A 114,570-nucleotide genomic window follows, 5' to 3' on the forward strand; every position below is an offset into this window, starting at 1 on the left:
TTTAAAACTCGATTGTACAACCAAACAATGTGCATTTGACCAACATTTTCACTGGCCAGCCGGGCGAGCTGCCAGGCGGCTTCTACTAGCCCGGCAGAATTTTTACTCGCCCCTGGCGACCGGGCGGACGATTTAGCCATCCCTGGTGATCTATTCTGGTTTGAAGGGGCAGGGCATCAAAGTTGCAGACGGAATCTTGTCTAGGCTACGCTATCAAATTGAAAGTACCATTTCAAATTCAATCTGAGTCGAATGAACATGACACCAACGTTGTTGATAAAGCCTCAGCATAGGGTACCATGGCGATCAACTGACTATTGCCATAACGCTTGCCCAAGAAATTGTTATTTTGCTTCGTGTTTTTCTGTTTTTAGAAGAGATAATGAAGAGTTGGATTGAGAGAAAAGTGACCAATATGGACAGACAGACAGTATATATAAAACAAATTAACGTGTTCAAAATATCAGGTGAGCAAAACTATTTGACAACTGAAGTTGTACCTGTGGGTTTAAGGGAAATGATGGAATCGAGATGTTGCCGATGTTAGCACATCGGTAACCCTTGCCGTGGTAGTCGTGGAAGACACGTGGGTTTGCTTTCATCCATTGTTGAAACCACAGGATGTCGCAGGTACACTGGAATGGGTTGCAGTCCAAAGTCACGTACTGCAGTCTGCAAAGAAAGAGGGCAGTCTATCTTAAAGGGATATTAGATGCTTTGTTGATAACACCAGTAAATTTCGTTGTGGTTATCATCTTCTTTCTTCTCTTTACCGGTGAACTATTCTTTTATGCGTTTAAATTGGTGTAATTGCGATGTCACTTTTCATCATCTGGTTTATGAATGTTTTGCCCACTTACGAATAAAGGTTAAAACTTACTAAATGAGCTGAGCGGCTATCCCAAAGTAAATTAATTTCCGCTTGCATTAAATTTCGTAACGTTGTAAGAAGTTAAACCGTTTTGCAAGATGTTTGCCCTCTCCGAATGTCTTTATTAAGAGCTATTGTGATAGATAAGTGGGGCATTTCGGACCAAGTGATTGAGTAATCTTTAGATAGAGAACCAATATTATTCATTCACATAAACATTATAGAGAATAATATTGTACGAACTTGATGCAGAAGAAACAGAACATTTACGTAACACCTGATAATTGGACCTACCTCATACGTAAGTGGACACTGAACGTGGCTTTAGCGATGGTCGCTATGTTGTTTTGGTCAAGCGTCAAAGTGGTCAAGTGGTAAAGACTGTTGAAGGCACCATCGGGGATGGAAGACAGATCGTTCCCATACAGATGCAACACTCTTAGTTGTGAAAGTCGACTGAACATGTTTGATGTGATGAACTTCAGTCGCACTCTTCCTAGGTACAGGGCCTTCAGAGAATGTTCCATGGGTTGCAACAGAGCGTGAAATTTGCCTTTTGTGACATCTCGAAAATTATTGCCGCTGAGACTCAGGTGTTGAACACTCGTACAGCCACCGAAAGCTGTCTCGTTGACGTAGTGTTGTGAAAAATCCACGTCGTTATTCGTGAAGCTGATATTCGTGACAATCGAGTTATTGACAAAATATGGACGAATCCGACAAAATTCGTGGTCCAGTTGATTGAGCTTTAGAAATTGAAGCTTTCCAAAACGTGCAGTGAAAAAAGCATCAGTATCTAACTGCACAAATCTGTTGTAGCGCAAGTGCAGCTCTGTGAGGTTGGGCAGGCAGACTGGGTCGTCGATACAGCTGATCATGTTCCCGTCAAGCCATAAAACTTCCAGACTCGGAAAGAACGATTCATTCTTTCGATCTGAGCATGACACTGGAAACTCGAACAGTCGGTTGCTTTCCAGGTTCAGAGTACGCAAAGAGGGCAAAAGAGCTGAGTGCAGTTTGTAAATCTTATTTCTCCACAACCCCAGTGTTCTGAGACTCTTCGCGGACTGGAACAACGACAGGTTAGTAGTAGTCCTTGGTGCAAGCCCAAAACGTAAGCAGCCAAGACTCAGGTGTTGGAGATTGGGGATATGACAGCAAATGTCCTTGTATTCCAGATAGTTGGACCCTCCCAGTAGTAACTCGGTGAGATTGTCGAGGCCATCAAACACGCCTTTACTGATGAAGCGCAGACCGTTGTTGTACAGGTCAATGGCACGCACATTCCTGGACACATTGCAGAAGAAATCTTCATCAGAGATGTTAGAAATCTTGTTGTTGGAAAAATTCAGGTTAATGTAACTTTCGTTGACGTGAGGCACGAACTTTAGTTTGCCTTGGTTGGAGGAACAGTCGAGTGTGGTGTCTGTACAGTTACACAAGTCGTGGCACGCTCGGACGTGAGGTTCCAGTATGAAGAGGTTTTTATACCAGCAATGTGTCACGTTATTGCGGCACCTACCTGTCACATCGCCTGCATAAAGTACACTCACAGCGATGAAAATGGCCAGCATTGCCATGGTGATTTGGACTGTTTTCTTACTTTTTCAATCCTGTATATGTTATAATACCAGTATGGGAGAGTAGGCCAAGCTTAACACCTTTATCCTTTCGAACTAAAGTTCCAAGATTAAAGTGCGCACAGCAGTTGTCTAACCTCTTGCAGCTTCTGCGTCTAACTAGGCGGAGCCGTCTCGACCAAACACAACTGAAAAACAAACCCGAGGTTAACATTTTCAGCAGTCAAGATCATTAGAGAAGAAAGAAGTCATAATATTTCCTTGTTCCTCAGAAACTATGAGGAAAATGTCGCTCGTCTTCACGTTGTAGTTCTTGGGAAGGCTATATTTGCTTGCCTGCTGGAGCGTAACACCATATCACAACAGTGTATTTGCATAGTTGCTTGAAGAAGAATGCGGCAACGAATACAATATTGTTTTGCTGTGGCTAGCACGATACATAGAGAATACGGTTACTGCATGACTCGTTGTGTGATACCAGGGTAACACGAGTTGGGTGTTTGTTTGTTTTTTTAAATATTCAAATGCAAGCGAAAGCTAGCTGTTCAATCTTTGGAGGAAAAAATCCCAGCAAGACATATAGTTTTCTGCTTATCATACATTCTGTAAGTTTTTGCATTCTACCGCAAACTTCATGAGTTATATTGACATTTTAGGAGTGTTAGTTCAAAGTTACGTTTATTCAAGTCAGGACTCTCTGAATAGGAAGTTTAGTCTTGTTTCATTTACGGAAATAAAGTTTTTAAAAAAAGAGAAAAAAAAGATTTCTGTACTCACCGATACAAGGACAGCACAAACAATACTAAATCATATGGGGATAGGCGCTTGGCTGGCGGGATTAGAACCTCGATCAGTCCTTTAATGTGTGTGGCGCACATCAGCGGATCTAGTCTTATTCACCATGTGGAGGTTATGGTAGTTTTGACTTTTGATGCAGTGATGATTGTCGAATTTAATCAATTTGGCTTTTGTGCGTTTGTTGGGTAATGTTGTGTTAATTTCAGACAATTAATTATGAACAAGTTTGCATGTGATTTAATTTTGATTAGAGGGGAACCAACCTGTGCCATTCAGTGGTAGTGCTTTATTTAACTGTTTCAAAGAAACTTTTTTTTTTTACCTCTTTTGTTGCTAAAAAATATCTTTTCACCTTTGCGCTATAATTTACTGTTGAGTGACCATGATTTTGACAGCTTAATTACCTGTATTTACTGTGGTGTTTATGTTGTTTGAAGAATGGATAGACATTTTGATTGAATGTGATTGTTGTAACAGCATTTTCTGGAGAGCAGGCCAAAGTATCAGTACATTTATTTATATCTGTAAACATGTACCTAATGTTTTGTTCAATGAGACAAGTTTTTTTGTGCTTCATCCGTATATTCCTTCATTGCTTTGTCAAATTTAAAACAAATATTTATGAAATCAAGGATGTAGTTTTATACATCACCAAAGAATTGTTTGATTCAATGTTGTAACATCTATACTTGGGAGGTCTTGCCTGTGATCAATGGAGCTGTGAGTGTTTCGGTGATAGTCGGATATGCAGGGCTAACACCTTTCCGGTTCTCGCCGGAAATCCGGCTTTTGAAAACTTTTAAAACCGGAACTTACATTTTTATTTTTTTAATTTTATAGTTTGGATGGTTAATGGAGGCAAAATGTGTATTATTTTATAACTTATCAACATACATTTTGGTACCAGGAGAGCCCTGCTGCCGTGGACCCTGGTTTTTCACTTGTTTTTGGTGTTAGCCCTGGATATGATTTCCAGGTGTAGGATTGTGTGGAGAGCCCAGCGTTCTGAAATACGCACAGTCCTGTGAAAACAGTTTGACTGACTATGTCAAATGTGGCCTGGCCTTTACATGGGATCAGGCCATCCTTCCACTTGGTCACATACCAACACTCAACAGCCTGGCCTTTACATGGGCTCAGGCCATCCTTCCACTTGGTCACATACCGACACTCAACAGCCTGGCCTTTACATGGGATCAGGCCATCCTTCCACTTGGTCACATACCGACACTCAACAGCCTGGCCTTTACATGGGATCAGGCCATCCTTCCACTTGGTCACATACCAACACTCAACAGCCTGGCCTTTACATGGGCTCAGGCCATCCTTCCACTTGGTCACATACCAACACTCAACAGCCTGGCCTTTACATGGGCTCAGGCCATCCTTCCACTTGGTCACATACCGACACTCAACAGCCTGGCCTTTACATGGGATCAGGCCATTCTTCCACTTGGTCACATACCGACACTCAACAGCCTGGCCTTTACATGGGATCAGGCCATCCTTCCACTTGGTCACATACCAACACTCAACAGCCTGGCCTTTACATGGGCTCAGGCCATCCTTCCACTTGGTCACATACCAACACTCAACAGCCTGGCCTTTACATGGGATCAGGCCATCCTTCCACTTGGTCACATACCGACACTCAACAGCCTGGCCTTTACATGGGATCAGGCCATCCTTCCACTTGGTCACATACCGACACTCAACAGCCTGGCCTTTACATGGGCTCAGGCCATCCTTCCACTTGGTCACATACCAACACTCAACAGCCTGGCCTTTACATGGGCTCAGGCCATCCTTCCACTTGGTCACATACCAACACTCAACAGCCTGGCCTTTACATGGGATCAGGCCATCCTTCCACTTGGTCACATACCAACACTCAACAGCCTGGCCTTTACATGGGATCAGGCCATCCTTCCACTTGGTCACATACCAACACTCAACAGCCTGGCCTTTACATGGGCTCAGGCCATCCTTCCACTTGGTCACATACCAACACTCAACAGCCTGGCCTTTACATGGGATCAGGCCATCCTTCCACTTGGTCACATACCAACACTCAACAGCCAGGCCTTTACATGGGATCAGGCCATCCTTCCACTTGGTCACATACCGACACTCAACAGCCTGGCCTTTACATGGGATCAGGCCATCCTTCCACTTGGTCACATACCAACACTCAACAGCCGGGGTGCTTTCTGTGTAGAGTGGGAATTTTTTACATGAAATTTTCTTACAGACACCTGTGTCAATCTGCAAAATTGATTCATCAAAAAATTCCCGCTCTGCACATGAAGCAATGTCACACGCTTTCCTTCTTTGCCACTACTAAAGCAAACGTGTGCAAGATTGTATGTTACACGCTTTGGAGCATGTGCAAGAACGGGTTCAAACTCGAAATCGTCCCTCCAAAACCCCAAAATGCACACACGACTTTTATTTCTCCTGCTGTTATCGTTTCTTCTCTTTACAAATTCTTCAACGCTGAGAATACTGAGAACGGCATCCCAGACGACAGTACTGTTTCCATACGCGAATTTAGCTGCCCTTGGAAAGTGGCTCGCTCAGGAGGCCTGTTAGTCTGAAACTAGAAGGACAGAGTTCTGAACATAGATGACAAAGACCCCGAAAAGAACAAACATTTCGCGTATGCAGACACAGAAAGACGTCATGAAGAATGCGATGCTTCAAAAAATACTGTGATGATGACTGTGACGTCATTCACATATACCGAGTCGTCATTCATAGTTGTTCGTTCACTTCCGTCAAAAAGTAGATATCTCCACAATGGCTGCTCCTGTGTTTAGGTTTGTCAAGCTTGAGTACGCAAAACGTGTTTGTTCTCTCCTCTGACGGCTTCGTTAGACAATCAACGTAATCTCGTGTGGAAGAAAACGTCTGTCACACGACCAAGTCTGAATAGCAGGTAATGTCAGGACGTTGATTTTGGTATGTGTCCATGCAAGTGGAAGGATAGCGGTAGCCTTACCACATGAAAAAGCCTTGGCAGATCTGAGACAGCGAGCTTTATTATTTACATGGGAATTATGGACTGTGCCTTTAAGTTACAATGTAGGGGAAAGGCTCCTAATATGGACCGGCTCCTAATATGGACCACCTCCTGTTCTGACAAACTAACGGCGCTAGAGCGCTCAAAACAATTTCATTCGCTTTATTCACCCTCTCTGGATAACTTGCACATGTCAAAACAGTTGCAGAAACACAAACCTCAAAACCGTCAGGCTTTTTCACTTTTTTTCATTTTTGGCAGCGTTCACTCTAAATTTTCCGCCTAAAACGGACTCGTTTCTGTCCACAGCCAAAGCTTTTATAACACAAAAATGGCTATATATGACAGCTAAGACAGTATTTGTTACATTTTAACAGTGTGTACCCCGAGTTTCTACTGCAAACAAAAAATAATAGCAAAACCTCAAAGTATGTGTGAGTCCCCTAATATGGACCACCTTCAACAAATCGAAGAAAATAAAAACTAAAGGCAATTTTATTTAATTCATTAAGAAGCTTGCTGAAAATAATCTATAACTAGCCCTCAAGATTTCAAAAAAAATATAACAAATTGTCTTTTTTGTGAAAGTTGATAATTTCACTTATTTTCACTCTGTTTTTGATAAGCTTCTTTAGTTTCCTGGTGTGCTTCAAATAATACTCTCATCAACCCGAAACAGCTAAATCTAAAGCATATTTGAATTAGTCTGACCTGCACACTAAGTTGTATCATGTTATTTTGAAGTATAGGGGGCTTTTTACAGTGATTCGTGAAGGCCGCTTCACTGGTCCATATTGGGCGCCCAGGCTCCTAATATGGACCTTTTGTGATTTTTTCTGTATTTAATTTTTGCTGAAGGTCTATCAAAGCTATTTCATTCTAATTAGGCCTAACGGTTAAACTAAGAGAGAAGGAATACCAACCACAAAATGAAACTTCTTCGCAAGAAAACAAGCTAGTTATCAGCAATAAACAAAAAGTGGTCCATATTAGGGGCCCTTCCCCTACTTCTGTGTACTTGCTAATTTATGCTATTAAGAATTGCACAAAGCCAATGTGCATTGTGATGTGATTTGGGTTATTATGCCAGCTTAAGTTTTTTGAGAATTGAGGTCATTAAGGGATTGATTGACTAATGGAATGTTTATTAAAAAAAAAAAGAAAAAAAAAGATCAGAAGTAATTCCAATGCCTCAATTATTAGATACTTTTACAAAGATTATAATCAGAGAGGAAGTTCAGTCATGTATTTTGCACTATGTGTATATCTGATCCCTACATGTTGCCATAAAGTGACACTTTCATGCTTAATCTAAGCTGCAAAAAAATAACAAAGGAAACACATGTGTGAGTGTTGTTTGCTTTTGAACGTTTATAACTTTTCTGAGATTTTAACAAAATGAAGCTGAAATGTTCTCATTAGACGTTTTCCGAGAAATGATATGTCAGGGTTTTTCAGCATTGTGGAAGAGTTTGACATGTATTCCTTCAAGGTGAGGCGAGATAATAAATTTAAAAAAAAAACACACAATATCAATAGGGTGAGCAATCAAAGAAAAAGTCATTCATCCAAAACATGCTCCTTCTAATGCTGCGTCGCTCACAAGAAATAACGGTTTTAGGTGTGACGAAAAAAAAAGAACAGGGCCTGAGTACGGTGATAAATACAAGACTTATTTTACAACCATTTGAAAAATACATACATCCCCCGTGACTGCCCGCATAACGAAATCGTTTTTCTCATGTTTGGAACTTGCCAGTGTTACAGCACAGAGCAGAGTCCGTCCCGCACTTTGCTTCACGTGGCCACCCAAACACCCGCACAACGCAACATTTTCACGAGAAAAACTCGTTTATTTATTTGCTTTGTCTGTATTACACATTTCTATTTACATTTATCACTGACACACCAAATTGTATACTTTAGTTTACAAGTGAATCGTTATCATACAAAATAACGTTATCACGAGACGAACAGAGATCTCAGAGATCGTCTGCTTCTCAACTGTTTCGCGCAAATCGTGTAATATCTATTTTTGCGGAAACCTCCCGAAGAAATGCAATCTTAGCGGCTTCCACCTGCAACATAGTCGTGCTTATTTTGAATGCGACGTCTTGTTCTTCGTCAGTCACACCTACCTCGAAAACTAAGCGTGGCACAGAACCAGCGCCCTTCCATTAGTGTGCATTGTGATGCAATCAGCTTGTTTACATATTGTCTCACCTTCAAGGGAAACAACTCTTCCACAGCTCATAATTTTGAACATCATGCATCTACAGAGAACTATGAATTTCCATCACATCTGTTGTCAAAAATCGAAGTTGTATGTGAAACGAGATGCCAGTTGGAATGATTACACTGCCATCAATTAGAAATGATCTTGTCAAGTGTGTATGTTAACAGCATGTTTAAGAATGTCAACAGTTATTATGGGCAATGTCAACGGTAATTATAACTTTGTCAACAATAATTATAACATTGCGACAGCTTGCAAAGTGTGTTGGAATTCAATGCTCTTTGTGTAGTGATTTATAAGGAAGAATGTTTGCACTCACAGACACACAGACACACACACACAGTCACACACAATCACACAGTCACACACAATCACACAGTCACACACACACACACACACATATGCTCACTGCCACACCCCCACATGCTTACACACACACACACACATACACACACACATTCACAGACACACACACACACACACATACACACACACACACACACACATACACACAGACAGACACACACACACACACACAGACAGACACACACACACACACACAAATCAATGAAACCCAAAAGACGTGAAGTCAGAATGAATGCTTTATTAAGAACGCACACACCTCATGGTACAGTCGAAACACGATACCGATACTCGCACAGTCTTGCGGCGACGTTATGGATAGTTTTTATTTACTGCTGATATGACGAAGTCAGGGGGGACAACAATCGATCATTCACCAAATCCTTTGTCAGTTTCTGGCAGGCATGCAGAAGAAATGACAAAAAAATTCAATGGTGTGATTATGACATTTTCTAAAACCTTGTTTCGCTTTTGTCGTCAGAGATTTTGCTGTGGAAGAAGATCAAGAAGAGACTTATTGGTTTGTAAAATAGTCCATGTGGTTTGTCAGGTACGTTTCTTTTCATGTGGACCATGGTGCCAATCACAGTAGATCCCAGGGGCGGATCAGTTCATTTAATGGGGGGGGGGGGGGGGGTTCTAAAAGTATATTGTGAAGATATGGGTGTGAAGGCGCGAAGCGCCGAGCCGACGGCGCGAAGCGCCTAGCTTGCTAGGGGGATCTGGGGGCATGCCCCCCCGGAAAATTTTGAAAAAAAGGATGCAAAATGGTGCAATCTGGTGCATTCTGAGGATGATCATTACTAGTTTCAGGTAGCAGATTTTGTCACTGATTAATACCCCCAAACAACTACAACCCAAAAAAACACAAAAAAATATTTTTATTTTTTGGCTGGGGGGGGGGGGGTGTTTCCGGAAACCCCAGAACCCCCCCCCCCCCTCATCCGCCCCTGGATCCGTCCAAGTGTTTTGAGAGCATCCTTCCACTTGCATTCGTACGGAAAATTTACAAGCTGCATGGCTCACTACTTTCTGTGCAGAATGGAACTTTCAAAAAAAAATTAAAAAATTTGGAGGTTTTAAAACATTGGTTCTTCTACCCGCAAGGACTCCGAGATGACAAGACGTCGTGACTGAGAGGGAGAGTAGACCGTACATGCTGGTCAGTGGGGCCTGATGAGAGATAGCCTATATTTTCTTTCCTCGATGCAGTACGTGGTCTTAAAAGACAGGTTCCACTGTACGCAAGGAGGTGGCAAGAAGTCGTGACCGAGAGGAAAACTGAGTAGACCGTTATGCTGGTGTGTCCTGTCTGATCAGAGAGCACTTTATTCAGCTCCTTTCTTGATGCAGCTAAAGTGATCCTGGGACCAAAGGGAGCCTGGTTGACACTGCTTCTCCACGGCACCGCCCTGCTTGTCACACTGGATGTACCTGCACATTGCCAATGGAAATGATGCTTGAAATGTGAAATTGAAATTACAGATGAAATTGCATTGCATTGTAATTTTTTTTATTTTTTTTTTCCCTGAACGAAACAAAATATATACATGTACTAGGTTAATCATGTAGAATTTGGATGGAAAACGTGCCACCAAAAATCAAGAAAATATTGCATCAGAACTTGTCAATCCGGCAAGTTAGCACAACAACTTACTTAGTTTCATCCGACTCGTGGGGAAAGTAGAACTGTTCATTCGCCAGGGCCTCATCCGTGCATGGATTAGGTGAGCTGGTTGTGGTAGGCTGGTAGACAGGGGTCGTGGATGCAGGAGGGGAGGTAACCGTTGGCTCAGAGTTTGGTCCTGGGTTGTCTCCCTTGCGGATGCAGGTGCAGGCGTTCTGTGACCAGACGGTGCCAGGAGCGCACGGCCTCACCCATGACTCGCCCCACTCGTTGCACTGAATGAACCTGTGAGTAGTTTGTACATATGTATTTAGAAAACTTACGTAGGTCATAGGTTTAATGTGATAAAGAGTTACTGGGGGGTAAACTTGTCAGTATCAGTGCTGTCTATTGCGGCCGCAACTTGACACCAACAGCAACGATAACAACAACAAAGACAGCAGCAATAGCAACAACCAATACAGCAACGAAAACAGCAACAATATAGCAACTCCCAGTACCTCAGGTGAAGACTTTTGGCAGTTATGTTCTGTGGCCGTGCGTGCTTTTGGCTTCACTGAATCAGTTTCACGGTCACAAAAGACAATTGCTCTGGCTAATCATTGCAAGTACTTTCGAGTCTGAAGGCTTATAATGTCAAAGGTGCACGTCACAGTCTTCCAAATAAGGCTACTTTAAAAGATAGACCAACCTTACTTTCCTAACTAAAACCTCAACAACAACAAAAAGATGGGGGATAAGCCAGATAATTAAAAAGTGGACCAACAGAGACTGATAAAAAACATTGTGGATTTTTGCCTCCCTTTTGGAAATGTCCAGTATCACTTCTTTTCGTAGAGGCTGTGGTGTAAGAATTGTTTATAATTTGCTTGAATTGACATCCCTTAATTTCAGAGGGGTCTTGTCGTGTGTGTGTGTGGTGTGTGTGTGTGTGTTGTGTGTGTGTGTGTGTGTGTGTTTGGGTGTGTGTGTGCCTGGTGTGTGTGCGTATGTGTGCCCGGTGTGTGTGTGTGTATGTGTGCCGCGTGTGTGTGTGTGTGTTCCCGGTGTGAGTGTGTTCCCGGTGTGTGTGTGTGTGTGTGTGTGTGGTGTGTGTGTGTGTGTGTATGTGTGTGTGTGTGTGTGTGTGAATGACTAATTATCTATAGCCTAATTATTGGACAGGTTGTATTTACTTGGTTTCATCTGGGCTGTAAGTGAAGTAGAACCGGCATTTGGTTCTGGCTGCAGGTGTGCAAGGGTTATCCCCAAGAGAACCAGGGACGCTGGCAGTAGTAGTATTGTATAACCAGGACGCGGATGACGTCCACTGAGGAGGGGAGGTAACCGGGGAACCAGGGTTCGGTCCAGGGTTGTATCCCTTGCGGATGCAGGTGTAAGCCTTCTGGGACCAGACAGTGCCAGGAGCGCAAGGCATCACCCAATACTTGCCCCACTCGTTGCACTGAATAAATCTGTAGGTAGTGTAACTATGTTTAGAAAACATCGTCAGTTCAGATGTTTAATGTGATTGAGAAAACTTCAACAAGAAAGTTCAGAGACATCCTGCTGGCTGCCGCACAAGCAGAGAAAATTTTCCCTCTTTATCTTCATTACCCTGGCTGCAAAACCCCCCCACGCGGAGGTGTTTTCGGACACGTCAGACACAGAGTGAAGAAGCAACTCCCAACCCCCCAGATGAAGCAATTATTAAGTTGATAGTATTGTTTTGTCACATCTGCTCAGTTTTGTTTTCAAAATATATTGCAAAAGGCAATTACTCTTGTTGTTTAAGCACTTTTGGGACTGAAAATTTATGTCACCGGTTCTCCAACCATCGACAAGACCTGTTCCCTTTACTTCGAAATAGAAGTTAACACACACACACACACACACACACACACACACACACACACACACACACACACACACACACACACACACACCTAATTGGTCGTCAAGAAATCGGATCCAGCTGGATCTCCAAACTAACTTCATGACTCTCTTTGAAACCAACTCCGGCTCGGGTGCCTCGTTGACCGGGAGCTAGAGCTCGCCAACCATCACTCCCTTGCTGTGGCCCTTTTTTTTTTCTTTCCCCCCCCCCCCCCCCCCCCCCCCCCCCCCCCCATCTAAGTCGGAGTCAAACCCGGGAACATGCCCCTAATCGTTTTACCGTGAGGGCGTTAAACATTACTTATCGTCGTAGCATTTCGGTGTTTTTTTCGTCTCTCTTTCATTTCTTTGTCTTATTAAAAAGAAAAAAAAAAGATAAGCCGGAGATAAAAGTGAACATTGAAAAGTGTACTATATGTAGTAAAACTAGTATGGATAGGAAACTTGATGTTCTCGTACTGAGGTTTCAACAAATATTGTGGATTTGTGCCTCTCATTTTGAAACGCCGGTCCATTACGAATTATTTCAGTCGAGGGAGTACTGAACGTGCTGTTCTATATGATTTGGTCCCAAAAACATTCCATGGACTATCTCTCGCGGTTGTACTTTTCTCACGTTTTTGTTTGATCTTCTTCTAGTTCTTCTGCTCTCCCGGTCATGTTAGATTTTACAACTTGGGTTCTAGGGCGGTTGGTTGGATACTTAAGTTTTACGTCCTCACAGGAACTAGAGCCTATTAGGGACATGAAGTGTTTTTGTGCTAAAGTTCTAGGGCGAAGTCCGCAGTGCGCCGCAGTAACTCGACCGTTTCTCACACTAGCTTCTGGAAGGTCCCCACTGCGCTGAGCCACATCTGGGGTCAGTCTCAGGGCGTCAAAGGTTGAGCATGACTGCAGGATATGGTCAGGGATTTTATCGCGGTATGCTATGCTATGCTATGCTATGCTATATTATAAAAAAAATTATAAAAAAATAACAATCGTTTGGACTCACTTAGTTTCATCAGGGTTGTAGGGGAAGTAGAACTGGCCTCTAGCGATGGCTTGAGGCGTGCATGGTCCTGTGTTACCTGGGTTACTGGGTCCCGTGGGTGGAGGAGGGCCTGAAGGTTTCGAGCCACACTGCCGCGTCCTGTTGTTGAAGGTGACATCGCCCGGACAGCAGACCAGGTACACCGTGCCGGTTAGGTCACACTGAGAAGGACAACAAGACGTTTTTCTTTTCTTTCTTTCTTTCTCTCAAAGTTCTTTCTTTCTTTCTTTCTTACTTTCTTTCTTTTCTCTTTTTTTCTTCTCTCTTCTCAGTTCCAAACGTCTACTCCTTTAGTACCTGGGGGGTGGGCGGGGGAGGGGTGTTAGGAGGGGGAGGGGGAGGGGCCGGTTGGGGGTTATTGTCCGGCCAAGCTTTGTGACTTTCATCCTCTAAAACACGTGCAAGTAGTAAGGATACAAAAAAAAGCTACTTTATGAAACGTTTGGTTATAGACAAAACGAAACATTCACTAGTACGCGTCGACCTATTCATTTATTCATTCATTCATTCATTCACCCATTGACTGAATAACGGACAGACTATTTCACTAACATTTGGCCACTATCTCTTTCAGTGATTGTTTTTTTGTTGTTGTGGGTTTTTTGTTTTGATGATTTTATTAGCAAAAATTACAATCCTTTTACGTATCCGAATACTGTTTTCGATGTAGAGCATTTGCACAGCGTTGCATACCAATGACACTACAAAAATTCGTTTTAAACAGCTGCAGAGCAAACAAACTGTAATCATTAATTAATCATATCGTTTGATCCACTTCCAAATTTGTAAGAATCACAACACAAATACTGTTGCTACGTTTTCGCCCTTCAATGACCTAGCATAGTGACACAGCGTACGTGGCATGATGATACACATTATTATTTGAACATTTATGATACATGTATAAATAAATAGTTGTGTACCAGCAGAAACTTGGTGGAGTCAAAGGGGTAGGGATGTCTCAGCAGCCGTCTCTTCAGGTTCTTCCGGGAGCATGGGTTTTTAAATGTGATTTTATCCTCTGAAAAAAAAAAGTAAACCATCTTCCGTATGTCGCGTTACCGTCTTTCTCTTTACACAATCAGGAATTTAAAGCAGTTTTGAGTCAAAAGTACATGGAAGAAATCAGTACAATCAGAACACAAGAAAGAAGACAGAAAGTCCTAGCAAAACAAGACAGGCAGCTATACTGCAGGGTTTCATTTACTAGTGCGCCTTGCGCCATTGGCGCATAACATCTCAAAATGTCCCATTGGAATTGCCTTCAGTGCGTCAAAGGGCGCACTGAGATAACGTACCACTGTGCCACCTCATGCACACTTTTCACGGGAGTACAATGTTCGGAATGAGCGAGCAAAAACGCACGACAAGCCGAGCAACTTGCGAGTTTGTAAAATGCAAGGTGATTTGCTTTTAAAATGTAATTCATTAGTATTCAACCAATTCTGCGAACTATCTGTGCTTGCGCGATTACCTCTGTGAAAACTGTCAACAGAAGCGATATCGATCGAAACACAGACAAACACACACACACTAACCGGATACACTGGCAAATTCTCATATCATCATATGGCACTAAATAGCACTATTTTGCATCTTTCGACAAAAGCATTTTCGGACCGCCTAGCCTGCTTTGTGCGTTTTGCCTTCGACTATGTAATGTCCCATCAGAATTTGGTTGAGGGGGACAAATGTCCCATTGTCTTTTTCTTCCAGGCTAAACCCTGCTATAGGAAAGAAACTATAAGATAGTGAAACTCAAAATAAACAACTAAAATAAGATTGAATAAGTCGAGAAGACACACCTTTTTTTTTTTTAAAGGAACAACAGAAATAATATAATTGGCTCACGTAAGTGTAGCCTATGCGATGATAAACTTTGTCTGTCTGTGCGTGTGTGTGTGTGTGTGATAGAAACTTTAACATTTCCGAGTCTATGGATAAAGCTCGCATACATAAGAAGATTACGTCTCGGTCAAAAGTGTTTGACGTGTGTGATAGAAACTATTTGAAGACGTCAAATTATGACGTAAGAGGGTTAGACGTCACGCAAAGGAATTACTGAAAGTCTCGGTCATTGTTATTGTGAGCGGGCCGAGACTAGTTGGCAGATCCAGTGTCTCGCTTTCTTGCACAGTTTCACCTATGCTTACTGTGTGTGTGTGTGTGTGTGTGTGTGTGTGTGTGTGTGTGTGTGTGTGTGTGTGTGTGTGTGTGTGTGTGTGTGTGTGTGTGTGTGTGTGTGTGTGTGTGTGTGTGTGTGTGTGTGTGACGGAGTGATTACTGTTTGTCGATTTCTTACGTGAGCCTTGAAGGCTTCGCCTCTTGTTTTTTTAAAAAGCAGAAAAGAAGCAAAAGCTCAAAACTCACTGGCACAAAGTGCGGCCTCGGCGACATCCCTTTTCGTACAGTCTCGGCGAACACCATTTTCCTTACAGAAGACTTCCACAACTGTGAAGACAGACCATGAAAGAAGTTCGTACTTGTGACCATTCAGCTTTTAAAACCTACTGCCTCATTCCCTAATGAAATAATTATGTCCATGTAATCTACAAGATGTTACGCATGCAAGCACGCACACACGCACACACTCACTCACGCATGCGCACACACACACAAACACACACAAACAAACACACATGCAAACACACACACACACACACACACACACACACACACACACACACACACACACACACAAACACACACACACACACACCAGAGCCAGAGCCAGAGACTTCTCCCTTGCGGATGCATGTGTAGGCGTCCTGTGACCAGACGGTGCCAGGAGCGCAAGGCATCACCCAATACTTGCCCCACTCGTTGCACTGAATGAACCTGTGAGTAGTTTACACATATTAGAAATATGTGTCGGCTCAGAGATTTAATGTGATAGAGAGCTATTGATTATATAAAACAACAAGTCGCGTAAGGCGAAATTACTACATTTAGTCAAGTTGTGGAACTCACAGAATGAAACTGAACGCACTGCATTTTTTCACAATGACCGTAGTCCGCCGCTTGTGCAAAACGGAGTGAAACTGACGAGCCTGTTCAGCGCGGTAGTAGTTTCGCTGTGCTGCATAGCACGCTTTTCTGTACCTCTCATCCAAACATATCATATCTATAGGTTTTTGGAATCAGAAACCGACAAGGAATAAGATGAAATTGTTTTTAAATCGATTTCGGAAATTTAATTTTGATCATAATTTTTATATTTTTTAATTTTCAGAGCTTGATTTTAATCCAAATATAACATATTTATATGTTTTTGGAATCAGGAAATGATGTAGAATAGGATGAACGTAAATTTGGATCGTTTTATATAAAAAAAATTATTACAATTTTCAGACTTTAATGGCCAAAGTCATTAATTAATTTTTAAACCACCAAGCTGAAATGCAATACCGAAGTCTGGCCTTCGTCGAAGATTGCTTTACAAAAATGTCAATCAATTTGACTGAAAAATGAGGGTGTGACAGTGCCGCCTCAACTTTTAAAAAAGCCGGATATGACGTCATCAAAAGTATTTATCGAAAAAATTGAAAAAAACGTCCGGGGATATCATTCCCATAAACTCACATGTCAAATTTCATAAAGATCGGTTCAGTAGTTTGGTCTGAATCGCTCTACACACATACACACAGACAGACAGACACACTCATTTTCGAAATCAATTTAAGAACACTTTCATCTTATTCCTTGTCGGTTCCTAATTCCAAAAACATATAGATATGATATGCTTGGATTAAAAACACGCTCAGAAAGTTAAAACGAAGAGAGGTACAGAAAAGCGTGCTATCCTTCTCAGCGCAACTACTACCCCGCTCTTCTTGTCAATTTCACTGCCTTTGCCACGAGCGGTGGACTGACGATGCTACGAGTATACGGTCTTGCTGAAAAATTGCAGTGCGTTCAGTTTCATTCTGTGAGTTCGACAGCTTGACTAAATGTTGTATTTTCGCCTTACGCGACTTGTTTCAGCCTGGTTTTGGTCGGGAAAATGTAAATGTCACAGAAGACCATTACATTTGCAGAGAGTTTTTGATGGAAACGATTCAATTGTTTAGATTTGGTAACAATTTTTTTTTTAATCTCGCCAAGACAGCACCCCTCTCCTCCCGGCGAAAAATCGTTGCTCTGTCTTTTTACATTTAGTCAAGTTTTTAATAATTAGGTTCATTTTTTTAAAAATTGAAAGAAAGTACATATTTAATGGTTGATGGTGTGTGTGTGTGAGTGAGTGACTTTAAGTCTCCGTGTGTGTGAATGAGTGTATGTGCGCCTTGAGTCGCCTGTTGGTGAGACGTGTGCGCGTTGCGAATGTTCGTATTATTATTGTTATTATATGAGTGTGCATGAGTTGTTGATGCGAAAGAATGTGTATGAGTGCGCCTTGAGTCGCCTTGTGGTGAGATATGTGCGCGTTATAAATTCTCGTATTATTATTATTATTATTATTATTATTATTTCTTAAATAAACATTCATCAATCTGATTCTCTGGTTACACTAATTGTTTAACACCACAATGGAACAAGGGACTCACTTGGTTTCATCAGAGCTGTAGGGGAAGTAGAACTGTCCTTTGGCTCTGGTTTCAGGTGTGCATGGGTTATCCCCTTCAGGAAGGGAGACAACAGTCCGAGGGACAACTTGAACGTTGTCTCCCTTGCGGATGCAGGTGTAGGCGTCCTGTGACCAAACGGTGCCAGAAGCGCAAGGCTTCACCCATGACTCGCCCCACTCGTTGCACTGAATGAACCTGTAGGTAGTATAAATAATGACATATTAAAAAATATTTGTCAGTTCAGAGATTTAATGTGAGATAGAGATATTGGTTGTAAACATGAATAAACAAGTCGCGTAAGGCGAAATAACTACATTTAGTCAAGCTGTGGAACTCACAGAATGAAACTGAACGCACAGCATTTTTTTCACAATGACGGTAGTCCGCCGCTTGTGCAAAACGCAGTGAAACTGACGAGCCTGTTTAGCGCGGTAGTGGTTTCGCTGTGCTGCATAGCACGCTTTTCTGTACCTCTCTTCGTTTTAACTTTCTGAGCGTGTTTTTAATCCAAACATATCATATCTATATGTTTTTGGAATCAGAAACCGACAAGGAATAAGATGAAATGGTTTTTAAACCGATTTCGGAAATTTAATTTTGATCATAATTTTTATATTTTTAATTTTCAGAGCTTGTTTTTAATCCGAATATAACATATTTATATGCTTTTAGAATCAGGAACTGATGAAGAATAAGATGAACGTAAATTTGGATCGTTTTATATAAAAAAAAATAATTACAATTTTCAGATTTGTAATGACCAAAGTCATTAATTAATTTTTAATCCACCAAGCTGAAATGCAATACCGAAGTCCGGCCTTCGTCGAAGATTGCTTTACAAAAATGTCAATCAATTTGATTAAAAAATGAGGGTGTGACAGTGCCGCCTCAACTTTACCAAAAAGCCGGATATGACGTCATCAAAGACGTTTATCCAAAAAATGAAAAAAAGTCTGGGGATATCATACCCAGGAACTCTCATGTCAAATTTCATAAAGATCGGTCTAGTAGTTTACTCTGAATCGTTCTACACACACACACACACAGACAGACACACACACACACACAGACACACATACACCACGACCCTCGTCTCGATTCCCCCTCTATGTTCAGGGGCGGACGAGGGGGGGGGCACAGGGGGCACGTGCCCCCCCCCCCCCCAAAAAAAAAAATTTTGAAAGCTGATTCTATGACTATTTCTAAGTTCAAATGGCACCAGATGGCACCATTTTGCTTCTTTGGGCCAAAAATGTTTCCGGGGGGGCATGCCCCCGGACCCCCCCTAGCAAATTCGGGCGCTTCGCGCCCATCACATTCACTTTCGATTCAAAGTGCCCCCCCCCCCTTACAAAGCAACTGATCCGCCCCTGATGTTAAAACATTTAGTCAAAACTTGACCAAATGTAAAAAGGGGGGAGTCTTAAAATGGGGGTAAATTTACAGAGGTTATGCATAAAAACCTAAGAAAACGGGGTCTTAAAAAGGAGGAAGTCTTAAATGGGGGGGAGGGGTCTTAATGGGAGGGTTCCACTGTACTATGTGCTTCAGAGTTAAAACAATGTTTAAGTGTGTGCATGTTGTTCTGAAACTTGATGTTGCAACGAGCATATTACATATTGAACATTAATTCTGGAACGTTGGCAGTCTCTTTCTTTTTGGTTGTAAACATGTTTATGCCGTCTAGAGTAGGCAGCTATGTCAAGCAACAGCAACTGTTGCCAAAAAATACCCCAGCAACAGCAACATTAACAACAACTCACTTGGTTTCGTCAGGGCTGTAGGTGAAGTAGAACTGTCCCTTGGCGATGGCTTCAGGTGAACACGGGTTCCCGTTGTCGTTGGCTAGTGAGTAGTTGCCATTCTCTTCCCTTGCAGGTGAGCCAGGGGAGGTGAAGCCACACTTGCTCGTGTCCTTGTTGAAGATGTCATCGCCTGGACAGGACGCCACGTACATCTTTCCGGCCAGGTCACACTGAAGGGGGCACAAAGACGTACAAGTACCAAGTGTATCAATGTGTGTATTGATGTGTACCTTTATGATTTGATGACTGTTTGACCTTTGATCATAACTAGTGCTGTGAAAATGAGCTCTAGCTTTGTTGTGATGGTGTTGACACTATATTTTGCCCAATTGAGTCTAACTACCTGATGGCTAATCTACTGTGATACCTGTGATAACTGATGATGATTACTGTTATTGGTTTTATGTGTTTGGTTGGTCTCTTCTTTGGTAGTGCAATAGCGTTAATTATGGATTGTTGTTATCATCATTTACATAAAAACTTATCTGTTAATCCAAACAATGATATAATTACTGTGATATTCTTAACTACACTTTAACATGGAATGTATGTATGTATGTATGTATGTATGTATGTATGTATGTATGTAGGTAGGTATGTATGTATGCATGTGTATTGGTGTGTCGGTGTGTCAGGTGTGCAAGAAAAAAGGGTATTTTTTATCATGGGTTTTATGAATTTTTCTTCTCTTATTCTTTTATAATTATTAATTAATGACCTATATGTGATGATGACCAATTTAATTTCCTTTGTTGGATCAATAAAATGTTATGAGTTATGAGTTATGAGTTATGTGCCTATATGTTCTGAGAGTGCGTTTTTATGAGATGTTATACACGAGCCAAAAGAAAAAATGTCTGTTTGGTACATTCAGACAATAAAGTTGAATTGAATTGAAGAACTTGACATAACACGATCTCTTCTTCTTCTTCAGCGTTCGACGATGGCTGTGTCAAGCACATAACACGATCTCTTCTTCTTCTTCAGCGTTCGACGATGGCTGTGTCAAGCACATAACACGATCTCTTCTTCTTCTTCAGCGTTCGACGATGGCTGTGTCAAGCACATAACACGATCTCTTCTTCTTCTTCAGCGTTCGACGATGGCTGTGTCAAGCACATAACACGATCTCTTCTTCTTCTTCAGCGTTCGACGATGGCTGTGTCAAGCACATAACACGATCTCTTCTTCTTCTTCAGCGTTCGACGATGGCTGTGTCAAGCACATAACACGATCTCTTCTTCTTCTTCAGCGTTCGACGATGGCTGTGTCAAGCACATAACACGATCTCTTCTTCTTCTTCAGCGTTCGACGATGGCTGTGTCAAGCACATAACACGATCTCTTCTTCTTCTTCAGCGTTCGACGATGGCTGTGTCAAGCACATAACACGATCTCTTCTTCTTCTTCAGCGTTCGACGATGGCTGTGTCAAGCACATAACACGATCTCTTCTTCTTCTTCAGCGTTCGACGATGGCTGTGTCAAGCACATAACACGATCTCTTCTTCTTCTTCAGCGTTCGACGATGGCTGTGTCAAGCACATAACACGATCTCTTCTTCTTCTTCAGCGTTCGACGATGGCTGTGTCAAGCACATAACACGATCTCTTCTTCTTCTTCAGCGTTCGACGATGGCTGTGTCAAGCACATAACACGATCTCTTCTTCTTCTTCAGCGTTCGACGATGGCTGTGTCAAGCACATAACACGATCTCTTCTTCTTCTTCAGCGTTCGACGATGGCTGTGTCAAGCACATAACACGATCAAAGTTAAAGAGGTACGGTGGGACCCCCCTTTTAAGACCTCCAAAAATATTGTTTGGATTTAGAACAGCGATTATTTTATTTTTGGTTCAAAGACAATGCAACCCCCCCCCCCCCCCCCATTTTAAGACCTTAAAGTAATCTGAGAAACTCGGGTCTTAAAAGGGAGGGAGTCTCAAATTGGGGATAAATTGACAGAGGTTATGAACAGAAAGTCTGAGAAAGCAGGGTCTTAAAAGGGAAGGAGTCTTAAATTGGGTGGGTCTTAAAAGGGGGCTCCACTGTACTTAGTCGTGGGGAGTAAAAAGTGAAACGACGTGGCGGACTTACAACTAATACACATATGTTCAAATATAGATATTTTGAATGTAATTTTCAATGAAATTGAAAAAAATAATACTAAAACAATGACCCCCCCCCCCCCCCAAATAAAAAATAAATGAAGAAACAAATCATTAATTTATCATCAGAAATTTGAATGAAGCACTGCAGAGTTTGACATTTGTTTGCTTCGTTTTTGTCCACCAGGGACTCAGCATACGAGACCCGCGCGTCATGATGATACAAATCATAGTTCTAATACATATTCATGATATAATTAAATATATAAATACTGATTTACCAGCAGAAACTTGGTGGAGTCAAAGGGGTGAGGATGTCGCATCAGGCCTCTCTTCAGGTTCTCTCGGGTACACGGGTTTTCAAACGGGAACTCATCCCCTGAAATAACAATATTCCATCAATCGAAACTCATTCTCTGAAGAAAAAAACCACCCGAATATTCTATCAAAGTAAGCCATCTGCAGTGTATTACACGAACGCTACCGTCTATCCCTCAGTTTTTCGTCAATAATGATTACAAGAGATTAAATCTATTAGAACGCACGAGGAAAGACTGAATGAACGACAGAAAGGAAAAAAGAAAGAGAGAAAGAAAAAAAGTTTGGGAAGGGCCCCGAATATGGGCCACATTTTGTTTCATGCTGACAACTATAGTTTGATTTCTTGCGAAAAAGTTTCCTTTTGTTCAAATTCTTTTTGGCTCACGTAAGTGTAGCCTATGCGATGCTAACTTTTGTCTGTCTGTGCGTGCGTGCGTGCGTATGTATGTATGTATGTATGTATGTATGTATGTATGTATGTATGTATGTATGTATGTATGTATGTATGTATGTATGTATGTATGTATGTATGTATGTATGTATGTATGTATGTATGTATGTATGTATGTATGTATGTATGTATGTATGTATGTATGTATGTATGTCTGTGGTAGAAACTTTAACATTTGACTGAACACCAAAATACTAATTTTACCTGGTTATTATTCAAGCAACAGCTTCAAAGTATTGAAGCAATGATCAACATTTCGTCGGCGCGTATGTAGTTAAAGTGTGTATCCAAAGAAAACGGGTGGTGGTGGGTGGTTTTTTTTTGGGGGGGGGGGGGGTAAAAACAGGTGACTGGTTTGTGTCGTGTGTGGTATGTAGACCAGGTCAGGGGTCAAGGTAAGGTCAGATCGCGTGAAGGATTGTGGTATAGATACAATTATCACCCAGCTGCAGTTCACCGATTCGGAGAAGACGATTTCACTTTGTTCGGTTTCGTAGCTCCAGAAAAATAGATAAGGAAGATACCAAAGGAGATTTCCTACAGGTTAATCTGCACAGCGTGTTTCCAGTGTCTGCGCGAGGAAGCGCTGTCGAAAGCGCAGTGTCGATCTGTCCATCTGGCAGTCGTGTAGGCTACAGACAGACAGATCTAGATCTAGTGTCTCGCACTCTTGCACCGTGTCACCTATACTTTTGTGTGTGTGTATATGTGACGGAGTGATTGAGTTTGTGTTACTGTTTGTCGATTTCTTACGTGAGCCTTGAAGGCTTCGCCTCTTGTTTTCTTTAGCTTTGATAGACATTTGGCAAATATCAAAAAAACAAAAAAGCGATCGACAACTGGCCCGTCTGTGAAGAGGCCATCACGAATCAATGTGAAAAGCCCACTATACTTCAAAATAACACGATAAACCTCAGAATGTGAATAAGATTAATTCAATTATGATTTAGATTTCTTTGTGTCAAGTTGGAGCGCTAGCCAGATAATTATGACTACGGTCGTAACAGGTAAAATTAATGACAGAAAGCTTCTTCATTCATGACTGCAACAAGTCTTTTTCTGTTCATACATCGAATGGCAGATGGAAAGGAAGCGGGAATAATTTAAAGGCGTTAAGAGGAAATAAAGGGCGGCGAACAGTTCAACTTACTGCTACATAGACCGGCCTTGTCGACATCCCTGTTCGTGCATGTTCGCTTCACACCATTTTCCTTACAGATGACTTTCACATCTGTGCAAACAGTTCAGGAACAAAATTGTCAAATAGCCGTCACAGCAGTGACTATCAATCATCTGATCAGCTTAAACACACACACACACACACACACACACACACACACACACACACACACACACACACACACACACACACACACAAACACACACACACACACTCACTCACCCAAAAAAACACACACACACACTCACTCGCCCAAAACACACACACACTCACCACACACACATACGTGCGCGCGCGCACACACACACACACACACACACACACACACACACACACACACACACAAACATCTAACTCTCAAATCCTCATCCCCCTCCACCCCGACACCCTCACATACACCCCCCTCCCCATGTACCTCCCCCCCCCCCCCCTTCTCGGTTTTCTCCGAACAATACCTTTCTGGCGAGTAACATTTAAACTCCAGCTGTAAGAACAGTTGGTCGCAGCAGCCCCAGTGAACGGCGTGCCAACAACATTGGTGTAGACCTTGGTCCCAGCGGCCAGTCTCTTTGTAACGGTCAGAACCGTCGGAGTCCCAGGCTTGACCTGATACTTGTAGTCGTACACGACCGGACCAGGCTTTGTGTTCGTTACTGACACGTAGACATCCAAGAATCCACAGTTCACCTCGCATTCCTGGTCAGTGGTATGTACAAATACCATACAGCTTTCATGTCAAGGTACTTTTTAAAAGGCCAACATTAACGAGCGGCAGATGTAGCTCTAGTTTCTGGAGCTGGCAACGCTAAATTTACCTCTGTGGCCATGTACTATAACAATGTGTGTTCTCCTGAGGACAGATGTTCGCCGGAAGTACTGGACACCCAAAAGATCTTGCCTCAATTACTGAGCTCCCATGAGCTTGTATGTGTGAAACAAATGTATTTCCTCAAAGCTTTCCAAAACGACCGTCAAGACAATTCTTGGACGTCTAAAACGTTATACAAAATATGATTTCAAAAGTCTGTGAGTAATTCGGGTTTAACGTCATTTCAAGTAAGCCTACTTGAAAGTAGTGGATGCCCAAACAACTGCAATCTTGGAGAGTTTTAAAACTAAACACTCAATCGCAGAGGAGAACTGTAAGCACTGAGACATCCCGGCAAATATGACCCTTTCCCCCGTTGATAGAGACACATTTTTAGAGTCAGTAAATCTTTATTAGTATAATGTCACTAGATTGGAAGACAAAAAAACTCTCCCCCCAACCACACACACATACACACAAAAAAGGATTGCATGACTCACAGATGAAACAAAACTCGTCACGAGAAGGCAAAGCGCACACCTTTTTTCAATAATTAAAGTTGTTTGTAGTTTTTATTTATTTTTAATAATTCTAATTTTAGCAGGAATGTTTACTCTCCTAGATACATACTCCATAAACGAAAACAAAACCAGACAGACATAATTTTTGCCGAACGGTAAACATATCCAAAAGCGTACCAATCTTGGACTTACAATGACAGGTTTATCAGGCAGAGTGGTTTCACACAGTTGTCGTGTACTGGTACTTGTGGTGTTGCCATCACATGTTTTGCGGGCTGAAAAAAAGTTTAGTAATGTCAGCAACGATTAATTCAGTTAATGTTTAAAGCTGTGGTCTATTTATGACTATCCAGGGCTACGAGTTTGAAAAGATAGGGCTGAATTCTGTGCAGCAAACGCTACCCGAAACCCCATCTATACGGCGTGTATGACCTTGAGAGCTATAGTCAACGCTTGAATTTTTCAGTGGTCAATCAATCAATCAATCAATGAGTCTTATATCGCGCATATTCCGTGGGTACAGTTCTAGGCGCTCTGCAGTGATGCCGTGTGAGATGAAATTTTATACGGCCAGTAGATTGCAGCCATTTTGGCGCATATTTACCTTTCACGGCCTATTATTCCAAGTCACACGGGTATAGGTAGACAATTATTAACTGTGCCTAAGCAATTTTGCCAGGAAAGACCCCTTTGTCAATCGTGGGATCTTTAACGTGCACACCCAATGTAGTGTACACGGGGGGAGGTTCGGACACCGAAGAGAGTCTGCACACAAAGTTGACTCTGTGAAATAAATTTCCGCCGAACCTGGGATCGAACTCACGCTGACAGCGGCCAACTGAATACAAATCCAGCGCGCTACCAACTGAGCTACATCCATTATAATATTATATATGTATATAAAATAAGAGTAGTCCCTCTCTGGGCGAGGGCTGGTTGAAAAGAAGCTCGTTTATATTGCTTATTGCACAACCCTCGTAGAATAAAATTTGATTTGATTTGATTTGATACCACAACTTATACTATACATTATATAAAAACAATATAATAATGTAAGTCTTACCTTGGAAAATCAAGGTAAGTTAACAAACGGAATGTTGAACAGAATACAAAACATTGACAAGCACATAGTGCATACACAACACACGAATTAAATAGTATAAACAGGAGAGGTAATCACGATGTAAGACTAAAATGATATGTGACCCTCCACCACGAAATGAGTCGCATGTCACCTTTGCATGATTTTCATATTTTTACATTTTCTTAGAGAGTTTGTTATGCTCTATCCAGTGGTGAAAACCGTTTTAGAAAAGAGCGAAAACTGTTTGAGTTATAAGAATGTGACTATGGTGACCCTCACACTGTTACCAGACACTCCGCGGACTCATATTAAGCCTAGCGCAGAACCGCGCGAGGTGACATACGACTCATTTCGTGGTGGAGGGTCACATATTGGTTTACATTCTGCACGTCCCTGACGGGCGCAATGGCCTAGTGGTCAAGACGTCGGCTTTCCGTGTGGAAAGTTCGGGGTTCGAATCCCAGCGGCACCTGTTGGGCTAAAGGTGGGGATTTTTCCGAATTTACAGGTCAACTTATGTGCAGACCTGCCAGTGCCTTATCCCCTTTTTTGTGTAAGCGCAGGCACAGGAAAAAGTACGAGGGATAATCAATGTCAGAGTTTGGTGGGTCACAGTGTAACCGAGTGCCGAAACACTACGATCACCTCGGGAGGCGAAGTGCAATCAAACAGGATTGAAAATGTTGTCCTATAAAAACTGTTATGCAAACCAGAAGGTTTCCATGAACATACAGACAATCGGAAACCACCAGACCCCATCACAAACAGAATTCCACAATACACCGGTGTTGACTTAAAGGCCAACAACTCGGGTGCAGAGTCTGCTGTGAAAGGAGCGGTAGCCTCCCCTGTCACAATCACCCCCGTTTGAATGAACTCCGTCCCGAACTTCCGAACCGGGGGACCACTGTCCATCCCAAGTTCGCAGAATGGGAACAGCACGAAAATGTTCAGTTTTTTTTTATCAACCGGTGTTGACTTAAAGGCCAACAACTCGGGTGCAGAGTTTGCTGTGAAAGGAGCGGTAGCCTCCCCTGTCACAACAGAAACACGCAAACACCCAGCACGCATCCTTTGAAAACGGATAATAGCTGCCTTAAATGGCGGGGGGAAACGGTCATACACGACGATATGTGGGAGTTGCAGCCCAGTAACGCAAAATAATAAGAAGAATTATGCACGTCCATGGCTTAAGCCTTATAGATGCAGTGCAGAAGTCACAGCATTGCTGAAGCAACGATTTGTATTTTTGTCACAGATTACGATATAAATGTCAAAAGCTTTTTACCACTATCTCACAGATGTCTACACACACCTTTAGTGTTGCCAGCCAAACGAAACTGTATGTGGTTTGTCAGTGTGCATCCCCCGCCAAACCGGCACGGTTGGGCTAGTGGTAAGGCGTCCGCCCCGTGATCGGGAGGTCGTGGGTTCGAACCCCGGCCGGGTCATACCTAAGACTTTAAAATTGGCAATCTAGTGGCTGCTCCGCCTGGCGTCTGGCATTATGGGGTTAGTGCTAGGACTGGTTGGTCCGGTGTCAGAATAATGTGACTGGGTGAGACATGAAGCCTGTGCTGCGACTTCTGTCTTGTGTGTGGCGCACGTTATATGTCAAAGCAGCACCGCCCTGATATGGCCCTTCGTGGTCGGCTGGGCGTTAAGCAAACAAACAAACAAACAAACAAACAAATCTCCCGCCAACATGTACTTAACATTTCCCGTGATCACGTTCTGTGGATGAAGGCTGTGTGCCGCGGTATGCCATATGTTGGACCCGCATACCTTGTACAATGTTCTTAGTTAATCAAACATAATGTCTGGACGTAAAGTACCCACAAATAGAAACAAATTCTCCCTCTAGCGGAGACTAATTAGACTTCCAAGCAGGCTTTTGACGTACTTAGTTCACGTGCGGGACCTGAAGTAAGCCTGGTCGAGCGCCACGCTTTCCTGCCCGGAGACAGACCAAAATTACTTTGGATATGTTTGTGCAGTTTTTGACTCCGTGCAATAAAATCAAGGAAACTTGGTATTTTTTCAAACGGATATCTGCCTGAGGGATGACTGAAAGCCCTATAGGGGCTCCGTACATCTAACCGTGACAAGTTCAGTAGCTTCAAGGTCAAGATTTAAGTTCAATACTGACTTTCACAAACACTCTTCTGGATGCCGGTCAGGATGGACTGGATGTGGGTGAAAGAGGTCACGGTCAGCACGTACGAACAGGTGGGGTAACTGGCCACTCTATTCAGCTCGTCCCGATCGTAGCGGCCCACTCCTATGGCGAACACACTGGTTCCCAGATCCTGTCAATGGAGCATGGATTCGTTGATGGACATTTTAGTATGGTCAATGTGAGAGGAATTAATTCTAAGGCAGTCTAGTTCTCCTTCTTCTGTGTGAGAGAGAGAGAGAGAGAGAGAGAGAGAGAGAGAGAGAGAGAGAGAGAGGGGAGAGAGAGAGAGAGAGAGAGAAAGAGAGAAAGAGAGACAAACACACAAACACACAGACAGACACACAAACACAGACGAAGACACACAGAGGCATACAGACAAACACGCAGTCAAACACACACACACACACACACACACACACACACACACACACACACACACACACGCACGCACACACACACACTCACACACACACAAACAGATACACACACACATACACACAGACACCCAGTCAACCAGACAGACTTGCAACTCGTTTGCCCGTCGATTTTAGCACGAACAAGCCAACAGTCATCCATACAACCCAGATACAAACCACTGAATCAATAAACACATTGCTAAACGTTGAACCCAACGTTTCTAGCTCACTTTCAGACGTTTTCCAGCATCCCTCGTGAGGTTGACATTGTCGGACTGTCCATCAGTGATTAGAATGGCCACTTTTTTGGCATCGTCTCGGGCATCTGTTCTGTAGAGGACGTTGGCTGCTTGGATCAACGCCAGGTTAGTCCAGGTACCTCCGCCTTCTACAAATCATAAGTACACTGTTGGTGACTTGGCCTTTCCAAACTGTCAAACTTGTGAGTGTGTGTACGTGTGTGTGTGTGTGTGTGTGGGTGTGTGTGTGTGTGTGTGTGTGTGTGTGTTTGTGTGCGTGTGTGTTTATTATGTGTGTGTGTGTGTGTGTGTGTGTGTGTGTGTGTGTGTGTGTGTGTGTGTTATCGTTTGGAGCATTCTGTTTGATATTTCTACCTTTGGTTGTGTTTTTCATGAGCTCTAGTGCTTCTGCCTTCGTGGTGTAATCGTTGAAGTCAAACTGAATTTTGGTAGTGCTGCCGTATACGATGCCGGCCACCAGCACATGGTCAGCAGATATGTCCATGGCATCGATGACGTCAGCAGCAAATTTCCGCATCACCCCAAAATCATTTTTACTGATGCTGTTTGAGCTGTCCAGAATGAAAGCGAGATCCATTTTGACGTTGCACTCTGAAACAATGCAATTAGGAACATTAATTGACAGATAAGCATGCCAAACAAATGAAGAAGAAGAACAACAAGTCGCGTAAGGCGAAAATACAACATTTAGTCAAGCTCAGTCGAACTCACAGAATGAAACTGAACGCATTGCATTTTTTCCGCAAGACCGTACACTCGTACCATCTTCTGTCCACCGCTCGTGGCAAAGGCAGTGAAATTAACAATACAGAAAAGCGCGGGGGCGGTTGCGCTGAGGAGGATAGCCCGCTTTTCTATATCTCTATTCTTTTTAACTCTCTGAACGTGTTTTTAATCCAAAAATATCAAATCTATATGTTTTTGGAATCAGGAACCCACAAGAAATAAGATGAAATTGTTTTTAAATCGATTTCGGAAATTTAATTTTGATCATAATTTTTATATTTTTAATTTTCAGAGCTTGTTTTTAATCCGAATATAACATATTTATATGTTTTTGGAATCAGTAAATGATAAAGAATACGATAAACGTAATTTTGGATCGTTTTATAATAAAATAATTTTAATTACAATTTTCAGATTTTTAATGACCAAAGTCATTAATTAATTTTTAAGCCTCAAAGCCGATACCAAAGTCCGGCCTTTGTCGAAGATTGCTTGGCCAAAATTTCAATCAATTTTATTGAAAAATGAGGGTGTGGCAGTGCCGCCTCAACTTTTACAAAAAGCCGGATATGACTTCATCAAAGACATTTATGGAAAAAGTGAAAAAAAGGTCTGGGGATATCATACCCAGGAACTCTCATGAAAAATTTCATAAAGATCGGTCCAGTAGTTTACTCTGAATCGCTCTACACACACACACACACACACACAGACACACACACATACACCACCACGACCCTCGTCTCGATTCCCCCCTCTATGTTGAAACATTTAGTCAAAACTTGACTAAATGTAAAAACGTAACCATTTGACACAGAAATCAGTAAGATCTAGAGATGCGTTTAAATGGAAGGGGGGGGGGCGGGGGGGGGGGGGTCTTATCTCACGTACAACTAAGGCCATATTTGAGATGGTGAGCCGAATACTATACACGGGGAAGATCGTGCTCTGGGCTATAGAAATTACTGAAGGTAAATCAAATAAGACTTGGTTAACTCAAAAACAGAGGAAATTCATCATTCATTTCAGTAAAGAAGCAGTCTGGGCCAACCAGACGAAATGGCTTACAGACTTTAAATTTTAGACCAGAGCGAGCCATAACTCTTTTCGACGCACTGGTTCCAATCTTACCAAAATTGGCTTCAAGATTGGCGTCGCTGGCGAACTCGCTTCTGTTGCCTCCATACATCCGTGCCCACAAATCTCCCTGTCCTGTGACGCTCCCGGGCATAAGCGTGTCGTTTCCCACATTCAGGAGAGTGGCCAGAGCAAGTGCGAGGCCAGAATACAGGGGCTTGCGCAGCTCAGACCAAGCGACCGACGGCCATTCAATGTTGAAAGAAGCTGAGATGTTGCTGCACGCCAGCCTGATGTCTTCATTGTAGCAGTCTTGGGTGGCGTTAAACATGGCTTCCGTCACCTGATGAAATGAAGGAGGAAATGTGGGTCGAGAGAAAGGAGAAGGCTATGGCTGCCTCTTTTGTCTGTGTCGTTATCGTCGTCATCGTGATCGTCTTTGTTTCCATCATCATCATCATCATCATCATCATCATCATCATCATCATCATCATCATCATCATCATTTGGAATCGATCGACACTTTTACGGTAAAGCCATTGACAACACAAGGATGATAAACGTGAAAAAGAGTGGATTAAAGAATCAACAGATTTGACCAACCTTCCAGATTCCACCATGAAAATGAGGGCCGTAGGTGTCAGTGTCTGTGCCATCGTTGGACACGACGTGAGCAACTCGGCGAAGGAACTGGCGGTCTTCAGGAAAAACACAGCTGTAGGAATCATAGTAGCCTAATCAGAAAACAATGCGAAGAGACGAAACCAGATGATTTAGTGGGTATTAGAACCACACAGTGTCACACGACTTTAGTTCATGAGTGCTAAATTAGCAAATTCATGGTAAGGCATTTACTTTACATTTACTTCTTAAGAGCACGCGACCATTATCGCACGCCAGCATTTAAGAGATGTTCTTTGCCGCGTAAGTCACTGTGAAAACCACTTTACATGCATAACTTGTCAATCTTAAATGTACTTTACCGTACTTGAGTGCAGGATGCTAGTGTGTTTGAGAGAGAGCGAAAGGAAAGTGATCAGATCAGATCAGATAAATAGTTATTTTCGAGGGTAATGGAGTAGGCATTCATACACGATAGGACAAATCCAGCGCTCACCAGATGAGGGTCTACTCCAAATTACACATGCACATTCATATGCAGGTTGAAAAGAGAAAGAGAGAGAGCGACACACACACACACACACACACACACACACACACACACACACACACACACACATACATGCAGACCCAGACAGAGAGAGAGAGAGAGAGGGAGAGAGAGAGAGAGAGAGAGAGAGACGGGGAGGGGGGGGAAGCGTGTATCAGTGTGTGTGTGTGTGTGTGTGTGTGTGTGTGTGTGTGTGTGTGAGAGAGACAGAGAGTGTGTGTGAGTGTGTGTGTGTGTGTGTGTGTGTGTGTGTGTGAGAGAGACAGAGAGTGTGTGTGAGTGTGTGTGTGTGTGTGTCTGTCTGTCTGTCTGTGTCTGTGTCTGCATGTGTGTGTGTGTGTACAGCAATAATACCAGGTGACACCGACCTTGATCTGATTTTTTCAACAACAGCCTCTACCACCTCCGTACCACGGGCCCCTGCTTCAAGGGTTAAGTCGTGACTTTGGCCTTGGCACAAGGCTATCATGCTGGCGGCCAAGAAGGCCAGTGGCAAGGTCATGACGTGAACTGATCTGTAAGGCAGGAGACATCAGTTCAAGAAAGAGGCTTCATCCCATTGTTTGTTTCCCCGTTTATTTTGGTAGAGGTTACATGCCGAGTCTCAGTGAATATTAATAATGGTCGGAAAATGAAGAATACGAGCTTCAGCGAGCTTTTTCCTGACCGCGAACTGAGACCGTTATTTTAAATATTCACTGAGACTCGATCGGCATGTAACCTCTACCAAAATAAACGGGGATGTCTTATTTATTCTTCATTTCTTCAGATTTAAAAAAAACAACAACGGTGCTTTTGTGCCACAGATTGAGCAAATCCTAATCATTCTGCCAGTCTACATGCGCAAGCAAGGGATTAATGCGCGGTCAATTCTGATAACTCTGTGATAATCTGTGATAATACGTTGAAAAACCACTTCTGGCATTTGCAATTTGATCAACGGAATAACACTTTACAGCGGTTTATTTGGTTTGGAATCAAAATCAAGTACATAGTTATGCTGGGTTTTTGTTTTTGCTGAGGCGATAAAGGCAGATACTTTTGTGTTCTTTTCATGTTTTGGTATCGCGAAGGAAATGTTCTTACGTCGTATTGAGTAGCAGACGTACTTTTACCCCTGTGCTCAAACGTAAAATACTGTATGAAGTTCGGTTTTCTGAGGCAAGAAAAGGGGAAACTGGATCACACGGGTTCACGATGGCTCAGGGGTAAGATAAACCACGCAAAAATAAATTCTTTGAAAATTGTTCGCTCTTTACGGAGGGCACCTAGGATGTTCTCAATCGGTGAGTGTTTAAATGAAAGGGTGTTTGTTCTGTGTGTACAAGCCTGACCGTATCTGTGATGGTTTACGGGAGGCTGACTGTGCCTTTAACTTCAAATTATGCACGACCTTTCTACAAAGTGGAAAATTTGTAGGTTAGACTTTTGTGCAATTCAAAAAAAAGTTTCAAATTCAGGGATCGATTTAACTGTACGAGGTTTGGAATAGCCGGCGTGGTAGCCTATCAAAGCGGATTTAAGCTCCGGATTGTTACCTTTGAGGTTATTCGAAGAACATAGTATACCATAACAACATTAGACAGTCAGGGACTTGAATACAGCAATTGAAGACAGGATCAGGGCATTTCCCTTAGAGGAATGCGTTCATGTCATTGGTGGATTTTGCGCACAATTGCGCAAGTGTAACTTTACAACGAAGCGGGTAATTTTTCCAGTCACCTAGCTGAAACAGCTTTCTTCGGGTCACCAATGATCTCGGGGGGGGGGGGGGGGGGAGTTTTTTGGTTGTAATTCAGTTATTAAAAAATTCCAAAACGTAAAAGTCTGAAGGTTTAAATCAGGTAAGGATGGCCGCTACCACTCAATGTCAAATCGATTTCTGTTGAGTCGACCCCCGAATCTGGAAACTTATTTTGAAACTGCACAACAGTCGGACAATTGTAATATACAAAATTGCTTACCACTTTGTAGAAAGGTCAGACAATAAGTTGAAGATATGGGCGGGGATATAGCTCAGTCGGTAGCGCGCTGGATTTGTATCCAGTTGGCCGCTGTCAGCGTGAGTTCGTCCCCACGTTCGGCGAGAGATTTATTTCTCAGAGTCAACTTTGTGTGCAGACTCTCCTCGGTGTCCAAACACCCCCCCCCCCCCCCCCCCCCCGTGTGTACACGCAAGCACAAGACCAAGTGCGCACGAAAAAGATCCTGTAATCCATGTCAGAGTTCGGTGGGTTATAGAAACACGAAAATACCCAGCATGCTTCCTCCGAAAGCGGCGTATGGCTGCCTAAATGGCGGGGTAAAAACGGTCATACACGTAAAATTCCACTCGTGCAAAAAAAAACCACGTAGTGTACGAGGGAGTTTCAGCCCACGAACGCAGAAGAAGAAGAAGAAGAAGAAGTTGAAGATATTGTGCACTACATATGAAGTGATTGGGTCAATAGACGTAGAAGTTATTCGCATTTGTGTGGGTGGCATTTTGTTTTTTTTGGGTCACCCTGTAGGAAAATCTTACCCAATATTGACGGACTGTGTGATGATATCTTCTGCTATGGTCTGTTGAGACAGTGATATCAAAATCAAGACTGGAGGTCGAGATTTTGATATCACTGTCGAAACAGACCAATAGCAGAAGATATCATCACACAGTCAGTCAATGTTAGATATATTGCTAATTATCTGGACATTTTGTATTTACTGTAAAGAAATTACAAATGTATTTGTCTCAGTTTTGGCTGTTCCATATCCCTCCCTCTGATTATTATTTCTTTTTGTTCACTCTTTTCTTGTACTTTTCAGTATTTCAAAATGTCTTTTCTTTCAAAAAGTCTTTAGTCACTTGCTCAACTAAATTCTGGGATCATTACATTTTCATATATATTTGTTTGTTTTTAAATTTAGGTGTTTTTGTTTTTGAAGTGGGGAAGCAATAAAGAGGTCGTCGATATCAAAACTGATATCGACGGAAATGTCGTCCATATCACTTTTACAATGAGCTCAGTTTTGCCCAATTGACCAATGGAAATCCACGTTACATATGAAATAGCAATATAAAAGTATATAGCTATTCTGATGGACACGTGGGGGAATTCGGGGGCTGTGATTGGATGGTCTCACACATCCCTTTTCCGATCATCAAAGCATAACGATACAAAAGTTGGCCATTTTTGCCGATATCCAAACGATATCGGCAATAACAAAGACGCGTGGTTCCGGTTTCTTCCACGTGTATAAAGTACACGCATACCTCGCCAGGCGGTTTGTTTCTGTCACTCTGTGACTAGTCGACAGACGATGCCATTTGCTTTGTGTGTGTTTTTGTTGTTGCTTACTGTACATGACATACATTACGTGTAAAATCCAGTTCTTTAACAGGTAACAAACCTTGCAAATTTCCAGAAGCTGCAATCTGAAGCGACCTATCTCGGATTCTAGCAGACGATCTCTCCAATGTTTAACACAAAATCAGCAAACTCTCCTGTCACATAGAACGTCCATTGTATAGTGCAATGTTGAAATGAAGTTACCGGTCTGAAACATTTCGTCGTTTCTTCTGAGACAATCCTTGTTCTCTTATCATCTACAGATTTACCGCTGTCTTCACCACGCGAATTCCCAACAGAAGTCAGACTTTCGAACATACAATCTACGTAGGCAAGCATGATGCGTCATGACGTCATATGATTCCTAACATATTGACGTAATGCTAAGCATCCGGTTATCTCGAGTTTTCTCCGTAATACATGTCCGTGGGTTTTTCAATGTTCGGTTATTTCCGTGGCTTCATGCGGAAAGGGAACCGTCGTCTGCAATCAACGACATGGACCATTCTGGTACTTGTCGCTGACAAAAACATGATTCTAACACAGAATTTAATGTCAGAATAGCTATATAAACGCTATTGTGTTTTCAGCGTAGCAATAGGGTCCGATATTTAGACTCGAACAAGTATAATGCGACTCGTCTTCGACTCGTCGGCATTATACTTGTCTCGTCTAAATATCGGGCCCTATTGCTACGCTGAAAACACAATAGCTGTTAATATCAGACTCTGTGTTACGTAATATGGACCACCTGGAGAAATGACAAAACAAATAACGAGTCTTGTTCAAACAAGAAGCAACTACAAAAATAATGAAAATGTCAAGTAAAGACATACACACACAAAAAGAAGTTTATACTCACGACGACTTTATTCGTGCAGCAGTTTGCAAGCAGACCCACGTCGGAGGCACGTTGATCAGCTTTTGAGTGTAGAGAAACTGGCAGGTAGAGGTAGCTGCAGGCTTCAGTATGTTGTCATGCAAAGTCTCCCCAATGCCACCGCCAGTGTCGCTGCAGATCGGCATAGGGTCTTTTATACATACTCTTGGCCCTCAAACCCGGATCAGCGAGTACCCTTTTGCTTACAGAGGTGACAAAAGGATCGGTTTCAAATCACGTGAAATATGCCTGGTATTATTTTCTGATTGCAATGCAGCAGGTGTTCCTCTTTTTTTGCAGACATGACAGGGCTCCTCACAAACGCCCGTCCAAGAGGGTTCCGAGACCCCCACTTTTAATGTTCAGAGGGTCCATGGACCCCCTTAGTAGAGTTTTAGAGGGTCCGAAGAGTCCCGGATCCCCAAACCCCCTATTTACAAATAACGCATTGTGATCGCGAATAATGTGATACAAACTGGGTTTTTTTATTGCTAGAATATTAGAGGAGGACACTTCAACTATACCAAGTCAAATGCAACACATACGAACAATTTCTCCCCGTGAAAATGGGATAATATGTGTTTGCACTTTGACTTAGCTGACCGGACAAAAGAGTATACGGGACGCACGACAGAGGAAATTGAGTGCGTCCCGAGACCCGCTCTTTGTAGGTTTAGTGCGTCCCGGGACTCCCTCCATGAATTTCTAGTACGTGATTTCGGCTTCTAGTGCGTATAGGACGCAGGGACGCGCTCTATGGGGAGGCCTGCATGAGAACAACGAGGTAAGCTGATTTCAGTTTCTGTCATGTAATCCCCCCCCCCTCCCTCCCTCCCCCCCCCCCCCCACCTCCTTCCCCTACCCCCAAATGATTCAACGACGTATATATCTGAACTAGATGATTACCCGCTTCGCCGGGTAGCCGGGTGGAGTTGCGCACCGTACGCCGGCTTCGCCGGGTGAGTGGCGCACCGTACGCGATTGACGCCACACGAAGGAAGGGAGATAAACCTGCAAAACACTGGAGAAGATAAGGAAGAGTTACTGGGAATGGATGTAAAGAAAAACCATAAAATCCAAAATCGGTTCAGTGCTGCGCGCTGAGAGCACGTGATGAATATTTTCATCGACCAGATTGTGTCCTGGATCTACCTGAATATGCCCACCAAATTTGAAGCAGATCCATCGAGAACTTTGGCCGTGCATAGCGAACAGACAGAAAGACAGACAGACAGACAGACGCACACAAGCCGTATATAGATATAGATAGCAATAACAAGTCTATCAGGTGTATGCCATTTTTAGTTGAAACACACACGTATAAAAGCTACATAGGTTGCTGCGGAATAATTTGAGTTTTGTGTTACATGTTGTTATCATCAAAAGGTGTAAGGAAACAGACTGCAATCCTAACATTCATTCACACCAAACTACTCATACAGATCAATATTGTCTGGTGTATCTCATACTATTGTGTCCGTTCGTCCTTACATTTGTTAGTGATCAGAAAGAAAGAAAGAAAGAAAGACAAGAAAAGAAGGAAGGATTGGTTATTATTTGTATCGTCTCTTCTAGAAGGAAGGGAAGAAAGAAAGAAAGAAAGAAAGAAAGAACGAAAGAAGGAAAGAAGGAAACAAACGTTTCAAGCGAACACTATAAGGAGTCTGTACGGTGACAGAAATGACTGAAGATTAAGGATCTGAAAAAAAACCTGATAGTTATTAGATATATGTGGATAGAGAAACGTTCCACCTTTGGGTGTTAATTAAAACTCCGTTTCAGTTTATGGTTTTATGTTTTCAAGATCTGGCAGGTACGCATACTCTAGCAGACCGTTACTGCGCATGTGCGTCTCAATTAACTACAGTAAGAGTTACATTCTCTTAAAATCCCTAATACTCACTGTGATGTCCTGATAACATCAGACTACGTCATTGATACACTATACGCGTCACTGTACGCGTCATCGCCCAGCCTCGCTCTGGGCAGACGCCATATTGGAACTGATGAGTTACACATGGCCTACCACAGCGTCTCATTAAAACCTCCTTGTTAAAACACATCAGCTGTGTTTTGTTCTTAATTACGGTGTTCCACCTCCAACACTACACTCACCTTTTCGTGAAAACGTTCCGGCTCAGTCACCATCTAATGTCTGGCCAGACTGTTACGTGGGATAAGACCATCCCTCCACTTGGACACATACCTAGCATGAACAGCCTGGGGGTTCTCTGTGCACAGTTGGAATATTTGGTCTGGGTGGCCGAGTGGTAACGCACTTGCGCTCGGAAGCGAGAGGTTGCGAGTTCGACCCTGGGTCAGGGCGTTAGCAATTTCTCCCCCCTTTCCTAACCTAGGTGGTGGGTTCAAGTGCTAGTCTTTCGGATGAGACGAAAAACCGAGGTCCCTTCGTGTACACTACATTGGGGTGTGCACGTTAAAGATCCCACGATTGACAAAAGGGTCTTTCCTGGCTAAATTGTATAGGCATAGATAAAAATGTCCACCAAAATACCCGTGTGACTTGGAATAATAGGCCGTGAAAAGTAGGATATGCGCCGAAATGGCTGCGATCTGCTTGGCCGATGTGAATGCGTGACGTATTGTGTAAAAAATTCCATCTCACACGGCATAAATAAATCCCTGCGCCTTGACTATGTGCGCGATATAAATTGCATACAAAAATAAAAAATAAATAAATTAATAAATCCCTGCGCTTAGAACTGTACCCACGGAATACGCGCGATATAAACCTCATATTGATTGATTGATTGATATTTGTCATGAGTTAATTTCGTAAACTTTTAAGAAATTAATTCAACAAAAATGCCAACTCAATGCAGCAGGCAGTCAGCGGAGTGTTCATGTTTGGTACATGTATGTGACGAAGTGGAGGGATGGTCTTATCCTATGCAAAAGTCTCGCCAGACTATTAGATATTCAACCGAACTGTTTTCACAGGAGGAAGGAAGTGTACCTTTAAATTGACTAGAAAAACGTCCTTTAAAACGGCAACGTAGACTGTGATACGTTGGAGTAGGTATAAGTTTCACAATACTCACAAGCTGTCTGTCAGCACTTTGCCTGTATGTTTAATTTATTTTGATCAAAACTACCCGAGGGAGAATAGAAAAAAATACATTTGTGTTTGACATGAGGAGGAAGTATCCAATACAATATTATCGGGAAGTGATGCCAAAAAACGTATCACATAACCCAGTCCCGTCAGATACGAGGGAAACTGTATGACCAGATGTGTTAAGCAATATCAGTCATGTAGACGTATATCTAACCACCATCTTACTCTCTCAAAGGTTGAAAAATTCAGCTCTCGATTTTTGTGACGAAAAGGCTGTGAAGAGACGATTTTCCGGATGCAGTTGTGTGCTTTCACTATCTTGCTGAATCAGTGAGTGTTTGTCAGGCGTGACTGCAGGTTGCAGCATCCTTCATCACCCCGCCCCCATAGTTTGTTCTGTGGCAAACAATCTTGGACCGATTCTAATTTACCACGATAAAGTGAGAAAAGAAATGGATCTTTGAAGAAGATGCCCTGAACGCAATAACAGATCAGTAATAGATGTTTAACCACTTCAAGAGAGCATGTTTGAGTTGTCTTGCTAATGAACAGTGTGTCATGGAGACATTTTCAGTGCATCTGTTTTAAAGAAAGAGAAGTTGAGTGCTGATGCCTCATTTCAATGAAACTGGCCACATAGCCATAACATAGAGGCTTTATGAAAATGGCCAAATTGTACCCTGTAAACAATACTCATTATCATGCCACAAATTGCAATACGTGTTGAATTTCTTTTCAAAGTGGAGACATGTCAAAAAAGATATTTTCACACAGACAGTTACAGAAAAGACAGACAGACAAACACACACACACACGCACACACAGACACACACACTAACACGTATGCGGAAACTCACACACACACACACACACACACAAACAGATGCAACACACAGACGCGACACACACACACTAACAACCCCCCACCCCCACAAGCACACACAATATTGGGTATGTTTTGACAGCTAGAACATTTTAGTGTGAAATGTGTTTGTGCCCCTATTCCAAATATGTCAACAATAGTTCTGCACATTTTGTTTTCTGAAGTGCTGTCAACAGGGAACCACATATCCTAATTATTACTCTATCTCTGTGATGTCTTGTGCTTGGAGTGCTTGCTCGCCCTTGCTACTCGGATGTGATAGAAATTCACAGTTCTCTGTAGATGGATCTTGTTCAAAATTATGAGCCGTGGAAGAGTTGTTTCCCTTTAAGGTGAGACTAATTGCATCACAGGGCACAATGAGCTCCAATGAGCATAATCAAAAAACAAGAAAGATGTTGGAACGTTTCACTGACTTTACGCTGTGGACGTGATTTTTTTTTTTTTTTTTTTTTTTTGTCTCGCCTCTCCTTGAAGGAATACAACTCTACCACAATGCTGAACAACCCTGACATATCAATTCCCGGAAAACATCTAATGAGAAAATCTTCATTTTCAGTGTCGAATCTCAGAAACGTTCAAAACATTCATAAGCAAACAACTCACACACATGTGTTTCCTTTGTTATTTTTTTTGAAGCTTAAACTAAGCATGAAAGTGTCAATTTATGGCAACATGTAGGGATGAGATATACAAATACTGTGCAAAATACATGACTGAACTGACTCTCTGATTATAATCTTTGTAAAAGTATCTAATAATTGAGTAATTAATTACTTCTGATCTTGTTTCATTTGAAAAATAAATAAACATTCCATTAATCAATCAACCCCTTAATTACCTCAATTCTCAAGAACTTAAGCTGGCATAATAACCCACCAAATCACATCATAATGCTCACCGGCTTTGTGCAATTCCAAATGGCATAACAGCAAGTACACAGAAGTACATTGTAAATTGAAGGCACAGTCTATAATTCCCATGTGAATAATAAAGCTCACTGTCTCAGATGGGTGCGTACCGCTAGCGCTACGTGTTATTTGTGCTACTGACGTGTCATTTGTGCTACGTGCCGCTATCGCTACGTTGATTAGTGCTACAAATAATTTGTCGATGAGTCGCTACCATTCGTTCATTATCACTACGTGTCGACAGCACTACATCTTTTAGCGCTACGTGTCATTATCGCTACGTGTCAATACCACTACCAGGGACCTATCTAATATAGGTCTATGCCACTACTTACCGACGACTCTCTCTTTCTCATTTTTTCTCTCGCTCTCACTCCTGGTTTGTGTGTGTATATGTATGTCTGTGTATGTATGTATGTGTGTGCGTGTGTGTGTCTGTTTCAGTGTGTGTGTGTGTGTGTGTGTGTGTGTGTGACTCTCTCTCTCTCTCTCTTGCTCACTCGCTCCCTCACTCACTCTGTCTCTCTATTATACTTAGGCCACAGACTCTTATATACAAACCACGGGGGATGGCGGAAGAACAAAATCAAAACAAACACCAACAACAACCATGAAATAAATACGTGGTGAAAAAAAAAAGCGAGAGAGAGAGAGAGACACACACAGAGAGACAGAGACAGACAGATCCGACAGCCAGCCATGCAGACATATATATACACACTCACACGCAAACACAATGGGAAGTGTCTGCCGTTTGAACATGTAGTAGTGCTATCGACACGTAGCACTACAGTACATTGGCTTTTCAAAAATAGTGATATCGACACATAGTTCTATTGAGACGTAGTGATAATGGCATGTGTGAATTGTGGCAATAGCACTACGTGCCGATAGCACGCACTACTGTTTTTGGCAATTTGTGTTGATAGCACTACAGAAAATAGCGCAAACGATACGTAGCACAAATGACACGTAGCGCTAGCGGGACGCACCGTCTCAGATCTGCCCAGGCTGCCGCTATCCTTCCACTTGCATGGACACATTCCAACAATCAACTTCCTGACACGGCTTCATGTGCAGAGCGGGTATTTTTTGATGAATTAAATTTGAAGATTGACACAGGTGTCAGTAAAGAAATAAAATGTCATCTACAAAAAGGCTGTTGAGTTTTGGTATATGACCAAGTGGAAGGAAGGTTTGAGATAGTGAGTCTGTGCGTTTCAGAACACTGGGCTCTCCACACAATCCTACAGCTGGAAATACTATCCGACTATCACTGAAACACTCACAGCTCCATTTGATCACAGGCAAGACCTACCAAGTATAGATGTTACAACATTGAATACAACACTTCCTTGGTGATGTATAAAACTACATCCTTGATTTCATAAAAAAAAAAATTTAAATTTGACAAAGCATTGTGAAGGGATATACGGATGAAGCATAAATAAAACTGTCTCATTGAACAAACATTAGGTACATGTATACAAATATCAATAAATGTACTGATACTTTGGCCTGCTCTCCAGAAAATGCTGTTAAAACAATCACATTCAATCAAAATTTCAATTTATTCTTCAAACAACATCAACACCACAGTAAATACATGTAATTAAGCTGTCAAAAGCATGGTCACTGAACAGTAAATTATAGTGCAAAGGTGACAAGATATTTTTTAGCAACAAAAGAGGTAAAAAAAACTTCTTTGAAACAGTTAAATAAAGCACTGCCACTGGACATACTGAATGGCACAGGTTGGTTCCCCTCTAATCAAAAATAAATCACATGCAAACTTGTTCATCATTAATTGTCTGAAATTAACACATTTTCGAACAAACGCACAAAAGCCAAATTATTCAAATTCGACAATCATCACTGAATCAAAAGTCAAAATTACCAAAACCTCCACATGGTAAATAAGACTAGATCATAAAGTCAAGCACCTCAATATAGTGGGCATACAATCTGCTTAAAAAGCATGAGCATACAGTGTGCACAAAATGTTAGCCATGGCACTATCTGGCTGGCATTGCTGTTGATGTAGCTGCACAGCAGGCTTTGCAGATGCAGTGGAACCCCCTTTTTAAAGTTATTGAACTTGTGACGTCCTCATGCAGCTATGCGTTTGAAAAAATATCAAGTTTCATCGACTTTCATGCTAGGAGGAGTAAAAAACTGCACATTTTTAAGAATTAATTTTGAACATTAATTCTCCGGGAAGGAAAGTGTGGGCCTCGATCAGGCTCACATCAAATCCCGCACGTTAACTAATTACCTCTAAAGCCTACATGGAAGTCTATTGGTCTTGGCGAAAGGGAGAATTCTTTCTATTTTGGGTACTTTACGTCAAGACATTGTTTGATTACTGAAGAAAATTGTAAAAGAATATGGTATGTGGGTCCAATTTGGCATACCGCACACAGCCAGGTTGAGCCCCAGAACGTGATCACGGGAAATGTTAATTCCATTTTGGCGGGAGATGCGAACTGACAAACAGAATAAAGTTTCTTTTGGCTGGCAACATTAAAGGTATGTGTTATAGGCATCTGTGAGATAGTTGTGTAAAGCTTTTGACTTTATATCGTAATCTGCAACAAAAAGACAAATCGTTGCTTCAGCAATGCTGCGACTCCTGTACTGCCCCATTCAGACCCCCCAATTTAATTAAGACTTCCTCCCTTTTACAACCTTGCTTTTTCAGATGTCTGTTCATAAGATCTATTCATTTATCTCCATTTCAAGGCTCCCTCCTTTTTAAGACCTGATTTCTTCAAAATGTTAGAGGATATAAAAGGGGGGGTGCTCCACCGCCGTGCTGCCCGAGGCACTGCAGTTTCTGACAAAATGAGGTCAGCAGCATGCAGCCTCTAAACTGTGAGGACCAGTTTGCCGCAGGCGCCTGCACAGTTGATGACGTCGTTATGGGCCTTGGCAACGTCCTCCAGCTTGTACTCTTTGCCCACGTGGGGCTGCACCCAGCCCGTCTCCCCTCCTGCTTCAAGGAGGGCGTGCATCTCGCGCCATTCATCCTGTCGAACACACACACACAAATATCTTCTTTATAATTTGGGAGGGGAGCAGACCACAGTGTCCAGCTTCATAAGGACAAAATGCTTGCCATAAAATTGCCAATTTTCCCAAAATCAAAAATGGACGACTTAGCCAGACCATTCCTGCATAGATCGTTGCTTCCCCTCAGTCATCAGTTGTAAGTTATAGACTGTAATTCAGTCCTTTACTTGGTTTGATGCACTTTTTTTTTAACTAGGTGGTGAGCAGAAAAAGGACAACACTGACTGAACGATCAATGCGAGTGTAGTACAATCAACTGTGCCACCACCCAGCCTCTCCTGACTGTTATCTCTCAGACCTAGCTCTTCCCACGGTCTGGTATCATCAGTTAAAATAAGAGTACATTGTGCACCCTAAACTTATTCCAGGACAGCATCCTTACGCTAATGAGTTTCACTCTGTGCTCAGCTCTGTTACTGTATGCTGCTTATATCTTATGCTCTATACTTTAATGAATAAACTTAGTGATAGACATCCGTCTGATGTTATACTGATGTGGCTGAGAGTGTGACCCTATGATAGCCTCCGAATATAAACACCAAACACCATATTATTACAGCGAGGGTTGATATATCTGATGGTTTACCTGTCATCCAAAACACTTCTGCGTTTACCCAATGCCTCCCAGAGCTCCCTATATCGCTCACTCAAGAACCCATTTGCAGATCTCGAAACGCCTTCTTTACATAATTTCCCTACCTATGACACATATCCTTTTCCATTTCGATAAGCTTCCTACAAAGCTTCAGCATTTATAATTTTGGAAAACTGGCAGTGGTTTCTTCGCTAAGAAATGCGCAAGTTTAAAATTGACAGAGTTATTTCCCATGTCATGGGAGGCAAAGTGTTAACTCTCCTGTGAGATTTGGCTGGAACCATAAATTTCAAATGTCTTTTGGGGGGAGCCATAGTTTATACACAGACATCAGAACTGATGTCCACGAGGGAGTACCAAACTGGGTATCAGGCGCGGTGTCGGATTGGTTGAAACTGAGATTTTTGTGTGTGATTTTAACCAACCCGACCCTGTTGCTAGCTGGCCTGGGTTGTGCGAAGCATTGGTGGAAATTACAAATCAAATTCATCTCAATATCAGATCTGTTTTTGATTTTAACCAATCCCAACCGACGGCTGGTTCCCACCCAGTTTGTTGGGACCCCACCCTGGTCCCCACCCAGCTGGGTGGGAACAATTTTGGCTTCGCGCAACCCAGACTCATACAACTTACAGGCAGAGCAGCAGGCAACATGACGCCGAGGACCTGTGATTCCTTGCCCATCATCAAGCGAGGGTTGATCTCAATGGTCCCACGACATCCAATCACCTGCCATGCAGAGCTACAGTTTTAAAAGCTGATACAGTTGTGCAACTTACAGGCGTAGAAGCCGCCAACATGATGCCAAGGACCTGCGATTCTTTGCCCATCAGCAAACGTGGGTTGATCTCAATTGCACCGCGGCAACCAATCACCTGCCATACACAGACAGAGGATGAAAACACACACATTATAAAACACAAAGCAACTTATTCTCCCTGATTTACACAGCATTGCAGTACAGTAGAACCCCCCTTTAAAGAACCCCCCCCGACATCAAGACTTCCACATTTCTTTCTTTTCTTTACTTGGTGTTTAACGTCGTTTTCAACCGTTCATGGTTATATCGCGACAGGGAAAGGGGGGGGGGGATGGGATAGAGCCACTTGTTAATTGTTTCTTGTTCACAAAAGCACTAATCAAAAAATTGCTCCAGGGGCTTGCAACGTAGTACCATATATGACCTTACTGGGAGAATGCAAGTTTCCAGTACAAAGGACTTAACATTTCTTACATACTGCTTGACTAAAATCTTTACAAACATTGACTATATTCTATACAAGAAACATTTAACAAGGGTAAAAGGAGAAACAGAATCCGTTAGTCGCCTCTTACGACATGCTGGGGAGCATCGGGTAAATTCTTCCCCCATGTTTTCTCCGCTTTATTGTTCATAACCTCTGCAAATGTACGCCTATCTTCAGACTCCCTCCTTTTTGGGACCCGATTTTCTCAGATTTTTGGAGGCCTTAAAAAAGGATTCAAGTCTGTATTAAGTTCTGGTGAACACAAAAATAACTAAAATCAGCAAATGCGAGCATGTTTCACTGCCATCAGGGGCAAACATGTAGGATGAAGCTTAAACAAAGACAGAGAACATGGAGAATGAACTGTCTCCAACCACTACCCCACCACAGCATTTAAGATTTGAATAACAGAACATTGAAACACTTATTTTAACTTATTCCTTGTGTGTGGTGTCATTGTTGAAACGAATCCCTTATCCAAATTGTGTAGTCTTGGGGTCACTATAGTGGTGAGTAGCCCTCTAAGATTATTGTGAAAGTTTAACTTACCACAATACGACCTTGGAACTTGATCATTTCCAAATCCTTTTGCAGGTTTGCATTGGACAGCATCTCCAGAATGATGTTTGGGCCCTCTCCCCCTGTCGCTGCCTGAAATGGAAAATAATGCATTAGATAATCATAGTTGCTTAGTGTGTGAGTGGGTAGGGAGACAGGTAGGTGTGTGTGTGTGTGTGTGGGTTGGTGTGTCTGTGTGTGTGTGTGTCTGTGTGTGTGTCTGTGTGTGTGTGTGTGTGGGTTGGTGTGTCTGTGTGTGTGTGTGTAAATGTGTGTGTGTGTGTGTGTGTAAATGTGTGTGTATGTGTGCGCGTGTGCATGCCTGCGTGTATGCTTGTGTGTTTTCATTTGTCTCAACGTGATTTTTTCACGGCAACCCTCATAATTAACCTATTTTTGACTAATAGAGGGGGGAATCGAGACGAGGGTCGTGGTGTATGTGTGTGTGTGTGTGTGCGCTTAGAACTGTACCCACGAAATACGCGCGATATAAGCCTCATATTGATTGATTGATTGTGTGTGTAGAGCGATTCAGAGTAAACTACTGGACCGATCTTTATGAAATTTTTCATGAGAGTTCCTGGGTATGATATTCCCAGACATTTTTTCATTTTTTCGATAAATGTCTTTGATGCATCATATCCGGCATTTTGTAAAAGTTGAGGCGGCACTGTCACACCCTCATTTTTCAATCAAATTGATTGAAATTTTGGCCAAGCAATCTTCGACGAAGGCCGGACTTTGGTATTGCATTTCAGCTTGGAGGCTTAAAAATTAATTTATGACTTTTTTATAAAACGATCCAAAATTACTTTTATCGCATTCTTCATCATTTTTTGATTCCAAAAATATATAAATATGTTATATTCGGATTAAAAACAACCTCTAAAAATTAAAAATATAAAAATTATGATTAAAATTAAATTTCCGAAATCGATTTAAAAACAATTTCATCTTATTCCGTGTCCGTTCCTGATTCCAAAAGCATATAGATATGATATGTTTGGATTAAAAACAAGTTCAGAGAGTTAAAAAGAATAGAGATATAGAAAAGCGTGCTATCCTCCTCAGCGCAACCGCTACCGCGCTTTTCTGGATTGTTAATTCCACTGCCTTTGCCACGAGCGGTGGACAGACGATGCTACGAGTGTACGGTCTTGCGGAAATAATGCAATGCGTTCAGTTTCATTCTGTGAGTTCGACTGAGCTTGACTAAATGTTGTATTTTCGCCTTACGCGATTTGTTTTTTCTTCATTCCTCTCACCACAATATTGGCAATGTAACCCTCCTCCCGATGATTGAAGACGTCAGAAGCCCCCAGGGACTTAACGAGCTTCAGGCCTTCAGGTGTTCCTGCCGTTCCCAGTACCCTCAGACCCTGTGCTCTGGCGATTTGAACGGCTGACATTCCCACCTGCAACAAGCAAAGTGTAAAAGCACTCTTTGCAGGGTTCCTGCAGGGCAGAGCTGATACAATTCAATGAGTTTTCAAGGACATTTCCAGGACCAAAAAATGCTTTTCAAGGACATGATTTTCCCCAAATTAATGCAAAGCACCAAGCTTACCTTGAGTTTTTCAAGTCTGCAAACTATTAGTCATTCCGTAGTTGTTTCCCTTGCCAACTTCCGCGAAGGGAAGCAACTACGGGTGACTAGTAATAGTTAGTTCGTCTGCTTTCGTTTTCACTCGACCTTTTATTCTCCCAAAATGTGTGTACTGTATTTGAAGGAAAAAAAGGGGGTTGCATTTTGTTTTAAATAAGACAAGCTGCTGACGAAATGTATAGGCAACAATTTGGAAAAATCAAGTACTTTTCAATGACTATTTAACAAAACTCTATTTTCAAGCACTTTTCAAGGCCTGGAAAAGGTTTTCCAATTTTCAAGGAGTTTTCCAGGGTTCAAGGACTCTGTACGAACCCTGTCTTTGTCTTTGTGTGGCAGAAGGTGTTTGCACAGAGATCATCAGGTACTCATAAACAACAAGAATAATAGTCTCTGGTGGCTTACGTTACCATTCACACAGGAATTGAGGAAAGAAGGTGCAGGGCCTGATAGCTCAGTTTGTTACTGGACTTGTGATCTGTGTATCAAGGGTTTGAATCTGGGTGGACTTCAAGCGCAGACTCAAAGACGTTCTCTATATGTCCCATCCCCGTGTCACCACAGTGGCACGTAAAAGACCTCGGTCCTTCTGCCACAAGTATAGATGGGTTATCACACCTAAACACGCACACACCTTGGTAGCGCATTTCCATTGCTGCTGGCTTTCCACTGAGAGGAAGCGATCAAAATTTCGCAGCGATAGGACAATAGCGTAATGAGGAAAACATCTATAAAGGCCCAGTTTTAACCTTTTATCATAAAAGGGAAAGGCGATAGCATAATGCATTAATGGAGAACGCTATGTTTCAACATGGAACATACATGTATGCTGATGATCTGGAAAAGATGGCATGTAGCAAACAGTTACATCACAGATAATGGATGGATAAAAGGGTGGAAGGATGGGCGGGTGGATGGAAGGATGGATGGATAGTCTTCAATACTACGATACAATGGAGGAATCAAGTTACTCACAGCACCACTGGCTCCATGAATCAGGACTGTCTCCCCTGGTCTGGCTTTGCCTCTACCACACAAACACACAAATAACAATGGATGTGTGTGAGTGGGGGGGGGGGGGGAGGAAGGAGAAGGGGCTGTGTGTTTGTTTTTGACTTTGTGGTTTTTGGGGAAGGGGGGGTTGTATGTTTCCTTAGCTCGATTGGTGTGTGTGTGTGTGTGTGTGTGTGTGTGTGTGTGTGTGTGTGTGTGTGTGTGTGTGTGTGTGTGTGCGTGTGCGTGCGTGCGCACATATCTCTGTGTCTGTGTATGCAAATTTGTGCGACCATTTATGTACGTGTGTTTTGGTAAAGAAAGGGGCACAGATGAGGAAATATAAGCCGAACAAGACTGTGTTCTCAAGCTCTTTTATTTCCTCACCTTTACTCCGTTCTTTACCTAAACACGCATGCCTCATCGTCTTACAACAACAACAACCAGCCCCCCGCACAGGCCTAAAAGTGGCGAGTATTTTACTTGCCATGGCGAGTAAAAACATGTACATGGCGAGTAGAAATGTTAATCTACTTGCCAAATGCGAGTAAAGTTGCTGAAAAGTTGCTGAAACAAATGGTTTGGCGAGTAAAATTTGCTCTCTGGCTAGTTAATTATGATAAGTGCTAGCCAAAGGCCAGTGCCCCATTTTATGAATTTTTAGCGCTGCTGCATATAGTTTTTACTGACTTTTGCATCAGCGCCCGATAAGCTGTGTAGTATGGCACGCCTAGTGCAGCCCCTTGGGAAAAGGACAGCTTGCCTGCCAGGTGGCCGGTGTACAGGGCCTCTGATGTGGCATATTCAGCGTACGCCCCTGACACACTTCTCACAGAGTATGCCCTGTCTCCCTTCTGTGCAAAATAACAAAAAAACAAAAACATTATAAGAAATAGTTCAACCCAATCAAATTGTAAAAAAACACATTGTTGACAGGCATGAGATAGGAACAATATTTTGGGAAAAAAAATAAAAAAAAGAACAAAAATTCAAACCTCTACAAATTTTACAAAATGAAAAGAAAATGAAAAAAATCACTTTCACTGACTTTGAAATTTTTGACGTCCTTTCCCACCGCCTCCACCACACCAGCTGCGTCTGAGCCTGGTGAGTACGGGAGAGAAGGAAGGCGAGCATAATTTCCACTCCTGATGTAGGTGTCCACTGGATTCACACCTGTAGCGTGTACCTTGAGCAATACCTGGGAGAAAAAAATGAGTTTATAAGAACTGAGATACTTGAGGATAAGGTACTATCTTAAAATCTTCAACCGACGAGTTGGAAGGATCAGGGTTGCATGTATAATATTTCTGACAGTTTTCTGTATCAGACTAAAAATGTTTACAATTCTATACTGGAACCCATGCAGGTCTTTCATGAACCCTGACAGAGAAATATATATATATATATATATATATATATATCTGAACACTGACTACTGAGAGGGTGTGCAACTAAAGACAGAACATTTTAGAAACACAATAATATGCACACACACACAAAATGTCAAGACCCCCCCCCCCCCCCCCCCCCCCCCCCATTTACATGGGTGGGACTAAAAAATTTCATGAATCCTGAACCTCAACCAAACCAAACAAAATACAAAAAAAACAAGTCGCGTAAGGCGAAATTACTACATTTACTAGTCAAGCTGTGGAACTCAAAGAATGAAACTGAACGCACTGCATTTTTTCACAATGACCGTAGTCCGCCGCTTGTGCATAACGGAGTGAAACTGACGAGCCTGTTCAGCGCGGTAGTGGTTTCACTGTGCTGCATAGCACACTTTTCTGTACCTCTCTTCGTTTTAACTTTCTGAGCGTGTTTTTAATCCAAACATATCACATCCATATGTTTTTGGAATCAGGAACCGACAAGGAATAAGATGAAATTGTTTTTAAATCGATTTCGGAAATTTAATTTTGATAATAATTTTTATATTTTTAATTTTCAGAGCTTGTTTTTAAGATGAACGTAAATTTGGATCGCTTTATATATAATTTTTTTTTTACAATTTTCAGATATTTAATGACCAAAGTCATTAATTAATTTTTAAGCCACCAAGCCAAAATGCAATACCAAAGTCCGGCCTTCATCGAAGATTGCTTTACAAAAATTTCAATCAATTTGATTGAAAAATGAGGGTGTGACAGTGCCGCCTCAACTTTTACAAAAAGCCGGATATGACGTCATCAAAAGTATTTGTCAAAAAAAAGAAAAAAACGTCCGGGGATATCATTCCCAGGAACTCTCATGTAAAATTTCATAAAGATCGGTCCAGAAGTTTGGTCTAAATCGCTCTACACACACACACACGCACAGACAGACAGACAGACAGACACACACACACTTACACCACGACCCTCGTCTCGATTCCCCCTCTATGTTTAACTTAAAACATTTAGTCAAAACTTGACTAATGTAAAAATAGAAACAAGTTGCGTAAGGCGAAATTACTACATTTAGTCAAGCTGTGGAACTCACAGAATGAAACTGAACGCACAGCATTTTTTTTTACAATGACCGTAGTCCGCCGCTTGTGCAAAACGCAGTGAAACTGACGAGCCTGTTTAGCGCGGTAGTGGTTTCGCTGTGCTGCATAGCACGCTTTTCTGTACCTCTCTTCGTTTTAACTTTGTGAGCGTGTTAATAATCCAAACATATCATATCTATATGTTTTTGGAATCAAGAACCAACAAGGAATAAGGTAAAATGGTTTTTAAATCATTTCGGAAAAATAATTTTGATCATAATTTTTATATTTTTAATTTTCAGAGCTTGTTTTTAATCCGAATATAACATATTTATATGTTTTTAGAATCAGGAAATGATGAAGAATAAGATGAACGTAAATTTGGATCGTTTTATATAAAAAAATATTATTTACAATTTTCAGATTTGAAGCCTCCAAAACATACACACATACACCACGACCCTCGTCTCGATTCCCCCTCTATGTTAAAACATTTAGTCAAAACTTGACTAAATGTAAAAAAAAGAGGCCATAATCGAATCCGGATTTCCGGCATATATATATACCGGAAGAATCCCACCCATGAATTAATAAAACACACTTCCAACTTTTAAGACATTGCTTTTTCATATTTTCTGTTCATTACCCATTATAAATCTACCTCCATTTTAAGACTCCCTCCATTTTGAGACTCCCTCCTGATTTTCTGAGATTTTTGGAGGTCACAAAACAGAGGTTCCACTGTAACACCATTACCTCATTGTCACCGGGTGTAGGTATGGGTACTTTTGCTTCCAGCTGAAGCACCTCAGGTCCACCCCATTTCTGCACTCGGATTGCACGCATGACTGATTGTAGCACACCACTGATTCTCACCATCAAAGTAATGCACCTGGCAAATTACCTGCAGAGAGATATATATATAGAGATGTGATTTAAGCAGCGGTTTTCTTGAAGTCCTACACTCATTTGCACGCATGACAGATTGTAGCACACCGCTGATTCTCACCATCAAAGTAATGCACCTGGCAAATTACCTGCAGAGAGATAGATGTGATTTAAGCAGCGGTTTTCTTCAAGTCCTACATTCATTGCACGCATGACAGATTGTAGCACACCGCTGATTCTCACCATCAAAGTAATGCACCTGGCAAATTACCTGCAGAGAGATAGATGTGATTTAAGCAGCGGTTTTCTTCAAGTCCTACATTCATTGCACGCATGACAGATTGTAGCACACCGCTGATTCTCACCATCAAAGTAATGCACCTGGCAAATTACCTGCAGAGAGATAGATGTGATTTAAGCAGCGGTTTTCTTCAAGTCCTACATTCATTGCACGCATGACAGATTGTAGCACACCGCTGATTCTCACCATCAAAGTAATGCACCTGGCAAATTACCTGCAGAGAGATAGATGTGATTTAAGCAGCGGTTTTCTTCAAGTCCTACATTCATTGCACGCATGACAGATTGTAGCACACCGCTGATTCTCACCATCAAAGTAATGCACCTGGCAAATTACCTGCAGAGAAAGATGTGATTTAAGCAGCAGTTTTCTTCAAGTCCTACACTCATTGCACGCATGACACCATTCTATTGTGCCCCATCATGACAACTGTTTCATATTAGTTAAGGGGATGGCAAATTAACCAAAAGTGAAAGTTCTTTCTTTCTTTCTTTATTTGGTGTTTAACGTCGTTTTCAACCACGAAGGTTATATCGCGACGGGGAAAGGGGGGGAGATGGGATAGAGCCACTTGTTAATTGTTTCTTGTTCACAAAAGCACTAATAAACAAGAAGAGCAAACGCTCGATCGAGTCACTTTCGCAGTTCTGAATATTATATGAGGCATCAGATGGACAGGAAGAAATTGCTATTCACAACACAATGAGTCACGTTCACATAAAATTTGAGCCCGGTCACTTTTATAGTTTCCGAGAAAAGCCCAACGTTAAGTTGTGTGTTGCCGAACAGAAAAGGCTAGTTATCTCCCTTGTTTTTCTGATAACGTTCGTAAAAGGCTACAGATGTAAATACTTTGATGTAAAGAATAATCCTACAAAGTTTCAATCACATCCGATGAACTTTGTCAAAGATATAAAATGTCTAATTTTTCCTTTGACGCTGACCTGTGACCTTGAAAAAGGTCAAAGGTCAACGAAACCATCGTTAAAGTGTAGAGGTCATTGGAGGTCACGACTAAACAAAATATGAGCCCGATCGCTTTGATAGTTTCCGAGATACTTTGTCAAAGATATAAAATGTCTAATTTTTCCTTTGACGCTGACCTGTGACCTTGAAAAAGGTCAAAGGTCAACGAAACCATCGTTAAAGTGTAGAGGTCATTGGAGGTCACGACTAAACAAAATATGAGCCCGATCGCTTTGATAGTTTCCGAGAAAAGTCCAACGTTAAGGTGGTGTCTACGGCCGGCCGGCCGGACAGACTAACACTGACCGATTACATAGAGTCACTTTTTCTCAAGTAACTCAAAAAATTGCTCCAGGGGCTTGCAACGTAGTACAATATATTACCTTACTGGGAGAATGCAAGTTTCCAGTACAAAGGACTTAACATTTCTTACATACTGCTTGACTAAAATCTTTACAAACATTGACTATATTCTATACAAGAAACACTTAACAAGGGTAAAAGAAGAAACAGAATCCGTTAGTCGCCTCTTACGACATGCTGGGGAGCATCTGGTAAATTCTTCCCCCTTACCCGCGGGGGTAAAAGTGAAAGTATGTAACCAAATTCACTTACTCCCAGTGGAAAGCTAGCACGAACAATACGAAGGTATGTGCATGTTTATGTGTAAGCAGCCACCTGTACGTTTGGCAGAATGACCAAGGTCCTTATGTGCCACAGTGGTTACATGGGGGTGGGGCATATAGATACCATCTCTGAATCTGCACATAAAGTAAACCCGTGTCCTTCTCGGCCCGGATTCGAACCCATTACCTGTGGACCACAAATGCAGTGCCATACCCACCAACATTCTGGGCCTTGCTTGATGTACGTACTGCGCTTGCCTTTTGCTTAACCATGCCTGCTTATTTTAGCAATAGCAGGGTTTAAACAGTTTTGGAGAAAGTAATAGGGTTGGTCAAGGAACCGGAAAAAAAAAAAACTTTTCTTCATTTATTTCATTATATTTGTCAGGCCATTTCAGTGACAAGTAACTGATTGAGTAAAGCAATGACCAATCATAATTGTAATTCAATCAAGTTTGCGTTTTAATGAAACAGATCCTGTGATTGGTTAGAATGCCCCAACTCATTAAAAATTACCGGTGACTAATTGTCATCTCACACGGCATCACTGCAGAGCGCCTAGAACTGTACCCACGGAATATGCGCGATATAAGCCTCATTGATTGATTGATTGATAGCCACTCGCTAAAAAATCCATTAACAACCTGCTGGCGAGGCGCATTGATTCAGCATCAACTAGTCTCGGTTAGCTTTGAGGGTCATTTTACAAGTAGGAAATATGAAGGCCAACGAAATACCGAGACCATAAGGTATGCGAAGTGATGACGTCGAATACGTGACGTAAGTTGATGCATGAATTCTTCCGGACTACGTCAGTCAATTCCAAAGATCGCTTCTGTGATGAACAGATTTTGTTTTTGAGTTTGCTGTCCAGAAACCCGTCAAAAAAGAAGGGAAAATGTGTGTGAAAGAAAACAAAACAGGAGCAGAGTGATACGATAGGAATACAGAGACATATTTCTTGGGACTTGACCCTTGCAGGTAGGTGGACTGAAAGTAGTGTGTGAACAGAACAGAACCGATTCTGTCTGTTTACAACCGCATGAAAGCAGGAAAGAGATCGTCGTCAGATTGAATTACAATAACATTAACATGCTTCCATTTGAAACTTCTCGGTCTTCATCGTGGATTGACGCCCTCCCAAAGTCTAATTGAAGCCCGACGGAGCGAATACGTTTATCGTAATTCGTATTCTTCATTATTTTCTGATTCCAAAAACATATAATTATGTTATAGTTATATTCGGATTAAAAACAAGCTCTGAAAATTAAAAATATAAAAATTATGATTAAAATTAAATTTCCGAAATCGATTTAAAAACAATTTCATCTTATTCCTTGTTTGTTCCTGATTCCAAAAACATATAGATATGATATGTTTGGATTAAAAACACGTTCAGAGAGTTAAAAAGAATAGAGAGAAAAGCGGGCTATCCTCCTCAGCGCAACCGCTACCGCGCTTTTCTGTATTGTTAATTTCACTGCCTTTGCCACGAGCGGTGGACAGACGATGCTACGAGTGTACGGTCTTGCGGAAAAAATGCAATGCGTTCAGTTTCATTCTGTGAGTTCGACTGAGCTTGACTACAAGGGCGGATCTGGGGGGGGTTATACGAGTTACGTAACCCCCCCCCCCCAAAAAAAAAAGAGGTAATTTATTGGCTCAGGATGCACCAGATAGCTCTATTTTGCTTCTTTGGATAAAAAAAATTTCCGGGGGAGCATGCCCCCGGACCCCCCTAGAGGCTTAGGCGCCTTCGGCGCCGTCAACTTGTATCTTCGCAGTCATTTTGTAACCCCCCCCCTCCAAAGTGAATTGATCCGCCCTTGGACTATATGTTGTATTTTCGCCTGACGCGACTTGTTTTATTCTTGATCTGCAATGAATTCATAAACGACACCACGTACGTCTGAGTGAAAAAATATCCTTGTCATTATACTATTTATAGCAATGCAGAAACACTGTTTGCTACTTTAAAAAAGTGTCTCGTCATTGCTGGTAGGTGCTCTCATTTAGTACATCTTGTCGTCGTGCCACTACTCCAAAAAATGACAACCAGCAGAGAGACGAAAAGAGGGAAAGAGAGATAGAGAAAGAGACCGGGGAGGAAAGACTTTCAAGATAAAAGACTAGTACTAGTAGTAGTAGCGTGAGAATGTACGAACATTCTTGCTACGTAATTCAACATGTTCAAATAGCGTCTGATAGCAGTACGCATTATGCGTGTCATACCTTAATAGTACACGAAAACAACCACTTTGACGGAGCAAACCTTGAAACCTGGAACAGGATGCAGCCGGTCGCGTGCGGTGAGATATGTAGGAGTAATCTCCCTTGGTTCGCTGACTTGCCGAAAAAGAAAGTAGGAATAGTGGGGCTCGTATGTTGCAGACGCACTCATAAATCATTCACATCTTGCAACAAACATCATACTTTGTGATATTGTTCCTTATAATTATTTAAGGGATTTCAGATACAGAGCCACTTCAGAAATCGGTTTTTTTGTTTTTGATAGGGAATAAAAGGCTGCATTTACAGCAGACGAAATTCGTACCAAAAGCGCTCAGCAGTAAATATTCCCAACTCAGCAAATGTAAAATTCAATGGTTTACCATGCACCAGAAGTTGTCTGCTGATAACACATGCATGACATAAATACTCTTATGGGTATTTTTGTGTTCTGGTATTTAATTTGATCGTTTTTAGAATTTTATATATCCGCAGCATGAAAATTCAAGATGGCGGCCTCCGCAACATTGCGTGTTTTGATTTGAGCGAAAACAACGTTTCTGAAGGTAAGTTTTCAAGAATACGCTTCCATTCACCAATGTCACATCATATAACTGTTTAATTCTCCCCTGGGGTCTGTTATTCATCGGGTGAAGCGCTGAAATGCAGAGACTTTGTTTAATCTTGCAATAGCTCATCAGCTGGATTGTGATGCTGATAGATCTAGATCTATCTGTTGATTACAAGTAAGGAAATCATGATCGCCACGCTGGTGATTTTAAACAGATTAAACGAACTTTGAATAAAAGGCGAGGAGAAAGAGATTGTTCATGGTATGATAAATGATTCGTCCTGCCTACGTTAAGGACTTCCATAAGGTGGGGAGGGGTAGAGTCAAAAACTGAGTGAGGGTAGGCCAGATAGTAGGATGACCAGCTGGAGATAAAAACACTCCACTCCCCATGTCTTTACAGTGTTGTGATCAAACTTTCAAAGACGGTAGGTAACAGACAAAAGCATACAGTGTATGCTAATCAAATGAGATAAGTGGTTTTGAAAAATGAAGAGGTACCGCTCTTTGAGTTTTACAATTTTGGTTTGTTGCTTGTTTCTCATCCTTTTGCTTATTTTAAGTTGACCGTGCATTGGTGTGAATTTTATTTTTACAGGATATATACAAGAGTTACACCACATGCCGGTTCTTGGGAACAAGCGTTCTGCATTTATTCCGGTGCCACAGAAGGGAGCTGATTTCACATGTACTACTGTATCAAGGTTTGTTACCTAAATACATCTTAACAGTAAGATTTTTTTATTTGTATTAATTGGAACATGTTTGCACATCATTTGTAAGCGACCTCTGTGAATTTGATGGGTTTAACGTACAAACCCTCACTATGGTCAACATTCTGTTAGCGACTGTTTGAAGCGAATAAATGTAGCGGTCAGAAAGATTCCAGAATCAGGTGGGTCACTGGAAACTGTGTTTGTTTGTTTTTTAACCTGAAACAGTGAGAATTATACGAATTCATGAAATACAATTTTCTTTCATTTTGGTCTGTTGTGTGAAGACTTGCTAACCCGGCTTTGACCGACTCTCTGAGATAGTAAACATTATTCAAATACATTCAAATAAAAATGTCACTTTTCATCTTTTGTGTGAAGGGTACCCCAGGCTGATTTCCTGCACCATGGATGTAGAGGAGGCCAGTCTGCTTCTCATTCCAGCTGTGTTGCGTTTTTTTCTGCTCGTGAAGTGTATCGCCACATTGCCAAAGCCATTGGCCAAGAGAAGTCACCCTGTCTGCCCATTTTGCATAGCCTTACAGGCTGTGACACTATGTCGTTCTTCAATGGTATTGGGGAATCAGAAGGCTTGGGAAGTATGGCAAGCATTTGAAGACGTCACTCAAACTTTCTTCAGGTTGTCTGCTCCTCTTTGTAAGCTGAGTACCACTGATAGGGCAGCACAAGAGCTTTTTGGTGTACATTTGTAGGACAAAACCAGCAACGTACTGGGTGGAAACAGTGCTAGACGGTACCTCTTCAGTAAAAAGAGCTGCCAAATTGACCATAATCCCCTTACAAGTGAGGTGCTGCTGCAGGACATGAGATTGAGAAGAGCCATCTACCTATTAGACTTCCAAACTCTGTGGGCTGGCAGTTCAAGGCTGGAAAGTGGGAGTCATTCTGGACGAGCTTTCAAGAGGTATCCAGCGTGTGCCGAGAACTCATGAGGTGTGCCTGCAAGAAGAGCTGTACAACAAAACGCTGCAAATGCTGCAAAGAAGGACTGCAGAGCACAGCTCTCTGCAAATGTGCTTGCATGCCTGTGAAAACTGTCAGCATCTAAACTGTGCAAAAATATTATTGCACCCATTTTCATACCCCAACTCAAACTTTTATTCCTGTGTCATTTTATTCAAACTGTCTATGCCATTAAAGGCTCGCATCTTCGCTATCTGGCACATTTTTTTTTAACATCATCATTTACGCCGTCAAAATAAGGATACCCTTGACGTGACAAAGAGATGTGACAAAAACTTCGGGTACCTTTTAAAAAGCCGACGACAATTCCTGAGGCACAACTGGGTCACTGTTGTATACGAAGAGAAAGTCAACTTGATTATCCATCCAGAACAGGTTGTTTTATTTCGCCATCTTGCATATTTCTAGTGTTGTGCCATTGTACCTACTGATGTATGTGTCGATCTCACGGATGAGATGTTTATGTGTCAAATTTGAGGGATACCCAAGTCAACTAAAATCCATGTATTTTAGCAATGACCAAGTGGGTTGCGTTGAAACTTTCAGGAATCTGTATCTACGCACGAGACGTAGTTCAACCGTTTGAGTACACTTTCAAATCTTCACGAAATAATATTTTTAAAACTGCCACAGGTTTGTTGACTTACATCCCACATATTTTTGACTTCGCATGTATATATGACAGATGGTTGTTTCAAGTACTGCCAAAGTTTCTTTTGAGTATAGACACTTGCCGGAATGTGCTAGTTATGTAAACACATGAGAACAAACAACGTTTTCGAAATACAGCGATTATGAATTTTAGTCGACTTTTGAGTTGATACATTACATTGTTATCAGTTTTATTTTGGGGGTACCCTAATTTGGGCGGCGGTCAAATAACCCATGTAAAGGCCACCTTTTATCTTAAAAGTGTTCCAGTTAGCCAAGTTGAGTGCCCTCAATAGCATACATTGAATATAACAGCACAGGAATGAATGTTTTCGTTTTGGTATGAAAATTGCTGCAATATATTTATTTTTGCACAGTTTAGGTAATCCACAAATTCTTCAACCCTGCCACCCACACCGTCCAATCATTCTCTGCACCAACAATACATGTATTGTTTTGTTTAAAAATGTGTTTGTGTTAGTTTCTATTGCAAGAGAATGTCTTGTAGCATCAAAAATGCCTAAATACCCTTTTATTGGCGGCCATTTTGAAAATTGTAAAAAACTACTGATTTCTTAATTTTTTCACGGTGGCTCTGTATCAGGTTTTGTTAAGCAAAAGCAAATGTCCATTTACGCCAAATTTGCTGTTAATCACATGAAGTGAAATATGCCTAACATACCCAACCGTTTACACTGGCGGCCATTTTGAAAAATTGTTTAAAAACTACCCATTTTTTTATTTTTCGCGATGGCTCTGTATCAGGTTTTGTTAAGCACATAAAACTCTTCATAGTTGCTTAATTTGGTGTTTGTTGCATGATTTGAATGATTTTGCAACATAGGAGCCCCACTAGAAGGCTAGTGACACAGTTTCTTGTATTCATGTGTATGTTCCTTTTTATATTTAGTCAAGTTTTGACTAAATATTTTAACATCGAGGGGGAATCGAAACGAGGGTCGTGGTGTATGTGCGTGTGTCTGTGTGTCTGTGTGTGTGTGTAGAGCGATTCAGACTAAACTACTGGACCGATCTTTATGAAATTTGACATGAGAGTTCCTGGGTATGAAATCCCCATACGTTTTTTTCATTTTTTTGATAAATGTCTTTGATGACGTCATATCCGGCTTTTCGTGAAAGTTGAGGCGGCACTGTCACGCCCTCATTTTTCAACCAAATTGGTTGAAATTTTGGTCAAGTAATCTTCGACGAAGCCCGGGGTTCGGTATTGCATTTCAGCTTGGTGGCTTAAAAATTAATTAATGACTTTGGTCATTAAAAATCTGAAAATTGTAAAAAAAAATAAAAATTTATAAAACGATCCAAATTTACGTTTATCTTATTCTCCATCATTTGCTGATTCCAAAAACATATAAATATGTTATATTCGGATTAAAAACAAGCTCTGAAAATTAAATATATAAAAATTATTATCAACATTAAATTGTCCAAATCAATTTAAAAACACTTTCATCTTATTCCTTGTCGGTTCCTGATTCCAAAAACATATAGATATGATATGTTTGGATTAAAAACACGCTCAGAAAGTTAAAACAAAGAGAGGTACAGAAAAGCGTGCTATCCTTCTTAGCGCAACTACTACCCCGCTCTTCTTGTCAATTTCACTGCCTTTGCCATGAGCGGTGGACTGACGATGCTACGAGTATACGCTCTTGCTGAAAAATGGCAGCTACTTGACTAAATATTGTATTTTCGCCTTACGCGACTTGTTATTCCTTGCTAATTCTCTGGGTTTTGACTCACTTAGTTAATAGTTGGTCGACTTTCGTTAATTCAATCGAGTGTGCTTCACATATATATTTATATCAGGGACCTATATTATAGGTCTATGTTTATATATATTCTGCTTAATTCTTGTGTTATTTTGCAGCATTCACTTTGAGAGGAGTCTGACATTAATTTGCATTTGCCCTCATTTCTTGAGCAATTTGGTGTGTTCTGTGTATGTTCTGTCGTTGATGATGACGGCAGAGGTGGTGATGGTGCTAGTTGGTGTGTGTCATTATATACCAGTTTTCTTTGCATTCTGCATAATTAAATCACTAAAGCTCTCCAAGTACGCACACACACACACACACACACACACACACACACACACACACACACACACACACATATATATATATAAATACCAAGCAAGAATGGGCACAATTTAAGACCATCAATTTCCTTATTAATTTTATTATTAGATTGAAACTTACAACAAAAGCAACAATCTAATAGACAAAAAGTATTAAAAGGCATCATCATGGTTTTTGAAAATAATGATATGTAAACACCCTTTGAACAGGCACACATAAAGATGTGATTTGATTACAGTGGTTGAACTGTTGCAACCTTTTTAAGTCTCAATATCACACAACTGTTTATTAATGACATGAGCAATTCCCCCCGCGGGTAAGGGGGAAGAATTTACCCGATGCTCCCCAGCATGTCGTAAGAGGCGACTAACGGATTCTGTTTCTCTTTTTACCCTTGTTAAGTGTTTCTTGTATAGAATATAGTACATTTTTGTAAAGATTTTAGTCAAGCAGTATGTAAGAAATGTTAAGTCCTTTGTACTGGAAACTTGCATTCTCCCAGTAAGGTAATACATTGTACTACGTTGCAAGCCCCTGGAGCAAATTTTTGATTAGTGCTTTTGTGAACAAGAAACAATTGACAAGTGGCTCTATCCCATCTCCCCCCTTTCCCCATCGCGATATAACCTTCGTGGTTGAAAACGACGTTAAACACCAGTAGGGATTTTTTTGTTTTTTGTTTTTTGGTCAGGGTAGAAAATAACTATACAGTGACGCAAAGAGACTGGACTTACTATACAAAGAGAAAGACAACACATTACAAAACAAATGAGACAAAAGGGATGCGGGGTTATCCCCCTTGTGTCGTCTGCCGTCTGTTACTTTCGTTTTGACGCTTTTTTTTTTAAATTGTTTTTACAAATGCAATAAAAAAAAAGTCTAGGGCCGGCGGGAAAAAAGTAGGTAGGGTCGGGTGACCAGAAACATACAACTTTTTTTTGTTGGCCTAAGTAAAGATCTGAACTGATTTTCTCAACGTGTTTGATGTCTTAAGGGGGGTAGGCCTACTCTGTACTGTGCAATCTATATGTAACACCGGTCATATTCCATCAAACATTGACATACAATCCCTCTTGTGACAGCAGGCAGGTCAACCACCCATGTTCTGTCCAAGCTTTTACACTTATTCTATAAGGTCATCTATAAGACCATATGTGTCCCTCCACTTCTTCTTCTTCTTCTTCAGCGTTCCAGAATTTTCTGGTTACGTGTGAGCTCGTTTGCCCATTTGGGTTCCCCACACTATACTCTGAGAGCATAGTCAGCTCACTCCGCTTTCGTTGAGTAGGCATGCTGGGTATTTTCGTGTTTCCATAACCCACCGTACTCCGACATGGATTACAGGATCTTTTCCGTGCGCACTTGGTCTTGTGCTTGCGTGTACACACGAAGGGGGTTAAGTCACTAGCAGGTCTGCACATAAGTTGACCTGGGAGATCGGAAAAATCTCCACTCTTAACCCACCAGGCGGCCGCGACCGGGATTCGAACTCACGACCTCCCGATTAGGAGGCCGACGTCTTACCACCACGCCACTGCGCCCGTCGTTCCTCCACTTCAACATTATGCATACAGTGGAACCCTTTTAAGACCCCAGTACCTTTCAGTGATTGCGCTAGATAGCTTTCAAACCGGTATGACATCATGAGCTGACCACAATGCTCCCACGAAAATCGGTCAACCTACCAAGGCAACCAGTCAAAGGCAAACAATGACTAAATCAATGTTTATCAATGCCATTGACACGCAGCCGTTTTCTGTGGAATAAATTCGGGTCATTTTTGACGTTTCGTTAATACGATCTTGCGACACCAAGCCTCATCAATTTGTTTTCCATGAGACAATGCCGAACGGCAACATTTTATCAACATGACACCTGTCACAACAAGCCATGCAACTCTCTCTCTCTCTCTCTCTCTCTCTCTCTCGTACACTCCATGGATTCTTTATAAAGGATTTTAGTGTCCACTCTTTATTTTTACCCCAGTCAAACCAAATAACAATCAGTACGTCTGACCGAGCACCCATTTTTTTTTATCGGTAATGGCGAATCTCAATTGGTAAAATACCGGAAATTACCCATAAATGCGTTCCCTGACTTTTTGATGAAGTAATTCGCTCCACAAAGCAGTCCGCGTGTTGATTTTTGGCAGGAAGATGCCATTTAGAGACTTCAAAAGTGTGTGAACATGCGCATATGCCCATGAAGTATCTAAACTCAATCATGCTTGTGCAAGTTCAAAACTGCACACACACAAGGGCGCGACAGGAATCAGATTGTATGCTTCAAACAGAAAATACCCTATCCATTCCTGTGAAACAACCAAAAATGTGTTATGTCCTTTTATATTTGAACAAATGATTAAATAAATGTAAATGCATGTGAAAATAAAATGCACAATTATGTACAAAATGCTCTCACACACACACACACACTCACACACACGCGCACAAGAGAGAGCCAAACAATTTCTTGGCACAGTCAGTATAAATGGTATGGTAATAACAAGTATCGCCTGGAACAAAATTGCATGCTTCAAACAGAAAATGCACAATCAATACAAGGAGAGTTAAAATGTAAATTCTTTCTTTTCTTTATTTGGTGTTTAACGTCGTTTTCAACCACGAAGGTTATATCGCGACGATAAAATGTAAATGCTGTTTATCCTTTACTGAATATTTTTTATTATAATATATATACAAGTACTTGAACTAAAAAAAAGAGGGAAGATTAATTATTAGAATGTTTATTTTGACAAAACAGGACATCTGATTAAATTGTGAATCACATTATACAAATATTTTGCAAATTTTATTTTGTCAAAAATGAAATTAATGTTCCAATAACTAACCTGTCTTTTTTTTAAATTTTTTTAAAATTTTTTTTTATTCTGACTTTAGCAATGTTAGCAGTCAAGTGAGCATTTTATCTGGGGTTTTTTGTATTTGAAAATCCGTCGCGATATAACCTTTGTGGTTGAAAACGACGTTAAACACCAAATAAAGAAAGAAAAGAAAGTATTTGAAAATAAAATGTGCATAACACACACAAGCTTTCATTATTCAGCTACATTCCTCATTACGTGTAACATTTTCCTTCATAATGCGCCTGGACACCATTTTCTGGGGAAGGCAAAAGTTTGGTTTCACCACTGAGTTGACGCCAGTAGGATCGCGAGAAGTAGAAAAGCTGGAAGCCCCATTTGAGCGTCATGAAGCCCCAGACAGCCGTGACGTAATACCCCGGTCCAACGACCACCACACCTGCACACAAAAAAACACAGTCGATTTCAAAAGGTAAAGTTTTCTTGTCCCTGCCACGAATGACACCACCGTTAAAATTATGTGATTCTGAATAATCCAAATTTCCTTGCTAGTATTCTCCACACTTGCTTGAATAGAATAGAAGAATTGAAGTGTGTGTCGTGTGTCAATCACGAAGCAACTTTCGCTTTTAACTTTTTGAAATCTGTTTTTCTCTGATTTTTGTGGGGTCTGAGACAGGAGCGACTGGGGGGGGGGGTGGGGATGAGGGTAAATCGGTAAAAGCTTATTCCGTAAAGTTGGCAATTCTGCGAATTTGCCACGCACACACACACGCCGACATGAAAGTTATGGAAGGGAGGACTTTTCCCCGGCCTTCCTTTTTCTCGGGTCAGCCACGAACGACCACCGTCGCTTTGTCGCTTTATCAAACATCAGCGTGGCATGCTTCCAGACACAGTGGGTGTAAATAAAGTGTTAGTTGTGCATGTGGAGGTCATTATAATCACGCTACAACTCAGATCTTTGTACTCGGTTGTAATAGACCTCCAAAAAATGTGATAAAAGAGGTTATGAACGCTCCCATGGGGTCGCCTTCACGCGGCGGGAGCGTTTAAACAGAGTTACCCCACCCCTTTACTTCTCTTCTTTTGTCTTATATCTGCCTTACCAGTCCTTTCACCTATATTTCCTTCCAAGAAAACTCTCCCTACTATTCCCTGCAGATTTCCGATTCTTTTCTTGTTGTCTTATTTCTACCTGACTGCATGGATCCATCACCTTTATTTCACTTACCAAAAGTCTTCTTTTCCACATCCTTATTTCTCTGCACCCCGCATGTCGTAAGAGGCGACTAACAGATTCTGTTTCTCCTTTTACCCTTGTTAAGTGGTTCTTGTATAGAATATAGTCAATGTTTGTAAAGATTTTAGTCAGGCAGTGTGTAGGAAATGTTTAGTCCTTTGTACTGGAAACTTGCATTCTCCCAGTAAGGTCATATATTGTACTGCGTTGCAAGCCCCTGGAGCAATTTTTTGATTAGTGCTTTTGTGAACAAGAAACACATAACAAGTGGCTCTATCCCATCTCCCCCCCTTTCCCCTATCCCATCTCCCCCCTTTCCCTCGTCGCGATATAACCTTCGTGGTTGAAAACGACGTTAAACACCAAATAAAGAAAGAAAGAAAGAGGTTATGAACAAAAAATCTGTGAAAATAGGGTCTCGATTTTGGGGGCTTAAAAGGAAGGTTCCACTGTCTAATTGTTATCGCACCCACCCTGATGCTGAGTGATGCCGAGGACGATGTAAACCACGAGCCCCAAGACGCCCAACAGCTGTGTGAAGCAGCCACAGTACATGTAGACACGGAAGGGGGTGGGGTCCTCTTCATACCACCTCTTCTGGAAGGCAATATGGGAGAACAGAGTGAGGGTTGCCGCAAAACCTGCAAATGACAATGGGTCACAATTCAAACTCTGTTGATGGATTCATTTGTGCAGTTTTAATGTCTTCTTTGCTATGGGAATACAGAGTGAAGGCTGCGGCAAAACCTGCAAAAGACAATGGGTCACATTAGTTCAAACTCTTGTTGATGGATTCGTTTACAGTGCAGTTTAAATGTCTTTATTTAAAATACAAGAGGCGAAGCCTTCAAGGCTCACGTAAGAAATCGACAAACAGTAACACAAACTCAATCACTCCGTCACACACACACACACACACACACACACACAGTAAGCATAAGTGACACTGTGCAAGAAAGCGAGACACTAGATCTAGATCTAGCCTACTTAAGCCTGTCCTTAATTGAGCCCGTAGTCGACTATGTACACGAAGCTTCGCAAAGTCTTAATACCAAAAACCCGCAGCTACGGCGTGGTACTTTGACCCCAACATCGCTTCTCAAGTTTTGACATGCGAAGCTTCGCCGTAGCTCGCGGCGAAGTTTTTTTGTTTTTTTTGTAAGAAGAGTGCTTTTTGATTCAAGATGGACGACGAAATCAGACTCAATACCATAGTGAAGAATGCACTTATCGACTTTGGTCGATATCGACTAACCTCCTACCTGTATTATTTCATACTGCGATGCATTGACATGTCGAATGAAACTCGAAATCCCAGCGCTCACGCCAACTGGTCCCGTGCTCAGTCAACGAAATAGAACACATACAATTAACTTACGTCATCATCAAGTACGTAAAGTACAATTTGTGACGTAAAGTACTCAGAAAGAAGCACACCACGCGCTGGTCGAGACTACGTGCATGCGCTTTCTGACTAATAAGATTTGAGACGCCAAGACATGAAAAGATAACTCTCTTTTCCGCCATACCTTCCAACTAGTCTCGGCCCGCTCAAAATAATGAGCCCAAATGACCGAGACTTTCAGTAATTCCTTCGCGTGACGTCTAACCCTCTTACGCCATAATGTGACGTCTTCAATGGACGAAATGTTAAAGTTTCTACCACAGACATACACACGCACACACACACACACACACACACACACGCACAGACAGACAAAGTTACGATCGCATAGGCTACACTTACGTGAGCCAAAAATGGGAATACAGAGTGAAGGCTGCCACAAATGACATTTCAAACTCTGTTGATTGATTCGTTTGTGCAGTTTTATTGTCTTTGGCTCACGTCAGTGTAGCCTATGCGATCGTAACTTTGTCTGTCTGTGCGTTTGTGCGTGTGTTTGTGCGTGTGTATGTCTGTGGTAGAAACTTTAACATTTCGTCATTTGAAGACGTCACATTATGACGTAAGAGGGTTAGACGTCACGCGAAGGAATTACTGAAAGTCTCGGTCATTGTTATTTTGAGCGGGCCGAGACTAGTTGGCAGTCGTGTCCCTGTAAGTAGGCTACATGCAGACAGACAGATCTAGATCTAGTGTCTCGCTTTCTTGCACAGTGTCACCTATGCTTACTGTGTGTATGTGTATGTGACGGAGTGATTGAGTTTGTGTTACTGTTTGTCGATTTCTTACGTGAGCCTTGAAGGCTTCGCCTCTTGTTTTGAAAATAATATGGGAATGCAGAGTCACAGTGAAGGCTGCCGCATAACCTGCAAATGACAATGGGTCACGTTTCAAACTCTGTTGATGGATTCGTTTGTGCAGTTTTATTGTCTTTTTGAAGGAAATATATGGGGGGGATCAGCCTATGCCTAAGGTCAAAATCTGTGCCAAGGTTGGGATGTGATCTCTTAGGTTCGCTGTCTTCTTCCCCGCCTCATCCCTTACGCACCCCTCTCTGTCTGAGTATTTGCCTGTGGCGAAGGATCTTTTAATGCCTTCCTGTATTTTTATTGGCTCTCTCACTTCAATGTCACAATGATTGACAGACCTTACATTTCGACCTTAGGCGACAGTTTTATGCTCTGGTTTTATGGCTATGTTCACTCATCTAAAGTGAGCAAAAATTTGTTGCACCCATTTTCGTACCGGCCCCAACTAAAACATTCATTCCCGAGTCATTTCATTCAAACTTCATATGCCATTAAAGGCCTTTCACCTTGCAATCTGGCACACTTTTCGGATCAAAGATTTCTGTTATGAGCATCACGTGACCGCCGCCGAAGTAAAATCGACCTGACAAAAACGTCAGGTACTGATTAAGAAATCGACAAAAAATCAGAATAGGCTTCACTTGCCGGGCAACCTTTACATACGAGGAAAAAGCCAAATCCAGAACAGGTTGTTTTGTTTTGCTATCTTGCGTATCTCTTGTGTAATGTCATTTCTACCGATGCAGGTGTGGAGCGCGTGAGCAGCAGAAAACAAGGTTTTTGCATCCATTTTGAAGGGTATCGTGACAAAAAAGCGCTGTATTTCAGTAATGCCTGAATGGATTGCTTCGAAACTTTCATGATCTTAAGTCTACATACGACAATTACCCTGGGTAAAATGTGGGATCACTTCAGATTTGTACTCATAGAGTCAGCGGATGTGTTATGCACTCTTCCAAAACATGTTTTTAAACCCCTTACAGGTTTGTGAATCTACATCCCAAAAATGCATGACTTTGCACGCATACAGACAAACGGTTGGTAGAAGAACTGCCAAAGTTTCATTCGAGTGTGACTACTGACGGACATTTGCTAGCCATGTAATTTGTAAACACATGAGAACAAATGGAACGTTCAGGCTGTTTAATGCTATTCGAGGGCTATGCTGAGTGCCTATCAAAACATGCTGCGGTCACAGATGACTGGACATCGCTGTCGCACTGCAATCTTCTAAAAAAAAAAAAAAAGATCGCGTTTTCGACAAAAACTCCAACTCAAAACGTTGGGAAAACACATGTTTTTAAAGCGGGGATGTCACACGCGAAACACACAGACTAGCGCGCTTCGTGTTTTGACAGAAATATCGATCAGTTTCAGGCTGCTTGACCCGTTCTAGCTACCGCGCTATTTTCGGGTCAGTTGGTACACAGCAGGGAACTTAAGTCATGAGTAGCAGCCATAGCCGGAGACGTAACCTACTTTCAGCCACCAGATGGTATTACACAATACAGCGCTACGGCCTCCAAACGGACGGTCGGGCTTGGGGACTGAGTTGTAGCAGTTGTTAACCCGTGATTTGTAAAAATGTACAAACCACGGGGCGCCTTACAAAAAGCCGGATACAGACCTGTTTACCCCCATAAGTGTTTTGGAGTAATGCTCAGCCCCAAAAATAGTAATCCTGGCACAAAAATAGTAATCATCCAGCATTCGTCGCCAATTACAACGCACATGACAACTGTGTCTGCGAAACGCAATCATGCATATATATCCATCATTCACACATCAGTCAGTTTTTGTAGTCATCATAATTTCAAAGAAGATCACATCAAAAGCACATGCATCACTGATTCTTTTTCTTTTGCTCGTAGTAGGCCTTTTTCAGTGTGTCAAGCGCTTCTCTACTGTACTTGCGCTTGCCGAATGAGTGAGGGCGAGACTTCACCACTAGAATAAGGCTCTCCAGCGTCTCATCAGACAGACATGATCTCTGGTCAGTCCTGTGCTTTTTCACCCCATTTTGCCATTGAAAAAAACAATGCCAAACATGTGAATAGATAAAAAAAAATTAAAAAAAAATTGTTTTCTTTACATTTTTTTTTTTTGGTTGAAAATCGTAGTCTTGACACGGATAGCGGAATGGCGTATTTTTTTTCAGAAAATCGTAATAAATTACGCCAAAATCGTAAGGGTAAACAGGTCTGCGGATATGACGTCATAAAAGACATTTATCGAAAAAACAAAAAACATCTGGGGATATCATACCCAGGAACTCTCATGTAAAATTTCATTAAGATCGGTCTAGTAGTTTACTCTGAATCGCTCTACACACACACACACACACACACACACACACACACACACACACACACACACACCACGTGACCCTCGTCTCGATTCCCCCTCTATGTTAAAACATTTAGTCAAAACTTGACTAACTGTAAAAAGTAAAACAATCATGTTTTACAAAAGTCTTTGGGGATTCGAACCCGAGACCGCCGGCATTGAAGGCAAACGTCTTACCACACCACGACAAGGCCGCTTACCCTAAAAGCGTGAAAACTAAGACTTGAACTGCCAACATAACTGCCACGTGCCCGGGTCAGTTTTCGAATCGAGTATTTGACTCGTCGTTTTCCCCGTTCGCATCATTACATGTAGTCGCGATGTTGCCTATCCAGGTTTCCCAATTGCTTCGTTTCCGGCCGATTTATGTGGAGCACGTGATGCGCACAACAAATATTGGCGGTCTAGAAGTGTCGTCTGCGCAATGATCGCGGCGGCGCCCGCGGCTTTCTTGACCGTCAAGGACGACCGCGCACGTTGTGATACGTCATTCGTTAGACCTCAATAGCTAGGGCAATCAATTTTCACCAAAGCCGATGTTACTAAAAAAAAAAAATGAATGGGTAATTCTGCGGCTGGGGATATTGTCCCGCTGGAAATACTATATCTGCAACTTTTTTTTTTATTATTTCGATTATTTCATAATCCAAAACGCTTGGAATGAAGCAAATGAATAAAACACAAGAATTACGAGTTCAGAAAAAAATTGTACCCGGGACCACAAAAGTAAAGACTAGCGCATGATCAAGCGTGTTACCAACTGAGCTATTCTGTCGCACTGTCGGCGAGGGAGATTTTAACTCAGTTCAAATATTACACTTGAGTTCTCGAGCGTGGCGACGACTGACTCGAGTTTCCGAGTCTCTCCGTTCGTATTTGTGTACTGTTCTCCATATCTCACTGACCCTACCCTCCCGGTCACTTCGTATAAGTTTGGAAAGCAATATGAATTAAGTAGCGATAATTTGAGTCAAGCGTGACCGACATTATTGATATGAAATGCATTGACCTATCGCCGAAAAGCACTGACGTCATAGCATGAAAAATACCCAAAATCCTCTATTCTCGATGACATACGAAGGAGTTAGTTCGGGAGAACGACGATCTATGGACGGTTTATTATATAAAGAGAAGCGAGCGGTTAAAAACGGGCGTCGATAGAGCCAATGAACAGGGATGAGAACTTAACTACGCTAATACGACTGGCCGGCAGCGCCCACCGTGAAACAGTCAGTGTCAGCTTGACCCGTCGTGGTATGCAGGAAAAAGTTTTAGCGGCACTTGACCGCATGGTGGCGCTGTTTGTTCTGTAAGTCGCACTAATTGCCATTCACAGGCATTGTTGAAATACAGCGCTTTTTGTCATGGTACCCCTCAAAATGGACGCAAAAACCTTTCATTTTCTACTGCTCATGCACTCCACACCTGCATCTTGAGTTGAAATGACATACAGGGGCGGATCACAGCATTTTGAAAGGGGGGGGGGGGGGGGTTCCAAATGTATCTTTGGGACAATTCGACGACGCAAAGCGTTTATTTAAAGGCGCGAAGTGTTCGAACCTCCTAGGGGGGTCCGGGGGCATGCCCCCCCCCCCCGCCCCCCCTCTTTGATAATGTTGACTCATAAAAACAAAGAAAATGGAGCAATCTGAGCCAAGAAATTTCCCCTAATACACCTTCCAAAAAGTATATAAATGACCGATATGGTGCAACCTGAGCCAACAAATTACCCAAATACTTTCTAAAACCGTTACTTAGAAGACAAAGGCCGGCTCCTAAGAGTGTGTGGGGGATTCCTCCCCCGGAAATGTTTGATAAAAATCAAGTAAAATGGGGCAATCTGAGCTATCAGTTGTTCTTTTTTTCCAAATTTGTTCTTTTTTTCTCTCATTTTTTTTTTTTAGGCTGGGGGGGGGGGGGGTCCGGACCCCCCCCCCCCCCCCCCCCCCCCTGGATCCGCCCCTGACATAACACAAGAGTTACGAAAGATAGAAAAATAAAACAACCTGTTCTGGACACCAGTTATAGTCTCTTTCTAAAAACCCAAACACACACACACACACACACACTCTAAATTCTCTTATACACACTCACACACACACACTGACACATGCACAAACACACTATGTTCTCCCTCCCCAGGCTCTCTCTCCCACTGCACACACACACACACGTATTAATAACACATGTGCACACAAACATGCACACACACACACACAGAACTACTCACACACACACGCGCACACACACAGTGACACACAACCACACACAATCACACGAGCACACACACACACATTGACACACAACCACACACACTCACAACCGGCACGCACACACAGTGACACACAACCACGCACACATACACACACAACCACACACACACAGTGACACACAACCACACACACAACTTGACCACACACACAGTGACACACAACCACACACACACTTGGACACCGCTGACACGTACCAGTCTCTTTCTAAAAACCCAAACAACCCCAGACTAATTTCCACTGAGCTCAACCGTCCACAGACCGTACGCAAACCGCGAAAAAGCACATTGTTATGATTGTACATGTATGTATGACTTACCCGAGATTAGGCCCCATATGGAAGCGTTCATATTGTGGTATTCTACAGCAAACGTGACGCATACACACAGTCCGATGATGATACCAAGGATAGCAAAGCCTATCCGGGCTCCCATAGAACAATCAGACGGGCTCGCCATTTCTTTATCTCAGTCAGTGTCTTTCCCTCAGGCTGTCTCCCGTGTAAACGTTGAAACTCAGCACTGTCAGTGGAAGGACACGCTGTCTTGACACACACTTTGTCGGTGAATAGACAAAGACTGTCAGTGTCAGAAGCCCAGTATTATTTTCGTCATGGAGCTTCAGTTTACAAGTCACGTTGTTGTGTGTCGAAGTTCGCACGCGCGGGTCATCAGTGTCCGGATCGGAGTGCTCACCTGGCGAACGGCGGTCACATCCGTGTTTTTTTGTAGCGTAGCTCTATTTTTAGTCACATTCATTCTGTCACTTTGTGACGTCATTGACCATTTAAACCAATCAGAGATTGCGCTCTCTCTCTCTCTCTCTCTCTCTCTCTTGAAGCAACAAAGGTCATTTGATCAGGTCGTGTAATGTGATGTAGTGTAACTGAAATGCATCAAAAGCAGTGTCCCATGCAAGTGTGTTTGTGACATCGGCTGAGGAAAAGAGCATGTGTATTTTTTAGGTACGCGTCGCTGTGCAAGCAGTTACGGCCGCCAACAGTGCACTAATACGGCCGCCCCGCTTCTCTGCTACGGCAGCAGCTGACTGTTTCGTGTACGGCAGCCGGCACTCATTTTATTCGTTTAATAATGTTATTGCCAAAGTTTATGACAGTTTGCAAACAAATATGAACGGGTTTGACTACACAATATACCCCCTCAGTGCGGACTCTAAGAGTCCGATCGACTTCTGTGACTGAAAACGAGGCTAAAATGAAAATGAGTAACACTGTTAATTACTAATTTTCACGGGAACATTGTTTTGGCGCTGGTAAGCCGTCATAGATTGGGGTCAGTGGCAGGCCGTTGTTTCTGAAAGCCACACCTCACACCTCCTAAAGCCGGAGGTACAGGGGGGTACAGCCCTTGCAGGTTGTATCTTTACTCGCATTTGGCGATGTAGATGTACGTTTTTACTCGCCAGTTTCTATACTCGTCATGGCGAGTAAACCACTCGCCAATTTCAGGGCTAAACTGTATAGCTGTCGTTGGCTCACCTAGACTGTGCAAACAAATGATTGCCGCCACCAATTTTCGTACCCCACCAAAAACATTAATTCCTGTGTCATTTTATTCAAACTTTCTATGCTATTATAGGTACTCAACTTGGCTATCTGGCACACTTTTCAGATAAAAGATTGCTTTTTTTTGGTTTTTTTACAGGGATCACGTGACCGCAACCCAAATACTAGTAAAGAAAAACCCGAAATCGACCTGTTGACAAAAAACAAAACAAAAATATCTATTTAAAAGGGGGAGAAAATTCATAATATATAGAGAATACTACATGGCTTGCTGTGTCGTACCAGATTTACACGAGTTTTTTGGGTTTTTTAAATATTGAACTGCGAGCGAGTGGTACAACACAGAAAGCAGGGCCGGACTAGGCGAAGAGGAGGGGGGGGGTTTGCCAGTGGTGGTCCAGGGAGATGTTCCCCCTGGCGGGGTCAAGGGGCAGAGCCCCTTGTGGGGGTCAGGGGGCTTCGCCCCCTGAAGCTGATGGGTAGGTCATATTTTGAGATAGGAAAATGGTCGCTCCTTGCATGAAACGGCATAAAATAAACAATAATAAAAAAAAATTTAATAAGTGAGGTACATGTTTAGGCTAGGGAGGGGGGTTGCGCAACCCCCATAACCCCCCCCGGTAGTCCGGCCCTGGAAAGCCATTGATTATTCTGTTTGTCCTACATACTGTACTTACGTGCATTTTACGCAGAAGAAGACGCTTTTTTTGGAACCTCATCTATTCCAAAGCCTTGTGCAATCTTTGACGTCAAAGCAAAGACAGGTCACTCTAGAAAGTGTAGCGTGACGTGAAAGTTCTAAAAAAATTCTACCAGGAGAAACAGAAAAGGGTTTTTCATAATGACGTTTGTCTCGGTGATTCTGGCATCATAAGCAGTCGAAAAGCAGGTCACTGCTAAACTGATTAGTTTGACAAGACCTCATTTACATGATATACACACGTGTGCTTTGAACGATATTGTTATCTCATGAGTGGTCTCACTCACGTATGTAGGATAGACCTAACTCTGCAATTCAGTTTGCATAATTATGTGTTCCAGCTTTGCCGCATTCTGTTCCATCTTACCCTCATCAAACAATAAACAGAGCACTGCTGATTTATTCACGTTTTCAATTCTCTTTTCGGTTTTGTTGTGTTTTTCCCGTCTTTTAGTTTTATTGAATGATTGATTTGTTTGACAGTATTATGAGACCCGGGCCGAACGTGGCTACCAGAAGAAATGGGCTGCGCTTTGTCGGCAGTGAAAATGGGAGATATGGGTTTCCGCTGCGCATCAAGAGCATGCATATGGTGTTACTGTCACAACTCTTAAAAGTCATTTGGAAGAAAAAGAAGAGAGACACTCACGGATAATCGCCAACAGTCATATCAAAGGTGGTCGTCTACATTTTTGCTTTTTGTCAATAATCTTAAGGTTAGATTTCGATACAAAATTATGTCAAATGATGAATGAACCATGGGGAAAAAAATTATAGAAAACAAATATATGTAAAAAAAGATTTTATTTTTGGGTAGCGTGACTCACGCTTCCAATATTTTGTTTTCTGTTTGCTGAGAACATGTGCTTTGCCTAAAAATACTGACCAATCAAATTCATGTCACTATGCTTATAGCCACGCCCAAACAAGTGCAGCAACAGTATGACACTGGAGCGCTGTCCACGCTTTTTTTTTAAACGCACGAAATGCACGGGATTTGAAAGGAGTTTTGCGCTTGGCATTTTCCAAATAAGGATATCCTACTATGAGTACTACGCTGGAATACTACAATGAATTTTCAAAAGGCTACACTGGCTTCGTCATTCCTGATCGAAAGGGGGTGTATTGTTGATATTTGTAGATAATAGACTCTGCATTTTAATGATCAAATGGCGATTTCGGTATAAAAATGTAGACAAGGACCTTTAACGTTTCATTTTGTATGTGTTTACAGGGCTAGCGCCGAATTTCCGCCAGTTGCCATACTAAAAGGAAACTTTTGCAGTTCTTGTAACAATCATTTGACTGTGTACATGCGAAGTCATGAGCATGTGAGGACAGGAAGTCATCCAACACACACACACACATACAAACACACACACACTTTCCATTTGACTTCCTCTTGACTTCCTGTACACAATCAAATGATTGTTACAAGAACACACACACACACTTTCCATTTGACTTCCTGTCCTCACAGTCATGCTCTTTTGGATGTAAGTTCACAAACTGATCCTGTGACGGGTTGTAAAACATTTTTCGGAAGATTAAAAACTGTACTCGAACCACGTTTCGCCGTATAGACATACGATTGTGAAAGTGTCCAAGCAATCCCCTTGGTCATTGCTGAAATACAGCGCTTTTTGTAGGCTACCCTTCAAAATTGACACAAAAACCTCTTGTTTTTGACGGGCGTGCGCAGACATCATCAACGCATAGTTTTTACATTTAGTCAAGTTTTGACTAAATGTTTTAATATAGAGGGGGAATCGAGACGGGGGTCGTGGTGTATGTGCGTGTGTGTGTGTGTGTATGTGTGTGTGTGTGTGTGTGTGTGTGTGTCTGTCTGTCTGTCTGTCTGTCTGTGTGTGTAGAGCGTTTCAGAGTAAACTACTGGACCGATCTTTATGAAATTTTACATGAAAGTTCCTGGGTATGATATCCCCAGACTTTTTTTCATTTTTTAGATAAATGTCTTTGATGACGTCATATCCGGCTTTTTGTAAAAGTTAAGGCGGCACTGTCACACCCTCATTTTTCAATCAAATTTATTGAAACTTTTGTAAAGCAATCTTCGACGAAGGCCGGACTTCGGTTTTGCATTTCAGCTTGGTGGCTTAAAAATTAATTAATGACTTTGGTCATTAAAAATCTGAAAATTACCGGCCCCCGTAGTGCAGTGGTTAGCGCATCGGGCTGCGGGCCGGGAGGTCGTGGGTTCGAATCTCATCAGGGTCATGTGGGTTTTTTCGGGCTACGGTCGGCTCCTACCCAGAGTGGAAGTACTATGGTTCCTATGGGAAGGCTGGGATCACAAAGCCGAGTGTCATTCACTTAACGAATGCGACTTTGATTACCTGACCAACACCGCAGGTGCGGCAGTTCTCGGGCCTGGTTGACGCCAGGATATATTATGCCCTGTCACGTAGTCTCAAACCAAAATCCACAGCATCATCATTATAATCATCCTCATCTCATTAATCATCCAAAAATTATAAATTGTCCTTGCTCTTGTGGCCCTTCATGCCAGGAGCTCGCATGGTGACCTTGGTCTCGGTGTTCCTGTTCCATCCTTCCCTGAATAGTAGTTCTGCTGTCAGTCTTCAACGTGTGACGTTCTGGGGGATCGACGGAGGGACGTAGTGGCGGTCTGCTCTCTGGAGGGGACGCTCACTCAGTCTGGATCCGCGACTTAGCAGTCAATGTCGTTAAAAGGGGGCATAGTAGGCAGTGGGCTGCGTCCGTTGGCTCGGGACAGACCCACTACTGAACACCGTCGAAGTGACTCAGCAGAACTGAGTGCAGTGTCATCTTCCGAGGGTAGCCTACCGCAGCGACCCGACATCCCTCCCTGGAGCGTCTGTAAAATCGACAAGTCTGGCAGCGGAACGAAATCCAGATGTGGATGGAGCAGTGAATGCAGGGACTGGGCGGCGTGAAAAGCACACCGGAACGAGGAACAGGTGTACGGACACACACACACACACACACACACACACACACACACACACACACACACACACACACACACACAAAATTCTGAAAATTGTAATTAAATTTTGTTTTATATAAAACGATCCAAATTTACGTTCATCTTATTCTTCATCATTTCCTGATTCCAAAAGCATATAAATATGTTATATTCGGATTAAAAAAAAGCTCTGAAAATTAAAAATATAAAAATTATGATCAAAATCAAATTTCCGAAATCGATTTAAAAACAATTGCATCTTATTCCTTGTCGGTTCCTGATTCAAAAAACATATAGATATAATATGTTTGGATTAAAAACACGCTCAGAAAGTTAAAACGAAGAGAGGTACAGAAAAGCGTGCGAGTATGCTGCACAGCGAAACCACTACCGCGCTAAACAGGCTCGTCAGTTTCACTGCGTTTTGCACGAGCGGCGGACTACGGTCATTGTGAAAAAATGCAGAGCGGCGTTCAGTTTCATTCTGTGAGTTCCACAACTTGACTAAACTGTAGTAATTTCGCCTTTCGCGACTTGTTTTCAAGTGCCGGAGTCAGTTGTGACCGCCGGTTGGTGGTCTCAAGTTACGGCGCACCGTTTGTCGTCAGTCATCTTGGACGCGGAAATCTCAATCTAAGCCTGAATTCAGCTTACAACCTTTACACTGTCACTGCTCGTTATTTGTTTTCTCCGTTGCCGTGGGATAAACAGTGGGGTAGGGTACGTTGAGAAGGCACACAAACTAACCAGTGTACTCAAATACGTACTATTTGCATGAAGTCCTTAATCTTTCCGCTAATTCATGAACTTCGAAAAAGTTCAATTCAGTCCTTCCCGGTCGGGGCGGTATTTCAGTCTCAGTTTGCCACGTATCCTTTTATTTCTAACTTTAATAATAGTCTAACAAGCCAAAGCCATCTCTTCGTGGTGAAAAAAAAAAAAATATATCAATTTTGAGGAGAAAAAAATATTAGCAGAGCGTGGTTTCGATCCACGGACCTCTGGGTTATGGGCCCAGCACGCTTCCACTGCGCCACTCTGCTCCATGCTAAATATGCGGATATGTTTTTTTATATAGTATCTTTTCAATAAAGGTTTTATTTTGACGTTCTGCAGTTCTACGCGGTCTTTAAACAACAAACTACCTGTCACATCATATTTTATGAAGCATTTTCTGAAGGAAAACCGATGGTTTGCGTTATCACAGAGCCTTCGCTACAAAATATGTGTACAGCGAGGAGGCTTAACTCTTAAAAACTATTTCTTCAAGAGGTCAGATTTCTCTCCCCTGACACTTTCGATTCTTTTTAGTGGCGCTCCAATAGTAAAATTGGTCTGATCATGCTGTCTTTTCGATTAGTAATACATAGCAATGGACTATGAATTAAGATGATTCCTCAAACTATAGAGCGATGAATTTATCACGCTAAAGTTCAACACTACCATGTAATCATCTCGATCATACGGACGTGAAAGAAACTTTGTGATTCTTTGTTATTTTTCAAGAATTATTTATAGAGTAACACGACCCGAGAAGCGGGCAGACCCTATTGACTTGGCGTATGACTTCGAGGCGGAGCAAGACTTTTCTAACGGAAAATTGCAAATCAACTATCGCTAACGGAAGGCGTATTCACGGGACAGCGAATAATGAGAGGTGATTCGACACGACTAAAGATTAGAACAGAACTTAGCCCGGAACGCCCATACACTTCCGCACAGTGCACGTATTCATGACTGAAGTCCCGGTCGTCTTCTTGCAGTAACAGGTGAGTGACAGACAGACAGATGGACACGCAAACACACAAACAAACAAACAAGCGCGCGCATGCGCCCACACACACACACACACACATACATACACACACACACACATACATACACACACATTATCATCATCATCATGGTCATCATATTTATAGGCAAAGCTTATATAGTCATTTTTTTCTTGCCAGTGTCATTTGTTTGAAGTTTTATATTTAATTGATAGCAGTGTACTGGCACTTAATCTCAAAAGGCGGAAGTGTGTCTCTGTCAGTGTACAAGGAAATAAAAAGTCCCCACTGCCACATAACGTCAAGTTTTAATCAGAACAGACAACAACTTTGACCTGTGGTAAGTTGATGGCTATAGTATATTGCTTCATTGCTTCCTAAGTCAGCGATAAATTGTGAACTAGTTAATCACCATTACATTTGGACCACTCACCTAGCTTATAGTAGTGTTATACTCAGTGGTTCCCAACCACCTGGCTTCAATCAACACTTTTGTTTGTTTTTGTTAACAAACTTAAGAAATGTATATATAATCATATGCTGCAGAGTACAAACTTTTTAGAATTTAAAGAGCATTTCTTTGTTTATGTATGAATGGATTCAAAGTATTTACTGGCAGAATAATTGTAACTGCTCATGCCTTTTCAATGTCTATACTGGCAGAATTGTGGAACACTGAAGTTGGTAAATTATCCAAAAACAAAGAGACTGCCAACGTTCTGAAATTCAGAATCAAAAATCAAGAAAGGTAGGTTGTTGGAACGTTTGTTATTGACAAAATAATACATACACTATACATGTATTTATTAATGTGAATGTATTGTTTTGTCAATAACAAATGTTCCAACAACCTACCTTTCTTGTTTTTTTATTATAAAGTTGGTAATCACAGTTGACGGTCGCTGTGGCGGGGTGGTAAGACGTCGGCCTCTTAATCGGAAGGTCGAGGGTTGGAATCTCGGTCGCGGCCGCCTGGTGGGTTAAGTGTGGAGATTTTTCCGATCTCCCAGGTCAACTTATGTGCAGACCTGCTAGTGGCTTATCCCCCTTCGTGTGTACATGCAAGCACAAGACCAAGTGCGCACGGAAAAGATCCTGTAATCCATGTCAGAGTTCGGTGGGTTATAGAAACACGAAAATACCCAGCATGCTTCCTCCGAAAGCGGCGTTTGGCTGCCTAAATGGCGGGGTAAAAATGGTCATACACGTAAAATTCCACTCGTGCAAAAACACGAGTGAACGTGGGAGTTTCAGCCCACGAACGCAGAAGAAGAAGAAGAAGAAGACTCTGGGACACACATCCCGCGCCGAACTTGGGGGTTGAACCCACGCTGATAGTAACAACCGGTTTTAAAGCCAGCGCCTGTATACATGTATAGAGGAATCACCAGTTGTAGACCCTTCCCCTTTTAAAGACAATACTTTTCCAGATTTTCTGTTATAATGTCTGTAAAATTACCTTTATTTTAAGACTACCTCTCTTTTAAAACCTAATTGTCTCAGAATGTTTTAGTTCGTCAAAGCCGGTTTACTGTCAAGAGCTGCTTTTTACATTTAGTCAAGTTTTGACTAAATGTTTTAACATAGAGGGGGAATCGAGACGAGGGTCGTGGTGTATGTGTGTGTGTGTGTCTGTCTGTCTGTCTGTCTGTGAGGGTGTGTAGAGCGATTCAGACTAAACTACTGGACAGATCTTTATGAAATTTGACATGAGAGTTCATGGGAATGATATCCCCGGACTTTTTTTTTCTTTCGATGAATGTCTTTGATGACGTCATATCCGGCTTTTTGTAAAAGTTGAGGCGGCACTGTCACACCCTCATTTTTCAATCAAATTGATTGAAATTTTGGCAAAGCAATCTTCGACGAAGGCCGGACTTTGGTATTGCATTTCAGCTTGGTGGCTTAAAAAATAATTAATGAATTTGGTCATTAAAAATCGGAAACTTGTCATTAAAAACATTTTTTTCTAAACGATCCAAAAACAATTTCATCTTATTCTTCGTCATTTTCTGATTCCAAAAACATATACATATGTTATATTTGGATTACAAACAAGCTCTGAAAATTAAAAATATGAAAAATATGATAAAAATCAATTGTCCGAAATCGATTTAGAAACAATTTCATCTTCTTCCTTGTCGGTCCCTGATTCCAAAAACATATAGATATGATATGCTTGGATTAAAAACAAACTCAGTACGCTAAAAAGAATAGAGATACAGAAAAACGTGTTATCCTACTCAGCGCGAATATTACCGCACTATTCTGGCTTGTCGATTTCACTGCCTTTGCCACGAGCGGTGGACTGACGAAACTATGAGTATGCGGTCTTGGTGAAAAAATGCAGTGCGTTCAGTTGCGTTCTGTGAGTTCGACAGCTTGACTAAATGTTGTTATTTCGCCTTACGCGACTTGTTTTTAAATTAATAAAAGGTTTGATTGGTAGCTAGGTTAGTAAATTGTTGTTCAGACCTGGGAACCCATACGATTTCGACGTATTTTGTACGCATGATTTGTCTAGAATACGAGCGGTACGGTCAGTGGAACAAAATACGATGAGGAAAATTCCTATACTATTTTTCTTCACAAGCGCATCTCGGAGCGGATCCAGTGTTTTGACACATGATTACAGTTTTTGTCAGTAAACATTGAAAGAGGCATTTGTTTGAAATGTATTGGTAAACTTAATTAACGGTGCGACGGACGCGTGTGAAACATGTTTGAATCATGGATGTTCAAATGCTGTGTGGAGTCCGCTCATTTTTTTGAAAATACACCAAGTTTGCTTGAGAATGCTCCCAGTGCAAAACAGGGGTTCCCTGGTCTGGTTGTTGGTTCTACAGGTCTCTCTAAGGCCAAACAAAAATATATGTTGGTTTAGGGTAACGTGCGTGACCAAAAAAGATAGGGTCGATAGCTCGGCTTTTTATTTTATTTATTTTTATTTTTATTTTTTTAATTAGTCGATTTTGAAGGAGGTTTCTTCCCTTAGTCTCGGTATGGTTCGCAAAATGTGCCAAAAGTTTTTTTGGTTTTTTTTAGAAATGAAAAATAAAGATTTAGGGTCGGCAGAAAAAAATAGGGTCGGTCGGGTTACCATAAACCAACATATATTTGTATTTGGCCTAATCAACCTATCTGGCTATTCGGACCGATTCTTGTTTGGTGTGTACTTTCTGTTTATCAAAAGTAACTGCCACTGATACTTGCTACTTTATCTTAACTTGAGTGTGATGATAGCTAGTCCTACATGATACATGTACCAGGATAGCAAGTTTATCAATCCAGGTTATCATGAAAAGTTCACTGACACTGGGCACAGATGAATATAAGATATGTCTGATCAGGGACCTATATTTAATATAGGTCTATGGTCTGATGCATCCCGTTCAGTGTTCATCTAACTGGTAGTTTCCTGCTTTGGCTAACTTTTGCACAGGAATAACTACACAGTTTTTATTTCATGATCTCTTCCTCCTCATTCTTTTTCTGTGTATGGCTGTATTGAAGGTGGATTTTTTTTTTCATTTTTATTGTATGTTATATTTAGTGTGACCATGGTTTCACAAGCTGACAGTAATAATTGTTGGTGATCAAAATAATGATTTGATAAAATTCAAGCCGTGAAAAAATTATTTCTACTTTTAGGATATCAAAAACAAGATATATGTGTACTGGCGTCATGTTTTGTGTGCTTTATACATACAAGGAAGGTAGAAGAGATGGTGGTGGGGGGGGGGGGGGTGGAGGGGAATTTGTTTTTCATCCTGGTGACATCACAATGCACCTCGATCTAGACAAACAGCTTGTCCGGTGTAACACGAAATTTTTACTCCACGAAAAATTTACTCCGGAGTAAATATTTCGTACGAAATTCTTACTCCGAGTACACTTTTCGTACGAGAAAAGAACTCCCCAAGGCACGAAAAAATTACTCCCTCCACGAAATTTTTACTCCTCATTTTTTTTACTTCCACAAAAAAATCTCGTACGCAATAATGGGATGCGGGCGAAAGGATAATGCCAATAAGTGATCTCGCGCACAAGAATGTCGCGCTACCCTCCTTCCACCCCTTCCACCACCAAGACTAACAGGGGACAAGGGAGTACAAATTTCGTACACCTGGCATGGGAAGTTAAAGTGCTCGTGTTGGGGTGAAGTAATTTATTCGTTATTTATTCGTCAGGGGAGTAACATTTTTGTACAAAATGTTTACTCGGAACTCACCTGACTTGGGGAGTAATTTTCTCGTGCAATGGGGGAGTGCTTTTTTTCGTAAAGGGAGTAACTTTTTCGTACGAAATGTTTACTCCGGAGTAAAAATCTCGTGGGAGTAATTTTCTCGTGTTACACCGGTCCTGGTTTTACACAAACACAGGCAACAGGACATTTGTTTTTGTTTGTAGTTGCTTCACAACACATTTCTATTTTGTTTCTTTTCAACAGGTATAACTCCAACTGTCATCATGTCAGTTTTGGGAGCTTTCATGGCTTTGTCAGCTGATGGACATAAGATGCTTGCTGTGATTCTGATGGTTTTGGTCCCCATGGCATCAGCCCAAAGAAGCATTGTGTTTGTGCATGGAATTCTGTCTGATGCTGCAGAGTTCAATATAATGAAGCCTTGGATTCAGAAGGTACGGTTTGATAGGTAGCTAAATTAGTACACATTTAACTTCGCTGTCTGTGTGTGTGTATGTGTGTGAGTGTGTGTGTGTGTACGTGTACGTGTACGTGTACGTGTGTGTGTGTGTGTGTGTGTGTGTGTGTGTGTGTGTGTGCGTGTGTGTGTGTGTGTGTGTGTGTGTGTGTGTGTGCGGGCATGTGTATGTGTGTGTGTGTGTGTGTGTGTATGTGTTTGTGTGTGTGTGTGTGTGTGTGTGTGTGTGTGTGTGTGTGTGTGTGCATTCATGTATGTGTGTGTGTATGTTTTCATTCAGAGATAGTGCAGTTCAAGATGTTTTGTGAGTGTGTCACAGTGTGCCTCTCTCTTTTACTGTCTTTCTGCTTTGATGTGGTTCAAGTGTTTGCAATCTTTAGGAGTATATATAGATATAGTATGATTCAGAGTTTGCATGCATATGTTTGCACCTATCCCTCACACTTTTTCTGCCCTAATTTGTGTCATGTTCAATATGTAATATGCTCGTTGCAACATCAAGTTTCAGAACAACATGCACACACTTAAACATTGTTTTAACTCTGAAGCACAGAGTACAGTGGAACCTTAAGCCCCCCCCCCCCCCCCCCCCCCCATTTTAGACTTCCTCCCTTTTAAGACCCCGTTTTCTTAGGTTTTTATTCATAACCTCTGTAAATTTACCCCCATTTTAAGACTCCCTCCTTTTTACATTTGGTCAAGTTTTGGGTGTGTGTGTGTGTCTGTGTGTGTGTGTCAACTAGAGCGATTCAGACTAAACTACTGGACCGATCTTTATGAAATTTTACATGAGAGTTCCTGGGTATGATATTCCCAGACGTTTTTTTCTCCATTTTTTCGATAAATGTCTTTGATGACGTCATATCCGGCTTTTTATATTTAGTCAAGTTTTGACTAAATATTTTAACATCGAGGGGGAATCGAAACGAGGGTCGTGGTGTATGTGCGTGTGTGTGTGTGTGTGTGTGTGTGTGTCTGTGTGTCTGTGTGTGTGTGTGTGTGTGTGTAGAGCGATTCAGACTAAACTACTGGACCGATCTTTATGAAATTTGACATGAGAGTTCCTGGGTATGAAATCCCCATAGGTTTTTTTCATTTTTTTGATAAATGTCTTTGATGACGTCATATCCGGCTTTTCGTGAAAGTTGAGGCGGCACTGTCACGCCCTCATTTTTCAACCAAATTGGTTGAAATTTTGGTCAAGTAATCTTCGACGAAGCCCGGACTTCGGTATTGCATTTCAGCTTGGTGGCTTAAAAATTAATTAATGACTTTGGTAATTAAAAATCTGAAAATTGTAAAAAAAAATAAAAATTTATAAAACGATCCAAATTTACGTTTATCTTATTCTCCATCATTTGCTGATTCCAAAAACATATAAATATGTTATATTCGGATTGAAAACAAGCTCTGAAAATTAAATATATACAAATTATTATCAAAATTAAATTGTCCAAATCAATTTAAAAACACTTTTATCTTATTCCTTGTCGGTTCCTGATTCCAAAAACATATAGATATGATATGTTTGGATTAAAAACACGCTCAGAAAGTTAAAACAAAGAGAGGTACAGAAAAGCGTGCTATCCTTCTTAGCGCAACTACTACCCCGCTCTTCTTGTCAATTTCACTGCCTTTGCCATGAGCGGTGGACTGACGATGCTACGAGTATACGGTCTTGCTGAAAAATGGCATTGCGTTCAGTTTCATTCTGTGAGTTCGACAGCTACTTGACTAAATATTGTATTTTCGCCTTACGCGACTTGTTGTAAAAGTTGAGGCGGCACTGTCACACCCTCATTTTTCAATCAAATTGATTGAAATTTTGGCCAAGCAATCTTCGACAAAGGCCGGACTTCGGTATTGCACTTCAGCTTGGTGGCTTAAAAATTAATTAAGGACTTTGGTCATTAAAAATCTGAAAATTGTAATGAATTTTTTTTTATATATAAAACGATCCAAATTTACGTTTATCTTATTCTACATCATTTCCTGATTCCAAAAACATATAAATATGTTATATTTGGATTAAAAAAAATAACAATATAAAAATTATGATCAAAATTAAATTTCCTAAATCGATTTAAAAACAATTTCATCTGATTCTTTGTCGGTTCCTGATTCCAAAAACATATAGATATGATATGTTTGGATTAAAAACACGCTCAGAAAGTTAAAACGAAGAGAGGCACAGAAAAGCGTGCTATGAAGCACAGCGAAACCACTACCGCGCTAAACAGGCTCGTCAGTTTCACTCCGTTTTGCACAAGCGGTGGACTACGGTCATTGTGAAAAAATGCAGTGCGTTCAGTTTCATTCTGTGAGTTCCACAGCTTGACTAAATGACTGTAGTAATTTCGCCTTGTTTAGACCAGATTTTGTCAGGTTTTTAGAGGTCTTACAATGGGTGTTCCACTTCATATGTTTTCAATCTTTTTTTGCAGGATTTCCCTGGTGTGAACACATACGCTCTGGCAGCTTATCCTGACATATACAGTCTGCAGCCTATGTGGGTACAGGTCGAAAAATTTTCGGAGCAACTTCAATCGATCATGGACAAAAGCCCTGACGGTGTCAAATTGATTTGCTATTCTCAGGGTCAGTGAGAATGCAGTTTTGCATGTCTTTCTTGGTGGTTTTCAGTGTTTGATTCCATATATGCTTTTTGATCCGCATAACTCTCATTTCTTTTTAACTGTACGTATTGCAATCAGACTTGTAGAGTGGCGTAATTAATGTACATTTACTTCCTGTTTTTGATTTATGTGGCATATTTTATTGTCACGTATTTGTTGTTGATTGTCATCTGCATTTTTTGTAATATTACCAGGTGCATGAGGCGTTTCAAAAATGTATTTCTTATTGAACAGAAGCACCAGAATATCTTGATCAATTTGACAGTTCAGTTATGTTCCAAAATCAGGGGAAGTAATCAGTGTAGTAATGAGATTTGAAGAAGTAGTTATTTCCCTTTAACTGTTCTTTCAACAGCAATGAGCAGTGCTTTTTTCCTTTAGTTTATTATCACATAATTCACACACACACACACACACACACACACACACACACACACACACACACACACACTAAACATCTGCACGCATGCATGCATGCAGGCCGCGCCTGTGTTTTATTGTCAGTTTATTGTGGATAAAATAAGTGTCGCAAATATTTTAAACAGAGTTTGTGTGTCTAGAGCTTAGTGTTGTTCCGTTGTTCCAGGAGGAGTAATATGCAGAGGTCTGTTATCCACGATGCGTCACAATGTGGACACGTTCATCGCCTTGAGTTCCCCCCTCGCTGGACAGTTTGGAGGTCAGTGGTGCAACTATTTTATTTGACCCATTGCAGACATGTTGAATTCTTTATCAGTTTTAAGGTTACTCATCCCCCAGTGTGTATGTTATAATGTGTGTGTGTGTGTGTGTGTGTGTGTGTGTGTGTGTGTGTGTGTGTGTGTGTATGTGTGCGTGTGTGTGTGTGTGTGTGCGTGTGTGTGCATGCATGCATGCATTCATGTGTGTGTTTGTTTGTGTGTCAGTGCTTTAGCTCAGAAGTGCACTGCTGCAAAATTACACAAGTCTGAGTCAAGCATACGCTGCCCATGAATGACTACTGCTATGGATCCGTCTGCAGTGACAAAGTGGTTGTCGGAGAAAATGTTCTATTGTTAAAGTGGTTTGGCTTGTTTCAGATACTTCATACTTGAAGCCCTTCTTCCATGATATTGTCAAAGAGGAAGCTTACCTGTAAGTTGGTTAATTGCCTAATATATCTTTGTTCCCTCTATGTGTGTGTTTGAGTATGAGTGTGTGTGTTGTGTGTGTGTGCGCATGCGTGTGCATCCATGTATGTGTGTGTCTGTCTGTGTTATTTTGCTTGCACCAACCTGTGTGGCAACAATTATTTATATATAAAGGTGTCTCCTAACAAAGTACCCGATTTTCTGTCAATACTACAGACAAGTCAGTAACTTTATTGAACATTTGTTTGCGTGATATTGTATTCAGTTCATAGAAGTTTTGTCCCCAGTTCACAGCTTTCAGTTGAGATCGTCTGTTTCTTCACACCACGTGATCAATGTAGCCACCCCGTTTTCCAATGACAGACTGCATCCTCATTGCCATATTGTTCATTACATTGGGGAATGTTTCCTTTGGGATGTTCTGGATTTCTCTGAGAATGTTTGCCTTCAGTAGATCTTTTCTGACGAATATGAACACAAATATTATTATTTTAGTTTTTCCATTTCTCGGTTCTGATGTTTCAATGTCTTTTGGGGTACTTTTTCTTAGACACCCTATGCATACAGTTAATTGTGTGACACCAATTGTAACCTGTCTGTCCCCTTTCTCAAGTCTTAAATGTACAGAGCTGCTGCCATCATATTTGCGAGTTTAATAAGTTTTTAAGAACGTGGCTTTTCTTTTAAGTCATTCAAGACTTTTCCTTGTGCAATTAGTGATTAGGGAGATAAGTTGCAAATTGACCATGAGTCGTCGCAGTGATTATCAAAATTGATTCGGTCTTTAAGAGTGAATGTTTACAATCGTTGTCCTCGGAAACACGGATCTAAAACCATGATGGCTCCAACTATCGATTGGCTTTTACTGTGATAATCCACATTTCACCTGACGCTTTTATAAACCCATTCACTACCATGATTTGTTACATATGAACATTGTTTTTTGTTACCCAGCTGGTTATGAATGAAAACTTGTGAAAATGATGACAAATTATTTTTATAAATCTTATATTAATGAGGCCGATTGCCATTTTAAGAACTGGTAAACAAATGGAAGTATAAGAATACGAATAAGAATAATTAGTGCATTAATTAGTGCTCTCAATGCATGCGACATGAGCAATGGAGTAAGTGAGTGTTATGCACAGCTAATCACTTGGCACCTGAGAGAACAACAAGCATTGAAATGCTTATAATATGAAGAAAAAAAAGTATTATTGTTCAGTTTCCCTGGTTTATGTTTGTCAGTTTACTTCTGTTGATGTTTTTATGGTTTCAATAAATTAGGATAAAAGATGTGTTTTGTTTCAGACTGTTTTACACAAAGGCTGGACAAGTAATTTCGGTGGGAAACTACTGGAACGGTAATTTTATCTATTCCTTGCTGATTCGGAATTGCAGTTTTGTTAGGTCATTTTCTGTTACAAAAAATAAAAATGAAATAAATAAATAAAAAACATGAAACAAAACATAAACAAGTCGCGTAAGGCGAAAATACAATATTTAGTCAAGTAGCTGTCGAACTCACAGAATGAAACTGAACGCAATGCCATTTTTCAGCAAGACCGTATACTCGTAGCATCGTCAGTCCACCGCTCATGGCAAAGGCAGTGAAATTGACAAGAAGAGCGGGGTAGTAGTTGCGCTTAGAAGGATAGCACGCTTTTCTGTACCTCTCTTTGTTTTAACTTTCTGAGCGTGTTTTTAATCCAAACATATCATATCTATATGTTTTTGGAATCAGGAACCGACAAGGAATAAGATGAAAGTGTTTTTAAATTGATTTGGACAATTTAATTTTGATAATAATTTTTATATATTTAATTTTCAGAGCTTGTTTTTAATCCGAATATAACATATTTATATGTTTTTTGAATCAGCAAATGATGGAGAATAAGATAAACGTAAATTTGGATCGTTTTATAAATGTTTATTTTTTTTTACAATTTTCCGATTTTTAATGACCAAAGTCATTAATTAATTTTTAAGCCACCAAGCTGAAATGCAATACCGAAGTCCGGGCTTCGTCGAAGATTACTTGACCAAAATTTCAACCAATTTGGTTGAAAAATGAGGGCGTGACAGTGCCGCCTCAACTTTCACGAAAAGCCGGATATGACGTCATCAAAGACATTTATCAAAAAAATGAAAAAAATGTTCGGGGATTTCATACCCAGGAACTCTCATGTCAAATTTCATAAAGATCGGTCCAGTAGTTTAGTCTGAATCGCTCTACACACACACACAGACACACAGACACACAGACACACGCACATACACCACGACCCTCGTTTCGATTCCCCCTCGATGTTAAAATATTTAGTCAAAACTTGACTAAATATAAAAAGCAGGAGATAATTGGAGTAACTGAAACTTGTATGTGTTGAATGAAATAACAAGAATGTGTACCTCAGAATATCAGTAGACACATATGAACCAAAATGTATAAACCCTTTCAGCAAACGCCTTGGTCAGCAATTATTTGAGAAAGAAAAAGAATACGATATGTACATTTATTTTTTTGGGTGTTAAAGCCAATGCAGGTTTTGGGGAAGGAGGTGGGGAGGAAGGGGGTGTTCAGATTTACTTTGGAAAGCCGAGAAGTTTGTTTGTTCGTTCATGGGCTGAAACTCCCACGGCTTTTACGTGTATGACCGTTTTTACCCCACCATTTAGGCAGCCATACGCCGCTTTCGGAGGAAGCATGCTGGGTATTTTCGTGTTTCTATAACCCACCGAACTCTGACATGGATTACAGGATCTTTTTCGTGCGCACTTGGTCTTGTGCTTGCGTGTACACACGGGGGGTGTTCGGACACCGAGGAGAGTCTGCACACAAAGTTGACTCTGAGAAATAAATCTCTCGCCGAACGTGGGGACGAACTCACGCTGACAGCGGCCAACTGGATACAAATCCAGCGCGCTACCGACTGAGCTACATCCCCGCCCGACAAGAGAAGTAATCCGTGTGACTGATCTACACAAGGAAGGCTTTGGCACTTCCCTCTCCTGCCTTATGCCCAAGTTGCTGGTTTTAACGAAGCATGGTGTGTGCTATAGTGTGTGTGTGTATGTGTGAGTGTATGTATGTGTGTGTGTGTGTGTGTGTGTGTGCGTGTGTGTCTGTGTGTGTGTGTCTGTGTGTGTGTGTGTTTGTGCATTTATGTACATGCTCACATGCATACATGTGCATGTGTGCGATTGTTCATGTGCGTGTGAAACTCTATAACTTTTTGTTTGTATCTCCCACAGATCCTCATCACCATGACAAGTACCTGAAGGAAAACAAGTTTCTGACTTTTCTTAATAATGAAGTTCAGCACCCTAACAGTTCAGGTAAATCATAGGAGTATGGCTGAGTCGTAATCTCTAAATATGTGTGCATCAACGCAATTGTTTTTAAGATGTCTGCATGTTTGTCTTAAGGCAGTACTTAATTAAGCCCTAAGTCGACTTTGCGAAGACTTCTTAACGTCTTTTTATCAAAAATTCAATGCAAATGCTTCGTGCAGCCAGTTTTGTGAAGTCAACTACGTGAAGTCAACCTCTCCAAATTAATTTGAGGCTTCAGCGAGTGCATAGTGAAAATGTTCTAATTGAAGACGCTGTGTGTGTGTGTGTGTGTGTGTGTGTGTGGGTGTGTGCAGTGTGTGTGTATGTGTGTGTGTGTGTCAGTGTGTGAGAGAGAGAGAGAGATGAGGGACTGAGTCTGTGTTAGTGTGTGTGTGTGTGTGTGTGTGTGTGTGTGTTTGCATAGTTGTGAGTGGGTTGGGAAAGGGGGGATTCAAGCGCGGGCGTGCTTTGATTCCTGTGATTAATTGCTTTGATGTGCGTGTGTGTGTGGCGGTGGGGGGTTCAAGTGCATGCATGCGTTTTATTATGAGTCGACTTGCTGCTTTAAACCATGTAACCTGAAAGAATGCACTGAGCCATCTACTTTTGGAAAGAAAGTTTAAGCTTGCTGCACAACCTTAATGCCAAAATACAGAAGCTAGAGTGCTTGCTGAGGAAACTCACATTTTCCTATCTTCAATCCAGAATACAAGAGCAACTTTCTGCGACTGAAGCATCTGGTTCTTGTGGGAGGTCCTCAGGATGAGATCATTGGTCCATGGCAATCCAGGTCAGTAGGCGCTAAGCTAATTAATGTCTTTCAGTGTGCGTCACTGCATTTTTCCTTCATGCAATCTTTTTTTTATTTCTTTTTTATTTCATCGGAATAAGCTTAGGTATATGTTGAAACATTTGCATTTCTTTCTTTTTCTTGTATTTTTTCTTCATGTACCATGGGGTTTCTTGGATAAATCCTTTGCCCTGCCTTGCCTTTACTCAGGGCCAGGTACGGTAGCTCAGTTGGTAGAGCACTGGGCTTGGTATCCATGCGTCATGGGTTCAGACTCAAAGACAGGACCCCGTATCCCACTCTCAAGATAGCCCGTTTTGTTGCAGTGATGAAAATGTCTTTCATGACAAAATATCTGGTATTTCTAATTTTTTTAATTTTTTCTTCTTTCAGTCATTTTGAGTTCTATGACAACAATGAGGTGGTTCAACCTATGGAAAATCAGAGTGTGAGTATATGTATGTGTCAATTTACAACAGTTCAGTGCAGTGATGAATTTCTCAGTATTGTGGAGCGCTATCTCATAATTGTTATGTGCCAGAAATCTTACACAGGTAGTTGTGTGTGTGTTTAAAAATATATTCTACAATGTTTTTGTCCTCTCTAATTTTAAGTGTTACATGTCTCTTTCCATTTTGCTGAGAAATTTTTTTGGGCGGTATGTGTTTTGTTTTTCATATTGTTGCTTTGTCTTTTCTAAGATTCAGATGGACCAAATGGAATTTTGTTGTGGCCTCAGACAGTGCCAATCCACTCTTTAGCTTTGAAACTCTGGTGTTTGTTTATTAGTTGCTTGTTGATAATGTTTTACTTAGATTACGCTGCTATTTGTGGCTGGAGGTGTGCTCTTGTGTGTGTGTGTGTGTGTGTGTGTGTGTGTGTGTGTGTGTGTGTGTGTGTGTGTGTGTGTGTTTTGTTTTTCAGCCTCAAAATGCAGTTGTAGAGATTTACAGCCTGAAACTAGAACATTGTTTATCTTTAGAAAACTTTTTAAAATTTATTTTTGATTTGTGTGTGTGTGTGTGTGTGTGTGTGTGTGTGTGTGTGGGTGTGTGTGTGTGTGTGTGTGTGTGTGTGTGTGTGTGTGTGTGTGTGTGGGGTATTGCATCAGCTTCAAATTCCTTTGTCTTTTTCCAGTGGTACCAGAATGATGCATTTGGGCTGCAGACACTCAACAAGCAAGGCAGGATCCACACTTACTCAGTGCCGAATGTCCGCCACACTCACTGGGCCATCACGTTCTCTGTGTACGACCAGTGTGTTAAACCCTGGTTAGGACCATCACAAAGTCCACCTTGAAGCACGGACCAGTTTGTTCTTGCCCAATGTCCACCATTTGGCGGCCTATACCCCAGACGGGGTCACAGGCGTAGGTGAGGTGAGGTGAATGTCCACCATACTCACTGGCCCATCACGTTCTCTGTGTACGACCAGTGTGTTAAACCCTGGTTAGGATCATCACACAGTTCACCTTGAAGCACTGGCTCACCACGGGTTTTTTTAGTACGACTAGTGTGTTAAACCTTTGTTAGGACCATCACACAGTTCACCTTGAAGCACTGGCTCACCATGTTCTCTGTGTACGACCAATGTGTTAAACCCTGGTTAGGATCATCACCCAGTTCACCTTGAAGCTCTGGCCCACCACGTTCTCTGTGTACGACCAGTGTGTTAAACCCTGGTTAGGATCATCAGCCAGTTCACCTTGAAGCACTGGCCCAACACGTTCTCTGTGCACGACCAGTGTGTTGAACCTTGGTTAGGATTATCACACAGTTCACCTTGAAGCACGGACCTGTATGTTCTTGCAGGTCCGTGCCTTGAAGTGATCTTTGTGGGGGTGCCGACATTAAGATTAGGATCGGAAAGGCTCACATTAAGATTAGGAGAATTATGTAGAATTGCGGTGAAAATGAGATTCTGGAAAGACTTTTTTGTACATAATTATTATTCAGATGCCGTTTTATGTGTAAAAAAAAAAAGTTAAAAAAAGGGTTTGCAATTCCTAAATGCTGTGCAAGTGCCTTACCACAAATGTGAGTTGAATATGCATGATTTAGTGTTTGAGCGTTCTGCACATTTTTTAAAATCTTTTTTGTTTTATGCTTGTCAGATGGAAGCTAGATGGGAGAGAATAGTGGGGACATTTCCACAATACAAGAACGCTTCTATAAACAAGCAAGCAAACATTGCGTGTGTTTGTGTGTGTGTGTGTGTGTGCGTGTGCGTGCAATGCAGTTTTGTGTGTGTGTGTGTGTGTGTATTGTTCTAATCAAACTTATGCTTATTAGAATTTGCAAGGTATTACATGATTTAAATATAACTGTGATATATTATATGCATCTGCATCATTGTATAATCACTGGTTTTGACTGTTGTTGAATGTTATTCATTGAATATTTCCACAGCTTAATGCCTTTTACATGGATTGTGTGCACATGACACTTTGTTTAACTGGCTTGACTTACCTGTTCATAATCCAAAAGTTTTTCCCTGATACAGACCTGTTGCGAATACTTGAACCTTAAACACTCAGAATGTGTTTTTAGTTTAAAGATTGATTTTCTGTGGTTATCAATGTTGTTGAGAAACAATCTGGACCACAATTTACCAATGCATTTTGATTTAGATTGAAGTGCAAATGCACCTCACCTTTTTTGTTTAAAATGTGTCTCGGTCGTGTTGCAGTCAAATGTTTTTGCTGGTAAACAGCTAGATTTGTCTTCTTAAACACATGAGCAATTCTACTTAAAATAGTAAGCAGAGCTGTCTTCTCGTGAAAGAATGACTGTGCCTTTAACGTCAGAGAATGTTTTATATCATACAATATTTGTATACACTTTTCGATGTTTTCGTGTGTGAAGCTTTTCAGTTTGTACACCAGTTAATGTCTGCTTTATCTACGGCTTCTGTGATATATAGAGCTGCCTCTTGACATTCCAGTTCTTTAATGTCGAAAATATGTTCATGGTTAATGACATTTGCTCAACAAACTTGTACTTAAACAATATTTCTTGTGTTGCAATTATCACATTTTAATGCCTAATTTTTCGTAATGTAACATAATAAAATTGTATCAATTTCCCAAACATAAATGGTTTTGCGCATTGTTTAATAATCTCTCTCTCTCTCTCTCTCTCTCTCTCTCTCTCTCTCTCTCTCTCTCTCTCTCTCTCTCTCTCTCTCTCTCTCTCTCTCTCTCTCTCTCTCTCTCTCTATTTATTTATAAATTTTGTTTCGATCTCTCCGTCTCAGTCTCTGTCTGTCTGTCTATCTCTCGATTTCTCTCTCTCTCTCTCTCTCTCTCTCTCTCTCTCTCTTTGTCTCTCTCTTTCTCTTTCTGTTTCTCTCTCTCTCTCTCTCTCTCTCTCTCTCTCTCTCTCTCTCTCTATTTATTTATAAATTTTGAAAGTAGAAAACTATTTTGTGAGTAGTGTATATTATTAGAAAGAGACTCATTCACTGCTGTGACGACCATTGTATGTAAAATTCTATGCTCACAATGTAATTAGAGCAAATGATAAGACTAGTGATTGTAGCATTAGTTATATTTGGCATACCTGTTGTTCATTGCGCCAGCTTCAAATCTCAGAAAACGGTCATACATGTCTCAATGTCTGCATTTACTATGACAAAACAAGCTAAACTCCCCACAGCATGCCCCCAACGGGTATGTAAGCAAATTACATTACACTAAAGTAAGCTAGGATCTTTCTTAGTTCTTATTTTGCCTTTTGGAAATGGTACCGACTTCTTATAAAGTGCAACCCTCAGTCTTGGGGTACCAGTTGTTAAAAACATTATTTCTTTTAAATTAATCCTAGACGTATCCCGGTTTCTTCAAAAAGTGCAAGTCTTCTGTTCGTAGTAGGCACTGCCATTGTTAAGTTAATTACATTGTACGTTGGAGTGTATGCATTTGAAATTGCCGAAAACTGTAAATTACGTCCTATGATTAGGGGGTATTGTTAAAGATTAAGGCATATGAGCTCTCCTTTGCCACGTATCTCATCAACAAATATATATATGAGTAGGTAAGCCATACGAGATAAAAAAAACAAAAAAAACCCAGGAACTCTCAGAACGGTGTCACATTCGCATTTTATTCAACTTCCGGTTATCTACTAGCTGAAGCGCAATTTTCAGCTGTTCACACGTTATCTCAGGAAAAGCGTTTTCACACAAAAGTGCATATGATTATGAAAAAAAGTACAATTTGTTTTTGAATCTTATGTAATGCATCGTCAATTCATATATGGGGCGGGGACGTAGCTCAGTCGGTAGCGCGCTGGATTTGTATCCAGTTGGCCGCTGTCAGCGTGAGTTCGTCCCCACGTTCGGCGAGAGATTTATTTCTCAGAGTCAACTTTGTGTGCAGACTCTCCTCGGTGTCCGAACACCCCCGTGTGTACACGCAAGCACAAGACCAAGTGCGCACGAAAAAGAGCCTGTAATCCATGTCAGAGTTCGGTGGGTTATAGAAACACGAAAATACCCAGCATGCTTCGAAAACGGCGTATGGCTGCCTGAATGGCGGGGTAAAAAAACGGTCATACACGTAAAATTCCACTCGTGCAAAAAACACGAGTGTACATGGGAGTTTCAGCCCACGAACGAAGAAGAAGAAATTCATATAGGTTTGAACTGACCGAAAATGTTTTGTCAGGGTTTCATGTATCTGAAATGTACTTTTGTTGCATAGTGTTCGTAGAACGTAAATTTAGATTAAACCTAAATGACATCATTGTACGGTCAAAAGTAAATGTTTTAATGACCACACAAAGTTTGAGAATGCTTTAACAGCAATAAGCTACCGTGTATATAATTTATGATTGCAAGCAGTGATTGAGTTCTACTTCCGGTTTCTTGAGTTCTTATCCTATTTCGCTTTTTTTCTAAGACTGTGTTAGGAAACGCTACCGTTGCTGAGCTTTGGTTCAGTTTTGTGTGTTGCATGTAGTTGACTTATTTGTACTTTGTGGGTACTTAGTTGACTTATTTGTACTTTGTGGGAAAGTACCGATATTATATTTTGTAAACACAATATTTATGCTTGGACGAGAATGCAGGTGAACTTTCTAGTCCTGTCAAAACAAGTTGTTTACCATGCTGTTTTAGTCGTGAGTTCGTGGCGTTCGTTCGGATTAAGTGTGTCGGCGCTTTTGATGTACGTCAGAGAGAATGTCGCTAGTTTAGTCCATGCACGGCTCGTATAATGTAGTTGTATCGTGTTCGGTCTGGAATATTCTCGAGATTGAGTATTTACTATATATGCCAGCGCGATTTGAATGTTAAAAGAGCTTCTATTTGAGTTCTGCTACGTTGTGCAGTTGTATGTATTGAATGCTGAATAAATCCTCGAACTCAATTTGACGAGTTGTTTTCTGCTGCTGCGAAGACGGGCGACGTAGAATAAAAGAACACAACTATACGACATTTGAGAACTTGTGGCAATCTCAAGTGTCGTGTAACAATTGGGGGCCAAGCCAAGGATCTACGTTTAACGCCAAGGGTTTTCCAGCAACAAGGACTAGCGTCAAGACAGTCACAGGAGGTAGCCATCAATCGGGTGTATCCTGAGGGATCAGTATTGAGACTACGGAACCGTGGATTCGGTGTGACTGGTGAAGAGTTTGGTAATCGCCGCAGCTCGGTACGGTGAGCGACGCCGGAGTGTATCGGGATTACAGAGGTTAGCTGCCGTTTGGACGAGACGGACTTCGTCGCGGAGCTAGTGCATTAATACTACGAAATACGACTGAGGTACGTCGTGTACGTATCGTGAGCAGAGTGCGCCGTCACGTTAGACGAGGAGGGTGGCAGCCTGCGTCTACGAAGGTGAACAGCGACGAGAGAAGCATCGGAGGTGCAGTAGAGACTGTGTTCTTTTAGAAGACTACATTCGTCTACGTTCGTGGCTGTGAAATAATACAGACGAACGCACCGGAAAAGACCAGAATGGCTGAGTTCTGGGCAAAAGGAGTTGAACTGGGACTGAAAGGCAAGCAGCTGACGGAGTTCGTCGAGTCCCAGACACGACTGCAAGCGCAGCGTGAAGAAAGACAAGCGCAGCGTGAAGAAAGACAAGCGCAGCGTGAGCGTGAAGAAAGACAAGCGCAGCGTGAGCGAGAAGAAAAAGAAAGACAAGCGCAGCGTGAGCGTGAAGAAAGACAAGCGCAGCGTGAAGAAAGAGAAGCACAGCGTGAAGAAAGGCAAATGGAGCTGAAACGCGTAGAGCTCCAGATAGAAATGGAGACGAAGCGCTTAGAGCTTCAGACAGAAATGGTGCGTGTTCAAAATGAGCAAGCGGCACCACGCCAAAGAGATAACCAGCAGCAAATGCTACACAGGGCACCGAAACTTCCAGCATTCGCTGACGGGAAGGACCAGATCGACTGCTACCTTGCAAGATTCGAGAGGTTCGCCGAGAGTGCTAGATGGCAGCGCGACGACTGGGCGATTCAACTCAGCGCACATTTGACTGGGGCAGCACTTGAGGTCTACACTAGACTTTCAAATGATGACGCCAGAGACTATGATGTACTGAAGGAAGCTCTGTTGCGTTGCTACAACTTCACTGAAAGGGGCTACCGTCAACGCTTCCGCGAATGCCAGCCATTGTCTGGAGAGACACCGAGCCAGTTTGTGGAGCGCCTGTCGTCATACCTGCAGAAGTGGGTGGAGTTATCAGGTGAAGAGCAGTCATACGAGAGTCTGCGGGACTTGATCGTGAAGGAGCAGTTCCTTAATGCCTGCCCGAAGGACCTGGCGACCCGCTTGGAAGAGCAAAAACTGCGGGGTTTGAAGGACATTACTGATGCTGCTGAGCGTTATCTCATTGCTCATGGAAGGACCCTGGGGACGTCAAAGTCATCGAAACCTTTCCAGAAGAGCGGGAACCAGGGAAACCAACCTGCCAAGGGACAAACTGAGTCCGCACCATCATCCAATGAAGGGCAGAACATAACGTGTTTCCATTGCAATGCCAAGGGTCACCGAGTCGCCAACTGTCCCCAAAAGAAAAATAACGGACATGTCAATGACAAAGCGCAAGAACATCGACGGAGATATTACGACAACAAGAGGCAAACGAGTGGCTCGAACCAACAAGTATGTGCGAGCAGCGTCATACTACCAAGGGCTGCCGAGCAAGTGGATACACCATTGGACGTGGAAGAATGTCTATCTGATGGCCAGCTTCTACTCGCTAATGGCAAGTCAATCTCTGTCGTCGCCAGCGCAGCTGTGTCAGTGTCGAACATGCCCGTGTCGAAGGGATTTGTTGAGAAGCAGGAAGTGACTGTTCTCAGAGATTCGGGCTGCAATGGAGTCATTGTCAAAGAGGATCTGGTGCCAACAGAGAAGTTCACTGGTGACTTCAAGTGGACGCTCATGGCTGACAGCAAATGCGTGAGGGCACCAGTGGCAAAGATCCAGATAGATACTCCATACTTCACCGGAGAAGTTGAGGCCGTCTGCCTGAAGAAGCCCTTGTACGATCTATTAATTGGGAACATTGGGGGTGCGAGACGTCCTGATGACCCTGATGTCGAATGGAGAATGGGCGCAGCTCAGCCTGCTGTTGAGGAGGACGACCCACTGCCATTCGCGAATGAAGATATCAGCGAACTGTTACGAGATGACAGAGCAACTGTGCATCGCCGCGACCAGCCGCAGGTTGTAAGCGCTGTGACGACCAGAGCCCAGGCGAAGAAGGACAAAACAACTACGCCACTCAGGGTCACCAACAGTTCTGCAACTGCTGTCGTGGACAGGGATCGGCTGATTCAGCTACAGGAAGCTGATTCGACCTTAACAAAGTACAGGAGTCGTCCTGTCAAGGAGATGACTAAGGGCGAAGGCACTGTGCAATTTGAAGTGAAGGCCAAGATCCTGTACAGAGTGTTCCAGCACGCGAGAGTCAACGGTGGGAAGCCATTACGTCAAGTTCTGGTGCCTCAACCGCTTAGGCGCCAGGTGATGGAGGTGGCCCACGACTCTATTATGGGAGGTCACCTGGGGGTCAAGAAGACATCGGACAGAATCCAGGCTGCGTTTTACTGGCCAGGATTGCATGCAGATGTGACTCGATTCTGCCGATCGTGCGATATTTGCCAGAAAACCATACCTCGAGGAAGGGTCCCGAAAGTGCCGTTGCAGAAGATGCCTTTGATCGACCGACCTTTCAAGAGGGTGGCCATTGACCTCATCGGCGAGATCAAACCGCCAAGTGAAGAGGGTCATCGTTGGGTACTGACCCTGGTAGACTATGCAACCAGGTACCCAGAAGCCGTGCCTCTGAAGAAAATTGACACCGAGACTGTTGCCGAGGCACTTGTGGACATTTTCAGCAGAATTGGGGTTCCTGAAGAGATCCTCACAGACCTGGGGACACAGTTTGTCTCTGAATGCATGGAAGAGGTCAACAGGCTGCTGAGCATTCGTCACTTGACTACGACACCCTATCACCCGATGTGCAATGGGCTGGTCGAAAAATTCAATGCGACGCTGAAGTCCACGCTGAAGAAACTATGCAGTGAGCAGCCAAGGCAGTGGCATCGCTACATCAATGCCTTGCTATTTGCATACAGGGAGGTGCCACAAGAGTCCACTGGATTCTCCCCGTTCGAGCTGATGTACGGGCGGACCGTGAGAGGCCCGATGCAAATACTAAAGGAATTGTGGACGAAAGATGTGGACACACCTGAAGTGAAGAACAGTTACCAGTACGTGTTCGAGTTGCGAGAGAAACTGGAGGAGACTCTCGAGATTGTGAGAGAAAACTTGAAAAAGTCTCAGGATAGCGGAAAGCACTACTACGACCGCAAAGCCGTAAACAGGAAGTTTACACCAGGTAACAAAGTGCTGATACTGCTTCCCACTGATCACAACAAACTACTGATGCAGTGGGAAGGCCCATACGAGGTTGAGGCCGTGGTAGGGATCAACGACTTCGAGGTGAATGTCGGCAAGAAGTCCAAGATCTACCACGCTAACCTCCTGAAACTGTATGTGGAGAGACCTCCGGAAGCAGTACAGGTCGCAGCAAGTGTGGAAGAACCAGCCGAACTAGACGAGTTCGACGGCGAGGAACTACTGGAGTTGGGAGACCTCCACAAGAAAGAGGGAGTGGATGACGTCAAGTTAGGACCTGACCTGACAAAAGATCAGCAGAAGGAGCTGCATGATTTTATGGGCGACTTCACCCATAGGTTCTCTGATGTTCCAGGCTCTACGTCCTTGGTCGAACATGAAGTCCACCTCACATCTGACGTTCCTGTTCGCTCAAAACCATACCCTATCCCGTTTCAGGCTCGGGAATCCTTGAAGAAGGACATCGATAGCATGTTGAAGATGGGGGTCATCCGTGAGTCATCATCCCCTTACTCATCTCCCGTTGTTGTTGTCAAGAAGAAAGACGGTACAAACAGGGTATGCATTGACTTCAGGAAAGTGAATAAGATCACCGTGTTTGACCCTGAACCAATGCCGACGGCGGCTGATCTGTTCCGACGGTTGACTGGCAGTAAGATCTTCTCAAAGATCGATCTCAGCAAGGGATATTGGCAGATTCCTGTGCGCGAAGAGGACATACCAAAAACCGCCTTTGCAACTCCAGACGGAACGTATGAGTGCCTGCGGATGCCTTTTGGCATGGTGAACAGTGGTGCTACCCTGAAGAGGAGAATGCGAAAAATGCTCAAAGGAATGAAGAATGTTGTGTACTACTGGGATGATCTGCTAGTCCACACGGAGACCTTTGAGGAGCATCTGGAGACTTTGAGGGAATTGTTTTCCCGCCTGACAAAAGCTAATCTGACCGTGAGACCCAGCAAGTGCATTTTGGGGACCGACAACGTTGACTTCATAGGTCATTCACTGAAGGAAGGTCAAAAGGGGCTTTTGTTGGAAAACGTCACCAAGATCCTCAATGCGCCACGTCCTGAAACCAAGAAGCAGGTGCGATCCTTCCTTGGATTGGCTGGGTACTACAGAGAGTTCATTCCAAACTTCGCCGCCATAACGGCGCCTTTGTCGGACATGACCCGAAAAGGATGCCCCAACCGAATACTCTGGGGATCAGCTCAGGAGAAGGCATATCAGACCGTGCGCGACCTGATGTCACGAGACCCGGTGCTACGCCTTCCTGATACTGCCAAAGAGTTCATCTTGCGTACAGACGCATCGGACGAAGGGATCGGCGCCATGCTGATGCAAGAGCATGGAGGTAAACCGTTTCCGGTCAGCTATGCCAGCAAGAAGCTGTCAGGAGCCGAGAAGAACTACTCGACCATGGAGAAAGAGTGTTTAGCCATTGTGTGGGGAATCAAGAAATTTGAACTCTACCTCCAAGGGGTGAAATTCGTGCTTCAGACTGATCACAAACCCCTCACCTACCTGAACTCTGCGAAGTGTGTGAATAATCGTATCATGAGGTGGGTGATGTACTTGCAGAACTTTGATATGCGAGTGGAATCGATCAAAGGTTCAGACAATGTTGGAGCAGATTTTCTCAGCCGAGTATGTGAGTAAAACTGTGTTCATTCTCCAACAGACTAATGTACATACCTGGATTTCAATCTGTTATGTATACATAATATGTGTACAGGTAGCGTTTCAATGATTGAAAGAAATTAGGTAAATTTCTTCTGGTGTTGGGGGTAATGTTAGGAAACGCTACCGTTGCTGAGCTTTGGTTCAGTTTTGTGTGTTGCATGTAGTTGACTTATTTGTACTTTGTGGGTACTTAGTTGACTTATTTGTACTTTGTGGGAAAGTACCGATATTATATTTTGTAAACACAATATTTATGCTTGGACGAGAATGCAGGTGAACTTTCTAGTCCTGTCAAAACAAGTTGTTTACCATGCTGTTTTAGTCGTGAGTTCGTGGCGTTCGTTCGGATTAAGTGTGTCGGCGCTTTTGATGTACGTCAGAGAGAATGTCGCTAGTTTAGTCCATGCACGGCTCGTATAATGTAGTTGTATCGTGTTCGGTCTGGAATATTCTCGAGATTGAGTATTTACTATATATGCCAGCGCGATTTGAATGTTAAAAGAGCTTCTATTTGAGTTCTGCTACGTTGTGCAGTTGTATGTATTGAATGCTGAATAAATCCTCGAACTCAATTTGACGAGTTGTTTTCTGCTGCTGCGAAGACGGGCGACGTAGAATAAAAGAACACAACTATACGACATTTGAGAACTTGTGGCAATCTCAAGTGTCGTGTAACAGACTGGCGCTTAGTAAAGGCGTGTTTTCAAAGAAATGCAAAGTAATGTAATCACTGTATCATACTGACGTTTTGTCTGTTTATTCGGCATCAAAAGATATTCATTTCATATGGCAGAAAATCCTAGTGTACGCGATACGCACGTTACTGTGACCCTACCCTGCATAAACACACGTCAACTCAGACCGGGGGTTGTTAGCTATAAGTGCTTGTATACACCAATGGTTTTTGGCTCACGTACGTGTAGCCTATGCGATCGTAACTTTGTCTGTCTGTGCGTGTGTGCGTGTGTATGTCTGTGGTAGAAACTTTAACATTTGAAGACGTCACATTATGGCGTAAGAGGGTTAGACGTCACGCGAAGGAATTACTGAAAGTCTCGGTCATTGTTATTTTGAGCGGGCCGAGACTAGTTGGCAGTCGTGTCCCTGTAAGTTTCAGGCTACATGCAGACAGACAGATCTAGATCTGATCTAGTGTCTCGCTTTCTTGCACAGTGTCACCTATGCTTACTGTGTGTGTGTGTGTGTGTGTGTGTGTATGTGTGACGGAGTGATTGAGTTTGTGTTACTGTTTGTCGATTTCTTAAGTGAGCCTTGAAGGCTTCGCCTCTTGTTACAAAGTGCGATTTTTATCATTAATAAAGAAATAAACATATTTTTACATCATTGCAACATCCAATTTGGCTTTGAGGAAATGTTATTTCTGTCCTTCGCTTTTCTAAGCAGTCACAAAAGATATACGACATACTGACTGCACTCGACAACAACGACGTCTGCCTTCTCTCTCTGCTGGACCTGAGTGCGGCATTTGATACTATTGATCATGACGTGCTCTTGTCCCGCCTTCAAAACTCTTTTGGCATTTCTCAGTCTGTCCTTTCTTGGTTTCAGTCCTATCTCACCGATCGCTACCAGTCTGTCTCTGTGAACGGCCTATCTTCTTCTGCTTCTCCTCTACAGTACGGTGTGCCCCAGGGCTCCGTCCTGGGGCCTATTCTGTTCGTCCTTTACACCCAACCCATCCCTTCAATTGCTGCTCACCACTTTCTCTCTCACCACAGCTTCTCCGACCAGGGCCGGACTAGGCGAAGAGAGGGGGGGGGGGGGGGGGTTGCCAGCGGTGGCCCAGGGGGATGTCCCCCCTGGCGGCAGGGGCGGATCAGTTCATTTTATGACTGGTTTTTTTCAAAAGTATATTGTGAAGATATGGGTGTGAAGGCGCGAAGCGCCGAGCTTGCTAGGGGGGTCCGGGGGCATGCCCCCCCGGAAAATTTTGAAAAAAAGGATGCAAAATGGTGCAATCTGGTGCATTCTGAGGATGATCATTACCAGTTTCAGGCAGCAGATTTTGTCACTGATTAATACCCCAAAAATTGAAACTCAATGTAAAATAAAGAAATGCATACCTCATTCAATATTTTTATTTTTTGGCTGGGGGGGGTCCGGAAACCCTAGAACCCACCCACCCCTCGTTGTGGGGGTCAGGGGGCGAAGCCCCCTGAAGCTGACGGGTAGGTCATATTCTGAGATAGGAAAAAGGTCGCTCCTTGCATGAAACGGCATAAAATAAGCAATAATAAAAAAAAAATTAAATAAGTAAGGTACATGTTTAGGCTAGGGGGGGGGGGGGGGGGGGGTTGCGCAACCCCCATAACCCCCCCGGTAGTCCGGCCCTGCCGACGACAACCAACTCTATCTCTCTGGACCTATCTCCGACCTCCCTCGCCTCATTGCCTCCACCCAGTCTTGCATCACCGACCTCAAGGCGTGGATGGACCTGAACAAGCTGAAGCTTAATGAGGAGAAAACCGAAATGATTCTTGTCTCTCCCAAAAAACATCTCAATCATCCTTCTCTTCCCTCGTCTGTCGATCTGAAGGGTTCTTCTATTGCTCTTTCTCCTGCTGTCCGCAACCTAGGTGTCACTCTTGACCAGTCCCTGTCCTTCCATCAGCATGTTGCCAATGTCTGTCGCACTTGCTTCTTTGAAATCCGCCGCATCTCCTCCATCCGTCATCTCCTCACTGAGGATGCCACTAAAACTCTGCTCTGTGCCTTTGTCCTATCCCGACTTGATTATTGCAATTCCATTCTTTCTGGCTCTCCCAACTACATCATCAAAAAGCTTCAGCGTGTTCAGAATCATGCCGCCCGCCTCATCTTTCGCTCTTCCAAGCACGACCACATCACCCCTCTTCTTCAAACCCTACACTGGCTGCCTGTTCAACAGAGGATTCAGTTCAAGATCTCCACACTCTGCCTTAGAAACTTTGATCTATCGTCCCCCAGCTATCTTTCTGACCTTCTTGATGTCTACTCCCCCTCTCGCTCCCTTAGATCCTCCGCAGACACCCGCCTTTTTAGGATACCATCAGCACGCACCATAACATATGGCCAGCGCACCTTCTCTTACCAGGCCCCATCCATCTGGAACCAACTCCCGCATTCACTCAGACACTCCACATCTATGCAATCATTCAAAACCTCACTCTAAACACACCTCTTCCCTCACTAGTCCGTTAATGACCACCCATCCCCCTCTCCTGCTGGTCCTTGATCTGTCTCTTTCTCTCTCCTTCTTCTTCCCTTTCCAGCTATATTCTTCTTCTCTCAACTAACTTTATGTATTCAATAATTTATTTATTTATTTATGACTGTTTTTCCGTCTTCAGAATGCATGTGCCTGTAGTTGGTATGAGTGAGTGCGTCGCGTTCTCGCTGTGCGTCTGTCTGCGAGTGTATGAGTCCGAGTGTCTTGGTCCTTGTCGATTTGTGTTTCGAATAATGTTCACTATGTATTGTATATTTTGTAAGCGCCTAGGGCTATATTTAGATTAGGCGCACAAATGTTCATAATAATAATAATAATACGATTCAGCAGAATCAGGTCGTGCCAATGGATGTCTGAGGACTTAGTAATTTTACAATGATGTTTTGATGAACATTTTGTAACAAGAGCGGACATCACATGCAACAGGTTAATCACACTTTTTACATGAAGAAACGGAGACGGATATCTGAAACGATATATGTACAATGCGTAAGATGTGGTTGTGTGAGCGTGAGCGTGAGCGTGTGTGTGTGTGTGTGTGTGTGTGTGTGTGTGTGTGTGTGTGTGTGTGTGTGTGTGAGCGTGAGCGTGTGTGTGTGTGTGTGTGTGTGTGTGTGTGTGTGTGTGTGTGTGTGTGTGTGTGTGTGTGTGTGTGTGTGTGAGGGTTCCTCTCTCTATCTCTTTCTCTTTCTTATTGTTGTTGGAGACAAACCAGACTTACTTTTGAATGCTTCAGATCTAACACAGTTTGGATTCAGCTTAAAGGCTTGAAAACTGTCAGGCGCACCTTATAAGATCGGGGCAGGCTTTTCTATCTATATCTATACATATAATACAAGAGGCGAAGCCTTCAAGGCTCACGTAAGAAATAGACAAACAGTAACACAAACTCAATCACTCCGTCACACATACACACCCACACACACAGTAAGCTTAGGTGACACTGTGCAAGAAAGAGAGACACTAGATCTAGATCTGTCTGTCTGCATGTAGCCTACTTACAGGGACACGACTGCCAAATAGTCTCGGCCCGCTCAAAATAACAATGACCGAGACCACACACACCACGCGAGAGAGAAAGACTACAGGGAGGCATGCCGTCATGATGCATTAATTGACGTCAAACACTTTTGACCGTGACGTAATCTTATACGAGCTTTATCCATAGTCTTGGATAACCACTCACACATAGACTCGGAAATGTTAAAGTTTCTACCACAGACATACACACGCACAAACACACACACACACGCACAAACGCACAAACGCACAGACAGACAAAGTTACGATCGCATAGGCTACACTTCGTGAGCCAACAAGAGAGTGTCTGTCTGTCTGTGTGTGTGTGTGTCTGTGGTCGCCATACCTCTGAGATGGCAAGAGGCAGGAACAAGATAGTGTGCACGTACACTCCCTAGGTGCCGCAGATGTGCACCTGGGTTTTAGTTTCTTGATTCATTGTTTCCTTTCTCAGATTATGGACCTCCCATTTATTGAATACAGCCTATATGGTGCAAGACCAGTTCAGTGCCTACTGTTCACCTGTAGCAAGCACATCATGCCAGTGATATTAGAGACTTGCTATTGCTCCTATGAGGGGAAGAAATGAAGAATGAAACATTAACTGGACAGTTCCGGAAATTTCTAGAAGGTAAGGGAGATAACTGTTCACCTGTAGCAAGCACATCATGCCAGTGATATTAGAGACTTGCTATTGCTCCTATGAGGGGAAGAAATGAAGAATGAAACATTAACTGGACAGTTCCGGAAATTTCTAGAAGGTAAGGAAGATAACTCTTTTTTGTCTGTGGTCGCCATACCTCTGAGATGGCAAGAGGCAGGAACAAGATAGTGTGCACGTATACTCCCTAGGTGCCGCAGATGTGCACCTGGGTTTTAGTTTCTTGATTCATTGTTTCCTTTCTCAGATTATGGACCTCCCTTTTATTGAATACAGCCTATATGGTGCAAGACCAGTTCAGTGCCTACTGTTCACCTGTAGCAAGCACATCATGCCAGTGATATTAGAGACTCGCTATTGCTCCTATGAGGGGAAGAAATGAAGAATGAAAAATTAACTGGACAGTTCTGGAAATTTCTAGAAGGTAAGGGAGATAACTCTTTGTTTGTATCCAAACAAAGGAGGTAAAGCTAATCATAATGGGATAGCGAGCGTCTTAAATTGCAACAGGGCTCCGCTTACTCCCGGGCGAAGAGAAAGAGAGTGTCTGTCTGTCTGTGTGTGTGTGTGTGTGTGTCTGTCTGTCTGTGGTCGCCATACCTCTGAGATGGCAAGAGGCAGGAACAAGATAGTGTGCACGTACACTCCCTAGGTGCCGCAGATGTGCACCTGGGTTTTAGTTTCTTGATTCATTGTTTCCTTTCTCAGATTATGGACCTCCCATTTATTGAACACAGCCTATATGGTGCAAGACCAGTTCAGTGCCTACTGTTCACCTGTAGCAAGCACATCATGCCAGTGATATTAGAGACTTGCTATTGCTCCTATGAGGGGAAGAAATGAAGAATGAAAAATTAACTGGACAGTTCCGGAAATTTCTATAGGTAAGGGGGATAACTGTTCACCTGTAGCAAGCACATCATGCCAGTGATATTAGAGACTTGCTATTGCTCCTATGAGGGGAAGAAATGAAGAATGAAACATTAACTGGACAGTTCCGGAAATTTCTAGAAGGTAAGGGAGATAACTCTTTTTTGTCTGTGGTCGCCATACCTCTGAGATGGCAAGAGGCAGGAACAAGATAGTGTGCACGTACACTCCCTAGGTGCCGCAGATGTGCACCTGGGTTTTAGTTTCTTGATTCATTGTTTCCTTTCTCAGATTATGGACCTCCCTTTTTATTGAATACAGCCTATATGGTGCAAGACCAGTTCAGTGCCTACTGTTCACCTGTAGCAAGCACATCATGCCAGTGATATTAGAGACTCGCTATTGCTCCTATGAGGGGAAGAAATGAAGAATGAAAAATTAACTGGACAGTTCCGGAAATTTCTAGAAGGTAAGGGAGATAACTCTTTTTTTGTATCCAAACAAAGGAGGTAAAGCTAATCATAATGGGATAGCGAGCGTCTTAAATTGCAACAGGGCTCCGCTTACTCCCGGGCGAAGAGAAAGAGAGTGTCTGTCTGTCTGAGAGTGTCTGTCTGTCTGTGTGTCTGTCTGTCTGTGGTCGCCATACCTCTGAGATGGCAAGAGGCAGAAACAAGATAGTGTGCACGTACACTCCCTAGGTGCCGCAGATGTGCACCTGGGTTTTAGTTTCTTGATTCATTGTTTCCTTTCTCAGATTATGGACCTCCCATTTATTGAATACAGCCTATATGGTGCAAGACCAGTTCAGTGCCTACTGTTCACCTGTAGCAAGCACATCATGCCAGTGATATTAGAGACTCGCTGTTGCTCCTATGAGGGGAAGAAATGAAGAATGAAAAATTAACTGGACAGTTCCGGAAATTTCTAGAAGGTAAGGGAGATAACTCTTTTTTGTCTGTGGTCGCCATACCTCTGAGATGGCAAGAGGCAGGAACAAGATAGTGTGCACGTACACTCCCTAGGTGCCGCAGATGTGCACCTGGGTTTTAGTTTCTTGATTCATTGTTTCCTTTCTCAGATTATGGACCTCCCATTTATTGAATACAGCCTATATGGTGCAAGACCAGTTCAGTGCCTACTGTTCACCTGTAGCAAGCACATCATGCCAGTGATATTAGAGACTCGCTATTGCTCCTATGAGGGGAAGAAATGAAGAAAGAAAAATTAACTGGACAGTTCCGGAAATTTCTAGAAGGTAAGGGAGATAACTCTTTTTTTGTATCCAAACAAAGGAGGTAAAGCTAATGATAATGGGATAGCGAGCGTCTTAAATTGCTACAGGACTCCGCTTACTCCCGGGCGAAGCCGGGCTTAACTGCTAGTACATAAAATAAGAACATCCCTCCACTCTGTCACATACCAAAGAAACAAACAGTCTAAATGCTACCTTTGCACACGAGTAATTGTTTTGATTAATGAAGTGTTGAAATGCAACAAGTAACATTTGAAATGTAGTCACAAAAACAATTAAACTCACCGCGAAAAGCATCCAGGGTGCTGTGTTTTGGCATGAGACAAATTGAAGGAATGGTCTTACCCCGAGTAAAAGCCTGGTCAGATCTAAAATGATAAGCCAAACTGATGAGATCAGTAGTGTGCCTGTAAGACCGTAAATTGTGCTGAAAACTCTTTATTTCAGGGCTGTTTTTTGTTCGGAGATGAGTGATATATATAGCTAAGAGAAGTAATTTGTGATTTTTAAGTATAGTAGGATTTTTACAATGATTCGTAATGGCCTCTTCACTGTTCAATGGTAGGCGACCAGGCTCATAATTTGGACCAGGTGTGAATGAACTTTTCTGTATTTTTGTTTACTGAATGTCTAACAAAGCTTACTCGCTCAAATTCATTCTAATTATGCGTAATGGTTAACTGAAGAGAGAAGCCCTACCAATCACAAAATGAAACTTCTTCGCTAGAAAACAAGCTAGTTATCAGCATGAAACAAAAAGTGGTCCATATTCGGGGCCCTTCTGCTATATACACGTATATGCTAGGTGTGGGGTAGGGTGGGGGAGGGGGGGAGGCGGGAGGAGAGGGGGGGGGGTCAGACGTGGGTCGAAACTCCCACACATCTAAACTACTAAAGGGGGGAGTTAACGTCCTCTCAGAAAATGTTTCTATTTGGGACAAGAATTGGTGATACGCTAAGGAGCTGGTAAGGGTGAGCGAAGAGGGGAGGATGACGGGGTGGGCAGGAGTGGTGATGATAAAAGTTTGTTAAGAGGGGTAAATTCTTCTTCTAGATAGTCTGATTTAATATGATTGGGTTTGGCACCCGTTGTCTCCAGAAGCATTGTGAGTAGGATGTTAAAAGTATACGTTTATTTTCCAAAAAGGTACTTTATAAAAAGTGATAAAATTTCAGGGCCACTTTATAAAATCAAGGGTTAAAAAAGGTGATTCAGATTTGTACAGAGAGAGCTTAAAAGCAGGTATATACAGCACATGGGCCTTTTTTCATTTCACTTGCAGTTTAAGAAAGCTATCTATGCCACAGTGACACACCGAATACATTCACTCACACAGATATAGGGTATATGTTAAAAAATAAAAACATGTTGCGTGTAAGATAGTTTGTCGTATATTGACAAGTAATTACATACATCTTAAATAGTTTTGAGAGTAAAATAAATTGTCACCTAAGGAACGAACGTTTGGTAGGAGAAGTCATAAGTGTGAGTTTTTGTAAGGTAGAAATACGATTTGGTTGGGTCTTGGTATGCGGTGCTCGGCGTCCCACCCGCCAGAAGGGGTGAGGGGGGATGAGGGTGGAGGGTCACACATCTATGAAATCCCCATCCCTTTTCAATCTTTCCCACCAGCATAATTCCTTGATCGATCAGCATCCCTGGTGCAGAAAGCATGGCGCTGTGGCCATAGCTGAGGGGTCAAGAAACCAAAGTATGGACAAAGGGTGAGCGTATTGTGTACTTATCCCCAAGTTGGTGTAGACAGGGGTTCAGCGTTTACAAGATGGCCTGGGGTGTTATCACACATTTCGCCTTTCTCTAATTTTGTTGAGTTGAAAGATAGGTTTATACAAACGAGCGGGTCCCACAGGAACATCTATCCTTTTACTGAATGTGCCGGGTTCGAGGCGTTCGTTTCATCTTTCTTGGCCATTCTTCGTTTTCCAAAACTACAGTTTTAGCCCTTTTTGTTGTCTTTCCTCTTTCGTTCTTTCATCTGCTTTTTAACTTTAAGGGACAGATTTGTTTGAAGTCAGGTTGTTTCATGCTTAGGCGTGCATTACTGACATGTTTTTAAGTTAGTTTCATTCTTTTTAAATGCATTTTTCCAAAGAAAACAAAACCCAAGAGCATCCAAAAATGATTATTTGTTCAGATAGGTCATAGTTGAAATATGGGGTAGCGATGCATGCAAAGGATCGTCATTTTTATGAAAAATGTAAGCAGGCTCCTGTTGTGTTATGTTTGCACTCGGAGAAATGCATTCACGAAACAATCAAATAGGTATTTATATTTTAGCAAACTGTTCACAGCCCCGCTAAGCCGCCTAGACGTTAAACAATGTCCAAGTACACTATACGTACTACCCCTTCCCCTCCCCATTCCCAATCCCCCCAAATCTCGCCGGCCACCCTCATTTTATTTGTGAGAGTTCTTCCAGGTTGGTAATTTGTACTTATCATTAAATCCATCCTTTCGCCTTCTTGCCCAAAGGTGTCCCACCCGTCTCCGGCTAAGAACAGATTTATCTTGTTTATAGTCACGGCGATTGTAAAGATCATGCAAGTCACTAAAGTATGTCGCCTGCTACTATCATTTAGTCAAATATCCCCTCTCACGTCCACTCAATTTCACAGCCGGCAATTTTCTCCGAAAGTGACTTCCCCTCCCGGAAACGGATGTACTGTCAGAGATTCACAAAGTCGCCATTGCTTCTCACCTTAGCCACACGTTGTTTGCGATCTCTATTGCAGCAGAAGTTTATTTGACATAAGATAAAGTTAAATTATAATTTGATGGCGACCATGCCTCATTCAAGTCTCGATCCAAGCGTTATGACATTTCATAAGTCTACACATTTTTTTAAGAACCGTATTCATTCAAACTAATTCTTCTTTCAAATTCACCCCATAGGCCTAATTATTGTCTGTGCATATGGAACGTCGACTCTTAGGAATACACAATATTGCAAACAAACAAGAAATGAGCAAATTGTTAAATAGAAGTTGTATTCACCGCGCAAATGTTATTTTTACAGAAGAATTTATTTTGTTTGCTTGTATGAAAAATGTTAACGTAGATGTGGTTTTGGATTTTATTATTTTGTTTGCAAAGTTTTATATTTATAAGAGTAAGTTACAAGAGACAAGGCCACTCTTAGAAATATTTTTAAGGAATTTGAAATATAGATTTGAAATAGAAAAATATTCCAGTTTCAATGCTGGCAAAATAAAAAATGTTTTTAGAATTATGGTCCTCATATGAAGAGTTGGTTAGGTAATAAGTTAGGTTGTGCAGAGATGTGATGATTTGTGTGTGTGTGTGTGTGTGTGTGTGTGTGTGCGTGTGTGTGTGCGTGTGTGTGTGTGTGTGTGGTTTTTTCTTGTGTGTTGTTTTACTGTATGATTATTGTTTTTTTAAGCAGGTAGAACTTTTATCATGTCTATTGTTTGATTGTGTTGTTCTTGTTGGAGAAAAAAAAGAAAACAAGTCGCGTAAGGCGAAAATACAACATTTAGTCAAGCTCAGTCGAACTCACAGAATGAAACTGAACGCATTGAATTTTTTCCGCAAGACCGTACACTCGTAGCATCGTCTGTCCACCGCTCGTTGCAAAGGCAGTGAAATTAACAATCCAGAAAAGCGCGGTAGCGGTTGCGCTGAGGAGGATAGCACGCTTTTCTATATCTGTATTCTTTTTAACTCTCTGAACGTGTTTTTAATCCAAACATATCATATCTATATGTTTTTGGAATCAGGAACAGACAAGGAATAAGATGAAATTGTTTTTAAATCGATTTCGGAAATTTAATTTTAATCATAATTGTTATATTTTTAATTTTCAGAGCTTGATTTTAATACGGATATAACATATTTATATGTTTTTGGAATCAGAAAATGATGAAGAATAAGATAAACGTAATTTTGGATCGTTTTATAACAAAAAAAATGTAATTACAATTTTCAGATTTTTAATGACCAAAGTCATTAATTAATTTTTAAGCCTCCAAGCTGAAATGCAATACCAAAGTCCGGCCTTTGTTGAAGATTGCTTGGCCAAAATTTCAATCAATTTTATTGAAAAATGAGGGTGTGACAGTGCCGCCTCAACTTTTACAAAATGCCGGATATGACGTCATCAAAGACATTTATCGAAAAAATGAAGAAAACATCTGGGGATATCATACCCAGAAACTCTCATGAAAACTGTCATTAAGATCGGTCCAGTAGTTTACTCTGAATCGCTCTACACACACACACACTCACACACACACACACACACACACACACACACACACACACACACACACACACACACACACACCACGACCCTCGTCTCGATTCCCCCACCTATGTTAAAACATTTAGTCAAAACTTGACTAAATGTAACAAGTCGCGTAAGGCGAAATTATTACATTTAGTCAAGCTGTCGAACTCACTGAATGAAACTGAACGCACTGTAGTTTTTCGCTAAGACAGTACAGCTTCGTCAATCCCCGCGAGAAGGAAATCGCTCACCTTCCACGTGCAAAACGCAGTGAAATTAACACGCCAGAATAGCGCGGTAGGGTATTGTGCTAAGCAGGAAAGCGCGCTTTTCTGTATTCTTGTTAACTTTCGGAGCTTGTTTTGAATACAACCTATCATATCTATATGTTTTTGGAATCAGAAAATGATAAAGAATAAAATGAAATCATTTTTGGATCGATTTCTTAAATTTTTATCGTAAGACTAATTAATCTATTTTCGTTAATTGTCATCACATTCTAAGAGTAAACATGACATATGTATATATTTTTAGATTTAAAATATGATGAAGAATACAATGCAATCAATTTTAAAT

At 42.0% G+C, this 114,570-nt stretch overlaps 5 protein-coding genes and 1 non-coding gene across 9 annotated transcripts in view; 1 reads left to right on the forward strand and 5 right to left on the reverse strand.

Moving 5' to 3' along the window:
• The window catches only part of LOC138948759 (toll-like receptor 13), a 7,789-nt gene extending 5,123 nt beyond the window's left edge, over positions 1–2,666 (reverse strand). The window contains exons 1-2 of the mRNA XM_070320365.1: positions 1,166–2,666; positions 501–672 (exon numbers count right to left, since the gene is read on the reverse strand). Of these exons, the coding sequence (XP_070176466.1) occupies positions 501–672; positions 1,166–2,451 (1,458 nt within the window). The 5' untranslated portion in view covers positions 2,452–2,666. The remainder of the gene's footprint in view (positions 1–500; positions 673–1,165) is intronic.
• Positions 2,667–9,096: 6,430 nt separating this feature from the next.
• On the reverse strand, positions 9,097–36,447 carry LOC138948760 (uncharacterized). Its single transcript, XM_070320366.1, has 20 exons — positions 36,269–36,447; positions 32,446–32,592; positions 31,510–31,621; positions 30,961–31,249; positions 29,458–29,694; positions 29,074–29,231; positions 28,398–28,557; positions 25,357–25,439; positions 24,291–24,531; positions 23,806–23,886; positions 22,165–22,262; positions 19,737–19,948; positions 17,953–18,168; positions 16,125–16,243; positions 15,776–15,856; positions 14,329–14,426; positions 13,367–13,566; positions 11,673–11,951; positions 10,528–10,782; positions 9,097–10,304 (listed from the first exon to the last, which is right to left on the reverse strand). Exons 1-20 carry the CDS (start codon positions 36,430–36,432, stop codon positions 10,199–10,201), a joined length of 3,336 nt encoding a protein of 1,111 aa, XP_070176467.1. The 5' UTR covers positions 36,433–36,447; the 3' UTR covers positions 9,097–10,198.
• A 4,412-nt stretch (positions 36,448–40,859) lies between these two features.
• LOC138948761 (quinone oxidoreductase-like) lies at positions 40,860–56,819 on the reverse strand. 2 transcript variants are annotated; one of them, XM_070320368.1, is made up of 9 exons: positions 56,717–56,819; positions 52,460–52,607; positions 50,279–50,431; positions 49,921–50,084; positions 49,213–49,264; positions 47,897–48,046; positions 46,623–46,724; positions 45,460–45,555; positions 40,860–44,188 (listed from the first exon to the last, which is right to left on the reverse strand). In XM_070320368.1, the coding sequence occupies exons 2-9, from the start codon at positions 52,580–52,582 to the stop codon at positions 44,027–44,029; spliced, it is 1,002 nt and encodes a 333-aa protein (XP_070176469.1). In that variant the 5' UTR covers positions 52,583–52,607; positions 56,717–56,819; the 3' UTR covers positions 40,860–44,026. The 2 variants fall into 2 exon arrangements, with proteins under 2 accessions (XP_070176469.1, XP_070176468.1); XM_070320367.1 differs by lacking the exon at positions 45,460–45,555 and adding an exon at positions 45,606–45,701.
• A 6,870-nt stretch (positions 56,820–63,689) lies between these two features.
• Positions 63,690–73,353, reverse strand: LOC138948782 (heme transporter HRG1-like). The gene is made up of 3 exons (XM_070320395.1): positions 72,951–73,353; positions 66,275–66,442; positions 63,690–64,997 (listed from the first exon to the last, which is right to left on the reverse strand). Exons 1-3 carry the CDS (start codon positions 73,087–73,089, stop codon positions 64,813–64,815), a joined length of 492 nt encoding a protein of 163 aa, XP_070176496.1. The 5' UTR covers positions 73,090–73,353; the 3' UTR covers positions 63,690–64,812.
• Positions 73,354–78,798: 5,445 nt separating this feature from the next.
• Trnam-cau (transfer RNA methionine (anticodon CAU)) lies at positions 78,799–78,870 on the reverse strand. Its single transcript has one exon. It is a non-coding gene; the product is annotated as a tRNA-Met (tRNA).
• A 262-nt stretch (positions 78,871–79,132) lies between these two features.
• On the forward strand, positions 79,133–95,229 carry LOC138948763 (lysosomal thioesterase PPT2-A-like). 3 transcript variants are annotated; one of them, XM_070320371.1, is made up of 11 exons: positions 79,133–79,596; positions 84,053–84,243; positions 86,711–86,864; positions 87,489–87,581; positions 87,961–88,015; positions 89,323–89,375; positions 91,264–91,347; positions 92,050–92,134; positions 92,528–92,582; positions 93,272–93,458; positions 93,521–95,229. In XM_070320371.1, the coding sequence occupies exons 2-10, from the start codon at positions 84,073–84,075 to the stop codon at positions 93,431–93,433; spliced, it is 912 nt and encodes a 303-aa protein (XP_070176472.1). In that variant the 5' UTR covers positions 79,133–79,596; positions 84,053–84,072; the 3' UTR covers positions 93,434–93,458; positions 93,521–95,229. The 3 variants fall into 3 exon arrangements, with proteins under 3 accessions (XP_070176472.1, XP_070176470.1, XP_070176471.1); XM_070320369.1 differs by having other exon boundaries at positions 79,134–79,596; positions 93,272–95,229; XM_070320370.1 differs by lacking the exon at positions 79,133–79,596 and adding an exon at positions 79,852–79,942 and having other exon boundaries at positions 93,272–95,229.
• Positions 95,230–114,570: the final 19,341 nt, after the last annotated feature.

Source organism: Littorina saxatilis, linkage group LG15, assembly GCF_037325665.1.
Source record: "Littorina saxatilis isolate snail1 linkage group LG15, US_GU_Lsax_2.0, whole genome shotgun sequence".
Classification (NCBI taxonomy): domain Eukaryota; kingdom Metazoa; phylum Mollusca; class Gastropoda; order Littorinimorpha; family Littorinidae; genus Littorina; species Littorina saxatilis.

What these genes read in the sequence shown, in the direction of transcription:
- LOC138948760 (XM_070320366.1), bottom strand. Translation starts at nt 36,432, where the DNA reads ATGCCGATCTGCAGCGACACTGGCGGTGGCATTGGGGAGACTTTGCAT. An exon ending in TACAGCCCTGACGAAACCAA is followed by an intron (nt 18,169 to 19,736) that starts GTGAGTTGTTGT and finishes TACTACCTACAG; the next exon opens with GTTCATTCAGTGCAACGAGT. An exon ending in CGAGGCCGCACTTTGTGCCA is followed by an intron (nt 14,427 to 15,775) that starts GTGAGTTTTGAG and finishes TTTTTTTTTCAG; the next exon opens with AGGATAAAATCACATTTAAA.
- LOC138948761 (XM_070320368.1), bottom strand. Translation starts at nt 52,582, where the DNA reads ATGGTGAGAATCAGTGGTGTGCTACAATCAGTCATGCGTGCAATCCGA. An exon ending in CTACACCCGGTGACAATGAG is followed by an intron (nt 50,432 to 52,459) that starts GTAATGGTGTTA and finishes TTTTTCTCCCAG; the next exon opens with GTATTGCTCAAGGTACACGC. An exon ending in TGTTGCCTGCTGCTCTGCCT is followed by an intron (nt 44,189 to 45,459) that starts GTAAGTTGTATG and finishes TGTGTTCGACAG; the next exon opens with GATGAATGGCGCGAGATGCA.
- LOC138948782 (XM_070320395.1), bottom strand. Translation starts at nt 73,089, where the DNA reads ATGGCGAGCCCGTCTGATTGTTCTATGGGAGCCCGGATAGGCTTTGCT. An exon ending in CATATGGGGCCTAATCTCGG is followed by an intron (nt 66,443 to 72,950) that starts GTAAGTCATACA and finishes TGTCATTTGCAG; the next exon opens with GTTTTGCGGCAACCCTCACT. An exon ending in CGGCATCACTCAGCATCAGG is followed by an intron (nt 64,998 to 66,274) that starts GTGGGTGCGATA and finishes TTTTGTGTGCAG; the next exon opens with GTGTGGTGGTCGTTGGACCG.
- LOC138948763 (XM_070320371.1), top strand. Translation starts at nt 84,073, where the DNA reads ATGTCAGTTTTGGGAGCTTTCATGGCTTTGTCAGCTGATGGACATAAG. An exon ending in GGTGGGAAACTACTGGAACG is followed by an intron (nt 89,376 to 91,263) that starts GTAATTTTATCT and finishes TATCTCCCACAG; the next exon opens with ATCCTCATCACCATGACAAG. An exon ending in AACCTATGGAAAATCAGAGT is followed by an intron (nt 92,583 to 93,271) that starts GTGAGTATATGT and finishes GTCTTTTTCCAG; the next exon opens with TGGTACCAGAATGATGCATT.